This window comes from Esox lucius, chromosome 25 (genome assembly GCF_011004845.1).
Source record: "Esox lucius isolate fEsoLuc1 chromosome 25, fEsoLuc1.pri, whole genome shotgun sequence".
NCBI classification, from domain to species: Eukaryota; Metazoa; Chordata; class Actinopteri; order Esociformes; family Esocidae; genus Esox; species Esox lucius.
In genome coordinates, this window is record NC_047593.1 from 5,856,150 (window position 1) to 5,999,799 (window position 143,650).

Consider the following 143,650-nt stretch of genomic DNA (forward strand, 5'->3'; position numbering starts at 1 on the left):
ACTTAGGCCATCATATAATTCATGGTAAGTAATCATGGCTAGCTAAACCTAAACTCGCTGAAACAGCCAAATGCAGGAAATCAACTGAGCAGTGCCAAGATATTCAGTGAGAAAGAATCTATCTCAATTGTGTTCTTTCTAAGCTCGCAAATAACACCGATTGGAAAGATGTCAAACCATGGATCTTCAAAATCGTTGCCTAACTGCGTATAGTGAGAGGAGCACTCCCTGTCCCCTGTTTTAAGTTATGGTAATAGCTTAATGCCCTCCTCCTTGCGCCAGCCAGCGACGCTTTGACATTCTCTGGAACAAATCGTTTTCATTTAAGTGACGCGCCTCTAGCTGATGTCATGGTAATGATTACATGGCCCCAAAATGTTTAGTCTCTAGGAGACGTTTTCAAGTAAAACCTCTTGAAATATATTAAAACATCTGATCGCACCACGCTTTGCGTCACAAAGACCACTTCATTCCCTACACAGTGCACTACGTTTGACCAGGCCCTAGTAGAAGTTAATCCACTACATAAGGAAGCTGGGTGCAATTTGGGACTGAGCCGCAGAGTTCAGAGCGCTGCTACGATAACTGCAGTGCGCGCTAACCTCTCCGTTCCCCGGCGAAATACCACAGGGCCAAGAAGCCTAATGGATTTCCGTAATGTCAGCACTTAACTGAGATTATTGCACGGAGCCTGTAAAACTTTAATGAAGCCACAGGTGTTATTGCAAAAAAATCCACAGGAAATATCAAATAAACTCTTTACTGAATATCAGATCGTTTAAGAATCGGATGTAATAGGCTATAAACATCCTACAAAGTCGTTTAAACAAGAGCGTTTGACGTCAAATAATGACGCGTTGGCTAATCCTTCTAAGACAAAAAAAAATTGAGACTAAATATATCTTCCCAGGATCAAAGGCACACTGACTAAGATTTGTTGCAAATAGGAACCCAACCAAATTATTTACTTTTTAGCAGAGCAATATGCATTATGTAGAGGATATTGTATCTTTTGTGACACAATTAAAGAATCCACTTTTGTGCAGAAGTAAAAAAAACTGCATTACCACAATTGTGCTCAAACGTTTGCATAACTTTTGAAAATTGGTAATATAAGTACCATTTGTAGAGAAAACATGAGTGAGCAGGCAAAACATGTCTTTATTTCTTATGGGATTCACATTCAACTGTAGGTCATAACAGAATGGCACAAACATAAAACAAAACATGGCAACAAAGAAAAGAATTGACCCCTGTTCAAAAGTCTGCATACCCTTAGTTCTTAATACTGTGTATTGCCCCTTTAGCATCAATGACAGTGTGCAGTCTTTTGCAGTTGACTTTCAGGCCCTGAATTCTTGCAGGTGGTATAGCTGCCTATTTGTCTTGGCAAAATGCCTCCAGGTCATGCATGAACCATATTGCATGAACCACACGTTTGAGATTTCCCCAGAGTGACTCGATAACATTAAGGTCAGGAGACTGTGATGGCCACTCCAGAACCTTCACCTATTTCTGCTGTAACCACTGAAGGGTCAACTTGTCTTTGTGCTTAGGGTCAATGTCATGCTGGAAAGTCCAAGAGCGTCCCATGCGCAGCTTTGGTGCAAAAGAAAGCAAATTGTCTGCCAGTATTTTCTGATAACATGCTGCATTCATCTTGCTGTACATTTTCACAAGATTCCCCGTGCCTTTAGAGCTCAGACAACCCCCAAAACATCAGTGAACCACCACCATGCTTCACACTGGGGATGGAATTCTGTTCACTATAGGCCTTGGTTGACATAGCTTTTCCAGAGCAGCCTGTATTTCTCCTGAAGTTACCTATGGGTTTTTCTTTGTTTCCCGAACAATTCTTCTGGCAGTTTTGGCTGAAATCTTTCTTGGTCTACCTGACCTTGGCTTGGTATCAAGAGATCCCCACATTTTCCACTTCTTAATAAGGGATTGAACAGTACTGACTGGCATTGGCAAGTCTTTGGATATCTTTTTATATCCTTTGCCATCTTTATAATGTTCCATTACCGTTTTATGCAAGTCTTTTGACAGTTATTTTCTGCTCACCATGGCTTAGTATCCAGCCCGCTCAGTGCATCCACATGAGAACTAACAAACACATTGACTATTTATACAAAAAACCTTTAATTTCAGTTTTAACCTGTGTGTGTCTGTAACAAGGCCAAACATTCAAGGATATGTAAACTTTTGATCAGGGCCATTTGGGTGATTTCAGTTATCATTATGATTTACACTCACCTAATGGATTATTAGGAACACCATACTAATACTGTGTTTGACCCCCTTTCGCCTTCAGAACTGCCTTAATTCTACGTGGCATTGATTCAACAAGGTGCTGAAAGCATTCTTTAGAAATGTTGGGCCATATTGATAGGATAGCATCTTGCAGTTGATGGATATTTGTGGGATGCACATCCAGGGCACGAAGCTCCCTTTCCCCCACATCCCAAAGATGCTCTATTGGGTTGAGATCTGGTGATTGTGGGGGCCATTTCAGTACAGTGAACTAATTTTCATGTTCAAGAAACCAATTTGAAATGATTCGAGCTTTGTGACATGGTGCATTATCCTGCTGGAAGTAGCCATCAGAGGATGGGTACATGGTGGTCATAAAGGGATGGACATGGTCAGAAACAATGCTCAGGTAGGCCGTGGCATTTAAACGATGCCCAATTGGCACTAAGGGGCCAAAGTGTGCCAACATCCCCCACACCATTACATCACCACCACCAGTCTGCACAGTGGTAACAAGGCATGATGGATCCATGTTCTCATTCTGTTTACGCCAAATTCTGACTCTACCATCTGAATGTCTCAACAGAAATCGAGACTCATCAAACCAGGCAACATTCTTCCAGTCTTCAACTGTCCAATTTTGGTGAGCTCGTGCAAATTGTAGCCTCATTTTCCTATTTGTAGTGGAGATGAGTGGTACCCGGTGGGGTCTTCTGCTGTTGTAGCCCATCCGCCTCAAGGTTGTGCGTGTTGTGGCTTCACAAATGCTTTGCTGCATACCTCGGTTTTAACGAGTGGTTATTTCATTCAAAGATGCTCTTCTATCAGCTTGAATCAGTCGGCCCATTCTCCTCTGACCTCTAGCATCAACAAGGCATTTTCGCCCACAGGACTGCTGCATACTGGATGTTTTTCCCTTTTCACACCATTCTTTATAAACCCTAGAAATGGTTGTGCATGAAAATCCCAGTAACTGAGCAGATTGTGAAATACTCAGACCGGCCCGTCTGGCACCAACAACCATGCCACGCTCAAAATTGCTTAAATCACCTTTCTTTCCCATTCTGACATTCAGTTTGGAGTTCAGGAGATTGTCTTGACCAGGAACACACCCCTAAATGCATTGAAGCAACTGCCATGTGATTGGTTGATTAGATAATTGCATTAATGAGAAATTGAACAGGTGTTCCTAAGAATCCTTTAAGTGAGTGTATAAAGGAGCCAAATGGCTTCATATGATCACCATCCTTAAATAAAATACATTTTATTTTGCATGATCAGTCATATTTTCAAAATCAATGCTAAAATGTCACAATTTCTGCCAGGGCTAGGCAAACTCATGAGCACAACCGTATTTCACTGAACTGAAAACAATTAATGCACACACCTTCTTTAATTACTGAGGATGTTTGTGGCACATGGACTAATGTCTCACTTCGAATTCATATCTTTATCCAAGTTGCTGGATGTTGGCAGGATGTGGAAAACACTGTTGTATACATTGCCCCTGAGCATGCCAGACATATTCAATACAGGCCATGGAAGAACTGGGGACAATTTTCATCTGCTGTCAATTTTGTCTGAATCTTTGCAATGTAAGGCCAGATAGCCATGGGAAGCAGGGAAGCTGGCGATGCTGCTGTTGCCCGGTACAGTTGAATCCTTGAAGAGGACACTTCTCCAGCATGCAGGTGGCCATCAAAATGGAGCATTTTCCCCACTTTAGGAGGTCACTACGCAGGACGGCAGTCAGGTCAAGCCCCTGGTGAGAAAGGCAAGCATTGAGCCAGATCAGCTTTTTTTGTGTGTTTCTGATAGTTTATCCATAAATTCTTAATTGTGCAATCCCACAGTGGTGTGAGCTTTCTCGGATGATCATGCTGAGGCTGGTCTCAGGTAATCATGCTGGTGAATAAGCGGGAAGTGGAGGTCTCGGGCTGGTGTGATTACAAACAGCTTGCAGTTGGGAAACTAGTTGGATGTACCGCAAACTTCTCTGAAATGATGTCGGAGGCAGCTTATGATGGTCAAATTTACATTAAATCCTCTGGCAATGGCTCTGGGGTACATTCCTGCTGCAGAGTATACATAGAGTTAGAGTACTTTTACTGCCCCTAGCGCTAGGTGCACCTGTGTAATGATCATGCTGTTTAATCAGCCATTTGATATGCCACATATGTCAGGTTGATTGACTTGGCAAATGGGAAACAATTCCTTTTCCAAGAACATACCCTATAGTGTGACTGTTGTGGCAAAATTAGATGGGCAGCCAAATGGGAGCCACAAGCAGACACTTGTAGCAGCATAACTTACAATTAATGTCTGTTTAATCAATTATTGAACTGCATTTTATGATGCCCTTTATACAACAGCAAATGTCAGAAAGTGCTTCTACCGATACCCAGCTTAAAACCCCCAAAGACCAAGCAAAAAGATATTGAAGCTTAGTGGATTACTGTCATTATGCAGTTGCTTGAAAATTATATGATTAAAATATGTTATAGTACACGTTCCCCAGCATTTCAGAAAACAGTCATGGAATTTAACTTTAGACAATCATCAAGTTTATAAGTCAACATTGGGGCTAATTTAAATTGGCAGCAATGCAGGATTTTGAGTTGTTTTTTTTCCCCTCACTTTTGTGAAATATCATCCCTCAAGGAGCTATTGGTTATGACACCATGCATCTGGGATTAGTAATGACTTCACAGGTACCCAAACAAATATAGAAAGAAATGAATTTTTACAGTAGTATATTTTTTTTATGGATGTAATTGTGAATCAGAATGCATGTAAAAAAAAAAGTTATTTTACCTCTCAGACTCTTTCAGAATATTTTGACAGTGTCAAGAATGACTCAACTATGTCACGTTCAGGTAAAGAAAAAAAGAGACGATTATCATACTAATGCAGAAATGAATTTCCTAAAGTGCCCCACTGTTCCGTATATCATTTTCTAAGCTTGCTAGATTTCTGGATAGGTGTATTTTACTAAAGACAAATATGACCTGATCATTAAAAACCCTAGCTAGCTCCAGTATATACATTATCATACAGGGTATAAGACTAAAATAGTTTGAAAAAATTGGCTCTACTGACAATAATACACAAATAACATTTTTGAGGGGTGAAAGTCCTGCTGGATCGTAAATGTTTAGTTGGTACTACTCAGGGAAGGGCTGTTTTTTTATTACAATATACTGTTTTCTAATGGATGTTAATCGTGTATTTTATAATGTTTTTGACCGTAGTGACAACAAAACACTCATTGAAATTGTGAAAGCTTTTCTGGTTCATAAATTACACAGAATGAAATGACAGATTCAGGTGTCCAGAAAAGCAATAGTGACCGCTATGGACGTCTGGTGTCTGGTCTTAGCAGGATAGTTGAGGCAAAACTACTTAGCATGCTGAAAGGCCTTAAAGAAACTTTAGTCTAGGTTGAACATTGCACTCTTTAGGGTTTCTGAAAAGGTCAACTGCCACTGAACCAAGATGAAAGCACAGCTGTGGTAACCGGAAGTTCCTCATGGGATACAGTACAGTTACAGTACAGTTCCCATAAAATAATATAACTGTAATAAAGGCAATGTTTTATATCAGGATCAATTCCACTTCCATTTGGAACAGTCAAGTTCCAATTCCATTTCCACTGTTTCCTCATTGAACAGGCTTGATGATAATCAAAAATTACAGGTACTTCGAATTGACTAGAACTGAAATGAAACCAATCCTCATTTTAGTAGCCTTCTTTAAACACAGGCCCAGATGAAAAGTAGAGCACTATAGGTTGAGAGAGTGCCATTTTAGATGCAAACATATAGATTAATATCCAGTAAAACACATTCAAATTAAAATCCCTAGATACAGCAGATTTTTGGCGAGGCAGTACCACACAAAAAGCTGGGGTGTCACAACCAGAGCAGGAGAAATCCTATCCCACATTACATTTCTGACAAGAAAGTCCCCCCACATTAAAACGTGAAATACGCCCCTCAGGCAATAGATGAGAGAACATCTCTGTCTAAACCTGGATGTGCACTGAGGCTTCTGAAGAGAACCGAAAAAATTGATTGGAAGTGCTAACACCGGAGAAAACCTCTGCCGGAAACACGACTCGCTATAAATACAAGATGCTCGCCTCGGCTGCCAAGTTCGCTTTTCCTTTTTTTACCCCTGTTCTTCTATCTCTCTCTATCGTTGGGACGCAGATGGTTACATATACCATCATTCAAACGCTGGCCGATCGAGAGCGCAAAGGGAAAAGAGGGAGAGAGAGTGAGAGGGCGGAAGTGTGGTGTTTCTTTTGAAGGAGCAGCGCTCATCTTTCTCTCCAGAGTGTGGGAGGGATGAGTTAGGGAAGCCCGGGAAACTGGGCCCCTCTCAGTCGTTCTCTGTGGCAGGTTTCCCTTGTGTTCTTAAAATACACCCCTCCGCTCGCCCACCTCTGTCCCCCCCCGGCCGCCTCATCCTTCGGGCGTTTTCTCTCCCGCGGTGGGATTAGAGCCTGCCTCTGGTCCTCTGACCGTGACGGCGGAAGGGCGGCCAAGCTGCTTCGCGGTTCACCAAACCTACCGGGACGCCCACACGTGCATTCACCCGGCCCTGGCCTCTTCTCGCCACACGACACCTGCTTGAGTAGCACTCCGTCAGGTGGATTCATTGGCCTGGCGCCAGCTGCCTACTTGTTTAGAAGGCTCAGAAGTTAAATCGGCGTAATGGAACACAGGGTGAAATTACACACAACACCTTTCGCGGGCGACAGCAAGGGTCAGGGCATTATTTAGCACGGTTGGAAGTTACATATGGTGAAATTAGTATGCTGTTGTGTGTCAGAGGACCTCAAACAGTGAAAATCAGGAGGTACGACAGGGTTATGATTGTGCAGTAAAAAAAAAAGAAAAAGAAAACTGTATGATTTTCTCTGCAGTCTTTATATAGATGACCTCCTTCGACTAACCTTGGTAAGACACAATAAGAAACATGTACTGAATGTTGTTCGACACAGCTGGACTCTTTCTTGATAAGTCAAGGACGCGCGACAGGTGACAGCTGGACCTTGCAATAAAGGTAACTTGATGACACAAACTTTCTTTTGTTAATCACCTTCTTGATGCACAAACACAAGACCGGGAGAAAGCGATAGAGAAAAAAAACATTCAATAATGCGAAGCCTCGCTCGGCTAACAAAAGTAACTATGGAAACAGGCTCTCGGCATGGCACTTGCTTTCCACAGCCTCTCTCCAGAAATAAAACTGTTGGGCTAGGAGCGGAGCTCAGGTAAAGACAAAAGATCCTGGATGAGAACTATTTATAGAGTCCGGTGCCTTACATAACCAGGCCAGAGTGCTGGTGTTGTTGAAAGGCTGGGTGGCGCTGCTGCTTGTTGGGAGCTTCTGGGTGGGAGAATGCACTGCAGGCTGAGGGAGGGGGCCGAGGACCAGAGGTGCCGGGGGGGAGAGGAGAACCAGGCTTCAAGTTGAGAGGGTGGAGGGAGGGATGCCGGGAGGGAACGTGAGAGTGAGGTGGCCTACCCAGGGGGTCTATATATGTTGAAAGATGAAGTGTGGAGTTTCTTTTATTGTTGTTGCGGGTGGCGATTACGATGATAACTACCGGTGGTTCGGGGGGGAGGGGGGGTCCATGCCGAGATGGGCTGTTTTATATTGCCTGCCGAATGGATGGACACATAACGCTCTCCTCTTGCGTCTGTCGATATTCTGTGCCCCCTTGGGAGAGGCGGTGATGTCAGCCGCGATGTGCCACCAGCGGGTCCACTCGCCGCTCCGCGTCAATGCTTGCATCACCGGGGCAGCGCGCTAACGAGCGCCGGGTAGCTGGGAGGCAAAAAAAACTTTGACGAGCACACAGGGGCCAGCTTAGCCACGGGGCGTGATGTGGAAACCACACACAAACAAAACTCAAACGTCACAGCATGAGCTCAGACAAGGCCAGAGGCAGCCATCGCTCACCTAATTGTTAGCAGGGGAGTTGGGACATTCCCCCACAGCATCGCACATAATCATATCAGGAAAGCCGCTATATCCGTGAAAGTATACTCCATTGACTTTTATGTACGTACCTGGTAAAAACATGATCTAGCCATCCACACAGTTAGTAAATTGCCCAGGGATACTATTAGTTTCCACAGTCACCATGACGATGGTTAATTGATCCATTAGCGTGATTTCATACGTCCCTAATGTACTGCACTTCTCCATTGTAATCGTGAAGTAATAAGACCTCCATTCAAAAAGAGATTTGCATGAATTCCAGGAAAGTTTGATTCATTGGAAATATTTGATACGCACAGCCCTATTTTTGGGGTGCATTCATAAAAACAACTTCAGAACACACACTGTGGGTATAAACAGGCAAAAGGGGAGGGAAAACTAATTATTGACCATATCTTGCACCCTAAATACGCCTTAATAAAGAAGCAGTTCAGCATCCAAAGAATAAGACATGGCAACATATTATATCCAATTGGATTTGTAGTATATAATATGAATTGCTATTTTTGTCAGGAAGTAACATTCTGACACAAAATGCATGATGTAAGTATATTCACCAACCAATCACTATCCCTCCAATTTTACTTGCATACAGGCACTAGACAGGGTTGTGCGCTTTTGCCAGCGATTTTCATTCCATCCATTAATCCTCTCACTCAAGCCATGAGGTCATGTAGAAATAATACATGATTATCACACTAAAGAGACTAAGATATTACATTCCCCTCTATGCAACTGAACCCCTAGTATTGAAGTCATACTTCACTTGGTCAATTTGTTTGGTGAGCTCTCTGGATGTGGGATCAGTTGGAACCAGAGTGAACATATGCCCATACAAACGCAAAAAACGTATCGCCTACATCATTTATCTGGCTTAGAACAGAGCTTACAACCCAGTAATTGGTGCTGTGCTCATGTCCCCTATTATCCTGGAGAAATCACATATACAACACTTCATAATCACAATACATTTTTGAATAGGGATCTGTTAAGAACTTCCCAGTCATTTTGAATTTAGACCAATGTCATTCCTGCTCCCGTTAGCATGAAGCCCCTCCTTCACCCATCCAACCTTGATAGTACCTTTGAGCAATAGTGGAATATGAGAACATTTCTACATAGGAGAAATATATCTTGACATTGGTTGAGGAAAAACCTCGCTTTCAGATGCTTAGAGATTTCACACGATTCACTGTCCGGCTGTTGAAAACACATGGCCTTCCAAATGTTCCCCACCTCAAGCAAAGATATAACGGTCTCTCAGCCCACCCTCAACAATTCCATCAAGGCAAATTGAAAAAGTGCAGAGGGATCACAACTCCACCGCTTTGCTGTTTTCAAAACTGCACTGGTACTTGTCTGTAATTGTTGGAATTTCCGCAGATACAGTTTTCATAGCCTGGCAGATATGTATATCCAAAGCATTGCAAATGCCAGTCTGTACTGTTCAATCACTTATTAAGAAGTGGACAATTCAGGGATCTCTTGATACCAAGCCAAGGCCAGGTAGATCATGAAAGATTTCAGCCAAAACTGCCTGAAAAATTGTTCAGGATACAAAGAAAAACCCACAGGTAACCTCAGGAGAAATACAGGCTGCTCTGGAAAAAGACGGTGTGGTTGTTTCAAGGAGCACAATACAACGATACTTGAACAAAATGAGCTGCATGGTCGAGTTGCCTGAAAGAAGCCTTTACTGCGCCAATGCCACAAAAAGCCTGGTTACAATATGCCCAACAACACCTTGACACGCCTCACTGCTTCTGGCACACTGTAATTTGGAGTGACGAGACCAAAATAGAGCTTTATGGTCACAACCATAAGCGCTGTGTTTGGAGAGGGGTCAACAAGGCCTATTGTGAACAGAATGACATCCCCACTGTGAAGCATGGTGGTGGCTCACTTATGTTTTGTGGGTGTGTGAGCTTTAAAGGCACAGGGAATCTTGTGAAAATGTGCAGCAAGATGAATGCAGCATGTTATCAGAAAATACTGGCAGACAATTTGCATTCATCTGCACAAATTCTGCACATGGGATGCTCTTGGACTTTCCAGCATGACAATGAACCTAAGCACAAGGCCAAGTTGACCGTCCAGTGGTTACAGCAGAAAAAGGTGAAGGTTATGGAGTGGCCATCACAGTCTCCTGACCTTAATATCATCGAGCCACTCTTGGGAGATCTCAAACTTGCGATTCATGCAAGACAACCAAAGACTTTGCATGACCTGGAGGCATTTTACCCAGATGAATGGGCAGCAATACCACCTGCAAGAATATGGGGCCTCATAGACAACTATTACAAAAGATTGCATGCAGTCATTGATGCAAAATGGGGCAATACAAAGTATTAAGAACTAAGAGTATGCAGAATTTTTAACAGGGGTCAGTGAATATTTTTCTTTGTAGCCATGCTTTGTTTTATGATTGTGCCATTCTGTTATGACCTACAGTTGAATGTGAATCCCATAAGAAATAAAAGACATGTATGTACATATATTACCAATTCTCCAAGGGTATGCAAACTTTTGAGCACTACTGTATCTACGGGGACCACTATTGGTTAGCAACTGATGAGAACATGAGCACCACTTTCAAACTAAAAAGTTCCTGACTGCTTCAAGAACCTTACAATTTGCTTATCTTTTCCTTTGCTTCTCTAACCTTAATTTAAACCGATTAATAACCCTTATAATCCCCTTTTTCTGTTATTTTCTGGCTATACAAATTCAATTTCTATGCATATAATCCCATCCGATATCCAGAAAGAACAACAGTTCCCATCCTTTTCGCTGCAGGACAAACAAATCAAAGCTTAAGGACCACTATTGGCAGTCACACAATTCTATTCCAAAATATATTTCACTTCTAAATATAACAGACCATTTTCAAATGAAAAGAAACAGATAAAGGCCCATTATTAGAAACAAAACACATTGTGAAAATGAATATACAAATGATCATGTTAAATGTGGTGCCATATATCTAATCCTTAAAAGCCGGCCGTCCTGGGTGGCAGGAGATACGGGTTAGAAACACACTTGGCTATTAATCAGCTCCCTCTAGCATAACTGTCAAGTCATTACATTCCAGAGCTGTGCGGAAAGGTTATTTACTTCGATGGCCAGCACTAACATTACTATACTGACGCACCCCAGATGTCATTTCCCTTGAAAAGGCAACCTCTTAATTATCAGGAATTTAAAGTTCAGACATAGGGTGTAGGCTTATGTTACAACACCAGTATATCATTTAGAATGCCGGACCAACACATTGCCTTATAATGGACGTGTTTGAAAGGAAGCAACAGTGTTCTGATCCTGTATGTTGCTTGTGACATGAGCTGGCCTTGTTTCCTTATAAAAGGGTATTGACCTGTCCAAAATTCTCCAGAGGTAGCTCATACACTGCTTGTAGATCCGTGCAGAGACAAAACACAGGAATAGGCCTAGACCATGTACCTGACTCATCCGTTTATTATGCAGCCGCGTTAGACAGCTCTGATTCTGTTTGGCTATTATCCCATTTCATAGCGAAAAAAGGGTCTCTCGGAGCAGGGTCAACGGATGGCTCTGTGAATGCCTTAGTCACAACAGCGAGCCGCTCTTTTCAAAAGGAATAAATGATTTTTTTCCTCAGCAGTCACATTGAGAAGTGGAAATGTAGAATGTGTGTGTGTGTGAGAGTGTGTGTGTATAAGTGTTCTACTGTATATGCCACTTACTAAAGACCCATGGCCCCCAATGACTCGCTCTGTATTGCTAGGTCAAGGGGTGAACTTGCAAGCCTCGCTGTGCTTATCCTTCTGCATTACTGACCATATCACTTCTGGTACCATTGCAGAATACCTTTTCTCAAATTCACAGATTTTCTGGTAAATGTATCATCAATGAAACTGGTGAATTTATGGTAGATCATGACAATTATTCAACCATATTTTACAACAAGTCTTTCAAAAATTCTTGAGTAGTGTGTGAAAAGCGTGAGCGCCCTTAAAATCAAGCAGAGGTTTCAGCAACCATATTCTGCAACAGGGCTAACGTACTCTCACGCCGATTAACAATAAGTCTCACTATGATAGATCAATGTGTCAGAACTACTAAGAGAACTGAAATATTTTATTAGTGATGTTGGTTTTCAGATCCATACCGAAATGGCAAGGCTAGGTTGTCCACCTTCTGCCCTCAATCTCTTACTGCACTTGGGAGGCAGACTAGCTCCAGCGCCACTTCCTTACGCAGACCTATTTATAGTGCTGCGAAGCCGACTTCGCCAAGATCAACCAAATGCACTATCTATTCAAACAGTGTTATTACACGAAAGCCAGAGGGAGGCTTCTCCAGTCGCGAGGTCGCGTGCAAGCTGCCGAACGACCTGGGCGCATTCGGCGGCCCGGTGGCCCGCGTCGGGTTTCGCTCCACGGTGTTAAAAAAGACGAGGTGAATGCACACGCGGTCCTCGCGTCGTAGTTCGTCTTTCTCGGCTGAGCAAGTCGGCGAGTGAAAAGAAGATGACACCGGCGATGCACTCAAATCCCAGCCTCTCCATCTTATCCAATTTAGCGATGGGCCCCTTTACAATGACACCTTGCCATGGTAACCGGGCGCCACAGAAACAATGACCCTTGGCGGAATGACGTCAGTGGCTGTCCTTCATGTGTGGCGGCCTAACAAAGCACCAGGAGACGACAAAAAGTGCCTCTGTCTCAGTCAGTCTTCCCTTGGCACCTTGCATCATCCCTCATCTACTTCTCAAAACCCATTGGAACAGAAGGTCAAGTAGGAGGGACCGGGGACCTTCTCGTCCAATGCGGTTAAGGAAGTGGCTAGGAGATAGGAAGCAAGGAATCAAAGCTGACTCAGACACTGTGATGATCTGGAGAGTCACTCCTACCCAAAACGCACACCAGCAGCTGTGGCTTAATTTAGTCCTGCGACAAAAAACACAAAACATTTTGAATTAGCTACCATAACTAAAGGATAGATTGATGATTCCTTGAGAGTAACAACACAAACAACCTCGTAGACATAGATCACATTTTATACAAGCAACACTGACATCCTTCCTGCAGACACTGAAAAGAAAATCAGCAGAGATAGTGTTTATTACCCTAACTGAAGATGTGACGGATGTGAACAATGTCTTCTTTCAATCGGCGGAAATGCTAAACATCTTTTATTAACCTAAACAAGAATGTGGGCAGTGTAACATTTGGGCAAAGAAAATGCATGTATGCCTCAGTGTATAGGTTCAGACAAGATTGTCTGATGGGACTTCAAATTAAAAGCAACCAGAAACCAAAAGAACCTTGAGTTACCAAGAATCGAATATTTAAGACAGATATATAGACATTCTTAAAAAGATTATCCTATTTAGTTCAACAGATAACAGTTGAGACTGATCAAAAGTGTGTGATTGTCGGACTGAAAGGTTCATAAACCCTTCGGTTGGTATTATGGATATGATACTGCCTGGATGATGAGACTAACACGAAAACCATTATCTTTAGGTCATTTAGTTATTGAAGGGCATCAGCCAACAAAACAAATTGCTGTCAGTCAAGCAGAACAGTAAATGGGTTATTCCAGAAATACATTTTCTGGGGTCTCAGTAACAGACATTGGTAGGTGCCAGCATGTGCCTATACACTTGTACATACACTCTCCGAGTTGCCAACTGCCTTTTTGGGTGGTGGCGCTTTTTGGGGCTGTATTGAACACAGCCTGAGCAAGTTGGTAAGCCCTGTAGAGATCACACACAGACGGTTGTGTCTATATCCTGGTCTGTGCTGAAGGAACACGGGCGCACCTAGTCTCCAAACGTGCTTCACTTGAGAGACCAGATCACAGAAGGTTGGACCTTACAAACAGATTCGACAGCATTTACATCAATCATCAACCGCTATTATCAGCTGATAGGCATGCCCTCTTTTCCTGATGTCAATAAAGTGAGGCACTAGCTTGCTTAGGCCAATGGATGGATGTTTCTTTTTCAACTACTGAGGCATTTAAGTGTGAATTGCCCTATGAATAATGAAAGCACCTGTCTTCTGGAAGGTATGCACGGCCCTGTGTATCTCAGAGACACTTTCTTATTTGGGAAAGTCATATGAAGAAAATCTGAATTTCCACACTCAACCAGAATGCCAGCTAAGAACAATGAGGGAGGGAGTAAAAATGGCACATTTGAAGAGGACATCTTACAAAAAGCGAGATCACGTGTTTCTGTCAGTATTGCTCGGCCATTATCAGAACGGTTAGCGCCGACCAGCCGGTGAACGGGTGGCTCCCCTGTCCCCTTCCCGTGCTGTCGTTGTACTGTTCCCAGATGTAACCCGTCTCCGCGTACTGTCTGTACACATTGTTCATGATGTTAGTCCTGAGTTCCTGATAGAGGGCGGCCGCCTTCTCCCGGTATGGCCCCTCCGTGTTGCCGTAGTGGTGCAGGGCCCTGACAGCGAGGTAGTTGATGTTGATCCAAATGGGGCCTCGCCAGTAGGGGGCGTCGTGCTCCGTGTTGCGCTTCATGTAGAGCGGGTCGGCCTTGGAGAGCGAACGCAGGCCGTAGGGCGTCCAGAGCTTGTCCTCGTCCCTCATGTCCCGCAGGATGTGCTCCAGTTTGGGCGAGTCGGCCGTCAGGACGTGCAGCAGGAACGGGAACAGGCTGACGTAGCCCAGGGCTTTGACGAACTGCGGCTTGGGGGCCCGGCGGACCGAGCGCACCAGGCGCGCCACCGGGAACTGGTGCCTCGGCTGCCCGGGGGGCACGTACACCTTCTCCTGCTGCAGGGACACCGCCTGGGTGTGGTTGCCGTAGTCGCTGAACGCGCGGAGCTGCTCCGACCAGTGGAGGTCTTCTAGTAGAGCGTTGTCACTGAGCGTCTCGTGGGTGCGCTCGTACTCCCAGTGGGGCTCTCCGAGCAGACGGGCCACCCGGGCCATGACGCCCGACGCCATGGCCATCCAGCAGTGCAGGTCGACGTGGCGTTCTTCCGCGGACGGGTGCGAGGCCCGCGGGTAGTCGTCCAAGCCGGAGGTCAGAGTCTTCGGGTTGAGGAAGAGGTTGGTGTCCTTGTCGCGGCCCCGCCAGCGGTAGGAATTGGGCAGCGGGCCCGTCTGGGTGGTGTTGTACCACTCAAACCACGTCTGGAGCCTGGGGTAGAGCCTCCGGAGGAACGGCAGGGTCGGCCGAGACGACTCGCCGTCCGGGCTGGCCGAGAGCTGCTCTGCCAGCGTCTGCAGGGCCAGGAAGAGGGTGGGCGGGTTGGCGTTCTCGTTACGCTGGACCACAAACTCGCCGGGGACCTTGCTACGTGCCTCATCCCCGAGGATCTGCTCCCGGGGGATCCAGCCCTCCACGTTGATCAGGTCCAGCCAGTGAGCCATTACCTCCCGCGTCACCTGGGGGTCCCACTTGCTTAGCAGCAACTGGTGGAAGCCTTCGTCCCACAGGAACCCGCGGGGGAAGAAGGAGCGGGAGGGCACGGCCGTGTACAGGGCGCCCTCGGGATAGAGCAGGGGGTACTCGTTGTAAGCCGACTGGACCACAGACTGCCCGTAGAAGTAGCCCATTCCGCCTAGCGTGTTGCTCAACGCCGCCTTGCTGAACTTCACCTGGGCCGGGCCCAAGCCTTTAGCCTGGAGGCCAAACGTCCTCTCGAACTTAGTGTCGAACGCCGCCTTCCGCCTCTCCAGCTCCTCCGTCATGGCCGCGGCCGAAAGCTGGTTAGGGCGGTTGCGGAAGCTTCCGGACTCGAACAGGACCTCGATCTGGAAGGGCGTCTGGACAGTCACTTGGTGCAGGACGAAGTCGCTCTCCTTTCTGAGGTCGGCTGGTTTCTGCTGGTGCGGAGGCTTATAGGTGTCCACCGCAATATACTGCCTCTTCTCGCCAGTGGGGGGACTGTAGACGAACCGGCGCTTCAAGCTGTTCCTCACAATGTCCGTCAGCATCTCCAAGCCTGGCGACACAGTCTGGAGGTAATTGTAGCTGAGGAGAGGAGAAAGGGAGAGCGAGGTAAAACACCCTTAAAGCGCGGTAAAAGTCATGCTTTTGTCTTGCCAACGTTTGCTTTTTGAATCGACACAAGGTTCCGATGACCTAGAGCTTCAAAGGCACCGCAGGGGTTTGTACTCTGAGAGAGTATAATGAACTTTGACCTAGATGTCAGATTTTATAACACTTAAATGCAATGTCTGGGACCAAGCATATTCTATATTCACTGTTGTGTTAAGTTGCATTACAAAGTCAAGGGCTTTTGGCTTTTTTCTTGATTTGAACACACTTCTGATGTGGTAACTTTTCAATCAATCATTCTCTTTTCTGGCCTCAGTAATGGTGCTGGAAACCTCAATCATTAAACCTTGGTTTTCTATCCATTGTAAATGGCCTTGCTCTCACCACGGTAAAATACAAAATATTTTTCTGTCTCTCAAAAGGTATAGCTGAACATTCACATCAGTGCAAACAGCATTTTGGCTGGCCAGAAGACACACGTCTCCAGGCGTTGCTGAAGCATGTGTAACTTGTTTATTACCTAGAAGGCTTTGTTTCATATCACATAAAAATGTATCACACCTTTCTCTGGACAGGCATCCTGCCTTCATTGATAGACTGATAATGCAATTAGATTAATGATTTTGTTCTGATGTTATGCTTGTTTTCGGTGTTAATAAGAATAAAAACTAAAAACTATTGTAGCACATTTGTCCAATGTTTGAAAGGATTGCTCCAGGTTGGCGATTTTAGAATGAACTTTAATATGTGCTTTATCAGATTAAATTATTGATTCCTATTAGTTTTCACATAGAAAATGCTACTGATAGCAGGTCCTACCTGGCATACTTGGCACTGGAGGACTCCCCGGCAACTGGTTTGAGGAAAGTGATCTTGAAGTTCCCTAGCTCTTCAGAGAACCCAGTGATGGAACCCAGACGGTTTCTCTCTTCCACGTGGGCCTCCAGGGAACCCTGGATGTCAGCAGCAGCGTAGAACATCAGGGAAATGACTGGTGCATGTGGAGCAGAACTCTGATGGGGAGGAAAAAAATTTGTCATGTTTACTATGGAGATGAACTCAATATAATAAATGAAGTCACAAATAAGTTTAAAAATAAAACATGGAGAATTCTAATATCTCTATGTACCACTAGACAATGTAAAAGTTTAAAGTTTTACTGTGCTACCAGCTTAAATGACCAGAAGACATCTGCAAATTATGTTTTAAATTAATCAGGGCTCAACAATAACGATAGCCTGATGGTCCCGGGCCAGTAAAAAGTCAGATGGTCTTTGGCCAGTAAAAAGTCGGGACTAATAAAACTAGCAAGTCACTGTGCGGACTAAGAAAAGAATACTAGCATTATAAACTCGAGTTTATAACATCCTCCAGCAGTTTAGTAATCTGACACACGCACAAATAACTTCCTTCAAGCCCCTTTCGCGCAGTGTTGGTCAGTCAAGAGTTGAGCAGTGATGTGACGCGTGGATGTGTGGTATTGTTTTTCAATAAAACATTTAAAAACTTGCCCAAGTCACTCAAATGTCAGTGAAGGATAACTACGAGCTCAAACAAAAAAGTATTTACCCGTTTCGACTTTGATGGAACTCAGATGCACTGTGTCGTCTGTCGTATGTTCCCGACTAGAGTGGACAAATGTGGGACTTTCGCAAACAGTCCCTGACCAGCCATGGTAATAGCAAACATCTGCATGACAGCCAAATATTTTTCTCTGAAATTGTTCCGGGGTGCCTGAGATGTTCCACATTCCAACTACTAGTTTGCATTGACTTCTCTCCTCATACTGGTGTAGGAGACGAGGGGTCTCCTCAGTTGTAGTTTTAAAACTGGCAGTAATATCCACCCACCCTTAACAACACTGGACAGGCTAATACCATTCCTGTCTCATTTATTAAGGGAAGGGGAAGTGGACCAACTAGGCCTAGACAATTTTCAGCATTCAATGGAAGATGTATGATCTGAAAATCTTACCAAAGTGGGTTTAGAGTTATGAGTGTGCACAACAGTTGGGCTGCACAACGTGGAATTTCTTTTTTAGTGTGATTATTTGAGCAACATAAAACTATTGGAATCAAAGAAACACGATGACTGCAAAGCAGCATTGTTGTTCTTCGAAACAATCGCCTGAAGCTAAGAGCGAGATAAAGGAACCACAACGCTGAAGTGACAGACAGCAAGGGTCAGTGTGTGAAAAAAAAAAGAAGAAACCAGCAGTGAACGATAACACTGACATCTCGAGAGGCTGAGAAGCGTTTATAACACAGCGCGTTCTTACGATACGGACACCGGACGTTTCCCGGGAATTCGACTAGCTGAGCCGACCTGGTAGGGGCGCCACACTCACATGCTGCTTGGCTGTGATCCTCCAGGTCCAGTCCCCTCCATGCTCGCCGCCCGGCCGCTTGACGAACTCCGTGGTGAGGGTGAAGTCGTTGTCGCGGATCTCCTGCACCCCGAAGCTCAGGCCGTCGTGCATCAGCCAGCCGTAGCCCTGCAGCCGGTCGCCCTGCTCGCAAGTGTGCCTCAGGTTCACGTCCACCTCGGAGAACTGGCGCATCCACATCATCCCTGGGTTTGGAGAGAAACGGAAATGGTTTTAGTTCATGGGAATGTGAAGGTATTCAATCTGTCCGGCACCATGTACCACCACCGCAGGGGGTCCAAAGCGGAAGATCATGAAAATCTAAAGTGTTTTCCTTTTCCCCCCTCCGTTCTGGTTCATTGGTAAGTAGCTAACGGTTTTCTAGTACTGTGTGACACAAAGCTATGACATTTTTGCCAACTGCCACTCCAATGAATAGCAACCGAAAGTACTTAAGAATGAACCAAGAACAACCACCTTTTACCTGTGACAACAGATCTTGGGCTCCTGGTTTTCATCCCAAAGTAGACCTGGGGTCGGTAGGAGCCCCAAAACCTCTCAGGGGACACTTTGGCGCTTGTGCTGTTGGCATCAAGGACGCGAGGTGACTGGTGCAAAGTCACAACTCGTTTGGCAAGCAAGGACCTCATGTAAAGGGCGTAGAAAAACCAGATAAGACTGAAGATGCAGAGGCCGATGGAAATGTTGATGAAGATTTTGCCTATGTCGAGTTTCTTTTTCTTTTCTTTGCGGAACAGGGCAGCAGGCTTCTCGTCTTTCCTCGTGGGAGGTGGGTCAGCCTCCCCGGTCACCACCCTCTTCCTCTGCCTGCCCATCCTTCCAACAGAGGAAGAGGATAATAATGGTAGTTAATTGCAACATTCTCCTCCATTACTGGCATACCATAAAACATGCCTACAATATAGCACCTTAGTCTGAAAGTGTCTATGAAATTACTGTGACAAAGGCATTACTGTAGGGGCCCATCAACCTTTGCTATCCGAGCCTTCAGCTAAGCCTGGCTGCAAGAGGGAAACACCTGCCACCGCCAGGAACCGAAGAAACAACATTGTTGCGTTTACTGTGGCTGTGTAAAAGCTAACAAACTAGCTAGCTAACTAGGTAGAGTAAGGAGTCTACGTAACGTTATCGTCTATGAACATGTTTCCGGCAAAGCCATTTGAATATCCTATGGTCTTGTTTACCAACTACACAGCTAGAATGTTTTTCCCATTTTGATGTTTCATTTTTTTGAGATGACATGGATTTAAGACTGTCGGCTAGAAGATAGCTGGTACATGCTAGGTAGCTAACCTGCTAATGAATGGTTAGCAAACCGGTGGCTGTCACGAACAAGCTAAAATGCCTTTTAAATTATAAACCGCATCATAACTCAGAGGTGATTCTTTAATTAAATAATTAATGCGAAATGAACAACAAAACGGGAAACCTCACCTTTCAGGTGTTCTGAATCTCAGCTGCAGCACATAATTCGCGCTACTTCCGGGTGACTTGTGAAGCACTGACGTGTATCAGTTAGACAGCCTACGCCAACAGCTCCAGAGTGGTCAGGCCACATGCCAGAAAATTCAACGGATGTACATCATTTAGAAAGTAGACAAGTGGCAATAACGTAAAATGAATGACTGATGCAGTTGTTTAGGACTGCCATCTAAATGTGTGCATAGGGAGATTTCAGCAGATGCGTCAGCATTCAATAAACAAATCATAGGAAAAAAATATTACACTGAAGAGCAGTATGGAATTTTATTGACATGATCTGCATGAGTCAGGCAGTTGGAAACGGTTTGCTGATCAAAAAATAATGTCAGAAAGATACCAATCATCAACATCAATACAAAAATGGCTCTTTGGGGCTTAAATGTAGAAAAGAAAATGTTTCAATTGTATAGGTATATATAGAATATATTTTGTAAGAGCTGAAAACAAATGTAATTTAACTGTATAGGACTGAGATAACACCTACCAAGTATCTGTTATTTGGACTGACAATTGGCATGTTGTTACACCAAAACTCAACGAAGTCGAAAATATTTCACCAGTGTCCATTATTCTTCCATGGATCAGGACCTTTTTCTCAGATTCCATGCTGCAGGGAAGAACACCTTGTTTGCTTTTACATTACAGCCTTGCATTCTAGTCCATAAAAATATATATATATATTCACTTGAAAAGGACAAATTAACAGAAGAATCGAATGAGCAAAATATTTTGAAATATTAATGTTGAAGAAAATGTTTTCCCCATCACTGATGAAAAGCTGATGTACACTGCCCTAAGTCAAAAGCCCCTCACACCTTCATAATGGTTCAAGCCATTGCCAAACCATTAGGATATAGTTAAAACAGGTGACACACTCAAAACCTCACCAATTAAGTAGCCTTTTTTTTTTATCACTGAAAATATGTACATTTTCCCCATCCTGAACCATCACATTATGATTTGGAGCCGTTTTTACATATTGGTCAACAGAGACATGAAACATCCATTGCATTCTCATACGAGCACTGCTACATCAGCGATAAGACTTCAGTTTCTCTCACACACTCCTGGGACCAGACCAGAGTTCAAATGAATTCTCTTTCAAATATTTTGAGCGTTTGATGTAGCCTGCCTGGAGCGCCTGAAAGGCCGGGAGACATTTGATGGGTTCCGCAGAGCCAGGCAAGCTCAATCAAGCATGGCTTTAGTTATCGGACTGAAAACCCTATAACCATCAACCCAGGGCTGCCTTGGATACAGGCACCAATGGTTCAACTGGATGAGGTGTAATGGTGGGAGTTTGTGAATAAGAATGTCACCATACGATTACATCAACACACTGAAGGGTTTTCTGTGCCTGTCAAGAGTCCAGTTTCTATCACTGTCAACAGACCAGCAAGAGAGAGGCTTTAGAGATCCTGAGTGTTTGTACTAAAAAGGGACATACCTTCCACTAAGATGAGGAAGTTCCCGATGTGGACTTTTCCTGACAAACCTTTTTGTGACTGGCTGCTGCTGTGCTTATTACATTGATCAAACTCGCCTAAAATCTAAATGTACTGATGTGGAGTGGACTGAGAAATAATCCAAAAGACAGGGCAAAATGAAACAAAACACAAATAATTCCAGAAGAACCATAAAAATGTTGTCTTCGAATTACATCAAAAGCTTTGGCCAAAACAAGAAATGCAGAGGTCACTGTCATTCCAAACAGCAATTCAGGTCATAATGAGCACTTACTTCATTACAGTACACGGCTGCCAAGTTTTTTTATTTTTTATGAGTGCTTTAGAATTTCTTTTTTTTCCTTTTTTTTTTAATGGATTTATTCCATGAGTATTAGACTGTACATGCAAAGCGAATAGAAAATGACAAGAAAGACTGTCACTGGTGTAGCAAAGGAACATTAAACCAAATCACCCGGTGCCCAGCACTAGACAACACGTAATCCCCTTTCCACTTCCGGTTGATCCTTAACCCCGTGATGCCATCTTAAGTGCCCCCCCCTCCTTTACCTCCTTTCTTCTGGGCCTCGACTCACAGAATCTATTCAGACTAACAGAACAGACTGAAGTGTGACCACCAAACACCTTTCCTACAAAAATGACCAGAAAGAAGAAAAAAAAAATCGGCCGGTCTCCTTGCTCGTCCTCCACCTGATCTCAACGTCCAAGGTGTGCATAGTTGTGTGCGTGTGTGTGTGTGTGTGGGCGGTTTTGATGACAGAGGTCTGGAGGTGGAGCAGGGGAGTCCAACCGCCAGCCTGTCCAGCCTCAAGCCAGCAGATCAGGGGTCGGGGCGGACGAGGAGAACGTATAGCACCTCCTCCTCCACACTAGTTCTTGATCAGACCACCATCTCCCTCGCTCACAAAGCGCTTACGTCCCCTGGTGGACAGACAGAACAGGTAGTCAGCTTATACAATTGGGAACATCCTCTTACCCAAAATTTTTTTAGTTAATTCAATAACTTAGAACCTGTTCAGTGCTCAACTGAGAGACAGACCTGGAGGGGCAGGTGTCCCTTAGCAGTTTGGTGATGACTGACTCTTGGTAGCAGAGATCCACAAAGGACTCCATGATGGTGTGGGCATGGGGCACGTCCAGGTATATTTCCGGCAGCTCGTCGTACACTCGCTGGAACCCCTGGAGCACAAGTTAACGGTTACGGTAAAGATGATTTGCAAACAAGCATACTTCTATAAAATAATCTCAAATCGTAAAACATCAGGAGAAGGTTAAACAAATCATGATGTCACTTCAGAGGTCAAGAGAAATTCCTGCAACAGTTTGAGATGCCTTGACAGGGTAGAGTTAAATTGCTCTGTGGTACCATCTGTGCCTCTTTTTTTAATCTAATGTCTGACGCTGGTAATCATCTACGTTTATTATGGCAGTGCTGTAAAATTTGAGATGTATTTTATTTCAGTATCTTTTTATCATCAAGAGATTCTGGTGTGTAATGCGCACGTACCCTGTTCATCTGGTCCACTGTGATGAGGCCAGTCTTCCAGAAGGACTTGAGGAGCTGACACATCATCTTAATGGCTGTGTCCCCATTGGACTCCAGCACCATGACAACGGCCTAGTGACCAGGCAGGAGAAAAGGAGAGGGAAGGAGTTGCGTTGGACTTCAAACATGCAAACGTATGTGGTCAGGAGATAAGGATCTATGGATTTCTTTTGGACAGAGGTGTAATTCCCTTATATTACCACATGGGGGCAGTATTTCTATAAATCTCAACAGAGAAGGGCTCTAATCTTATTTTAGCCACAATGTCAAAATTGGTTATATGTTGAGCATTCTGAAAAAAGCCAATATTAGAATACTGATTAACATTATGGTATGGGTCTGGAATAAGATTAGCAGTATGATTCGAATTGAGAAATGGCAGATAGTGTCCTTAAATCAAGGATTGGTTTGCAGGGAAAGAAATGGTGGGACTTCTTAGCAGGAAGGGGATTTCAGATGGATCATTATGGGATCAGACTAGCTCTTACAACAGACAGCTAAATACATAAAAATTGGGATACATTTCTGATACAATGCCCTTCTAAAATGACCCAATGCCCTTCCGGTAGAGAGGTTTACCTCATAGACAAGCTCGTGGTGGAAATGAGGCACTTCAAGGTCCCGCAGGCAACGCTCCGCCTCTTTAACCTCACCCGACACCAGGTACTCCTTCAGCAGCAAGTTCATCTAAAACATCAATAAAACGTTCAAAAGGCACCAATCAAATCGCTCTCTTCCCAATCATTTACCGCCCCTGGATAAAATCCTCCCGTATGTGACGACCAAGATTCAATCCCACTAAGCGAAATATTAGGTTCCTTCGATTAAATGTTCATATTCCCCAATAAGGCTCTCAGCAGTGACTAAGGACCTACTTCTCCACAATAACCTTTAACCTTCCAGTGCAGCTGAAGTCATGAGTGTACCTCTAACGACGAGAAAAGTCAGCCAATTGCAGTGTTTAACAACCAGAGTGTCGGTGTAGCCCTTAAACTTCGCATCCTAGTCCATTTGTGAACCATGTACTCGTTTGCTTAATGCCTAGCTTGGGCTGGTCTTCCTTTTCCTGTGGAAAACTATTCAAGTCGGTTTCTTTGTTTGAATATTCCAGAAGATAAGCCCCTCCCTCCACTGGAGACAGGCACTGAGCAGGCTACCAGTTTCGGTGTTCATTCTTTCCTTCGGTAAACCCCGAAGTCAGTTAGTTTGCAGGGAAATACGGAGACAGTTTTGGCGGTGGCCATCGTTGACGGTTGAATGGGTGCGCCGTCTCAAGCGGACAAGTACGTGTACCCAATCTTGACCTCATTCCAACCACGCCTGGCAATCGGTGCCAATCAAACTCAGTCTGTAAATAGGTACCTCATCTGCCAATCTATTGCAATCCCAGGCTATGGCCGACAACGTTCCCCTGGTCAGAATAAGGCCATAATACAAGGGCCGACCCGGGGGAGATGGCCGCATCCCCAATTAGGAGAAGTTCCACATACCTTCTCATATGGCGCGCACTCCATTTAGAGTGCACTTCCCATGAGCCCTGGTCAAAAGGTAGTACACTATAAAAGGGAACTGGAGGGCGTTTGGGACGCATCACATGCCCCGGAGGCCTTCCCATTAGTCTCGCGGTTTCTCGCCGCCACACGTCCGAAAATAGAACCCCAGCAAACTGTCACTGACACTGACTGGCTACATCATTGCTACTATTGTCGTGCGGTTTCGGTATTATTCATATTAACCCTGGCTTTACAAGCGGCCCTCGCCAGCCTATTCGCTTACACAGATGAAGCACGCAAACATTAGGAATCTCTCCGTGCTGGGACAAAATGGTACTACCATTGAAAGGGATATTTTCCCTAAAACCTACTGTCATTTTCTATGTTTCTGCCCCGTCCTCAACAGGGAAACCACCCACACCTAAACAAAGCAACAACATGGCAGTGGTATTCCTAATAAACACATGATCAGAATCAAAGATTGTTGTCAAAACACACCCTGTAACAGATATTTCCAGTTTTCGCTAAATAACTACCAAAGAAAAGAAGATGAAGAGGACAGAAGGAAAATGCGTACCTATAATGACATCCCCCACTCCTTATTTGATTAGCTTGCTACCTGTTACGGTAACTGTACCGCCTACTGAACTTAGTTCAGCCCGGAGTACCCCTAAAACACCTCAGGAATCTTAAAGTACAGCCTGGGGTCCTGGTCCTAACTACTTTGGAAACAAGGCCCATACTTTCTTTTGAAAAAAAAAAAAAAGAGCACGCTATACACAGAACGCTCGTGTACCACTTGAAAATGACACAAGGCAGTCCTGTTCTGGCAGGCGGTGTTGGTGTCCACTGTAGCCCAGGGAAAACCCCACATGATCAGGGCCTGGGGACCCACAAGGACAGGAAGGATATGGGCCTCTGGACAGCAGAGACAGACGCGTCGGTGTACAGATTACTGACAATAAGGCAGCATTTGCACAGGAATCTTTCCTCACCGACTAGCCTTCTGACCAAAAACGTCTGTTGCGATCGGTCCCAAGTCCAATTATCAGGGGGAAAGGTCAGAATTGGGATTCCAAACGTTTGTAAAGCCATGCTCATTTACAAGCAGGCACGCAGACACATACACACACAAAGAATGGTGCAAGATGATCCGTTAACCTGACCTCATGACATGAAAACCAAAACAGGCACGCGTGTGTGTGTAACTGTGCCTCTGCAATCATCCCGGCATGCACGAGCCCCGACGTGTGTATTTGAACTCTAGTTTTTGGCTTTTCCATCTGAGCCGAGCTCTCCGTGGGGGAGCGTTGTGCTGACACAGGCCTGGCAGGGCTCGCCGTGGCCTTTTCCCCCAGCATGTACATCGAACTCCCTCCCTTCTTGTTGCGTTTCGATTACATAACAGACCAGCGCAGATCCAGAACACCAGACACTGTTCCCTGTATCACAAATGGCTGCCTACTCCTTACAAGGTGTGCTACATTTGAGTAGAGCCCATAGCGATCCATTCTGAACACAAAATGTGATGGTTCAGGTCAGATGTGTTTAGTCCGATAGTGAGAACGTACAGGCGACCCATTTTAGACGCTGCAGAGAACAACAACAAATCGTCGACTGGTTTTACACGTTTCTGCCACTTGCAAGGCAGTGATTAAGATTGCCGAGATGCAATTTGATTCTGCCTGGGTGTGTTCTAGCACCACCAACAAGGCTTCACAATTCATGAATACATCCAGAACAAGGAGGGAGGGTTGGTTGCGTAACTGGAAAGAAATTAATACAGGCATCTCACTGATTTTAACTTAGGCATCCACCCTGACTGGCAGTGCACCAGGTCCCCTCCTTATTGGCTCTTACCTCTTTGACGAGGTGTTTGACAGGTCTCAGGCCCCCGCCCACACCCCACACGTTGTCCAGACGCACCATCTCCCGCTTCATGGAGAGGAGCACCGCCGCACGGTCCAACGCAGCCCTGAGGGGAGAGGAATAACCACAGCGGTCAAGGGAACCGACCATAACCACAACTGCAGAGAAAAGACAATGACAACAGACAAACATGGCAAGCAACCGCGAGAAATGAAACACGGGAATTCAAAATGAGGTCAGACTTGCCGAAATGGTTTTGCTTGTAATATATTTCATGTATTGAAAAAGGGAAAATCCACCATATAAAAAGAGTTTGGTGTTTTTTTTTTACAGTCTCCCAGTTACAAGTGATTAGCGTAGTTCCAAATATGATTATGCACATCAGCAGTTTTTTTTATTTATTATTTTGCATCAGAGAACTTCAGACAATGATGTAATTGATGCTGTCGGATGCAAAAATGGAGTGATGTAATCTAACAAATGTTTGTGGTTCACTGATTGCTCATAGAGCTGTTGGACTTTGCAAAAACAAAGGCCAGGCGGGAGTCCTCTTACCACCCAGGAAGCTCAGCGTTTCAAAATAGGGCACATCTAGTTCTACAAATTACTGAGAGCGTGCTAGCTAGCCTTTTTGAGATTGCAAAACAATCGCTGACCTGATAATTCCTCATTAAGAGCTGGACACCCTTAATTAATTCTGGATATTGTGGGTGCCTTACAGCCAGGAAATGTAGATTACACGTTTCAGCCAGTGAAATGTAGTTACCCTCATAGTAGTGTTGTGGGAGGATATTCACAATTTCTATGCCACATATGGTAAGACCATATTAACAGACATGAAATGTACCTTTAAGAGCAGCATTTTAGAGAAACTGTGGCCCACAATAATTTGAAATGTATTATCCATTAGGTGGTTTTATGTTTTAATTATAAAATCTGCGTGTCTGGTAATACAAAGTGGACTTTCACCGTAGCAGAATAAATAAACCGGGTCATTTACATTTAAGTTCTCTTTCTCAGGTGTGGGTATTACTTGTTTAACAACGGAAAATCAGACATTCCAAACATTAGGGTGAAACGACCCTGTTATCAGAACCAGGGGGACCATGCCGTTGCTTAGAGAAAGACTAGAAGCTTCCATGCTGGACCCTTACCGGGCAGTTGAAAACTGCCTCAGGCTGCTTTGATGTTAAGAGGGCCGTTTCCACAGTTTCAGTTTTTGGCAACAGATCTAGGATTTGTTGAACTTTAAAACCGGTATGTCCTACATCAACTTTCAGGGGCAACTGCCTTTCCATATGCCAAAGCCCAAGTCCTCAACCTCCTGATTGGGGCTCACCTGGCGTAGTCGCAGTCAACTTTGCCTTTGTAGCGGTCCAGGAATGACATGGGTAAAGCATGATCCGCTATGGCCCGGGCAATGAACTGTCCCAGCATCTGTTGAGTTGGACAAAGCTCTAAATCAGTTAAAACAGTCCAACCTATTAGGTTAAATATAGTAAATAATCCCTGTCTTGTTACGCACTTTATGTCACAAGAACAGGTCACACAAGGTACTGACCATACGACTGAACGACACTACCCACCGCACAATGGAACAACAGAAATATATTTAATTTAGTTATTGCCCTGTTTTCATCCCCAATTTGGTGTTACGATACTTATTCGTAGGAACTCCCAGTGGCCTCGGCACATTCAATGTGGAGGTGTGTCTTATGAAGAACATCTAATGCCATATCGGTCATTACCCCTCTGCTCGCTTAACCAGAAATTCAGAATCCTTCCCTCAATTGAGCTCCCCAGGCGACAAAGCCGCCACATGATGAGGCCAGGCAACCACAAGCGATAATTAACCTCATTGTTTTATTCTCCTCCACCATCTCATCTCATCCCCACTACCTGTGGTGCCTCTGGTGTGTCCAGAATGAGGTCCGGCAGCTCTTTGAGAATCTTGTCAAAGGCGCGGGCCATGTCAGACTCGGAGAGCTCCTTGCCCACCAGGTCGCTGAGTAGCCTGGAGGTGAGCTCCCGATGGCTGGCCTTGCCCTCCAGAGACAAGGAGACGGCCAAGCTGGAGAACTCGTACTTGTGATGGCCCAGGTTCAGATCTTTCAGCAGCATCTGACGGGAAGGGTCAAAATGTGGTCAGGGTCCACCAGAGGGGCCACGCACGCACGCAGCAAAGGCTTTGTCAGCAAACATAAATAACAATTCAACTGCCAGGATTTTGCTTGGTTGAGAAAAAACCTAAGCAAAGTAGATTCGCTGCCACCAAAACGCAATCACATAACCTATTTTTCATACATTCACCTCTTCTCTGGAGAACCACATGCAAATCGCTTACCTGGACTTCTTTTGTGTCCCCGTGCTCAAAGTATTCCTGTACGATTGGGTTGACAGTCTTCTCCAGTTCCTTCTCATCCAGCTCCGGAACAACTGTGGCGTACACAGTGTCACCCTTTAAAAAAAAATTTAAAAAAATAAATACTTAGCTTTTTATGGGCAAGAACATTTTGTGTAACTTCAAACCGGTTATATCAGCACACATTTAACAAGGTATTCTTCAAAGTAAAGAATAACATAAAAAAAAATATATGTTTTCAATTTCTAATGAACTGATTGAATAGGTGTTCCCCACTTTCTGACAATATTTGGTACAGGCGTATTTTTTTTTAAATGTTTTTTTAAATCAACCAGGACATTTGGTGAACAGTAATTTTCAACCCTACCCACATATTCTGTTGGATTAAGGTCTGGCATTGACTGGGCCACTCCAGGACATTGGCCTTTGTTTTAAAGCCACTACAGCTTTGGCAGACCGCTTGGGGTCATTGTCCTGTTGGAAGCTGAATCTTCTCCCAAGCCCTAGGGGTTTTGACCATGTTCTCAATCTCCTTCCACTTCTTTCTCACCTGGTTTTTGAGGACGGCCTATTTTAAAGAGATTCACAGTGGCATATTCTCTCCTTTTTTTAATAATGGAATTCACTCTGCTTCAGAGAAATTCAATGCCCGGTAAACGTTCTTCTATCTTACCCTTGATTAGTGCTTTTCAAAAACATTATTCAAGATTGGCTCCTGTGTTCATGATGTAGTTTTTCTTAGTTTTTACTATCCAACTGTAGGACCTCCCACAGACCACCCACAGTCAGGTTTACCATGTGAAACTTAATTCCCCAAAGATGGACTCCAACTAATTATGACTTCTAAAGACGGTTAATCAGTAACAAAAAGTTACATACTTAAACACTGTGTGGAATCTATGAAAGAATTTCCATGTTTAGAATGCATTATTCTATACAGGACTATGGTGCACATGTTAAGGAATATTACAGGGGTAAAAGACAGTAAATGGCTCTGAAAAGCCAGGATAGGGTCCACATAACCGCACGATGGCGGTACCGTGGCAGTGCTGATATAGGCTTCTAAGCTATAAATATAAACAGACCACTTGCTCCACTGAAGGATTGATATTTATTGAAACAATAACAAGCCTTATGATTGACTCCGGCTTATCTTGGAGAAAGTCAGCTTGCTCCTCAGTAAACAGGACATCAGGAAACTCGAGCGGAGAATAAGATCTCTATTGTCTTGACCAACTACTACTAAAAACCAGGTTCTCTTAATGGACAAAACACCATTAGAGGCGCGAGGGAGGAGTTTGTCCTTTACCCAACTCTCTGACTCACTTTCCTGTTTTCCCTTACCAGTACTTGAACTTTAGGAATGACCAAAACTGTTCTGGTATTGTTGGACTAATAACTTGTTATTCCACAACAGTTAGACTCCAGGAAGACCAAGTGTCACTATTGTGTCAACTAACAGAGGTACATGCCAGTGCCCAAACCCATAAGCTTATCAGCTTGAGCAGTTAAAATTTCACAGATTAAGTTGTTTTTGATGAGTGGTTACTTTAGAAAAGTGAGTGGGGATGGAAGCTTACTTTCAGTCTTACAAACAAGACCTATCAGACCCTTATAATTTGCCTTTACTTCACTAACAACCTAGCTACAAGTGATCCTAGAAACACCACTACTGGGAGATGTTAGTGAGTGACTATTAGTTCCTCAGTATCACTATTCACTAGCTACCTGCTGCTGGTGTTGTAGCCAATAAATCACGAGTCTGAAATCAAGTTCCAAGTCCCTAGTGGTTGAGTCGTAATCCTTCGTACCCGAATCACATGTTCAAGAGTTGCACCAAAAATTGCGGCCCAACCATTTTGGTGCGCAGAATCATCAGTCCGGCACAGTTCTAGGGCAAACTAGAAAGAATAATACAGCCACCATTTGCTTTTGTAGTTATGAGAAAGAAACTTTTTGACAAAGATTAAGATGCCAGAGTCCATGCCCAATGTAAGTCAGGTCACGAGTCTCTAACGAACCCTGGAGTAGGTAGTGAAACAGTACCGGCTGGCCTGCATTCACCCTTCCAAAGCAGCGTCTGCAACAGCAGCACTCAAGGCCAAACTAGAATACGGCTCGCACTATCAGTTTATTTCCAGGTTTTTATCTCTTGCGAAATAACCTTGATTAGAGCCCTTTTCCCACTGCAGGGTTCGGTTAGTGACCTCACACAGGAAGGCAAACATAAACGGCCTTCAGCATCCACTTCAAGCTAAAACTGGGGACTCTGTTTGAAAACATTAAGTGCGACGGGAGCAAAAACCAGGTAGAAATGTACACATCTTCAGAGGCTAAATGTTCACAATTTTATTACCAATGCAGAAGGTAAGACAGGAACGTATTGGCTTGGCCAAGTAGGTATAACTTCTTAGCAAAAGGTTCTGGGAGGAGATCCTCAATTGAAAGTGATAACTAAATCTGTTCTTCCAATAATTCCTCAAAAATGGTTAAAAGAACAAAGTGGGCAGGTTTCTAAAATACTTATTTAAGGAACCATTTTAAGTTATTTGAAACACCCTTAAACATTTTTCCATAAGAAACTTGAAGCCCCCCCACCCCCAAGTTCCAATAAAGATCCCCAAAAGAATATAGCAGGAACCTTTTCTTTCAGAGTATACAACAGTGTATTTGTAAGGTAATTCATCCAAAATGTCATACAAAAGTAACATTGTTACCTATTCCAACCTTTAAAAAGCCATGGTATGATTCATAATGCAAGTCATAGTCTTGTTTCTGCATCATCTTAACACTTGAGGGACAACTGAGTCAACAGTGCTGCTGAGCCATCTTGATAAAGCACTAATTCGGGACAGAACATGGCAGTTACTGCTTCATTAAACAGTTATTGTTAGAAAACTGGGTCCATGTTAGCATCCCTTTTCTAATAGGCTGTGGTGGGCGCTGGCTAGGCAGGATGTGATCGACAGATGTTTCTTTACATAATCAAACATTCAAAATACTGCTACATTTGGAGCCATGCCTCACAGTATTTTGATTAGTTAACATCTAAAGCCAACTTCAAATGGATTCTGTGCTTGGCTTATGTGAACTGCGCGGAACGGACTGGAGACGAGATTATGCTACTTAGAACTGCGGTAATGGATGGGGCCAACAAGGTTGTGTTTACGTCCAATACGAAACACACGAGACTCCTGAGGACTCCCAGTTGGGAACATTTGTCTATATGGGACAATACCTGTTCGCCTGGGAGTATGTGTCCACTGCATCTACCACCAGTGTCCGTCTGGCCCTCCCATCGGCGGTAGCATGGCTATAAAAGGTCTGTAATCCAACGTGAGGCCACGGCTTTGTGATGACTGGCCACTTCTGAACAAAGCTAGTCCAAAAGCAGAGCTCAGAGCAAAACCACCAGAGAAAGAAACTGATCCCATAGCCACATCGTCAGACGCAGGGAGCTGACAACATATTGTTTTTTTTGTATCGGTGGCGGCAGTTGGAGAGGTGTAGAGGTCATGGGTGTATGCAGAGGCGCTACTTTGTTGACATGGGGTAACAGAAAGCTCATGTACACACACACACACACCTCCTACCTGTTCAATGGCGTCGTAGTTGGGGTCCTTGACGTCTAGCTCCTCGACTTCGTAGACCATCCCTGCCGCTCCCCACACGCCTTTACCTCCCGCACCGCCTGACGAGAGAGCATTAGACGCACGCTGAGTATACATTCGTTGTGTGAACCCAGTGACATGCCCTCAGCCTCACGCACTGCATTGGGTGCGGTTCCCCACAATTATGTTCCCGTACAAAAACGGTTAAGGCCACAGACAAACAGGGTAAAACTCTTGTGTCCATCTGAACTGTAGCTCAAAATATTAGCACAGGCAAAAAGAAACAAAAATCTGCAGTGATTAGCGCCCTTTGCTTGGGCAGGCCCCTATATCGTGATTAACCGTGAAACGTCGGCACGTACCTTTCTTGGGCAGGCCCCGGCCCTTGCCCGCCCTAGACTTGCGGTCGTTGGGAACGGGCACCTTGCCCTTTGGGCTGTGCGGATCTCCGCCCGCCAGCTCACCGGACAGCGACTCCGACAGCGACTCGCTGCGGGATGAAGACTTGCGCAGCCGCCGCTTGGCTTTGGCCTTGAGCCGTGCCTCGTGGAGGGCCTTCTCCTGTGGCGTCCAGTTGCCATTCACCTCGGCCTCGAGCGCTGCCTCGTCCTCGTCCAGCTCTGCGTTGTTGTCGAAGGAGAACACCCCTATGAACGGATACGGGACAGTTTGAAGCTTCAGTATAAATCAAATATAAACTTCAGGTAAATACAAAAACCAGCAGGCTGGCATCCTGTTGGGTTAAGAAGTAGACTGAGCGGTCTTGTTCAGTGCTATTAGTACAACAACAGACACAGTATGTAAAACTTGACCGTTCATGAGATTATGATCGCTAAAGGATTACAGAGCAAAAAAGAAAGACAGAAGAGAGGGAGCGACAGTAAATCGAGGAAAATATCCAAAACCTCAGCTTGTGGAATGTTCAAGGAGGAGCGTATTCTGGTACAGAACTGCTGTTAATCTCTGGAGAATGAAGACTAGCGTCAACAACTTTGAACTATCCTGCCCACACAGGCGAGTAGGAACGGACTCCGGTGATACCAACATTGGCTTTCAGCTTGTAGTTAATCTTAAGGCAGCTGGTAGCTTGTAATAACTTACGCATCTTATTGCTTCAACCTACAGAGCGTTCCCCATCAGACATGTATCTAGATGGGTGCTCTGTGCTGCAGCTTAAAACAGAATTATGAAATGTTTACAGCAATGGCCCTTCAGAGGTTTATAGCTTTATGATACGAACCAGCTGCTAGGGACCATTAAGCCAGGATCATAAATGTTTTAAAGGTAAATACGTCGTGATGCACACTAAGTCCATACCTTCCACTGTCAACAGGGTCGAGACTCCACCCTCTTTTTATGACAAAGGCTTATTTTATCAGGTCCACCCAATAATGGGGTAAGCAGAGATAACAGTGCGGAACGCTGGTCCGTTAAGCAACCCTATCAATCTTATCTGCTTTTGAACGGTTTGCATTTTAATGATACAGAACAACCCATGTTTTTCATCAACCGAAAGAGGAGCTAGTTTGAAGAGCTAAGATAAACATGTCAGCTTGTACACTAGAGCACGCTGGGTCCGCATGGGACACTCCCAGCTGTTAGCTGTGTTAGCGGTTAGTCCACATGAACACAATGTGCAAAACTAAGTCTAAATGTCTAACCTAACATCCCAACAGTGCCAAATCCCACAAATGCACATTTCATAATGGTTTTATACTAGCTTTTATCCTTCAATCAAAAAGGGATAAGCAGTAAGAAAAATAAAAAAATAAACCAAGGACCTCAGGACTCAAGACCCAGTCAAGGGTCCTGTATTTTCAGACCCTAACCCTAAAAAGGGTCAGTAGGTTTGTGTTTACTATCTCTATATATCTCTATCTATATCTCTATCTATATATATATATATATATATATATATATTAAAACATTAATTGTGAAACCCCTCCCTAATTTAAACTACAATTCCCAGTTACTCTTGGATTTTTATGAAATGACAACTCAAAAGGGGTAAATGCCAACATTCTCTATACTCCTTTGTAAAAAATGGAAGATGCATTGGGATCAGACATAAAAAGGTGTCAAGTCCACAGCTGATGCCACTGCTTGACAGCACGTCCTTCCACTAGGACTACCCCAAGCCCACCTCCCAAACCTATTCTCTGGTCACTGTACGCATGTTAGACATGGCTCAGACGTGATCGCATTAAGGCTGTGTGACAGGACACAACAACAGCTGAGCCGGAGCCCGGGATCCTGACGCGAGCCAGCACATGGGGAGGACGAGCTCAGGTCAGCGTTTTCGCCTCCACTTCGGCGTCGAGGCTACCTCTCAGCATGAGCTTGACTACATATGGCAGTGTCGGACCCCGCGCCAGTCACATGACCTCCCACCCCCACCACCACCACCCCCACCACGCATTGCCTCAGGAGAAGCAGGAATTTGACAGGGTGTAATGAATACCCCGGGAGCCCGCCTGCGGAGTTGGGCCAGGAAGACGACAGGCCCCGGCGAGAGTTACGGCCTGACGGATTACAGGGAGGAAGAATGGCGGAGACCTAGCGCCAGTCAAACTACTTTTACAGGCCGCGAGGGCCCCGCATCTCAGTCCAAAACGCCACCACTTCTGACTGCTGCCCTGTAGTGTTCCATAACAAAGCCCGATACAGAGAGGTCACATTTAGGGCGGAGTCTGGGGCCCGGCATTCCTGGAAGGCTGGACAATCCCTGTGCTTCCGGGCCCTGAGAGGGATGTCCATCAGTCCAGAGTGAGATGTCAGTAAGGCGTACACCGATCAGGGGAAGAGGGTTCCTAGATGGTGTGAAAAGGCCAGGGGTCCGTGAGGTTGTAGTGGCACGGAGGTGGCCAACACACACAGCAACTGTAAAATCAGAATTGGTCTATATTGGTCGCAGAGAGAGAGAGCTTGTCACGCTCTTATTCTAACCACAAGTGTTGGCAAGCCTACCATTGGTCATGAATACGCGCTGGCTCTGCGAAGCTGTAAACAACTGACCGAGTCGCTCCTCCACCCCTCTTCACAGAGGCCTCGTGCCCTGCCAGAGCAGTAAATTAGGGCCTGACTGGCGTCAACCGGCCAAAAAACCAACATGGCCTGCTGGAAAGCGGGGGAGCAGAGAAGGAGAAACGGGGAGGACTCCTGCCAGGGTGAGGCTAAGTCAAGCAATGCAAAAGCAGAAAAAAAAAAACACACCTAACAAGCAACAGCAACTTTACAGGGACAATTCCCTGTGTTGCACAGTACAGGCCACACGCCTCACAACTCAGTGCTGCGGTCTTTAGAGGGCCGGAGTACATCACAGTTACATATAGTAATACCATTGTTAACAGATTAGTTTAATACTTAAGTTGACTTATTAAGACGCATAACGAACTTCACTATCGCAGCTTGTGCCAGCACAAGATCATGTATACTAATGCCATAATCGGTGTAACAGATATTAATGCGCACATGCACATTCTCTAGGGAACTGAAAGTGCGTTTCTCTTAGTTCTTTTGTCGCCTCCTCCAGTTGTTAGGTCCCAAGTGGGTGTGTTTAGCTCAGTCTGGTGACGACTGAAGCAATCACAGAACCCTTCTGCTCTCAGAATTTAATCCAGCCTGTGCCACGAGCACTCAGGCAAATAGACTAATCCAAGTCTGAAACACCATTTACCTCAAAAACACTCATCTTAATATTATTACAGTAGCCTTAGGAAATTAACTGCACCCCATTACCACCGCCCCAAAACAACATCCACTGGACAGTCAACATATCCTCCTAAAAGCTTTATGCTTAATCCAGGTCATTGAGGGACGTCGTCAAAAACGACACCTGGTATTCCTTTGTTAGCAGCCTGCGAGCCTAGCGGTCATTATTATTCAGTTGGAAAGCTAATCAGCCTACAGGTTTGAGTGTGTGTGGATAGGCCTGGCTCTGACCTGGACACTCAGAGCCTGTTGCCCATTTGTAAGTGGGTGAAGAAACGCTTTCAGAGAGCTGGGAGGATTGAGAGATTGTTGTGTCTGGTGATATGGAAAACAGAAAAGGAAACCAAAAAAGGGAACACAGTTCTGAAAAGTTACCCAAAAAAATTAAATCCACATTTTCAAAGAACCTGGAGGAAAAGAAAACCGCATCTAAAAGGAATAAGTAGAAAAAGTAGCAATCATCCAACCTAGAGCTCTACAAAAGCCTTTTGGGAACACAAAACCTGTGCAAGGGTACATTTGCAGAACTGTGCACCCTGGTTTCCATATCCCCAATCTCTCCAGCCTGTTTGGCTATATGAGTGACCTACCTGCTGAACGGTCACAGTCACCTCACACCATGTCAAATTCTGTCAACCCTCCCAGCTTCCTGAAAGTGTTTCTCCACCCACTTACAACTTGGCAACAGGTTCTCAGATTGTCCAGGTCAGAGCCAGGCCTAACCACACACAAAGATTCTGGATGAAAAGAAATCAATAGTATCTAAAAGGAATAAGCAGGAAAAGCAGCAAACATCCAACGTAGCATTCTACAAAAGCCTTTTGGGGAAGCTATCAGAGCTTCACAAACACAAAGCCAGTGCAAAGGAGCCTTAACATGATCAAATGTACTCGCAAGCGGCTGTCAGACAGGGCTGTTATCCACGTGGAGAAAAGCTTTTGAAACCTAGTACAATAGGAAGGTGCCATCAAGCACAGCAGTAATCTACAAGCCAAATGCTCTGTAGCAAAACTCAATGATACGGTGTGCCCTGCTGAACACAGCGCCAGCTCTCTAGTGGTTGACTAGGGTGTGGTTAAAGTCACGCAGAGGACAGGGCATGTTGGTCGGTGGTTGTGTCCTGGGAAGATTCAACTGTCAGTATGGAACTGACACAGATGATAGTCCAGATAGGCGATACAACTGGCGAGCTGACTGGGGGTAATACGCTTAACAGTGAGGACACCATTTCCAATTACGGCAATTATTCAATTAGGCTTTTTGAAAAGTGACGTTTTGCGCTCCTTTAACTGATATCAGTGTTTTAATTAAATAGGTGTTTGCAACCCCCCCCCCCAAACAGGCAAAATCCCCAAACGTTCCCTATCCCCAGTGTTATGCCCTATAAAGGGATTAGGATTGCATTTGGGATGAATCTCATATCAGTTTCCAGCTATGTTTGTTTAAGTTCCTCCTTTGAACTTAAAATGGCTACGGTTTGAGAGGTAGACAAACCACAGCGTACATTGTGTGTAGTCAGTAGGCCGTGTGCAAATCCAGCTTGACATTTTAGTGCAGTAGACGCTCTATTGTTCTCCACTCTATGGACATCATTAACATCAGGAGGGAGGCAGGGTGTAAAGGTACACGTGTTCTTACCAAACAGTTCACAACAGGGACTTTGGTTCAATCCACGTGTGAATGGCCAGTAGTGGGGATCTGAGAAACCTTGAGGTAAATACATTGAATTGGATCAATTGCGGTGAACCAAATCACAAGAATCAATATAATTTATAAATGACAAACTATTAGGAGTGGAGTTGTGACAAGGCTTTAATTGACATTTGGTCAGCATGTTATTGGAATTTGTTAAAACAGGCAACTCACAAATGAAGACAAATGGTTGGTGACCTTAATAAATGGGTGGAAAAATAAAAACCAAAATATACCATAACACACTGTGATACAAGTGGTTTGGCAGCCAATGAAAAACCCAGGAACCACAGTTGAGTTACAGAACTTTCCTACATCTTGGAGTTACAGAGTTCCCAGTTGTACAGTCTGATGCCACCACCATGTTGAAGCTTATTTTGGAAGAGTTTACTAACAACAACTAACATTATGAACTCCAGCAACTATCAGGTTATTTAAGCCATAAACCTGATTGCCTCTGCCAAGAGCCTGAAACTTGGCCACAAGTGCATGGTCCAGCAAGACTAAGACAACAAACACATACCAGAATGAACATTTTTAAACACCCATCTCAGTCTGCAGACATAAAAGACACACTGGAAACCTGTGGTTTGAATCGAAGTGGGCTACCGTTCTATCAAAACCCTTTCAGACCCCTGCTGCAACAAACCTGACTTAGCTTTCCACCCAGCTAATTATTCAAATCAGGCGTGCTAGATCTGGGTTTGAGGAAACAGGGACAGGGTTGGGTGGCCCTGGTGAATATGAATCAGAAAACAAACATCAACTAACATACTTATAATTCAAATGCAATTTGTTCCAGTTGCAGCTAGGTTCATTCTAAGGCTGTGCAAGATTCATCGTCTGTGCTATGGACAATGCAGCGTTTCAGGGGTTAAATCCTCTCACTGACAGTTGTGCAGAGCTCAATAGACCCACATAGGCATGTATGTTTGCAGTCTGACCCCCCTCCTCTGACCCACACACAAAGGCGTCTTTGACAGAGAGTGTAACCACCGCCACAGTAGTCTAGCTGTGTAATCAAGCACGGCAGGCCTTCTTCGACTAGACTAGGGCCAACAGAGTTTATAAGAGAATGCAGCCAGTCCATCGGTGTACAAATGTATGGACCGCTATATCAAACAGTGACTCAGGCTAGTAAAGTACAAAGCACATACTAATATTGTGTTTGGGGGGGTGTATTTTAAGTAGTAAATTCTTATTTTTCAACATGTTATAAAAACTCAAAAATTTAATTTATAAGTTATATAAAAATAAAGGGCACCCATTTTACTCATGTAACGTGAAAGTGCATTAAACGCAAGCATTACATCAGGCATTTCGATCGGTCCATATGGAAAGGTGCCACTAATCTAACATGATTTCGGAAGTAGCTACAGTACAAGGTGGTATATGTGGTATGACTACCAATCCAGAATTATCTGCTCTTTCAGTGCTGGATGTGGAAGATTGAATGTATTATGTTCAAGTCCATATACACATTAAACAGAACAGCTTTGGCAAGTGGAAGACATAATGCGACCATTTTGCATAGCAAGGGACATTCATATCAACGCAATAAGTGTGATTACAGCAGATTTAAGCACCCGTCTCATTTCCCATGGCTAAATAAAATATTTGCAATATCGTATAGACATTTTACTCAAACACTGTACATAACCATAAATCAGCTGTATTTGTTTCAGTATTTGTTCATGAATCCTATAGTCAATGTAGCGATTACTGTTACCGTCGGATTGCACGTCTGTTAAGGGGGCGTGGCGTTGTTTGACAACAACATTCAGTTCCTTGTCTGTCCGCATTCTAATACAACAAAGGGTCAGGTAAGATTTCATACAATTTCTGACATTATAATTAAAAACACATACAGCCCAGCTTGGCCAACAATTTACCTACTGATGCACCGACGTTTATGGCAGTTCCAGGCTAGAGGTGAAGAAAATGTTATTCAAAGTGGCATTTAAAAAAAATCCCTTTTATGTCGCTAATTGTGTAGTCCAATTTCCACAATGTATACAATGTGTCTTGACTGAATTCCCAACAATCACAGAAACATCCGTATGTTGAATAGCGGAAGGCTAAAAACGTATGGCAATGCCAGCAAGTAAGCTGATAAAAAGCGGAAGGGAATGCGACGTTAAAACCCTGAAAGGGTTAACTGCTAGAACGTCTTGTTAACCAGAGCAAGAGATAGTGTATCCTCTAACAATATATAACGATGGATGTCAGACAGTTATACCTACATAACTCTGCAATTCGTAATAAGTGAGTTGGCCGTCGAGTTAACTTGCTAGCTGGCTTCGATGTTAACAGCCTTGCGCTAGTACACAAGTGCTCGAGCACGAGAGCACATGGTGGAGAGTGGCTGAAACTGCAGCACAAGCCTTTCAGAGACAATGGCCACTAGCATGTTTTCTTGATTCAATCTGTCCATTTATTGCTTCAAAACAAGCGTGCATGACTGCACATGCTACTCAGTGTAGATACTCACCGTCGTGCTTTTGAACAGTGGTCCATGTCTCTACTTCGGTCGCCATGGCGCTCTTAAAATATTTTTTTGCCGTTTGATAGCAATCCCAAACGTCTGGTCTGTTACGAAAACAAATCGGAGAAATGTGCAAAACAGTGTGAACAAACGATCAAACAACACGTGCATCTAAAGTAAACATCGACGTTATTCACTTCGGGCTAAAAATAATGCGAGTACTGTAATCCTCACCCCCAGATAACGTGCTTGCTCGCGCTAGATAACGTCAGCTATACAAAATATATATTATGAAATACAGCAGTGTAAACAAATGTGAAAAATTCGACAGATTAATATTACTACAAATGTATAACTACTACTCCTTTCAGACAAAATCTGAAAAGAGCATGCAAAAACGATAAGCAGAACAAAAACTAGTCCGTGCACATTTCAGCTGCAACCTGGAAAATAAACAGTCTGTTTTTAACTTTGAAACGTCTGGAGGCGTGTTCAGCATGACGCAACGTTTTGTAACGTTCAGATAGAAAAGGGTATATAGAACAAACTCTTTTCTGACATGGATTTATAGTAAGGCGTCATATAACTCTATTCATGGCAATTTCTATCTGCGACGTTTTGGAGACTGCGATATCACGTGGATAATGCTCGAACAGGAGTGGTTATATACTTCTTATAGGAGGTTAATACAAGGCCAGGTCCTTAAATGTTCTGACCAATCAGCATAGACAAAAAAAAATAGCGTTTTGTTTTGGTTTGTGTTTATACTGTGTGACGACCAGACGGGTTGTCAAATGATTTTGTTTGATGTTTATGCATACATGTGTAGATCTATAGATGTGAATGTTATTTAAGAGCAAGTTGGGTATCTATGTATTCTTTTATTAATTCAACCAATTTAACAAATCCATCTCAAAATCTGAGCACACTTTCTGCCCTTAACCACACTGCCACAACTGATCATTTTAGATCCTTATCACTAATAAAAATGCAATTTTAGATGCTTTTAATCAACGTTTTATTACAGCAGTCTGTCTTTTTGAGAAAACTGCTACGGATAACCCAAATGACAGAAGTATAAATGATAATGGAATACATGACAATCGAGTAATCATGCAATTTTAAGCTTTTACCTGGCCCCAGCTCTAATACAGAGACTACATTGTTGGTGAATTATATTTTCTAGCCTTCTCTAAAATCAGAATGTAAACTTTTGGATGACACCATAATTACTACCCTAAAAGGTTTTGTTATAAACTGATTCCTTCCTGTGAATAACTTGGTATTTGGTTAGATTAAAATAGTTTAAAACATACATTACTGAGTTTGTGAAGAAGCTAAATTGGTATATTAGTATATTTAATAGAAACAAATCATGTTTGTCATGCATCATCATACAAATTAATATTTGCAAGCTAAATGTATGTCCCTGCTAGATTATGGTGATGTGCTATAAATCCATGCCTCAGCTTCTGTGGATCCTGTGGATGCAGTCTATCATTCAGCTTTGCCTTTTATCACTAGTGTGATTTTTTTGCAAACATTGTCTATTATATCCTACAGTAGGCTGAGACATTGGTTGTTGTTTTTATTTAAGGCTGTCTTGCAGAAATGTCCTGACTATCTAACCTAGAAAATGTGATTGAAAAGAGCAAAACACGCTCCCAAGACTGACTAGGACTGGATAAACACAGTAACACTGCTTTTGGATATTATTCCCCACATTATAGAATGCCATTTTGAATTACAAAAAGCGGAAAATTCATTTAGTGCTTAAATGCAATTTAAATGTCTGTCAAACTAACTTCATTGTTAATTGTGATTGTTTTTCTTAATGTGTGGTATTTTATTTCTCTTTTTTGCATCAAACATTGGAATACAGGACTCAGATGTGAAAGAGACCTTGGTCTCAGCTTTGGGCCTACTGGAGCTAGAGTCCAATATGAAGGCATTTATCACAAACCAGCCTCAGAAGCAGATGGAGGGCCTCTGTGATTGAAGGGGGTAGCTGTTACTGCCACCGGATCAGCGCACTGTCCAAGGCTCAGACGTCTCTGGAGAGTGTACTGTCTCAGCCCACAGGGGGGAAAGGCCAGTGGGGGTAGTAAAGGAACACCCCCCAGTTGATTCAGTGAGGCTGGGCTTCATAATATGGGAGGTAAACAGACCAACTATGTGTTTACATGCTATGATTCTTTCGGGCTACATCAAGCATTGACATTTCCTCCTTATGCATGTAGAAGGGGGAGGAAATATGAAAGGCCTTTTTACCTAAAGAGTGTTCATCATATTTATTTATGATTACAAGTATGTATCCAATCATAAGTTTGTATTCAAGAACAAGTGTGTATTCAAGAACAAGTCGCGTGCCAACGTATTCATTCATTTGCATACCCTCACAGCCCAAGTTCAGTTATTCATCCAGTTTACAGAGCAGGAGGAGGAACTGCCCTTCCTTCAGGCAATGCTCAAACCACATCCAAGCTCTTTGTTCTGCCACATCTGGTCTCTTGGCTGTTCCACTCCTATGGTAGGGCATCTTCCACTCAACCAGTTTACAGGCAGTTTTCTCTCCTGGCACACCAATGGTGGAACCTGCTTCCTCTTGAAGCTAGTTTCAGGAAAGTTCATTTGCAAATTCACTTGGGCATCCATTGGCCCTTTACAGCGAGTGTGCAATGAGTGTGGACCATGAATTGCATAATTTAAGTTAGTAGTGTGTCCCGAATTTGAGGCAATTATTAAACCTCAAGCCACTCACTGAAAGTCCCACTGAGTTCCAGAGGGCTCTGTAAACGATATAATATACTGTATATACTGTATAATATGATGCAAAAAATGCATTAGCTCCAAGTGTAGCTGAGCTAGGTACTTAAAACTTTAAAACCAAAAACTGCACTGGCAGTGAGGAATGGCCTTCATGGAAATGGATCAGTTAGTTTATGCAACATGAACCTGTTGGTGCGGTTAGATGGCTAACCACACTGTAGAGGAAAAACACAGAGACATGGCATGAAACACTTGAACACATGCACAAACACACATGGCAACAGACATGATGGAATCCAAGGCAAGCATGATAATTAAAGATCAAAATATTCACTGTATCACATTCTTCAATGTCAGCAGTTTTCACCCTAAAAAGCCAGTATGTGTTTTTCTCTCTGATAGCTCCCTGACATTTATGTCTGTGTGTGTTTGTTTCTTTGTTTGTTTGTGTGTGTCTGAAACAGGATTATGCTTTGAAAAGTTTAAATCTCTGACACTTGCACCTTTGGCCTTAGCAAAGACATGGCCGGTACACAAACGTTTCCAGAGATTTTTTTTTGTCCCCTCCCAAACTTGTTTTCATTCACTGAACAAATAGTAGGTCTGATAGGACCTACTCTCGAGTACATTTGCACCAGTGGGATTGGCTTAGACCAATGGACTGCAACAGGCCACTTCTTCTAATCTTTTTCAATCTATTTTACAGAGAGTTACTTTGTACCCTCCCAATCATTCAGACTTATGAATAGTTGGTGCGATGAGCCATTGTGCTCCTTCATTGAAAGCTGCAACTCACTGGGAAAAAAATTCCAACTTGTCCTTTTGCTCAGAAGGGACAGTTACAAAATCCCAATTGAATGCCAAGCAGATCCTATTTCCATCACACACAATGATCTTCCCTGAGAATCTTTCCTAAACTTTTCTTAAACTTTCCAAAACCTTTTCACTGTGTTTCAGTCACTCAGTGATGCAAGCAAATCATTTTACATGTTTATTTGCAATGATTTCTAGCTTTTTTCTGTTTCTAGTGATAGAATGGCCTTAATGTAACAAACAACAAGGTTATCAGTTCCGGCATTGCACCCCGGCTTTGCAGTTAAAAGCTTTCTGTAAAACATCACATTTGTTTCCAAACACTGACATGATCACCATCTGCCCTCCATTGTACATAATAAATACCAACAAATGCAAACATTAAGGATATCAGTGGGAATAAAGATAAGAGTGCAAGCGTTGCACTATGGGAGTATAGAAAATAATGTCAGTGAACCAATTGGAGCTAAAAGGCCTCCATGTCAGCTTTGTAGAATGATGGGACTATCAGTTTACAAGTGCACTGTGTAATCAAAATACATGTTTACGCAATGTGTTTTTAACTAAATTGCAAGCATTACGAGACAATCACTCGATTGACCAAAAGATGCGACTCCGGTGGGACTCGAACCCACAACCTTTGAATCACTCCTCAAGTGTTTGACTAGAAGTCCAATGCGCTATCCATTGCGCCACGGAGCCACCTGTTGATGCATTTCGTACAAGCCAATATAATCCCCAAGAAACGGTTTTACATTTATGTGAAAGCTCGTCACTTACTAGTGACGTAATATTGGTTACGATTAGTGAATGTTTAGACGCAGATGACGAGAGCGTACCGTGAAGTAACAAACCTGCCAGATAACCGCTATTATTGATGTACTGAGTAGTATATTGAGACACATGCTGGCAGCTGGTCGGGATTTGAACGACTTTGTTAATTTCCCCGTTACTGTAGACGTTGCATGCCACGAGTAAGGGTCTTACGCAAGAATCAAGATAATTAGTTAAAAAGTCGCGTTTATGTATACATGGTGTCTGATTTATATTGAAATACATTTCCTAAGAATTGCTAAGCAGAGCCCGGATAGCTCAGTCGGTAGAGCATCAGACTTTTAATCTGAGGGTCCAGGGTTCAAGTCCCTGTTCGGGCGATACTATTATTTTTCAATAATAATATTCTCGCTGAACGAGAACATTGCAAGTTGCAACTAAAATTGATATTGTGGTACCGATCAATCCAGGAATCCAGGATAACATAAAATACGTGTACGTACTTTGAGGTTATTTGTCAAATGCATCGAACAACACAGCGTCATCCTGCACAAAGACATTCTTGTGACATGGCACCCGACAACTACGTAGTGAGAATTAGAAAGAAAATATATGAGCAAAAATATAGCCAAACGAAAAACTAAAGCAAGGATATACATAACACGTAGCAGCAGGAAAAAAAAAGAGTACACTAACTAGCTGCAATCGGGTTGTCGCATTGAACATTATAGATAATAATGTAAACTAGCAGCAATTTGGGCGAATATTATAGATACATGCGCATTATAGACACATAAACTTAGATAAATATATTTGCGTTTTAGATCAGATTTGCCAGATCGTTTATCATATTACCCAATCACAGTCTAAAAACTCGCCCAAATTCAATGTTTGCTACTACCACATCTTTTCAACAACCAGCCTGAGACAAGGTTTTTGCGCAAAATCAGTCAAAAGTTTTGGAAATTTGATTGGCATAAATGCAGTATAAAAGTTAGCCAAAAAGTGTCATCATAAACTGCGGTCCCGTCTTCATCTCCTGAGAAGATCCATGTGAATTTTTACCGCTGCGCAATCGAGAGCATTCTGACTAACAGCGCCACCGTGTGGTTTGGTTGTTGCTCCGTGGCCGACCAGAATGCCCAGCAACGGGAGGTGAAAACCGCCCAGCACATTACTGGTGCCCAGCTCCCAGCAATTGAAGACCTCCAGCGCAAGCGGTGTTGCATAAGGCGCGCTGCATCATCAGAGACCTTTCACATCCATGCCACAAACTGTTTGCCCTCCTACCATTAGGCAGGCGGTACAGGTCTCTTCGTTGCAGCACCAACAGGCTCAGGAACAGTTTCTTTCCATCTACTGTAACCCTAACCAACACTAACCATACCCACTCGCCCCTCCTTGTTGCACTACTCCCTTTGTTCTACTGGACTCGTAGACTGATTTGTAAAGTAATAGTTTTCAGTTGTTACATGTACGTGTCGACCTTGGGAACCTCATTGCAGCCATCCCTGCATTTCATTTGCACATGTTACACCTTAAATTTACCTCAATTGCACATTTAGAATTGCCATTTGTAATTTAATTTGCCTCATCGCACAACTATCCATCCCACTTGTAATATAGTTGATTAATTTCAGTAATTCCATTCTAAAAGTGAAACTTGTATATTATATTAATTCATTACACACAGACTGATATATTAAATTTTTTATTTTAATTGTGATGATTATAACTAACAACTAATGAAAATCCCAAATTCAGTGTCTCTGAAAATTAGAATATTACTTAATACAAAATAAATATTTTTAGAAATGTTGACCAACTGAAAAGTATGAACATGAAAAGTATGAGCATGTACAGCACTCAATACTTCGTTGGGGCTCCTTTTGCCTGAATTACTGCAGCAATGCGGTGTGGCATGGAGTCAATCAGTCTGTGGCACTGCTCAGGTGTTATGAGAGCCCAGGTTGCTCTGATAGTGGCCTTCAGCTCTTCTCCATTGTTGCGTCTGGCATATCGCATCTTCCTCTTCACAATACCCCATACATTTTCTATAGGGTTAAGGTCAGGTGAGTTTGCTGGCCAATTAAGAACAGGGATACCATGGTCCTTAAACCAGGTACTGGTAGCTTTGGCACTGTGTGCAAATCTGCATCTCCATAAAGTTGGTCAGCAGCAGGAAGTGCTCTAAAACTTCCTGGTAGACGGCTGCGTTGACCTTGGACCTCAGAAAACACAGTGATGACAACACAACACCAGCAGATGACATGGCACCCCAAACCATCACTGACTGTGGACATTTTACACTGGACTTCAAGCAATGTGGATTCTGTGCCAAATCAGCAGCAGTCCAGTCCTTTTTGTCTTTAGCCCAGGCGAGACGCTTCTGGGCTTGTTCAAGAGTGGCTTGACACAAGGAATGCGACAGCTGAAACCCATGTCTTGCATATGTCTGCGTGGTGGTTCTTGAAGCACTGACTCCAGCTGCAGTCCACTCTTAGTGAATCTCCCCCACATTTTTGAATGGGTTTTGTTTCACAATCCTCTCCAGGGTGCGGTTATCCCTATTGCTTGTACACTTTATTTTTTCTACCACTTCTTTTCCTTCCCTTCACCTCTCTATTAATGTGCTTGGACACATCTCTGTGAACAGACAGCCTCTTTAGCTATGACCTTTTGTGTCTTGCCCTCCTTGTGCATGGTGTCAATGGTGGTCTTTTGGACAGCTGTCAAGTCAGCAGTCTTCCCCATGATTGTGCTGCCTACAGAACTAGACGGAGAGACCATTTAAAGGCCTTTGCAGGTGTTTTGGGTTAATTAGCTGATTAGAGTGTGGCACCAGGTGTCTTCAATATTGAACCTTTTCACAACATCCAAATTTTCTGAAATACTGAATTTGGGGTTTTCATCAGTTGTCAGTTATAATCATCAAAATTAAAAGAAATAAACACTTGAAATATATCAGTCTGTGTGGAATGAATGTATACATTATAGAAGTTTCACTTTTTGAATGGAATTACTGAAATAAATCAACTTTTTGATGATATTCAAATTTTATGACCAGCACCTGTACATTTTCTGCCCTCCTCTACTTGCCTTCATTGCACATTTAGAATTGCCATTTGTACTGCATCTGCCTTGATTGCATTTATACATAGCACATCTGTATCATACATTATGCTTAGTACTTGTAAATGTCTGCCCTCTTCTGTTTGCACTTCTGGTTATATTCTAACTACATTTTTTTATGCTGTACTTGTTCAATGACAATAACATTGAATCTAATCTTAACACCTAAATTTGACATTGCTGTTTAATGCTTAATAGTCGTTGAAGAAATTCACCCACCACACTCCCGGGGTAAACTGCAACTCATTGTATGGTCCACAGAAAGGTTTCATCCTACCCAACCCCAGGGCATGGAAGCAAGATCATTGCTGACTAACCCCTCCACGGTCACCCACTGTTCCAAAATAATGTAATCAAATTAAAATCCTACTTCCTGAACCGTTTTTTGTCCTTGTGCTGTGGCCTTTAGGAAACATCTTTCCCACAGAGATTTAACCAGAACAATCAGGTCTCATAGTCAATATGTTGGACTGCAGAGAAATGAGCAGGAGTAAAGAACTTAGCGACTTAGACCAGGGCCAAATTATGACCAGACAACTGGGTCAGAGCATCTCCGAAACTACAATGGCTTGCGGTGAGCTCATGTTTAGCCAAGGTGAGTAGCCTACCTACCGACAGTGGTCCGAGGAGGAAAAACCACAAACCAGCAACAGGATGTTGGGTTCATCGATGGTCAAGGCCATCCCGACAAAGTCTATTGTGATACAAGTCTCCAGAAACATTATCAATGATTATGGGAGGAATGTGTCAGCAGTTTTTCCACACCCTGCTGTGTATGTGGGCTGGGTCGCCCCAGACTGGTCAAAATGCCCACGATGACCCCTATAACCACTGTTGAAAGCGCTCACAATGGGCACGTGAGCGTTGGAACTGGACCTTGGAGCAGTGAAAGGTTGCCTGGTCCAAGGAGTCAATGTTCTCTTTTACATCAAGTGGACGGCCGTGTAACGTGCGCGTCGTTTACATGGGGAAGCGATGGTAACTGGATGCACTCTGGGAAGACGATAAGCTGGTGGAGGGAGTGTGATGCTCGGGTAAATGTTCTGTGGTGAAACCCTGGGTCCGGGCATTCATGTGAACATCAATTTGACACGTGCCACCTACCTAAACATCATCGCAGACCAGATGCACCCCTTCATGGTAATGATATTCCCTGATGGCAATAGAGCAAATATATTTTTCTGTCCTTGGAAGTAATAAAACCCTGGGTTTGCTAGTGCTGCATTGTTGATAAATCTTACTAAATTGAATGAGATGAAAAGTGAAACAAACCCAAACACCATGTTTTACAATAGAAATATTTTTAATCTGACGGTTTATCACAGGCATCCACGTTAACAAGATAATTAAAAATGCAGATTGTTTTCTCTCAGTTCATATCTCTCACTCAAATATACATGAACACACACATATCCCCATACGCAGACAACTAACACAAACACAAAAGAAACAACAAGAGATTCTGCTGGATTAAAATCATCATCAACCCTAGTAGACCTCTCTCCAGCACACGCATACACCCACCCACAAGCACGCACGCATGCACGCACGCACACACGCCTCAACTGGGGGTTTCTTGATGTCTGGAGACACTTCTACCGGGACAATGCAGAGATCCTGTAAGAGGAGGACAGGATATAGCGGTGAGATAGCTGTGGACAGATACGGATTGAAGTGTACTGAATGAAAACATAAAAGCAACAGGGTCAAATTTTGGTCCCACATTCCATGAGCTGAAATAATACGTCTAAAAGTTTTCATATGTGCAAAAAGCTTATTTCTCCCAGGTTTCATGCACAAATATATGTTTCTATCCATATTAGGGAGCAATTCTCTGGTTTGCCAAGATTATCCACTCACATGATAGGTGCTGCTTATCAAGAAGCTGATTAAACAGCATTATTACGGATGCACACTGTGCTTTGAATAATAAAGGCCATGCCAATCTAAAATGAGCAGTTAGGTCAGACAATAAAATGCCTTGGCAGAGCTTCAAGAGATGCTAACTAGACTGGCTAAATCTCTTGATTATTTTGTCACGCATTAACATCCCGCCAAGTTTGAATATTTAGCCAGACACCATTAAGTATTGTGTTAAACTGCTGATTAATGTTCCTTATGAAGTTTACTTCCATCACAAATATAATCTATGAACTGTATGGCTTTTGACACTGGCTGTTTTAAAATTTTATAAGCCAGTAATACTAGTACCTTACTACTTGGAATAGTCTTCGGAATAGAAAAATAGCTAGCGAGACTGAAAATGAACTTTACACTGACCAACATTTAATTTCATGACACAAAGTAAATTTTTCTTGCATATGTAAATTACATTGATTCAATAACTATCAATAAAGGTGACAATATCTTTTTCGTCATGTGAAAAGACGAGAGAATCGTGTAAACCCCCTCTTTTACCGCACAAGAGGTTGTGGTCAATATTACCACAAAAAGCATGCACGTATGCATACTCTAAAAATCCACCAGAAATGGTAGACCATTCTGGAACTGTTGGCATACTATTTTCAGCATACTATGGTTTGAGACATCCAATTTTTTTTGCATACTAATGCAGCATAGTATGCAATTTGAGATTCAGCCATTGCCTTAATAGCGACATTACCCGAGGAAGGGCAGAATAAAACTAACATGTTGATGTATGGCATATTAGTGGAAAAACATACTTTTCACACTTCATAAGGCACATGGGGCGGGGGGCTCTCCCAAGATACATTCCCTGGTTTTCGAATCCACCACCTACTGCTTTTTTACACCCATCTGCGACAAACACATGCCTATCTGCATACTGGCCGGAGAGCACCTGAGACCTCACTCACTGTAACGAGACCTCACTCACTGTAACGAGACCTCACTCACTGTAACGAGACCTCACTCACTGTAACGAGACCTCACTCACTGTAACGAGACCTCACTCACTGTAACTTCTCCTGCAGCTGCTCCAGCCTCTGTCTGTCGACGTATCGCGAGAAGAGAGACAGCAGGTTGGGAGGGGTGAAGAGGGGAGGGGCCAGGGACGACGGGGCGACGTTCAGCAGCTCCCTGGTCACAGAGAACACCAGCTCTGTCCTGGGAGACACAAAGCACATAATAAAATGTACCTTTACACCTGGGGGATGTGCAGTCGCTGGGGCTTCCAAACATGCCACTAGGTGGGGGTGCTGGCCATGAGTCTGCTTCTCTGGTGGAACATTCCTCATCCAATATTGACAAAAGCGGTTCTGAGTCTGGACTAAGGGTCAATGTCCCTTCACGCAATCACACATCGTTCAAAGCAAAGACATGGTCCAGTCTTTCTATGACAATATAAAATGCACCTAAACACTGGCACCTACATCTATTGCAGACACCCCGCATATAAACCCCCCCCAATGGCACGAAGGATGTCTGTGCTCACCACCGATTGTCGTCCATCAGTTGACAGTTGGGGTCTGAGCTCTGCATTCGCTCCCCCTCACTCAGGATCAGGTACAGCAGCGTCACACCAAACTGGGTGAGAGGAAAGGAAACGTGAACAGCTTGATTTCACCACGTTAAAGGGGACCGCCTGGTATTCCCAGATTTATTCTTCCAATTTTGTTAACATTTAAGTATGCTTAAGCAGTATTTTTGTTTGTGCTCATTCCCCTCTAGACTGCTCGTGTTATTCTCCTGACAATCTACCAAACATTCAGTTTCAGGCAGAAGTTAAGTGTTTTCTCTCCGGTTCAAGTGTCGGCTACAAATACAAGTACAGGAAAAAACATTGGGTTAGATGTTGACAGAAACGGCGCGCTATTTTGCGTGGCTCTAAAAGCAGGCCAGTCGTAAGCAGTGTCAGTGCGGGCACCTTATTTTGCAGCACTCTAGACAATTGACCGTCGCTGCCCTGCAGCTCCTGCAACAAGTCTGTGAGGGCGGAGCTTGACAGGGACGAGACCACTGCGGCGACGGGTTCCACCAACCAGCACAGCACCTGGTGGGGGTGGGGGGGCTGTTATTGACCAATCGTACGTTGGGGAGTCGAGAAGAATGCGTGTGTCCTTTCTCTACCTGGTCTTGTCGGTCTTTCTTGGCCAGGGTGGGCAGGTTCCGGGCGATCCCCATGACGACGGCGGCGGCATGCGGCTGGGGCAGGAATGGGAGGAGCCGAGAGATGAGGCGCTTCCCCTTCCGCACCGACATGATCATCAGGCACTGCTCGTCGCTCACTCTGCAGGGGCCCAGGGGCGGAGAGGGGTCGGGTTAGTGGGGACTCTCCAAAGCACTGAGGGTTTTCGGTGATTAAAAAGGAGCATGAAGACGGTGGCCCTTGAGAATTTACCGGAGACGACCCCCTTTACGCATTATACACTCTTCTTAGTTACTAGCTTGTACAGACAATCCCAATCCTAGCCCTAAAAATTATTGTGCCAACTCCCTCCCTGCCCCCCACCCCTCATCCCACTCCCTCCCCGCCCCTCATCCCACACCCTCTCCGCCCCTCGTCCCACACCCTTTCCGCCCCTCGTCCCACACCCTTTCCGCCCCTCGTCCCACACCCTTTCCGCCCCTCGTCCCACACCCTTTCCGCCCCTCATCCCACACCCTTTCCGCCCCTCATCCCACTCCCTCGTCCCACACCCTCTCCGCCCCTCATCCCACTCCCTCTCCGCCCCTCATCCCACTCCCTCGTCCCACACCCTCTCCGCCCCTCGTCCCACACCCGCTCCGCCCCTCATCCCACTCCCTCTACGCCCCTCATCCCACACCCTCTCCTCCCCTCACCGGTCGTCCCACTCCTTCTCCTTGAGGGAGCCGTAGAGCTGCAGGGTTTGGGTCTTGTGTTGCTCCAGCAAGGCCTCTCGCTGCTCCTCCGGCGTCAGCAGGAAGCGCTTCTCAAAGTCCTGCACCTCCAGCAACAGGCTGTACATCTGAGGGGGAGGCAGATTGAGACAGGAAAAAATAAAAAATAATCACAGGAAAGTAAGAAATAAGACAAAACAGAGAGGGAAATAATAATACCCTGTATATATTTGTTATTCAGCAATACATTTGACAATGATCTCAAGAGATTCATAGATAGAGGCGCTACAACCCTGAAAGTCAAGCCGGGACAACCTCCCCCAAAATCCATTATATTAATTAGCAATGAAAAACAGAAAATAACGAAGAAAACAAACGGAACTCAAGATTCTTGAGACCTGAATTCTTCTGCGCAACAACTTAGCTGCTGAAATGAGGTGAGCTTTGGGAAACTTCCAAGCGTGACAACAGCTATCATTCTTACTTTCTCAACGGTGTACAGGATCTGCCGTCGCTTATTCCACACCTGCTTCTCCCTCTTCTCCTAAGGGACCAGCAAAGGGAGAGGTTAGAGCCATGCTACTGAGGCCTGTGAAAGACATACCCAACAACATTTTGGAAAGGAAAACGAGAGGCACACAAGCAGAAATTAGTAGATTGAAGATATTTGTTTGCGCGCGTACGCATGTATGTGTTTCTGCAAAATGTGACAGTCCCCAAATAAAAACAAGAAAGGGAACCGGGCAAGCCTAGTTCTGCTGGCACTGCTGGATTTATTTGTCAGATACACCAAACAACACAACTTCACCCTACAAAATGAACAGGGTTTAACATTAACGATGGCCCACTGGTCAGTAAGACCTAACGTCGGGCCAGTAAGACCTAACGTCGGGCCAGTAAGACCTAACGTCGGGCCAGTAAGACCTAACGTCGGGCCAGTAAGACCTAACGTCGGGCCAGTAAGACCTAACGTCGGGCCAGTAAATACACAGTATCCGGTTAAAACATTTGCTTGACATCTTTGTCGCTCTTCCTGCTTCGATTTTTGCCTTTTTCCACATTAGAACGTTTGTGGTGCTTCTTCTCCCCCTCGGTGTGGTACAGTAACAATGTATTGTTGTCTGTTTTGAACAATCATATTTCATATTTCTAGAGCAGGTCCCGAACATGGCGTTGTACGAGGCAAAGCAAACATCTTCAATCATTTTTGTGTAAAGAACAGGTTCCGTGGGTGGAAAAAATTATGGCAAGGTACACATTGCCGATAAGGCAAGGTTGTTCATCAAGGGAATGAACAACTACTGAAAACCTGCACTCAAAGGGATAGTTTGTCCAAACTTATTTGCAGATTTTTTGTTTCCGAATTCACATTTTTGCACACAACCCATTATTCAGCTCAGTCCCATTCTGTAATTACTGTTATTAGCATTGTCCAAAGTCATGAATGGAAACGGTTAGTACCTGTATCACAAAGCTGCATTGCAAGCAGAAAACTACTCCAAAACACTTCGAACTACATTCAGTAATGTCACAGTAGCACTGACTATTTAAAACTGTACATTGACCAAACAGCAGGCGGAATTGGCTGAAATCAAACTGGCACCAGGGAACTATTTCCTATAGCCACCATACACCGCTTCTGGTCTTTGGCATTGATTTCATCGAGGTGAGCTGTGCCTGAAGGACCTACTCGTGGTAAGGGGACTGTCATCGAAATAAGACTTTTGGACAAAATATCTCTTTACTTCCATGCAGCAAGTCATGTGTATTGTGACCAAACGGGCTGTTGACAACCCTGCGGCTGCACCAATGTCTGCCCGGTCTGAATGAATGATGTGCCATGTAGCCAAACTGATAAACTCATTACGATCGCCTATCATGTTGGGAAGAGAGAGACAACATTGACAGCCCAGATTAGCTATACAGTACCTATAATGAAAAAAATGACTCCAATCACTCCATGGCTGGTTCGTGTCTTTAGAAAATGACAGCTGAATAGCCAACCAATGCGCTGTGAACAACGCTATGTAAAGTGAAATGGAGAGCAATATGTTCCTTGTTGGTGCAGTTTGCCCATCGCCATACAACCATAAACAGTTTTATTTTAGGCTCACTGTAACGTAGCTACTGAAACTTGCAGCCAGCAACGTTTTAGTCCATCCTGACCAAATCCTAATGCTTAATTTGTATTGTCCGTGGCAAGGATCGAACACTGGTCACCTACATGGCAGTCAGCGTCTCTAACCACTACGCTATGTAACAATGAGTAGTCAGTCAGTAAGAGAACGTGCCAGAAACCTGAAGAGGTTTCAAAAGTCTGCATTAGGAAAACACAGACCATCCAACAGTTCTTTAGAATGCAGAAAAACCACCCAAGTCAGAACGTAAAGAAAGTTAATTTGAGCTGTTCCTATTTAAATCACGCTGCTGCGCTCAGTACACCGATTTGACTTTGGTTCCGCATTAACAAGCAAACAATTAAAGCCTTCACAACGCTCAGTCATGGGCATATTTTTCATCTCTAAGTGGGAAAAAAACGGATTCTACGCTCAGTCATGGGCATATTTTTCATCTCTAAGTGGGAAAAAAACGGATTCTACGCTCAGTCATGGGCATATTTTTCATCTCTAAGTGGGTAAAAAAACTGAGTCAATTTGTGAAACCTTGTAAGCTTGTTTGACAAAACTGCACTAGACACCCCCTTCTGGCACTGACACAAACAGGCAGGAAAGACAGCGTGTGGTTTGGTGGTTGGATGAGATGTTTCGTTCTTCTAGCAGCAGGATATAATGCGAGCAGGGCTAACTCAGATTTTGTGTTCCCGAATAAAAGCCATCATTGAAATATATAAGGTAATATAGTTAATCTAGTCCGTACATTTTATGTTTAATGTCTGTTACAATGTTATGCTTGTCTGTTCTTTCTCACAGACTAGATTGTAAACTATATTGCCTTATACATTTCAATGATGGCTTTTATTGTGATAAAGAAAATCTGAGAGCTGCCAGCATAATATCCTGCTGCTAAAATCACGCTAATGAAGCCTCAAATGGCCATCACTACTCTTACACCTGTTGAATCAGGTGAGCTAGTTCAGGGCAAAAACTAAAACGGTGAGATGGCTGGGGGGGCCAGGAGAGGGTTGGGCAACAACGGCCTAACAAAACATCCATGCTTTTCAGAAACAGATTTGTTTCAACAAGTTGCCAACCAGTCTAATAAATGGGGTTAGCGGTGGGTGGTCAGTACCTCGTCGTCTGTGCGACTGGTCACGACTGCATCGATCATCTTCCTGGGGTTGTTGACACTGGACACAGTCAGCTTACCCAGCGAGCCCGCAAACTGCACTGCAGGGGAAGAAATGCACCAAAAACACCCTTAGAAACACTGGCCATTATTTTCTCCATGTCCTTTAAGTGCTAAAATAGCATTTCCATGCATTTTCCTTCCACCATATATACACATACACATACATATATATATTTATTTTTTTACATGGTTTTCTGTATTTTTTAAAGGGAATGTCAATGCTGCCTTATTTACCTATACAAATTCGTTAACATGATATTAACATAGAGGTACAATCAAAATTCTGAATTTCCCAACATGATGCAAATATGAGTGTTTCTGCATTTCACCGGCCACAGTACAGATATGACTGAAACACCAGGGCTACGGTACAGATATGACTGAAACACCAGGGCTACGGTACAGATATGACTGAAACACGAGGGCCACGGTACAGATATGACTGAAACACCAGGGCCACGGTACAGATATGACTGAAACACCAGGGCCACGGTACAGATATGACTGAAACACCAGGGCTACGGTACAGATATGACTGAAACACGAGGGCCACGGTACAGATATGACTGAAACACCAGGGCCACGGTACAGATATGACTGAAACACCAGGGCCACGGTACAGATATGACTGAAACACCAGGGCCACGGTACAGTTATGACTGAAACACCAGGGCCACGGTACAGATATGACTGAAACACAAGGGCCACGGTACAGATATGACTGAAACACAAGGGCCACAGTATAGATTTGATCATACAGTGGGTCTCACCTGGTCTGTAAGTGTGTTCCAGCTTGGCCACCTGAGGCGTGATCAGTTTGGTGGTGTGCTCCTTCCTGATGCTGTCCCTGTCCCTCTCCTGCTTCTTCTCCATCTTCTCAAAGTAATTCTGTCCAAATATATTATTAACAAGCAACATTAAACATAGGCACAATTAACATAAAAAAAGAAAAAAAGGATACAAGGAATGGAAGATAAAAAGTAATTCTGCCTGGCAACACAATACTGACATCACAGCATTCGGACTGAATAAAACATCTACATTCATCCCATGAGGTTTAAAACTCACACGACAGCGGATTAGACTTATGTTGAACCAATAAAGGATTCAAAAGAAAAGAAGGCAACAATCGGCTCAAATTCACGTCCTGGTCTCTAATCCTTCATCTAATTCCGGATTGGTTCGCAGATCTTCCATGGTCGCAAATCCCTAGTGGCTATTGCCCCCTCCCCCCAATTCTGTAGTCCGAATATCAAACGTCAACGAGCGTGACAAGACGCCCGAGTTCACACGGTCTGCCCAAACCCAACCTTCTGGTGACGGGGAAAAAGACACGGGTCAAAAGCCTAACAACGGGGACAAGGTTCAGATGGGGCTGCGTGCGTGTTATACGGATCGACCCGCTGACCTGGTAGTAGTAGTCGTCCAGGTAGGGGTCGGTGCTCTGCAGCTGCATCATCTGGATCTTGGCCACCCAGTCCTTCTCCCGCTGGGTCATCAGGTTGCTGTAGGGGTCACGGCTCCGTCGGTCGCCCACTCGCCCGCCACGGTCCCTGGGGAGGAGGGTCAGAGTAAGTCGGGACTGAACACCCCAAGTCGTGCTGGATAAGGGCATCTGCTACACTACTGATAGATATTGGAATACATATTAAGTAATGAGCAATTAAGGCACGGTATGGCCAGTAAATAGATAACCAGATAATGTGGATACTTAACAGCTGCTTCACATGCAAGTTGATCTGGATATAATCTACCCCATTTTTCTTTCTTAAGGTGGGCACCGATTCTTTCAAGTGCCCACCTCTAGAAAGTGGGTTTTGCAAGGCTTATTGAAAGTCAAAATAAGAGGAGACAGGAGGTGAATAAGTGCACAAAGCCGGGAGTGTTACCACCGGCCCACAGCGCGGCACATCCACTCAAAGCTCCGGGTTCACCTGGGTTCTGGGGGAGACCTACGGAGGCCGGGGTACGTACCCTCCTCGGCTCTGCATTCTCTGGGTGAGTATGCGGCGGTGCTGGGGGTGAAGGTGCGTGGTGTTGTGCCGGATGACGGGGCAGGCCACGTGGTTGTGGTTGGGAGGGGGCCCGCCGGGGTGGGGGCCCATGCGGTGGGGCGGGGGCTGGCCGAAGAAGGGCCGGAAACCTCCGCCGCCGGGGAGCATCGGTGGACCCTGGCAGCCCCTGGGGAAACCAGCAACCTGGAAGAGGGGGAGAGAAGTTTCTTGGAGGAGCGCTTCCAGGCTCCGCGGTCGACATACTGGGATATTGTTCTCAATCAGGTCGCTGGCAGGCTGACCCTGGACGCGACCTGAATTCTAAACAGTTATCACGCTGACTAGTGGTTTGATTGGGCGATAACCATCATTCAGGAATCCATTACTGGCACAGAACTACAGAACTCTCCATGTTAGTACCCAATGAGAGTATATAGGGGGTTCCGTTTGGTACGGACAGGTAACGGGCATGTTCGGCGTTCAACGGAAGCTTCCGCCAGCTGTATGCATGGTTTTTCTTACTGCTTAGACAACGTCTGGCCCTGGGGATTTGGATTTGAGCAGGGGGTTCAGATGCGGACCATGCGCTGAGGCTCACCTGAGAGTTGAGCATCTGGGCGCGTTGGAGCTGGGACAGAACGGGGCCCACTCCAGCAGAGAATGGGGGACGGCACAGAGGGGAGTTCTGAGAGACAGAGAGAGAGAAAGAACCCAATAGGACCACAACGGACCAGGAACTAAGGCGAGTTAAAACACGGTCCCAGTGCTAATCAAGCGACTCAGAGTTAACGTGTGGATGTAGGATCCCAATCGACCCAATAACTCACATGCATGTCATTAAATGCAGGCTTAGACCATCAATGAGCGCTGGTCGGCGCCAACCCTCCGGTCTGTGTGAGCAGGGCCAGCGCCACAGAGGCCAGCTCAATTTCCAAGTAGTTACATTTTCCTGTTAATTTCCTTATCAGCCAATTCAATTATAGTAAACTGCTTTAAAATAGAGGAAGCCCTCAAGTGCAAGCTGCATACAAACTGTTTTAACCCAAATATCTCTTTCGAATCGCCATGGCTGGCACTAAATAAATGTTTTAGGAGCGCTGAAGGGTCCGTACATAACAGGAAAAGTAAAACATACATTAGGGTCAACTGTATCTCCTTTTCAGAGTGCCATGGGTGACTTGACTTGCAAATAAACCGCTGAGGTGAGTGATGGCTACAATTATCGGTACAAAAGAACTTTTGAGCTGACCTTCAAACCATGGCGACCCAACCAATAAATCCAGAAAAGAGCAGGAACAGGGTTAGGGTCAAAAAAAGAGGGAACTGTGGGTAGCGAGAGGGAAGGAGAAGAGGACTCACAGCAATGTTCAGAAGGGTGTTGGGGGACAGGCGCTCGGGGAAGGGAGGGGGGTAGCGGTGGTGGACCGGGGCTCGAATGTGAACGGCGGTTGGATGGTGGACCTGAAACACACATACAGGAGAAAGCAGGAGAGGGTTGATATACAACTAGTTAGCATATATCTGCAGAGAGAGAGGACGCTTTGCCACCGAGGAAGTGAGCAGAGGCCTCAACTGGAGGATAACAACCAGCACTCACCAAGAGCAGTGGTCTCAAACTCCAGGCCTGCAAGCATTTGCAGTCTACGTAACATTGACCCTTCGCTAATCGTAGTGCTGCAATGGACATCAATGATTTACTCACCCAAAACCTCAGACAAGCTTCGTTTTGTAAGGTATAAAAACCAGTTAAACAATCAGTTAAGCAGTAGCAAAAAACTGTTTAAGTTGTTGAATAATTTAAGTGCACCAGTGGCCCTTGCTTTATTGCTAGCTCACCCAGTAATCTACATCTTAGCTATTGTCCACTAACTGTGGCCTTAAAAACAACCCATTCAACCCAAATGTTACCTAGCCAGTAAACAACAATGTATTAAACTACCACCTGCCAACGACCACAGCATACAGTTTGAGAGCACTAGTTCTTCGAAAGAGGATGAACCTTTGACGGCATACTGAAAATAACCTCAACAGGTTCCCCTGAAGCAAGTGCAATAAGTCAGCCAAAACATGCATACAACATAGGATTATTCCCGGTTAGCGAAGGGTAGTCTGCGTATGCTTTCGTTTGCATTTTAAATAACAGTTTGAGATCATTGTTTGGGGACTTGCCAGTCCAAAATATTGTCAGGGCTCTGCCAAGTCAATTCCAAGTGGAACAAAACAGCCACCTAACCAAACTACAAGGAAAAACTATCCAAAAAAAGAATAGCTGAATGACCAAAATGAGAAGATGTTGGGAAGAATTCTCTCACTGACCTGCTGCTGATGATGATGATTCATAGCGTGACTCATTGGCTGCTTGGGGGGAGTCCCGATAGGCACCGCCCTTACCGGAGGGCTACCAATAACTGGAGAGGACGAGCGTGGTGGGGGGACCCGTTCAGACAAGTCCCGCCCATCCTCACTCATCATTGGTGGGGGCCGTGAAGGAAGGCCCACCTCTTTGATGATGGACAGTAGTGGATTGTCCTAGTGAGAGTTGGAAGAAAGGGAGAGTTAAGATTATGGATCAAGGCCTACAACCAATAATACACAAAACTGCTTCACACAAGATCAGACAAGTCATTCCGAGAGCAAAGAAACTACAAGCCTGTAATTAAACATTTTGTAACTTCTTGAATATAAAAAAATAAGTAAGTTATGAAAAACCAAACAATAATTAGGCTCTAGCATTTGAGTCCTTCAGAGAAGAATGCAGCCAAATTTTTCATGTATTGAGCTGGGAACGATATATTGCGATCGAACACCACTTCTATTTCGACAAATTGTCCCAGTAACAGGCCGTTTCAAAACAGACATGTCTTACCTCCATGTGAGTGACTAGTCCAGGGGTGACGCTCACTGGGCCAAACCCCATGTTGCTCTCCCAGATGTTGTGCGAGTTTACCTGAGAGAAGACAAGTGTGATTTATCCACTCGAATCGTTTTGAGGAATCCATGCATTTGTGAAATGAATCCAGTCATGGTACCAATGAGGATTTCTCAGGCATCATGATAGAATCATTAAGTGCAGAGATACGATTTGGACCTGATGCAAAACAAATGCTGAAAGAGGCCTCTGTAACAGGATGGGATTTGCGGTGCCAATGCTAACAGGGAAGCATTTAGAAACAGGGCCAGGGAAACAAAACTAAAGATTTCTCTCAAACCTCATCCATAAAGTGCCTACAGGGTAATGACACCAATGTCCAACTATGTGATTTGGGTGAACAATACCTTTAACTTGCCAATGCGGAACACCGGATAGATCTACAACATACCAGATCTGCAACATATCTACCGTAAGGTCTACCTGTTGCATCGGAGGTCCGCCTCGGCGCAGGAGATGCTGGTGCTGCTGGTAGCTGAGCAGGGAGGGGTGGGGCGGGCCAGGGGGCAGACCCGCCAGGGGGAGCTGGTGGGGGTGCGCCTGCGGATGGTGCTGCTGGGGCACGGAGGGTGGCGCCGGGAGTCCCCTCGACCGGTCCCCCGGCCCAGCTGGACCGCATGCCCGGGCGATGGCCGGGTCCGCCCCGAGAATCAGCCGGGCCAGGGCATCGGCCAGGTCCCCTCCGCCCTGCTCCCCCAGGCCCGGAGGGGGCTGCGAGGAGTGCTGGGGCAGAGGGAGGGAGGACGTGGAGGGGAGGTGGCCGGCGTCCCCCGAAGCTCCTCCTACTGTCCCTGCACCACCGCGTGCGCTGTTCTTTTGTTCCTCGAGCCCGGAGAGGCGCTTGTGCTCCTCCTGCCAGTCATCATCTGCTGGCGGGAAGCAGGAAGTTGATTGTAACTGTCCTCCGCCAGGTAATTCAGATCACAGACTGAAAATCTGGACATTTCAATGAGAGAGGGGGTTCACGCACTAGAAGCTAGCTAAAGAAACAGACCTCCGGGTCCTGACATTCTTTTTATATTTGTCAATTTGACAATTAGGAAGGCCCATTTCGGGCCCTTTTTAGAGCCATACGTGCCTCCTGTAAAGACACTGATGTGTCAACCATAAAAGCCTCTTACAGCCCTCCTGGCATGGAATCATTCATATGCATTTTCCTACATTTCAGGAAACGCTTATGAATTACCGGTGTAACAGGCACCTAACACACTGTCCTAACACATTACTCAACGGTGTAATTTACTAGAGAACAAATGTGTACTTGCACGTGTCTTCATCGAACACAGGTTAAACAAACAGCATAGGCTGGAAAAAAAATCTGAATCTCCAAGACGACTTCTTCCAAAGTGGGTAATCCATGTCAGGCGTTATAACAAATGATGATGGAAATTGCATTTGGTGATAGTATGAAATGAAGTATGGAAAGCGGACTGATGTAACATTTTGCACAGCAATCTCCTGAAGTGAAATGTTTCTTAGATATTTACACTGTTTTGTTCAAACACATGAGGTATTTTAACGTTAGTTTGAGTTCAAAGTGCAAATGTCCTCGAAGACAACTGGTTTGACCAAGCAAGTGGCACAGAGATTCTCCCACACACAGAACAGCATGGTATTTTACAGTTTCAGCTTTAGGGTCGCTCAAATGTTGAGAGTTTGCCTAACTACTGGCAACAGCAAAAATGGCATTGCGTTAAATTAGTATATAGAACTACAATGTTTTGAACATAGGCTGTACATTGAAGTGTTACCATACATATACAGCCCTACAGTAGTTCAAGGTGCCCTATCATAAAAAAAAAACTCACAAAGTTCGGTTACCAACAAACACGGCCCTCTAAAAGAGATTTATTGATGTGGAATATGGCCCGGTCAAAAGACATTTCTCATCTCAGGAGAAGAGTTGTTAAGGCTCTTAAGGTTACAAAAGCATTTCTAAAGACTTGGGCCTTCAGTCTACTATCAGACAAATTAGGTACAAATGAAGATGCCAGCGCCACGGCTACTCTCCCCGGGAGTGGGCGTCCAGCAAAATCCCGGCAAGGACACATCATATAATGGTCAGGGAGGTAACGGCTGAGGACATGCAGACAGTGCTGTCTATCGTCTGTGTCCGCGAGTCCACAGACACTAAACCAGAGGGAGACTCACGGGAGGATAACACGACTCTCTTAGAAACTTCTGAGAACAGCGAAAACATTTGCTTGAGGTTTCGGCTGCGGGAGGAAGATCAACCAGTTAATAAAAAAATCATAATTCACACAACCGCACAGGCCAGAAAAAGCGTTTGATTGGTGTGTTCAATGAAGACACGAAATGTACATCTTGTCTTAAAACACACCATGTATATATTCTGCTGTATATACGCGGCGATAATTAAGATGCAAAAGCAGACTATTTTAGGAGCCACTTATGTAGGCGATTCAAATTCTTGGAACGGTGTGCAAAAAAGACGTGCATATTGTAGACAGTGTACACTGCAGAGTTGCAGAAACTAATAAAATGCACTTTTCTTATGTCACCGGCTATCATTCAGAACAAGAGGTTGTTTTTTGTTTAGTCATTAAACATCACAGTATCCTATCAAAAGACACGCAGTAGGCTAAACCGAGCTAACCAAGTCTTGCCCACTGACAAGCGCCGGAAAAACGAAAAGAAGACTTGCGCGATAACGTCCTATTCTGTGTGGCGGTTTTGCAAACCTTGCTTTGGCTTATAGGCAGTTTCCCCCGGCACGGCTGGTTTGATGAAGATTCACCATTGAGCATGCTTTGAGGGCTGGAGCAAGCTTCAGCACCGGGGCAAGCTAATGGACGCAGGAAGTCACGGTTGATGGGTTGCAACTCACCGATGGCCCCGGCCCCGAAGGTGTCGTCGTTGAACTGGTCAATCTCATCCTCCTCTTCTACCAGACCCTCCTCTTCCTCCTCCTCCAGGGTACAATCTTCATCAAGGGACTGGAGGGAGAACGGGCAGATGTGAGAGAACATCGAGGGATGGGAGGGAGCGTGAAAGAACAGAGGGGTCACACGAAACGGACGGATGAGAACACAGGGAGATGGAGGGACGTGACATGAGGCGGGAAAAGAAAGGATGACGAAGGATAGATCACAGATGCCGGGTGGAAAAGGCATGCAATTAAGGAGGGATGAGGAAAGGAGGGGTGAAAGAGAAAAAACAATAAGTATATACATTAGAAGATATATTGGTTATTGTTAAAGAGGGGATGAGATGAGGCCTTAGAGGTATTGGGGGAAATGTATACTCCCTCTCAATGTAACGTAGAATGTCTGTGACCTTAGAATGTGTTTTTTCCTGATAAATTAGTTTTTTCAACAAAATGTCAGGAAATATTCTTTCCTTAGATCTCTTTAAGTAAAGATGCACTTTCTTAGAAGTAATTAACTCTTCAAGGAACGACGTGACTATATCCGCAGATAATAGACCGATTTATTAATTGGAGAGGGGATGATTCTAGAACCCAGCACAAATTCTGTTGTGACTATTTCGAGAACCCACGTGGATGGGGGAGGTCAACTAACAGTATTTGAACCGCGCGTATACCAGACCTCAGTGAATTGGTGCCACTACAAGATGTAGAGAAGGATGTCCACCAAAATTTTACACGCAGAGTGCGCTAAGTCACCTTTATCAATTCACTCACTAGTCAATAATTATGTTAAACAAATATGTCTAGCATTACATCATCAACTTAGTTAACTACCTATCTATTGTATCAAAACCAGGCTGCCCACAGACAAGACACCAAAAGTTAGCAAAGTGATTATAAGAACAATTCTGTACAAACTAGCTAGCTAGCTAAGTGAGCCAGGTTACATCACAAGAGACCCACGTTTTTAGTTACGAACTTGGTATATTTACTTGTAAAAATTAAACCCTTCTTTAATATGCAGTTGACGGTGAAAAGAGCCACTGATTGTTGAACCTGACAGACACTGGCCCACTCAGTTCACTGAACACCCAGGCCCATTGCTCGGATGGGGGGACAATGTGCCAGGGAAAGCCTGGCGCTTGGTAGGCCGCACGGAGGAATTTAGTCAAAGGAGTCGATAAACAAACGACAAAATTCTCCAGAAAAGGGCCCTATTGAGGCCCACTTGATCTAACCATGGGGTACCAATTTCTATAACTCCTCAATAAATTCCAAGACGTGATAAAGACATTACATACCTGATAACGGAACATGTATCTTTAGTCCGGGAAAGGTAAAATTGTCCCGAGTATCTGGAGAAAGGTGGCGCGCAAATTACGCAGCATCGGGGTTCGCGTGAGCGCGCCCTGAACAATGTGCATGAGCACGTACACAGGGAGGGGCTCGCAGCCAGAGACCGTGCACCCGATGTCCGGCTCGGATAGAACTGGGTTCTGGTTTTGTTATTGCTGCCTTCCCCCGGCAGGCGGAGCCCCAGAGCAAAACAAAAGTGATAGTCTAGACGGGATGCACCCAAAAAGTGAAAGTGAGGATACACTTTATGGGTACATTTATGGGTAAGTCGGGAACCGGCTTACCTTACATAGTTCAAGGGTTTTTGACCTTCTTACTTTGCATAAAAACATGAAATCTCAGACAACTTGCAATGGATTTTTTTCTTTGTTATCATGTAATATGGTGTAGATCATATGTCATATCAACCGGGGAAATTTCAGAGTTACATTTATTGACCATTTTGATATGCAAATTAGTAGGTAAAAAACTCTAAATTTCGCTTGGGTAAATTTTTTTTGGGACTCAGCACCCTTGAAATATGTAAGGTATAGACCGGTTCCGGACTTGTAGCCACAAATGCTCCTCACTTCTTATAGGCCTTTTTTCTGAAATCCGTCTAGACTATGATGTAAATGACTGCTCCCAGTAATTTATAGCATTCGATTTTCAAAGTGGGATTAGCTAAACACCAGGGTGTCTGTGTTAATAATGGAGAAGAAAAATAAATTCAACACTCTTATTTTTTTTAAATATTGTTAAGGCCTTACATACAGAACAGAAGTTGATTAATACGTTTAAGTTCACCAGTGTGTTTCTGAGATATTATAAAAAGGTTGTTGCCTAAAAATTCCAGGTCCTTCCATCCAGGCTTTCCCTCTCTCCTCACATCTCTTCCACGGTGGTCAAGGGAGCTCTTGCTTCCATTACTTGTAGGGGGCTCAGGACGCCAGTTTACCTGGACGATTGGCCGGTAGTGGAAGAGTTAGCACATACCTGCTGGAAGTAAGAATGCTGGGGTACTGCCCTTAGAATGGAGGCTTCTCTCCTCAGATCTTAGAAAGGTTAGGCCGGCTGACATAGATCTATACTAATCATGAGAAGACAAGCTGTGGCTGCTATTCTTCTGAACGGGGACTGGTGTACCCCAACGGGCGTGGACGCTCTTATGCACCAGTTCCCATAAACACTCCTATATGCATTTTCCTCAGTGGATCTGATCTAGCCGACAATAGATAGAGCTGGAGGTTCGGTCATTGGTGAGTGTTGGTTCCTGGAGGTCATCCCTCTGTTGAGCAGACTTCAACTGCCGTCACGCAAGGACCTACTGTACCGGGAACATGGATATGTTAGACATCCCAAACAACTCCTAGAGTGGAATCTGTGGGTCTGGCCCCAAAGACATCTAATCTCAGAGGCCCACCTTTAAATGTAATTACGACAATTCACTTGATAAAAGCTCCCTCAATACAGGGGAACTGTTTGTATACAACTGTGGATATTTGAATCATTCTGCAAAGACGAAGGGTTCTCCCTCTCAGTTTAAAACATCCCATTGTTCCTTCAGGAGCTCTTAGGGGAAAGGCCGGTCATTGTCTACTTTGAAGGTTTAGTTTGCTGCTATTTACCATGTTGGAATTTATGGAGCGCCCCCAGGAATGCACAGCTGAATTATTTCTTATTTTGGCAGCTCCCTTAAGAACCTTTGGAGTTGGTGGCTTTTGGGATCCTCCCTGTTAAAACTGGTTGGCTCCTGGCCATAGCTTAGCCAAACATGTTGATTCACTGCTCTACAATCACAGCTGGAGTTGTCCATGTGCCCTGATTCAGCATTTACTCTGTTAGTTAATTCCAGGTCCTACACAATTCTAGCATTTGAAAAAAGCAGCTTCACCTTTTGCTTCTGAGGACCAATGAAGGCTTACGGCAAGCCTTCTGCCTTGTGCATACTTTGCATTATGTAGTTTATTTTAGGTTATGTAGAGAGGACCTGATGGTTCCGGTTGTGCAAACAGCTCTTTGTCTTACTTGACAAAACCAGCTTGGTGACTGTCCCACTGGGTTATCAAGGTTATTTTCTTGACAACTATTGCATGGAGCAAAGGACAAGAGTTTCTACAGTTATTCTACAGTTACACTTTATTTTGAGTCCCAATTTTCATCTGTAGATGTTCTACAAATAGTAATACTATCAACAAAATGTCAACAAACTACCTGTTGATAAGCAACTGCTTGCTATGGTCAGGGTTAAGATTAGATTTACCTGAAGGTTAAGGTGAAGGTTAAGGTTAGGTTTAGGTTTATAATTAAGGTTATGGTTATGGTTGGTAGGTAGTTAGTTAAAGAGTTACTTCTATTCAGTAGATAATCTGTGGAGCATCTACAGACACACTTCTGGGACTCTCAAAACAAAGTGTTACCCATTATTCTGTTGATAAAATGCTGACCCCAAGTGTGTTTAAAAAAATAAAACTAACAAAAAATTTAGTTTAGTCCAGTGTGAGCATTTTAGAAATATCATTCAACAAGGTCCTGGTTAAGAAAACAAACAAAATCCTTGTTACATGTTAAGTTTCATTTTTGTTTCATTGCAAGCCCTTTCATAGTAGTCCCTCCCTCTCAACTGTTGCCCAAGCAACAATCTTTGAATTGCACAAGCTTGTTAATAATCTAGTTTCAGAAGGACTATTCCATTACGATCTTTTCAAAAGTAGTGAAGACGAAAGGCACGTATCGTGAATAAGGTACATATTTCAATTTTCAATGTGTGTGTTCATGTGTTCTTAGGAGCCAGAGGTTTGTGTGTGTATTTGTGTGTGTGTGTGTGTTTGAGGGTGTATTTGTGTGACTGTGTGTAACGCTGCACGTCTTAGACAACATGTTTATCTATTCCCTCAACATTTTTATCAATTCCCTCAACATTTGTATCCATTCCCTCAACTTCTTTTTATCCATTCCTGATTCCTGAGTAAATCTGAGCACAGTGTCAATTAGCTCCAGCTGCGAGGAAATTGACACTGGACAATCCCATTATCCTTCAAACTAACCACTACCTTCACTCACCTGGCCAGGCAAACACAACTGTCTCTTTTAACAACAAACAGCAGTCTTATTGTACCCCCTTGCAATCAGTGGATGATCTAGGAAGGGATTAGTTTTGCGCTGTTCTGTGAAGGGATTAGTTTACAACGTTGTACGAGATTTACAGTTTCTTGTCAGTTTCTTGCATGGAATAGCCTTCATTTCAAAGAACAACAATATACTGATGAGTTCTTTGTTTTTGATATTTTTGAGCCTGTAATCAAACACACAATTGCTGACGCTTCAGATACTCAACTAGTTTAAAGAAGGACAGTTTTATTGCTTCTTTAATCAGTACAGAAGTTTTCAGCTGTGCTAACATAAAATAAAAAAAGGTTTTCTAATGATCAGTTAGCCTTTTAAAATTATAAACTTGGATTTGCATACACAACGTGCCATTGAAACACAGGTGTAATGCTTGCTAATAATGGGCCTCTGTACACCTATGTAGATATTCCATAAAAAACTTGTGGTTTCCAGCTACAATAGTCAATTTCAACATAAAAAATGTCTGCACTGATCAATTTGATGTTATATTAATAGACAGAAAATGAGCCTTTCTATCGGAAATAAGGACAATTCTAAGTGACCCCAAACCTTTGAATGGTGGTGTAGGTGAGGGCAATAATAGAAAGTGTCTACATGCCAGGCCGTGACACCGTGCTTAAGTGTGTCTAGTTACGCAGCTGTGAGATAAAATGCATTATAATCTGGTGCAGGGTGTAAATAGCAATTATTTTATAATTATTATTTCTGTCTCTCTCTCTCTCCCTCTCGATCTAGGTTCACTAATAATTTCACTATCCATAGAGCTGAAGATGGTGAGGCCTGTGGTAATAAATGGTGGTCAACTCAGGACATTGGACGACCTGTACCGCTCTGGCTTTGGTCGCCCTCTACCCCGGCACGGTCTCATGCTCCTCTTCTGGTTCGCGAACGAGTGCGTGAATTTTGACGATCACAACAACACGTGGGTGCGGTGCCAACCAGAGAAAGGAGACTTTGGGTTCCACCACTTTGGCAACTTTGAAGAGATTCTCCCGGTTTTGGTGCGAGATGGCAGGGAAAAGTACTTTGAGGTGGGCAACCTGAACACAGAGAACTATCCTGAAGCCAATGACCTACAACCTTATGTGAGACGATACTATGAGCTGGCCCCGGGCAACTACCGTCAAAGCAACAAGGACCGCATCATTATCAAGCTAAACCAGAGGAAGGTGAAAGCCACCTATGTCACTGAGCATAAAGATGGCAATCGAGGGGACTTTGACCCTGAACACACCCACTTGGTGAGTCCAGATTTGATCCGGGACATCCAGGAGTTGGAGCTGAAGGAATTCCTTGAACTCACAGGCTACATGGGACCAACGCTGAGAAATCGCCTCCTTAGAGCATTAAAGGTCATTTTGTTTCTTTTCTCTCTGGTGTTCGCTTCTATCATTTTGAACATTTTATGGATTATATTAATCATTGTGATTTCATAAGATAAGACATATGTCACTTGATTTGGAATGTAGAGTAAGCACATCCAATAGAATAAGCTAAATACAAAGATATGTTATTTCATAAATAATGAAATAGTAAAGTTACAAACAGTATAGTTCTGTACATTTGTAAACGCATATTTTACAACACTTTCTCTTTGATTGTTTCAGAAAATGAGAAATGTTGTTTGATGATAGCCAAAATGACAAATCTCTTGTTTCATTTCAGGCAATTTCTGACATCCCCTCCCAACCTTCTGGACACTCTGGTTCAGAAAGGGACACTTGGGATCTGGAGCTGGGCCAGTCAGGCTCCCAGATGGAGGAATTGCAGAGAAACAAATGCACAAGATCCTGCAAAATCTGTGGATTCTTGGTAGCTTTGTTAGTGGTTCTCCTAGTCATCATCTTCACTGTTTTGTCTTACTTAGGTAAGTTGTAGAGATCAGGGTCAGTGTAGATGTTCTTTTGCAGATCCTTTGGGTTGGGGTCACATCACTCAATTCAGGCAATACAGGGATTAAGCTGCAATTGATTTTCTTTCTTTATAGAAAAGGTATGGGACTTTGCTAAAATAAAATGTAATTGACCCCAACCCTGAATAGAGCTGATCATGTTGACTCAATAGCATATGTTACCAAACTGCGCGTGCTGTGTTGTTCTGATTGTACTGTGACTGTATAAATGTATGTTTTTGTTACAAATTATTAGTGTATCTAGATATTAAGGGGCAAGAGGCCATCTGTGTTTAGTAACTCACCTAGGGAGTGACGCTCTGCCAACCCCAGGAATGTGCAATGTTTACATTGACCATATGGCTTGGGGGTAAAACATGGGAGAGTGGCCTCTGGGCCAGAAAAATTAAATGCTTTGTTCTAGGCAGACACACCTATGTTATGTATATGCAAGAACAACCATCTTATTATGAGATTGATGTATGTAGCTTTCAAGAAGAAAACTATGCTAAAAAAAAATCCAATAAAGAACTGAACGTATCTCTCCCTTGACTCAACCAGGTACTCGGGTTAGTGTTGAGAAGATCGCTCTGTGGGAGACATTAGGAGACATGTTCTGTTGTCTTTTTCACATTGCTTCATTTGAGTTACTTACCTGTGTTTTGGCTCTCTCTAGCGGTGATTTGGGGTATATAGACTATATAGAATACCAATATTATATGAATGCTAAATTATCTAAATGTTTTTAAATAAGTTTGATGCCATCATTTACCCAATTATAATATGTATGGGTGCACAGCTAGCTACCATTATTGTTTTTTTTTTTTAAATACAATTTGTCATCCCACATCCTAAGTACAGTGGGGAGAACAAGTATTTGATACACTGGAGATTTTGCAGGTTTTCCCACTTACAAAGCATGTAGAAGTCTGTCATTTTTATCATAGGTACTCTTGTGGACCATGGACCATGTCTCTCTCTCTCTCCCTCTCGATCTAGGTTCACTAATAATTTCACTATCCATAGAGCTGAAGATGGTGAGGACCATGTCCATGTCCATTGTCCATTCCTTTGTCCATTCCTTTATGACCACCATGTACCCATCTTCTGATGGCTACTTCCAGCAGGATAATGCACCATGTCACAAAGCTCGAATCATTTCAAATTGGTTTCTTGAACATGACACTGAGTTCACTGTACTGAAATGGCCCCCACAGTCACCAGATCTCAACCCAATAGAGCATCTTTGGGATGTGGTGGAACGGGAGCTTCATGACCTGGATGTGCTTCCCACAAATCTCCATCAACTGCAAGATGCTATCCTATCAATATGGGCCAACATTTCTTAAGAATGCTTTCAGCACCTTGTTGAATCAATGCCACGTAGAATTAAGGCAGTTTCTGAAGGCGAAAGGGGGTCAAACACAGTATTAGTATGGTGTTCCTAATAATCCTTTAGGTGAGTATATATATATATAGCCAGAATCATAGGCCTGGTGTCAAAGGCCTGTTGTTCCATAAAGACCAAGAGATGCTCATCCATGCTTTTATCTCTAGTAGGGTTGACTACTGTAATGGCCTCTTAACTGGACTCCCCAAAAACTGTAAAAACAACTGCAACTCATTCATAATGCTGCTGCTAGAATGTTAACCAGGACCAAGAGAACAGAGCACATCACTCCGGTTCTTACATTTTTGCGTTGGCTTCCAGTCAGTTACAGAATAGATTTTAAAGTGGTGCTTTTAGTTTATAAATCTCTGAATGGTTTAGTACCAATATTTGTTTTAGGTCTGTGATGGCTTGGATGCCCTGCCACATGCATTGGGGATCAGAGTTGTTGTGCTCCTCAATCAGCAGTTTGTGGTCGTGGGCCATAGCCATCTTGATGCCCCTTTTCAGGTTGGCCCTGGAAGAGCTGTAGGCCTCCACATCGCTGTGTCGGAACCCAGCGCTGCATGCCTTTAGCAGTAGTTGGAACTCTCTGTTCATCCAGGGCTTCTGGTTAGGGAAGGTCTTATTTACTTTATGGGTGGTGATGTCGATGGTGCAGGTGTTGATGTAATCCAGAACGGAGGAAGCATGTTTCAATGACCGTCTGTGAGTCAAGGGTGGCTTGAGTGGCAAACAAACTCCAGTCTGTGTGTTGAAACTGGTGTTGAAGTAGTGAGTCTGTCCCCTCTGGCCATACTTTGACCTCACTGATGGTTTCACGTGTTAAATGAAGGGAAATACTTGGGAAGTAGGAACAACGAGAGGTGTTCAGTCTGACCCTAGGTGGGTGAGGGGAATGCCTTTCAGGCCTTTGGAATGTTCGTGTACATGTGGTCAAATATTGTGTCTCCTCTGGTGGGGCAGAAGACATTTGGATGGAATTTGGGAAAAACGTTTTTCAGATTTGAGTGATAGAAATTGCCTTCGAAAATAAAGGCACCATACAGTTGGGCAGTGTGCTGCTTGCTAATAGCAGCATGCAGCTCTTCCATTGCTAGGTTAGCATTAGCATCTGGTGGTGTGTAGGTTGCAGTAACAACAATAGATGTAAAATTCCGAGGCAAGTAAAACGGCATACACTCATCAAGTACTCCTGACTGGTTGAGCAGTGACTCCCGGTTTTGTTAGTGTCTGTACACCATGCTTTGTTTCATAAATGCACAGGCCATTGTTGGGTAAATTTGTAATGTAGTATGCATTTATCAATATTAACTAGAGAATTGTGCTTACATTAATAATCTTTGATTAAACTTTGTGAGGAGCTTAATGACACTCATAGATAAAGGCTTGTGCAAGAATTGACATTTACTAAGTGTTGATGTTGTTTCTTATTATTTGCTTGTTTTAAGCAAAAACATTACTAAGAGTAAAAATGACCAGATGAACTGTCTGATGAACTGTCTGATGAACTGTCTAGAATAATAGAGCTGTGGTTAAGGGTGATAAAAATTGCATATACTGGTTCATTTTTTCATTCACATGTGTTTCAGAGCTCTCCGAATAAACGCTTAAGACCAGTTTACTGTTTCCAGTGGGTTCTTTTGATTTACAACTAATATGTCAGAGCCTTACAACCTCTGACTAGTGATTCTGAACCTGACATCATTTGGTCCTTCGAGCCAGATTCCGACATCTCTGTTTCTCTCGTGCCGGGTCAGCGGATTAAACCGTGCACAGGGGATACATGATATCCTGAAAGAAAGTCCTGCACGGCGCCAGGAGCAAGTCTTACCGGTGTTTAAAAAAGGCCAAACTGCTTCTGAAAGAGAGAATGGGGTGACGGGATCCATTCTGCAAACTGAGGTCTGTAGCCTTTATTCGTTTTTAGGTGGTCCGAAATTGACCATTAGACAAAAACTAGATGGTTGTCCGAAAATGACCATTAGACAAAAACTAGATGGTGGTCTGAAATTGACCATTGGACAAAAACTTAATGGTGGTCCAAAATTGACCATTAGTCAAATACTAGATGGTGGTCCGAAATTGACCATTTGACAAATACTAGATGGTGGTCCGAAATTGACCATTAGACAAAAACTAGATGGTGGTCCGAAATTTACCATTATACAAAAACTTGATGGTGGTCGGAAATTGACCAAGCAGGCATCTATAGAAAAACGAGTCCATCCTAGAAGAGGTGGACATTGGTGGTCCGAAACTGACTAATATAGTTAACAGTTGAATAATTAACTAGACTAACCAAGGGTGTTAGTTGTGGCATGGTCCGATATTGACCAAGCAGACATCTAACCCTTACAGGGGCCTAGTCAGTGTGACTCCGGAACAGCAAGCCCTATATCGAGGAATTACTGCCCCTCACGTCTCCGTTAGTAAGCCCAAGACAGCAAAGTGGCAGGATGTGGGTTATTTGGGTTCTGGAGCGGCTAGGCAGCATGACTGGCAAGACCTAGGCGGAAACCAATTTTATTGCAAAGAGAAGGGTATCTTCCCAATCCAATTGAACTGGAGAACTATAGTGACACCAAACACACATCTTGCAGGAAACTCTGAATCACAGTGATACCGAATTTTGGAAGAGGAAGATTCTTTAAAAGCTATACCACAGACTTTGTGGTCAAACGGTCTAGCAGATGTGGGATTGATTAAAGGAGTACTACCAGTTTCAGTAACCCCTAAATCGTCATATAGACCCTACCAGAGACAATATTTACATTACCATTGAACAGGAGTTAACTTAAGAACAATTAAAAGAAATGCAAACAAATGTTCCTAGTGTAGAACAAAATAAATGGACAACCAGGGGAACCACTAAAACTGAGATGACCTGAAGGAAAATACCAATATCTAGCATATTTACACATGGACCAAGCCATGTGTCAACAGGGGGGATGTATGATATGGTGAACAAGGTGTTCCCCGCATATGGGCTGATAACTTACCTAAAATCATGCGATGTCTGCACGAAACATAACCCCCAGGGGCGAATTAAACAAGAATTGGGATAATGTTCAACCTTAGAAGACCCTTTTCAGAATTTTATAGAGTTATCCTTATGTGAGGGAAAGAAATTGTGATTAACAGTAATTGACACTTTCACCAAATGGGTTGAAGTATTCCCAACGAGAAACACAGATGCAATTTGTGTTGCTAAAGCCTATTCCCAGATACGGAATCCCAGAAAGAATTTATTCGGATAATGGGGCACATTTTGTAAATAAGGTCACAACAAAATTAGCAGAGCATTTCAAAATAGCACTCAAAACTCATTGTTCCTACCACCCTCAATCAGCGGGATTCATTGAAAGAACGAATGGAACAATAAAGAGTAGATTAAGAAAAGCATGCGCAGAAACGGGAAGGAATTGGGTACAATGTCTTCCGTTGGTAATCCTATCCTTACACGTTACTCCAAGCTTGAGAGGAGTATCACCACTTGAAATGACTTATGGAAGACCTTATATAACACCTTTTAGTGATGATACGAATGAAGTGGAGGGGACACTAGCAGAATATATGAGAAATGTACTAACTAAAAAAGATTGTCTCCAAAGTTGACCAGACGATTCAATACCACAGAGTACAGCCGGGTGATTGGGTCCTCATCAAGGGGATTAAGAAAAAGACCTGGAAGACACCAACGTGGGAGGGACCATATCAGGTGTTAACAACTCCTATCGCAGTAAGAATCCAAGTGAGAGCTACGTGGGTACACATAACCTACTGCAAATAGACAGAACTAAGAGAGGGAGAATAGACAGACTATTGAAGGAGACATATTGTAAAAAGGAGGAAGACCGGGCTACAAAGGGAGTGGTTCTTATAGTGAACAATTGTCTCAAACCTGGTGAAGAAAAAAACAGATTCCTGAGTACATAGTTGTCTCTGACAATGTTTGTCTACATTCTTTACATAACTTTCTTACTATGGCAACTTGGACAACCTGAGAAGGGAGTCACTCTATATGTACAAGAAGGAACAAATTAAGACCTATCCTGCCAGGAAATTGGACAGGCACATGTGCTCTAGTACAATTGGTTATGCCATTCACATTGGTGAAACATCGAGCTTCGGACTCATCCGAGGAACAACGTGTGATGTTTGGATCTATGTGTTTTCACCTGGTACTTTTACCTGGTTGGATGGATTCTCTGTTTGGGAGATGGAAACCCATCATCCTAGCAGTTATGACTACTGTTTTAATATCAATAGCCATATTAGTATTGTGTGGATGTTGAATTATACCATGTGTCAGAGGTTTGGCCATGAGAGCAATCGAGGAGTCTGTTTCTAATCAAATGTTTCAGTTTTAGGGCCCTATGACGACCACGACCTATATCCTGATCCCAGAGACTACTACCCACCTGATCTTACTAATGAACCTGATGAAGTAGTTTTGGCAGAGATGTTCGCTATCCATGAGGATTCTTAAGAATGATGATCAATGCATTGAAAATCCTAACCAGAAGTGATGTAATTGATGTTGAATAATGATAAATAATATACAGGGTGGAATGTTGGGTACATTTTAAATATTGTATGCATTTATCAATATTAACTAGAGAATTGTGATTACATGAGTAATCTTTGATTAACCTTTGTGAGGAGCTTAATGTCACCCATAGATAAAGGCTTGTGCAAGAATTGACATTTACTAAGTGTTGATGTTGTTTCCTATTATTTGCTGGCTTTAAGCCAAAACGTTACTAAGAGTAGAAATGACCAGATGAACTGTCTGATGAACTGTCCAATGGACTGTCTAGAGTAACAAAGCTGTGGTTAAGAGGCCACCTCTCTTCTATCGACTTTATTTATGATCTTGATGCCGCCTACATGCACTTCCTGTCGGCGATATAACTGGCATCTCCCAGGGCATCTTTGTGATCTCCGGTAGGAGTTGGAAGTTGTCAAAAACTCTATCAGTGCATTGTGCTCTAATATCCATGAGTTCTTGTCGGCTGTATATAGTGTATGCTAGGCTGTACCGAGCGAATTAACTAGAAACTAAATAAATTACTGCTAATTTGCTAAAAATGGGCAGACGCTGGTCCTGGCAAACAACTCATGCCATCATACATAAACTCTCAGTGGAAGTATTGTCCATGTTAGCTAATTCTATTAAAATTCTATAGATGGTTTCTTAATGAGTGGCTAAATATTTCCAGTTGACTTGCTGTTGAAAGTCTATTCATAGTTTATAATAAGGCCTACATGTTAAGTTTCACTTTTGTTTCTTCAGCCTTGTGCTCTTTCATGGTGATCCCTCCCTTTCAACAGTTGTTTATCAAACAATGACTGCCTTTTTTCATTACTGGTTGGTAGAAACCTGGTCCAAACAAGACTGTTCTACTCTCATCTTTTGCGTATTGTAGAAAAGACCAATTACTGCAAATAAGGTACGTACTTCCACAAGAATGTCAATTGTTGTACGGTATTTATTGTTCATTGGGTTTTTAGGCAGCACTGTTTTGAATGTCATTATCTAGTGATGGTTGTTATATACTAGCTACTTGTCTAACACTCTTTTCCTTTTCTCTATTTCCTATTTAGACTTGCGTTTCTCCCTTTGTATAAGTCAAGATGCCTGTCGTACAAAATATAAACTCTTTAGAAGACCTGAGAGTCTCTGGCTTTGGTCGCCCTCGACCCAGGCACGGTCTACAGCTTCTCTTTTGGTTTGCCAAAAACTGTGTGCATTTTGACAATCACAACAACATGAGGGTACGTTGTGATCCAAGGAGATGCGAATTTGGTTTTCACTACTTCAGCAACTTTGAAGATATTCTCCCGGCTTTGGTGTACGGTGGCAGGCAAAAGTACTTTGAGGTGGGCAACCTGAACACAGAGATGTATCCTGGAGCCGATGACCTTCCACTCTTTGTGACGGAAAGATACAACCTACACAACCCACAAAGCAACAAGGACCGTGTCATTATTTGCCTGGACCAGAGTTATGTAACAGCCACCTATGTATCTGTGCACACTGAGGGTGATATTCGGGGGAGCTTTGACTGTGTTCATACCTACCGGGTGAGTCCAGGTCTAATTAAGATCATCCAGAGCTCTGATCTGGATCTGCAAATGTTTCTGGACCGTATGGGACGACAAAGAGAACATCCTTCATATGTTTTGCAGTTACAATCAAAAAGCCACACAGATTTCAATTTCTGTACTTTTTGGGAAGTTCCGATCATTGTCTTGTTTCTATGTATTCTATGTATTCTGGTGGCAGTGAAGTTGCAGAAATAGGAATCAGTTGTTGCTCATTGTTCTTTAATAGAGTAAGTCCATAGGTTATTTGCCTCTGACATATTTCATGGTTGGGTAGGTATGATTATTGCAAGCAGGACAGCATATTTGCTTAATTAGTTCATATGCAAAAGCTGAATACCAAAGATGTGTTATGTCGTTATTAGTAAAATAGTCATGTTAGAAATATCACCAGTTTTTGTCAATTTTTCTTTATATTAAGCTTTTCATTCTGTGTTTATTTTCAATAAAAAATGAAGATAAAAAAGGAGAAATGTGTATGTTGTTGTCTCATTAAAGCAATGTAGAATTGGGTGGAAAACACCACACAGAACTTTTCTGAGGGTGGTCGGTTGAGGGTAATATAGGAGAATGTGGGAGGAAACACACTGGACACTATACAATAACAGATTGGAACACTCCCGTTCAAAAGTTTGGGGTCACTTCGAAATTCCCTCATTTTCAGACTTACATGAAATAAGATTGAATAGGAAATATAGTGAAATTAATAGGAAATATCTCTGAAATTGAGATTCAATAACACTTTTCAAACATAAAACTTTTTCGCGATATCTTTATTGTGACACATACCGGTCAGTACTTTTTGACGGTCCTGTTCATTTAGCGTTTTCTCGCTATTGAAATAATTGGATAGTTTGCTAAACAGTCCTCCACAGCTCATGAAGAAGAGTGGCTCCAATCCGGCCTGGTGTCCTGGGAGTCTTGGACAGAGATATGCAAAGTCCCCAAACCAACTGTATTCTTCATTTGTCAATGATATCTTCGCCCTCCCATAGGACGATGCAGTTTTGTGTTCTTTGACCTTGAACAAAACAAATTGTTATAATGTACACACTGAGTCATTTCTAGAAGGCACTTGTAAGCACAACCGGGCTTACATACAAGATTTTGAGATTTCTGAAAATGCTGTTGATTGATACTTACATGTATGACTAATTTGTTGTCATGTCTTTCTGCTAAGCTGACTTCCTGGATTTTTTAATTGACAAGTACGCCGGTCCGGTGCCCGGACTTCACAAATGCATACCCTGACAGGAAACCGACAAGCTTCTGTAATGTTGGCCAACAGCTTGGGGTTTCCGCCAGTTGCCCGGCAGAAACAGAATGAACTACATAAAAAACCAGGACATGAAAACTCGACTTAAAAAAACATTGAAAAATATTGGACACTTACGAAGAAGCTCAGGGATTTTCTCCTTAGCAATTGTTGCAAACTGGCTGAGGTCCTTGCTGGACAGAGTGTGTCCTGAAACGACAATTAAACATATATTAATTTGTTCAGACCTCTCTGGGAGCCATCACTTTATCGTGGTGGAGAGGTTTGTGTGTTCTTATGAACCTGAGGGCTGTGTTGTCCGGGCTTTAGTGCTCCTGGTTGGGTTTCCCATGGCAAAGTGGTCTCAGGGGAGGAGCCAGACTAAGAATGGTTAAAAAATACTCCATGTATAAACTAGGAAGAGGAGGAGTTACCCTGCCCGGAGGAAGCACGGGGCCCCCGTCTGGAGCCTGGCCCAGAGGGAGGGTTCGCCGGCGAGCACCTGGTGGCCGGGTTTGCCACGGAGCCTGGTCGGGCATAGCCCGAAAAAGCAACGTGGCACCCCCCTCTCCATCCTATGGGCCCACCACTCATGGGAGGAACCGCTGGGGTCGGGTGCGCTGCCATATGGGTGGCAGTGAAGGCCAGGGGCCTCAACGGACAAGACCCAGGGCGGCAGGGGCTGGCTCTGGGGACGTGGAACGTCACCTCTCTGTGGGGGAAGGAGCCGGAACTTGTGAGGGAGGTGGAGTGCTATCAGTTAGATCTGGTGGGGCTTACATCCACTCACAGTCTCGGTTCTGGAACCGTACTCCTGGATAGGGGATGGACTTTATTCTTCTCTGGAGTTGCCCAGGGTGTGAGGCGCCGGGCGGGGGTTGGGATACTCACAAGCCCCCGGCTGAGTGCCGCTATGTTGGAGTTTATCCCAGTGGATGAGAGGGTCGCCTCCCTATGCCTACGGGTTGTGGGGGGGGAATCTCTGACTGTTGTTTGTGCATATGCCCCAAATTGCAGTCCGGAGTATTTGGCCTTCTTGGAGACCCTGAATGGAGTCCTGTATGGGACTCAACGCACACGTGGGCAATGATGGAGACACCTGGAGAGGCGTGATAGGGAGGAATGGCCTCCCTGATCTGAACTCAAGTGGTTGTTTGTTGTTAGAGTTCTGTGCTAGTCATGGATTATCTATAACAATCACAATGTTCGAACATAAGGATGCTCATAAGTGTACGTGATACCAGAGCACCCTAGGCCGAAGGTCAATGATTGATTTTATGATTGTGTCATCGGATCTGAGACCGCATGTTTTGGACACTCGGGTAAAGAGAGGGGCGGAGCTGTCAACCGATCACCATCTGGTGGTAAGTTAGGTCAGGTGGTGGGGAAAGACTGTGGACAGACCGGGAAAACCCAAACGGGTAGTGCGGGTGAACTGGGAATGGTCGATGTTCAAAACCTCCATTGCTGAAGCTGCGGCGGGGAGCTGTGGTCTAAAGGTCTTAGGTGCATCAAGGGGCGGTAACCCTTGAACACCCTGGTGGACACCGGTAGTCAAGGAAGCCGTCCAACTGAAGAAGGAGGCCTTCCGGGATATGTTATCTCCGGAAGACTCCGGAGATGGTTGCAGTGTACCGACAGACCCGAAGGGCTGCAACCTCTGCTGTGAAAGAGTCAAAACAGTGGGTGTGGGAGGAGTTTGGGTAAGCCACGGAGAAGGACTTTCGGTCGGCATTAAGGTGTTTCTGGAAAACCATCCGCCACCTCAGGAGGGGAAAACGGGGAACTATCCAAGCTGTGTACAGTAAGGATGGGACACTGTTGACCTCAACTGAGGAGGTAATTGGGCGATGGAAGGAACACTTTGAGGAACTCCTAAATTCCACTAACACGCCCTCTATAGTGGAGGCAGAGCTGGAGGCTGATCGGGAAGCATCGTCAATCTCCATGGCAGAAGTCACTGAGGTAGTCAAACAACTCCACAGTGGCAAAACTGCAGGGATTGACGAGATCCGTCCCGAAATGTTGAAAGCTTTGGGTGTGGAGGGGATGTATTGGATGACACACCTCTTCAACATTGCATGGAAGTCGGGGAAAGTGCCTAAGGAATGACGGACCGGGGTGGGGGTTCCCCTGTTCAAAAAGGGGGACCAGAGGGTGTGTGCCAATTACACGGGTATCACACTTCTCAGCCTCCCTGGGAAAGTCTACTCAAAGGTACTGGAAAAGAGGGTTCGGCAGATAGTCGAACCTCAGATTGAAGAGGAACAATGCGGATTCCATCCTGGTCAGAATCCGACCAGCTCTTTACTCTTGCAAGGATCCTGGAGGGGGCCTGGGAATATGCCCATCCTGTCTACATGTGTTTTGTGGATCTGGAGAAGGCGTATGACCGGGTCTCCCGGGAGATACTGTGGGAGGTGCTGCGGGAGTATGGGGTGAGGGGGTCCCTTTTGAAGGCTATCCAATCCCTGTACGTCCAAAGTGAGAGCTGTGTTCGGGTTCTCGGTAGTAAGTCGGACCCCGCTGCTTTTTGCTGATGGCATCAACGGTCTGTGACCTTCAGCACTCACTGGACCGGTTCGCAGCCGAGTGCGAAGCGGTTGGGATGAGGATTAGCACCTCTAAATCTGAGGCCATGGTTCTCAGCAGGAAACCGATGGAGTGCCTTCTCCGGGTAGGGAATGAGGTGTTACCCCAAGTAAAGGAGTTCAAGTATTTCAGGGTCTTGTTCGCGAGTGAGGGGACAATGGAGCAGGAGATTGGCCGGAGAATCGGAGCAGCAGGGGCGGTATTGCATTCGCTTTACCGCACCGCTGTGACGAAAAGATAGCTGAGCCGGAAGGCAAAGCTCTCGATATATTTTCCTTCCTACCCTCACCTATGGTCATGACCTCACCTATGGTCATGACCGAAAGAACAAGGTCGCAAGTACAAGAGGCTGAAATGGGTTTTCTCAGAAGGGTGGCTGGCTTCTCCCTTAGGGATAGGGTGAGAAGCTTAGCCATCCGTGAGGAACTCGGATGGCTAAGCTTTGCGTTGAAAGGAGCCAGTTGAGGTGGTTCGGGTATCTGGTAAGGATGCCCCCAGGACGTCTCCCTAGGGAGGTGTTCCAGGCACGTCTAGCTGGGAGGAGACCTCAGGGTAAGCCCAGGACCAGGTGGAGATATTATATTTCGACACTGGCCTGGGAACGCCTCGTTCCCGTTCCAGGCAAATGTGGCTCGGGAACGGGAAGTTTGGGATCAATTTTGAACAGTACCCAGAATAACAGGTTAGTTCATACATATGAACCATAACCCTATTCTATATAAAACAGGATCAATACAGTCCTTTTACCAGACCTCCTTTTGAGGTCTGCATGACTACAATCTTTTAAGAGTCCCAAAAGTTACAGTGTTGTTCATACATATTATGTATATGCATTTTCTTACTAAATATTTTTCTCATACATTTCACGAAATATGGTGTTTCTTTTTGTACTTTCTTGTAACTTGACATCCGTTTTCTTGGATCTGTATGTGGGAACATGTAGTATCACAATTTCTGGATTTCTTTTAACAAAAATGTATGTGAATACATTTATCGGATGGAAATACCAATGTTAAGAGCCTACTAAGTTACAAAGTCCTTTAACCAAAACTCTTGGGGAACCACATGACTGAACATTTTGAAGAGTACCAAGATTTACCGATCCGTTCATATGTATTATGTAAAACGTATATTTTAAATCCAAATCACATCATCTATACAAAGAAAAGATCAAACACATTAATGACAAAGAGATTGCTTTTAAAAATATAACTGTTTATTAAACTTTATCAAATGTAAATTGGCCCAAGAATGAACACATTTTAAAATTATTCCCAATGAAATGTTTCCCCCCAGATCACTTAAAACAATGACAACTGTTAAAAGGTATGATACATTTATATTATCAAAAATGAAACAAAATGTCAAAGAGATATCCAGTGACTAAAACATTTCTTCAGTGATTTTTACATATGTCTAACAGCAACAAAAACATAAAAAAAGATTCATTTTCTGAAATAGGACAAAATGTCAAAGACATAACAACTGAAAACTTTTTTTGGAAGTGACTTTTACAAATGACTTACAGAAACTATACTATGGAACTATAAAAAAGATAAAGTCTCAACTAAAGTAACAAAGGCCTAGAATTTGACCTATAAAACTTTATTTTCCTTTTGAAACCTGCACAGATATTTAAAAAACAGCACCATTTTTGACAGGGAAGTTTTTTTAAACACAAGAATAACAATTTAAATAATTCAAGACATTACTTTTACAGCACTCTTTTGCAGAGACTTGAGTAGAGATGACAGATTGTAGATGGTCAGGACCTGGTTGATCTGTAGGGTTGAAACAGGACTAAATATTACCTATTTTTATTTGCTTGGTGGAGCAAACCCAAAGGTTTTTTTAAGTACATAAAACACATTATGCACTGACTTTGAAGCACATTAAGATATACTTTAAAACTTGAAATTCTATCTTTAATTTCACTTACCTTCCTTCTGGGGGCTGAAGGGTCAATGGGCACCGTCCTGGGCAGTGGGGATGGAAGCTGAAAAAGAACAAAAGCAGAAATTAGCAGCATTATAGATCAACTTACCATGTGACTGTTACAAACATGTTATTGACAGTGATTAGAGCCTACTACTGCATCTCTGTCCTCTTCCAAGTCGCTACCATCTTCTTCCTCACTACTCTGGGTCACTGCCATGGAGTTATCACTGTCCTGTTCTTGGCTACTGCGTTGGTCGCTGTCATATTCATCCTTAATCACCACCTTCTCAATGCTGTCGTCTGCATCTTCTTCCCTCTCTACACCTGGTCCAGCCTCTTCAATCTCTTCATTCACACAACCCTTGCTTGTTTCCACATTTCCACTCTCCTCTGCTCTTGGTAACACTTGCAAATCTATTGCCTTCTCGATCATTGATCTGTGCAGGTGACACTGTGACAATTCACCTCCGAAACAAAACTTATCGGCTGTATCGCAACTGTGGCACATACTGGTCATTACATGCCTCCGCTCTTCTTCAGTTTAGGTTTTTTGGTTTTTGTTGAAACAAGTGAATGAGACATTGACTAGAATGGGTGTTCAACAAGTCCATCAAAACATTTTAATCTGGAACACAGTTCTTTCTGAAACGACAATTCAACATTTAGTAAAATGAAGCTTAAAAATAATGGTGAAGAAGTAAATAACTTACCCGATTTTTGTGCCCGGACCTCCTGTTGACGACTTTGAAGCGCCTTTCCCATGGATTTAATCTCTTTTTGGAGCAGGTGGACGACGTGGAGACACCTCGATTTGCACGCCGGATGACTTTGAGCTGTACAGCTCATTCAAATACCTCAAAAACCTGCAAACATCCATAATGTAGTGCTTTTGGGTGACCACGTAAAGTCCTCTGTCAACAAGTGACCAAGTGACCATCAAAAAGATAATTGAATCAGTAAAAAGATAATTGAATCAGTAAAAATGTGCATGGATACGTATTTTCCAAAGGTTTAAGAGACACACAAAAATAAAACATACTTGTGTATCCTCTGGAAATTTGTGACATATTCCAGGTCTGAACCGGCTCCAGACTTCTCGTTCCACATAAACTTAATGAAGATTACGACTCGTATTTTGGATGGGGCCATGTTGTCCCTCTGTTTGTATGAGGGATTGCTCCCAATACAATACTCTCCCCATTCTGTGAGGACTTCTTCTGGAAAACAAAGATTTTTCCACTTAGTACCAATTTCCAAAAGCCCAGTTTACATCAAGAGCTGTCACATAGTGCTATGCACATATGCATATCTGTGGTGTGAGACTTACCCAGTTGCCTGCATAGATTCCCAGAGGCTTTCTTCCCGTTTTTATGGGTGACCTCCAATGCCGGGGACTCAGTGTTCGTTCCTTAATCCGGACCTTTCGCACCATTGGCCTGGATACTTCTGAGTAGGAACAACTTTCCTCAGCCAAATGTTTTTTCTTTGATGCTCTCATTCTCCTTAGTTCTGTTTTCAGGTGATCCACTTTGTCTTCTAGCTCTTCAACACGCAGTTCCAAGGAAGATCTCCTTTTCAAGGATTTACGCCTCTTCATTGCTTGCTTTGAAGACTGAGCGTGAGCAGTTCGCTCTGCAGTTGGGCAAGCTTGTAATTTCTGGAAATAAAAAGGGAAGGATGGCCCGTAAATTTGTAAAGACATGAAAATTACAAAATGGATTCTCCAAACGGGAGAAAACTGACTCACGATGTTTCCAACTGATGTGAAAAAGTTACAAAAAAAAGATTATTGGCCACAGTAATTTTTTTATGTTGGTTAGCACATTACTTTTGACAAATTAGCACTAATAAATCATGCTTACAATTAAGATAACTACTTACAAATCTTGTATTGGGAATTGCACAAAACGGATGAGAAGATCTGTAAATACATAATACTTATGTCATTATGGACATCATTACAAGTTTCCTTTTGTGTAATCAAATGCTAACGTTATGCTGACCTTTTTTCAAGGTCGTTTGGTCCAGCCAGATGTTGTGAATGCATCAAAAAAACGAGTATTTATTTTAGGGCTGTCAATTGATAAAAAAAATGTACTAATTAATTGCACAATTTGCTGTGATTAATCGCGATTAGTCGCTTTTTTTTATTTAAGACTGAAGCTTGTAATAATGAATATTTAAAGAAAGACACTCACTACCTTCCTGTCCATATGCTACACACACACACACACACACACACACACACACACACACACACACACAGTTGGAGAGACAGGACACAGCAAACACACACAAGACACAGAGAGATAGAGACAGCACACAGAGGGAGGAAGAGAAAAACTGCAACCATGGTACGAGCACTGTCAGTGCCAAGTGTGGTTGACCTTTCTTGATTTTCCATAATTTTACGACATCCAGAAAATGATCAGCACATGCATCAGCAAAGTGTCGCTCTTCTGTTTTACTTACAGTTAGTGCGAACGATTGCAGATTCCATTCATTATCAATGAAGTGCGCTGTGACGCCTAAGTAGTTGTCATTGTTCAATGGTCCAATGGTCACCTGTAAGAGCGAAGTTCTTTGCTTGCTCAAGCATCATCCGTGTCCTCTTGCTTTCATACAAAGTGTGTATTCTTGACACGATGGTTCCTCTCGAGGATAGATTATAAGAGGTGTCTCCCGATGCAATTTGAATGACTTCTCTCTGTCCATCGTCTTCTACTATGCTAATTGGGCGGCAGTTTTTAGCTATCCAGTTAGCCGAAGGATTAGTTAGCTTCTCACTTACAGGCTTCGTTATTCGGCCATGAGTACCACACTCCTGTAATGTAGATTGGCGAAGCCCTGTAGAAATAGTTAGGGTAGGGTGTTTTGCTTTGAGGTGAATTTCAAAGACGAATTACTTCTCAATCAATCAATAAAATTTTATTTGTAAAGCGCCTTACAACAGCCAAAAGGTGCACAAGGCGCTTTCCATTAAAAGCTTCAGTAGACAACAGAAAATAAATAATATTAAAACATAAAAATATAAGATAAATAAAGAAAATGTATATACACACATACACCCGCATACACATATACACACACATACACACACATACACATAAATATATAAAATGAGCAGTCGAGTCAGAGATTACGTGTTAAGCCTGTCTGAACAGATGTGTTTTCAACTGCGATTTAAAAACACTGAACATGGTAATGTTACGCAGGGATGGTGGTAAAGCGTGCCACAGAGTTGGGCCCTGATCTGCAAATGATCGGCCTCCAAACTTTTTGTATTTGAATTTGGGAACGACCAGAGAGGTGTGTTCAGAGGAGCGGAGAGCTCTAGCAGGTTGGTAGACCGTTACTAATTCGGCGAGGTAGGCCGGGGCCAGACCATTGATGGCCTTGAATGCAAACAGCAGGACCTTGTACTCCACCCTAAACCGCACCGGAAGCCAATGGAGCGAGCAGAGGACTGGGGTGATGTGTGAGCGTTTGGAGGTGTTTGAGAGGAGACGTGCTGCTGCATTTTGTACCAGGTGAAGCCGATTGAGGAGTGATTTATTAAATCCAGTGTAGAGGGCATTACAGTAGTCAATCCTCGAGCTGATGAAGGCATGAATGGCTTTTTCAAGGTCAGCTTGGGACAAGAATGTTTTGACCTTACTAAGAAGCCTTAGCTGGTAAAAGCTCGCCTTAACAACCGCACTAATCTGTTTATCAAATTGCATACTTTTGTCAAAAATAACACCCAGGTTACGCACAGTGGGTGCAAACTGGGGTGTGAGAGGGCCAAAACTTGGAGAACTGCAGGGTGAATCCGGGCTAAACAGAATGTATTCAGTCTTACCTTCATTCAAGTGAAGGAAATTCTGAGAAAGCCACAGTTTAATGTCCTGAATGGAGTTATGGAGAGGGTCCAGCGCAGAACGATTGTTCAGAACCACAGGAAGGTAGATCTGAAGGTCGTCTGCATAGAAATGGAATTGAACGTTATGATTGGAGATGAGTTGACCAAGAGGCAGCATATAGAGTGAGAACAGAATAGGACCGAGAATGGAACCCTGAGGCACACCGGATGACAAAGGGGCAGCTGAGGAGGAAAAATAATTTAGCATAACTGAAATAGTTCTGTCAATAAGATATGAAGAGAACCAATTGAACACTGTGCCCTGCAGACCGACAATCAAATGCAGCGGTAAGGTCCAGTAACACCAAAACCACCGAGCTTTTACTGTCCAGGGCTCCGAGAATGTCATTATGGACCCTCAGTAACGCTGATTCGGTGCTATGTCTAGACTTCTGTGGTAATTAAATTCGGCCTTGCAAACTGCGCAGATTATTTTGTTTTCTCCAAAGATCCGTCGTGTAACTTTTTAAAGTGAAATTCTCCACCCAAAACTCCATCGCTATCCATCTTGATCCAGGATGGCTAACGGTTTAGCGCCACACATCGTATACATTGGTTTGGTGGGTGGCACCATAGACTGTAAAAAAAAGATGGACGATGCCCCTTCGCTCTTTTCCATTGGTGAAAACTGAAGCCGCCAGTGTCCCGATATGGCGCTGACATCTTGGACTTGCGTCTGCGCAGATAGCGATCTTGGAACCAGTTCTGCTCAGTAGTTATGCGCAGTAGCGAGCAGGAAGTAAAGCCGTAAAGCCGCGAAATCAACGGCCCCGCTCCTGTGCCTCGCCCTCACTCTCCCACGCAGAATGCGCATACCGTAATCAATCGCAAGCACACGCTGCACTGTTTTGGAAGTGGAGTCCTGCTCCTGTGAACTCTGTCTGCTCCGTTCCACTCCAACCTCATTAAAATAAGGTAAATACAAGTAGCCTACTAACCACACATTTAAATAGGTCATATTTAAAAAAGTAAAACATGAATATACTGTAAAATACGAGTACTCGTATTACTACAATTAAACTACTATAAACAATTAATCTCAATTTAGCGGACAGCTAAATCAACTTCATATTTAGCTCATGAAGTCTGTTTTAGCTAGATTAGCATCCTATAATTTATTGTTAACTTGCATTCAATATGTTAGCAACTAGTTTATTAATGCAACTCACTTCTGCTTTTTCATACAGAAGCAATATTCTATTGGATTGTTAGTCATTGTCTTATTAAATTTTTTTGGTATCCACATTTTAGACAAAAATGGCATTATGAAGAGACACAACATCCTCCAAACCTAGGCGATATGTTATAGCCTAACTTACATCATGTTTAACCTTAATTTAGAATAGGCCTAATACAAAAATAATTGGTAACTTCTAGCTAACGATCACCTGCTAGCTATTAACATGGCTATTAACGAGGCTTGTTGTCTTTTGCAAACGTTAGCTAGCCCATTACATTTATTTACATTTAAATAGCTTATAAATTTAACTTACCGAAAAAAATTCAAAGATCGATTAGAAATGCCAGATCGGTTAACACAATCTACTGCAGAACAACCCATTATGCCCGTGTAAAATTATATCAATTATAGAAATTTAGAGATTAAATTTAAAGCTCCAATCTCCTTAGTCCTCCGAAGAAAAAAGCCTGTTGGCGCTTCAGTGGCTCCTCGGCTCAGATAGCTGTCAATCACAACGTCACACCACCGTTGTTAGAGCATTAAATAACTAACTAAAAACCAACTTATTTTTAAAAAAAACTCTTGAATTTACATTTGCGTGATACAAACTACAGTAAATGACAGAAACCAGCTTCGGAAAAAATATATTTGAAGGGTAATTTAATTGTTTAGTTGGTCTCGAGTCCCATTGAATAACATGGGGAGGCGGGGTTTATGACCTATACTAGGACCACTCACCAGGGGGCGATCGAGACGTTTTGGCTTCACTTTTCAGGGCTTGTGCGGCATGCTTGGGTGGCACTATGTAGGTCATAGGTCAGGTCATAGGTCAGCGGCCACATGAAGTAAAGAAACACAGCTGCGTTAATTTCGTTATGTTTTGGATGGGCAAGGTTTGACCTCAAAGGTAGGCCACAAAAGTGAAGACTGGCCTAGAGTTTTAACCCTTTTTGGGTGACCTCGGGAAAACCACGTATGCTAGAAACACAGTTCAAAGGTTAGGAGGCTCTGGAGGTCATTCCGATGAATACGGTCCAAGCCCTAAAGGTGGGAATTTAACCATTCACCTTAAAAATTCACCTCTCCCCATAGGAATACTGTACATTGCCTAGGGTGGCAATTTCATCTCTATTAAAAAAGGGTTTCTGGGAGTCATAGCGAGCTGCAGTTCAGAACCCACAATCATCAGAGTGTAAGGGTGACTTGTGTTAATTTGTAGCTTCCTGTGGAAACAGGAAGTTGACACACTCACCCTTAATGTTATCTCAACTCATTGTTATGCCACTCACTTGTAATGCAATGGCCCTTAAAAAACGACATACATCGACATTCAGATTACGTATTTCGTATGCTACAATATGTAATTTTAGGGGTTTCATTTTTTATGGCATATGTTTTATGTTATCAAAATAAATTTTCTGTCATGTACACAAAATGTATCTTGATTGCACCAAACGTGTGTAAATGAAACACCTAAACAGATTTACTTATTGCAACATACGAATTACGTAATCTGACATTACGTAATGTCTTTCCAGGCACCAAATGCAACTTTCGTATTTTGAACACATGCAAATTATGTAATCTATACATTGTAGGACATCAAGACTTATAAAAAATTGGATGGGCAAGGTTTGACCTCAAAGGTAGGCCACAAAAGTTAAGCCTGGCCTAGAGTTTTAACCCATTTGGGTGACCTCGGGAGAACCACGTATGCTAGAAACACAGTTCAAAGGTTAGGAGGCTCTGGAGGTCATACGGTCCAAGCCCAAAAGGTGGGGAATTTAACCATTCCCCTTAAAAATTGGCACATTACCAAGGTCATGACCTCTCCCCATAGGAATACATTGCCTACACCCTCACATAATTCATGTGAGCAGAAGGATTCATCCATGTCCGAGTAAGATGAGATTCGGAAAATATCTTCTTTGGAGGCAGAGCTCTAACTGGGATGATTTGTAGCTTCCTGTGGAAACAGGAAGTGGTTCATATCCCCCCTATATGGGATCTTTTTACTAACCATTGGAATACATTGCCTAGGATGGCAAATTAATCACCATTAATGAAGGGTTTCTAGTGTCATTGTGAGTTGCAAATCGGAACCAACAATTGTGAGAGGGTAACGGTGACCTGTGTTGATTTATAGCTTCCTGTGGAAACAGCAGGTTGACCCGCCCACCCTTAATGTTATCTCAACTCATTGTTATGCCAGACACACTTGGTAAGGGAAACATTCACATTCGGTATTCCGAATGCATACATTTTATAACCTACATATAGATTACACATTCCACATACGTAATTATAATTACAACTTTTTGATGTCAAATCTATGCAGAAATTGAATCCATGATTTCAGGCTCTGATCACAAAAACTCAGGATACAATGTTAGTCTTCTTCCTTCTATGAGGCTCTTACATTTCAGACAAGGTAGAGCTTTTATTCCTTGTCTTTGGCCTCAATTACTGCCGGCCTCTTGGCCTCTCCTTAGAATATTTTCATGCTCCAATGAGGAAGATTTGGATGACATTGGGCTTTGTAAGTTTTCTTCAAGGTCATCAATGAAGCTGTGACATTTCAGAAATGGTAGAGCTTCTTTTTCTTGTCTTTTGCTTCAATTGCTGCCGGCCTAATGGGCTCACTTTACATTTTCAGCCTCTAATGCGGAAGAGACTTCGGCCTCTATTACTGCCGGACTGATGGCTTCACATTAATGTTTACAGCTTCTAATTTGGATTACTGCTGGCCTCATGCCTCTCTTTACAATTTTTTCAGCCTCTAATGCGGAAGTGTCTTTGGCTTCAATTACTGCCAGCCTCATGGACTCACTATACATTTTCAGCTTCTAATGCGGAAAAGCCTTCGGACTCGATTACTGACGGGCTCATGGCCTCACTTTACATTTTCACCCTCTAATGCGGAAGAGCCTTCGGACTTGATAACTGCCAGTCTCATGGCCTCACTTTACATTTTCTGCCTCTAATACAGAAGAGCCTTTGGCTTCGATTACTACCAGCCTCATGGCCTCATTTTACATACCTTTTACATCATAAGTATGTGTTGTCTGTATAATTTTAAATGTTGATTGAATGCATAATGCGTAAACATACAACATACTTTGTATGTGTTTTTTTTGTGAAATATCAGGCGGAGTGGAAGGACGCAGCCGTGCCACCCGTGCTCACGTGTGGGGTAGTCCAGGTGCCCCAGCCCTGCCCGGTGCCAGCTCCTAGGCGTCGGGCAACAACGCCGGTGGGGCCTATGAGGGCTTTCCCTGATGTAGGGAGATGTGAGGACTGGTGGGGCTATCGGGACCCGCCGTACCGGTTCTCGCAGCCAGCGCCCCCCGCTGCCCAGGAGCCGCAGCCAGCGCCGCCAGCGCCCCACGCTGCCCGGGAGCCGCAGCCAGCGCCCCCCGCTGCCCGGGAGCCGCAGCCAGCGCCCCCCGCTGACCCGGAAGCCGCAGCCTGCGCCCCCCGCTGCCCGGAAACCGCAGCCTGCGCCCCCCGCTGCCCGGAAGCCCCCTGCTGCTTGGGAGCCGCAGCCAGCGCCCCCCGCTGCCTGGGAGCCGCAGCCAGTGCCGCCAGCGCCCCCCGCTGCCTGGGAGCCGCAGCCAGCGCCCCCCGCTGCCTGGGAGCCGCAGCCAGCGCCGCCAGCGCCCCCTGCTGCCCGGGAGCCGCAGCCAGCGCCCCCCGCTGCCCAGTGGCCTCAGCCGCCTGCTCCTCCCGCTGCCCAGTGGCCTCAGCCACCAGCTACTCCCGCTGCCCAGTGGCCTCAGCCGCCAGCTCCTCCCGCTGCCCAGTGGCCTCAGCCGCCAGCTCCTCCCGCTGCCCAGTGGCCTCAGCCGCCAGCTCCTCCCGCTGCCCAGTGGCCTCAGCCGCCAGCTCCTCCCGCTCCGCCGGCTCCCCCGGCTCCCCCGGCTCCTGCTCCTCCACCGGCTCCTATTCCCCCGCCGGCTCCCCCGTCTCCTGCTCCTCCGCCGGCTCTTCCGCTGGCTCCTGACCCTCCGCCGATTTCCCCGTCTCTTACTCCTCCGCCGGCTCATCCGCCGGCTCCTGACCCTCCGCCGGTTTCCCCGTCTCCTATTCCTCCGCCGGCTTCCCCGTCTCCTACTCCTCCGCCGGCTCTTCCGCCGGCTCCGGACCCTCCGCCGGCTCCCCTGGCTCCTGCTCCTCCGCCGGCTGTCGACCCGCCGCCGGCTCTCCTGCCGGCTCCTGTCCCTCCTGTGCCGGCGGCTCCAGGCGCTGAGCCTCCGCCGGTCCTGGTGTGGTCGTCCCGGTCTTGCGGTCGGGAGCCCGCGCCTTTGGGGGGGGGTACTGTCGGCGGAGGAGCAGGAGCCGGGGGAGCCGGCGGAGGGTCGACAGCCGGCGGAGGAGCAGGAGCCGGGGGAGCCGGCGGAGGGTCGACAGCCGGCGGAGGAGCAGGAGCCGGGGGAGCCGGCGGAGGGCCGACAGCCGGCGGAGGGTCGACAGCCGGCGGAGGGTCGACAGCCGGCGGAGGAGCAGGAGCCGGGGGAGCCGGCGGAGGGTCAAAAGCCAGCGGAGGAGCAGGAGACGGGGAGACCGGCGGAGGGTCAGGAGCCGGCGGAGGAGCAGGAGACGGGGGAGCCGGCGGAGGAACCAGGGAGAGCCGGCGGAGGGCCAGGGAGAGCCGGCAGAGGGCCAGGGAGAGCCGGCATAGCAGCCGGGACCGGCGAGGGCGCCGCTGAGGCCGGGACAGGCGAGGGCGCCGCTGAGGCCGGGACAGGAGAGGGCGCCGTGGGACGAGGCGGCGGCTGACGGACAGGAGAGGGCGCCTTGGGACGATGCAGTGACTCCTGGGCAGGTGAAGGCGCCGCGAGATGAGGCGGCGCCACCTGGGCAGAAGAAGGCGCCGCGGGACAAGGCGGCCAGTCATCCAGGTCTCTCTGTTCTCGCACAAGCAGGCTCAGGAACTGCCACTGCACTTGCATTTTCAATTGTTACACACACGTCTACCTCAGGAAGCTCATTGCTGCTATCCCTGCATTTCAGTTGCACATGCTACCTTACTCCTTCAGTTTGCCTTGATTGCAAAATCAGAATGCCATTGAGAATTACCACAACTATGTATCTTGTAGATACATTGTAGATACATTATACTTAATACCTGTACATTTTCGGTACATTTTTGTATTTTCCAGAACACATTTAGAATTGCCATCTGTAATGCATTTGCATTAATTGCACACATATTAATTCCACTTGCATATACTTGCACTTGTAAATTCTTCTGCACTCTATTTGCCCTTCTGGTTAGACGCAACCTGCATTTTGTTGTTCTGTTCTTGTACTGTTCAATGACAGTAAAGTTGAATCTAATCTAATCATGAGAGAGCCGAAAGATTCAGGACCTGATCATATCTTTTTCAGAATAAGGTCATTTGAAAATTGGACTGAGGTAGGATTTTACTGAGGTGTGGAATAAGGGTAATTTCAGGGCACCTTTTTAAAAACTATTTTTTTTACAAGTGACAGATAGGAGTATTTTTTGGGCATATTTTCCTCTACATTCAGCTGGCACCTACATTCTGTTCATCCCGATTAGACGAGACAAACATAATTGCACACACTGGATATGAACCTGGGTCTCCCATGTGAGAGGCTGTGAATTTAAAGTGGGTGTCAAACTTGACCCTGACTGTTACAGGCTCAATCTCATTTTCTTATGTTGGACCGAAGAAGTCAATTTGAAATAAATCAGTATAGAAGTAAAATCAGTCATGAATTCAATACATTCTTTTATTTAGCTCTTTTCACTCATTTATCATTTCATAATGGCCTTTTGTCAAAGGATTGCGGTCCACGTGACATACAAAATAACTTTGGAGACACTTTGTCAGGGCTGAAGAGGACACTTCAAAATCTATTTCTTCTAAGGCTCAAAGGATTTGGTATATTGCCCAGATCCTCAGACAGTTTTACAGCTGCATAAGAGTTAGTCCGTGGTGAAGGGATCATGTTACTTCAGAGACACTTTTACTTCAGGGGGCATAAAAGATTTGGCATGGTCGCCATCCAGGGGCAAAATTCCCAGGGGGATAAGGAAGGAAATGTTAAAGGAAGGATAATTTGTCACCCCCCAATATGATTGGCATCTTCATGTTGGTAGGTTTACAATTTTATTTCAAATAGGGCTGATGTGACTGTTCATGTCAATCCTCCTCAGTTTTTTGTCCCCTTCCAAATATTTGTTTAGTATTTTGTCCCCTTCCGAAATCCATTCCACTTCAGTCACAAAATCCGTCATCTCATAGAATCCATGTCTTACTTTACTCAGTTTTGACATTTTTCGTGGCACAAATATCTTGCTGTTAGGAGTATGAGGTAAATATTGGCTGATTAGCTTTCTAACTCTCTACAAGGAGTGGTGGCTCTAGCCTTTTGGCCCTTTAGGCCCTAAGCTAAATTTCATTTGGGGACCCCCCTCCCCTATCAGTCGGGGCCTCCCTAGCAGTCAGAGGCCCCCTAGCGGTCAGGAGCCCTAAGTGACCATTTATGTTGCTAATGTCTGGAGCCGGCCTGTCAACAAGTATGTCATTTTAGGTTCAACTCAGTGTTATGCAATATTAGATGGATTGTAGTCATATACATGGGAGCCATGTTATGCTGTAGTTTTGTTACAGCATGTGATTCTTTAATATCTAAGATAGACTGTATCAGGATTTGAGCTGTGATAATGTGGATGCAAATAAACCTCACAATGTAGCAACCACCTTCATTTGTGTTTGTTAGCTATAGTAGCCTAGTTCATTTGTTGTTGACAACTATAGGAGATCACCCTGACATTAATTAACACTACTTGACTGACTGTCATATTTGACTAATATTTGAATGCAGAGTGAGACAGAACCAGAGGGCTGTAATTAGAAGGACATTAGGTTGGTTGCTGAGGTGTGTAAGAACAAACAAAACTCCAATATATCCCCCTGGATCTGTAATGGTATAATGCTTACAGAAGCTTACCTGTTGTATAGATAATTGGTCTACAGTTAGTTATTGTCAAGTCATTTAAATACAATACATTGTTTTTATTGTGTACCAAAAGACTGACGTGCTCTTTGTATGTTCAGGAAGCAACCAAGGCATTAAAAGTCTGAACTACTGTTGTGAGGAAAGGTTTGTTGTTTATTAGACTGTTAATTTTTATGGTTTAGCAGAACGAGTCAGACCAGGAGGCAGGGAGATGAAAGGGACAGTGGGGTGGATGCTGAGATGAGGGATAAATTATAACTACAAAAAGCCAGAGTCATAAACATGCAGAGACCACCAAAGGAAATAAAATCTTTGCTTGTTGTAGAATATTCCTTGATAATCGATGGAACACAAGACATTGCTGGGATTGAGGAAGAGTCCATATGGACCAGGCATGTAGATTAAGACCTAGCCCCTAGAAAAGAGTTTGTGGATTACATGAAACTCATTCAACAACTGGAGAGAGCCTTGCTAAATTGCAACAGATGTATTGCTCCGACTGAACCTGCCTGTCTCGCAGTTGAGAGGACAAACATATAGTGGTACAGCCAACATGTCTGGTAGCATACAGAGACTGCAGGCGGTCTTAATTAAACAGGGACCAACCTCTGGCTCTGTATGTCCACTGTGGCCCCAACTGCATAAACCTTGTGTCCCAGACGACTACATCAGCCTCATCTGTTGTCAATAACTCACTGGAATTGATCAATGAATAAGGAAGGATAACAAAACATTCTGGTGAGTTTAAGTCCATTTTCACTCATGTTTCAAACTCTAATGCTGTACACGCTACATTATGGTGTTATGGTGGCACAATTCAGTAGAAAAAGCATAACATTATATAAAAACCTTATTCCTGAGATTCATGCCACTTCTTCCTTTTTTATAGGTGTGGTTGGCGATGCTCAAGACACCAGAATAGCGACTGTGTGGATGTGGTGGACCTACTGAAGACAAAGGTGGCTGAGGTCAGGAGTCTGATCAAGCAAGTGTAGATCCTGCTGAGACCTTTGCTAGTGGCTGCTGCTTCTTCAGCACAGAAAGAATTTCAGTGCTTCGAAAAGGCTAAAATCCTGGCTGACATCAACCCAGAACAGGTTGAACCAGGTGAATGTGAGCCATGTACACATAGAAAGGTTGGACAAAATTGACGAAGTCTATTAGTGACATCCGTGAGAATGTCTTTGGTTCATTCTCATAAAACAATATAAAAGTTCCGATTTCAAATAGCAAATTATTTGTGTAGCCTAGTCAAAAGATTCGTTTTTTCTTTGCCCCTCACTGTTTTGCCCTAGTCCCCACCTCTGGAGTTCTAAATCTGCTTCAAATATAACTTTGCCAGGCTGCTTGGTATGTCCACTGCACAATCAGAAGGCTCTTCATTGGGTTTTTAAACGATAATCAGGGACAATATCAATTTGATTAAATCTAATTAAACACGGTGGGTGATTGTATGTACCAGTGGGTGGGTGGATAGGTAGAACGAAGGTTAGTTTGAGGAGAGGAGGGGAGGTAAGTAAATGTTACTCTACGGGTGAGTATTAGTTTGTAGGTACGTTGATATTAGGGAAACAGTCTAGAGGAGTCAGTCAGGCTAAGATTGGTAGGGAGGTTGTCTGAATGTTAAACTTGCGTCTCAGTTTACGCTGCAGCCACTGAAGAAACCTGTAGTGAGAATAAAAAAGACTGACATGAATCACTGCAAGGGTGTCATATAATCTTAGATTGTGAACAACAATACGTATGTCACTAGATATTTCCCTCCTTCATCATTCATTTCTCACCTCTTCCTCAGACTCTTTTTGCCTTTCTTCTGAGAAACCAGAACCTCACTATCTTTATTCTCCTGCTGGCAGGAAATGCCTTTTTTCACTGCCTCATTGCCTTTCTCTTCCTGAATTAAGTCACAAATTGTAAAATGCAACATTTATAAGACTACCCCTCTCTAAAACAGGTCACCTGGTCATATAGAGCCCAAGTGGTGGCTACTTTTCTTGCACTATTAGTTGACCACTTTCTCTTTAACAGTATTTCTGGACTACTTTTCTTTGCATCAACATTGGTCGACTACTTTTCCTTTCAACACTATTGGCCAACTTGTTCTAATGCTATTGGTTCATTACTTTTTGTTCTCATTCTCTATTGGTCAACTTATTTCCACATCCTCTAATTTTACTTACCTGTGTGGTTGCCATGTTCTCCACAGAGTTGGCAGAGGCCAGAGATTGGTTATCCTCTCCGGAAAAAGGTACCACCAGATCACTGATGTCTTCCAAAGACATCAGTGATCTGCCAGCCAATGGAGAACGGGGATCCCAGGTCATGAACAGTGGCCAGTCGGGGCTCGGAGGGGCCAAAGACCTTGTGTCATCTGTGATTTGATGACCATTAGGGATGGGAGTCAGGTGGGGAGCTCCAGGCCTGGGAGAGGCAGTGGATTCCTCATCATTAGACCAGGTCCGAACAGAAGTGGTTTCAGCCAGAGAATCAGAATGCTGCCATTCATCGTCACTGTCAGACAAGGGGCTGTCCTCATGCCAGCATGTAGTGCTCTGAAGGAAGGAGAACACAAACAAATTAGACCCATGAACTATACAGAACTGTCTAATTGGTTGATTTATAGATTGGCCTGACTTCTTTTGTCACTCAGTGTAATTAAATTACTTCATCAAACACCATGTTTATTTGTAGAAACATACATAAAAGCTTTGTATCAATGAACACCACTGACCACAAGAATGACTAACTTACATAGAACTGGACACTGCCCAACCTATGGAATTTGTCCTCAGCCAGTTTATCCAAAGCAGGCAATTTCTGGCTCCGCTTGACCCGACAGAACATATCCCTGTGAAACTGGTGGGCCTCCAGGCTTCTCACATTACCAATCGTTGTCTGAGGCCTCTCCTCCTTCTGCAGACAACTGCCCTCGTTGCTGAAGTCTTGGAGGCTCTGCTCACCCTGGTCCAGGTAGCTTCTGTCCCACTTAGTGGGAGGTGTGGTGATGTCAGGGTACACCGTGGACCTCTGCCTCTGTGTGGACGAAACATTGAGGACATTGAGATGTGAGGACATGTAAAGGTTTATAAAGCCTGTTTGAGCAATTAGTGTAGCACATCCTATGATATTTTGAAGGAGAAATGTTACTGTTATCTCTGGCAAATATTTCTCAGGCAAACCTTTCTAAAATGGATTGATTTGGGCATTTTACACCATAGTGAGGAAGAAATGTTGGTGCCTGTGTGGTTGTCAACCCCCATACATCTTCATCTTGAAGGCACATATATAAATCACAGCTGAAAATAACTTGATTAACCATACTGTTGCCCTGTAACCACAAATAAATAATGACTGACTTGACAAATATACATTTTGTTGAATTAGACTTGTGCCTGTTGACATGATGGCATCCGTCTTCTAAACCCCATTGTCTGCATTTCATTCACCTTGTAACATGTTGAATTTTTTTTTTTAATCAACCAGGTGGCCTATAAACAATCTAGTGAGATTGTACCAGTTCCCAGCATCCATCCGAATGGGAATTAATGTGCAACATAAGAGAGATACAGAGAGATACAATTTTGGACACTAACAAAATAAATCCCTATCAGAGGCATATTATCTTGTAAGTCAAATGGTGTGTTCTGTCTTATCACTTGTCCTTGTGGGAAACACTCTTTATCACAATGCAAACAGACACAGCAAACCTTAAGGCCAAAAGACATACCACTGGTTCATCAGGAAGTATGATTACATCTTCAGCAGAGAGGTTATCATAAAGGTCCCCGCCAAAAGAACCATCATCACCAAGAGACTGTTAACAAGAGAGAGACATTTGTTCAGCAATCCATTCAGATTGAATGTTCTTGGAGGTCTACACAAAGATAGAGGACGGGAAATCTACTCACCAGAAGGTTACAGGAGTTTGATTGACCAACTTCTGCTTCTGTCAGGGAGAGGCTGTAGAGGGAGCTGCCTTCTTCTGGACACTCTTCTACCTGATCAGATGGAATCTGAATGGGGGCAACCAGCACTATGCGATGGGTATTGTTCTTCATTACACGCACTTATAGTTTAAATCAATCAGTACAAATCAATTTAAATTGAACAATTAAAAGTTATAAACAGTTAAAAACATCTATCTCAATCCAATATAAAACTACTTCTGTCACCTTGGACTTGGAATGGTCATTTCTAGAACTTCATTATGACATCAGCCTACTGACCTGTGGCACCTCATTGGCTGCTGGTTGGTAATATTTATCCTGGGTAACCATAGAAACAGAACTTCATTGTGACCCTTCTAGTCAGTTTCAGTTCCAAAACATCCACAGATACATGTATCTGCATTAAGTGAATCAAATATTTTAACATTTAATAAAAAATAGAGTATCCTGATGAGTTTTCATCTTTACTCCAGACTTGCAATTATGACCAAAATGGGCCAGAGCATGCAGTTGAATAACTCCAGGAATAACATTTTGTCTCACAATACAGACTAAGCATGTCCTATTAATCTTTCCAGTTGCTCAGTTTCTCTAAATAACCAATGCTGTCCAGACACAGTGCAGCACATCTATAGTATATTTAAAGATGTGTGAAAACATCTGTTAACAGACTTACCTGTTCCAGTCTGTGGACTGTGGTATAGTCTTATAAACTGTAGTCAGATCATCACTTGACTCCCATTCCCCTGAGGACACATGCACACACTCACACACACCTGACTCCCATTCCCCTGAGGACACATGCACACACTCACACACACCTGACTCCCATTCCCCTGAGGACACATGCACACACACACACACACCTGACTCCCATTCCCCTGAGGACACATGCACACACTCACACACACCTGACACCCATTCCCCTGAGGACACATGCACACACTCACACACACCTGACTCCCACTCCCCTGAGGACACATTCACACACTCACACACACCTGACTCCCATTCCCCTGAGGACACATGCACACACTCACACACACCTGACTCCCATTCCCCTGAGGACACATGTACACACTCACACACACCTGACTCCCATTCCCCTGAGGACACATGCACACACTCACACACACCTGACTCCCATTCCCCTGAGGACACATGCACACACTCACACACACCTGACTCCCACTCCCCTGAGGACACATGCACACACTCACACACACCTGACTCCCATTCCCCTGAGGACACATGTACACACTCACACACACCTGACTCCCATTCCCCTGAGGACACATGCACACACTCACACACACCTGACTCCCATTCCCCTGAGGACACATGCACACACTCAGAGGTGTTTCTGGGCAATCTGGCGCCCTAGGCGAGATCTCTAAATGTTGTCCACACAAAAAAGTAAGCCAGCTTTGCACTTCTTAATTTAACTTTTTTAAACACAAAAAATGTACAAAAAAATTTAACAATAAAGGAGAACCAACATAGTGTTCTGTTAAAAAAGGGCAGTTTCTGTCTTAAAACTGGACACGCCTCGATTTCCTTGCTGCAAAACTATCAATGATATCGTCATAGGATCTCTTGAGAGCATCTGTTGTATTTGATTGCAAAATAATAAATTCTAAAGTCTAAATGTTCAGAACAACAAACATACTGTTCAGATCAATTATTTGCAAGGAGATTAGAAACAACTTGCGAAAGAATCTCTGACGTTCTAGTGCACTTGACTTGGTGATTAGGTAGGTCCCCAGGAGCTTCAAACGCTCTGCGACTAACCAGTTCACTGCAGCAAATTTCTTTGCCAAATTCTAAAACCAACCTGAATTATGATCTGAACTGGTCTTCAGAGAAACAAACTTTATAAGTAAATGATATATAGGGTGAGTTGCAGCACCATAAAATCACTTTTAAACAGGGTTAACCTAAATCATGACGTGCTATACGATTAGCCTGGCAAACAAATAGCCTAGCTCACATTATTTTGTGAAGGAGTAATGCGGTCTACATTAGAATTAACAGATTTAAATAAAATAAAAATACCCACTTTTGGGGTGCTGTATTTTACAGTTCGGCAATAGTCACAGATAAATGGTCAAGTTTAAGCTATAGTCGATACCCTAGCTGTCTCATCATATATAGATGGGCTTTGATTCACCAGCTGTGGTTTACCCTCTAAATATATAGGTTAGTTTGGCACACTGGGTCGCGTCTTGCTCCAATCCCTTTCTTTTTTTAACCTAGCTATTCCGATCCTCCTTTTCTCTTTTTACACAACACATTATATTAGCCACTCGACAATCTCGTCTCTGGTGTAAAACTTTACTTCAGCCGACAGATGCAAACTTGACCAATTAGGGATTTTGAGGGCCGAGTGCGCGCCAGCCCAGTTAGTAGCGCATGTGTGTAAGAAAGAGAAGAGGTATGACAGGAGCACTAACGATTATCGGCAGGTCAGCGGCCCACTCCACGCAGAAGCAAGTAAACCAATGCAAACATTTATTTTCCCCACCCAACAACCAGCGGCCCACCGTGAAAACTCCAGATTCTGCCGATTAGCAGTGCAAGAATTTGGGAATCTTTGAGTTTTTCATTCAGAAAAATCCCTGTAGATATCTAGAATGCCACCTGCCCAAGTATTTAATAAGAGTGACTCCGTTACACATCACAGCCGAATTTAGACATCCCAACTTTCCCAGAAGTTCTGGGAGTCTCCCACATTTTAGTACATACTTTTTAGTGTATTAGTGTCTAGTAAAACACTAAGTAATACATTAGTGTGTAGTAGATCGATTGGGACATACTATTACCTCGTCATACAACTCCACCTTGCGGGGGTGGGGGGAATTAGGAGGCCACCTTGAACTTGTCGTTGTGTTCCCCAAACCATTCCTGAACAATTTTTGCTTTGTGGCAGGGCGCATTATCTTGCAGAAAGAGGCCAATGCCACCTGGGAATACCGTTGCCATGAAAGGCTGCACATGGTCTGTAACAGTGCTTAGGTAGGTGGTACGTGTCAAAGTAACATCCACATGAATGGCAGGACCCAAGGTTTCCCAGCAGATCATTGCCCAAAGCATCACACTGCCTCCGCCGGCTTGCCTTTTTCCCATAGTGCATCTTGGTGTCATGTGTTCTCCAGGTAAGCAATACACACGCACCCGTCTATCAAAGTGATGTAAAAGAATCAGACCAGGCCACCTTCTTCCATTGATCTGTGGTCCAGTTGTAATGGTCACGTGCCCAATGTAGGCACTTTGGGGACCCTGACTGGTCTGTGGCTACGCAGCCCCAAACTGCTTGTAGCTTGTCAGTTTGAACTGCTGTAGCTTGTCAGTTGGATCGGAACACGTGGGCCAGCCTTCAATCCCCACGTGCATCAAGAGCCTTGGCCGCCCATGACCTTGTTGCCAGTTCACCGCTTTTCCTTCCTTGGACCACTTTTGATGGGTACTGACCACTGCAGACTGGGAACACCCCACAGGGCCTGCATTTTTGGAGATGCTCTGACCCAGTCATCTAGCCATCACAATTTGGTCCTTTTCAAAGTTGCTAATATCCATACACTTGCCAATTTGTCCTGCTTCTAACACATCAACTTTGAGGAGAGAATGTTCACTTGCAGCCTAATGTATCCCACCCACTGACAGGTGCCATGATAACGAAATTATGAGTGTTATTCACTTCACCAGTCAGTGGTCATAGGGTTATGCTTGATCGGTTTATACAAGTATCAGCACACATGTTGCAATCTGTGGGTGTAATCTGTTGACCTCTTACATTCTACCCCAGTTGCACAAAGTTTATTTTGAGTACTCTATTCGTAACTTTTTTGCACCGTCAGGCTTTTTGCCAGACAGTCAGTACAAATGAGAAGTGGTTCTCAATTGACTAATAATTAAGGTAAAATATATAAAAATGAAATAAAAAGTGATGAAAGAGTACAGATACTGAATGTCTACAAATGGTATGTTTAAATTAAACATCATTAGTTGAAGAAAGTTATCATTATGTAATCAATACATAAAGCAGTGCAGAGTACAGAGTACTCCTTCTTGGAGTCTCTAGGAGGGGTGCTGGAAAGTGCTCCGATTGGGGACTCCATCGTTCTACTGGGGGACTTCAATGCCCACGTGGGCAACGACAGTGACACCTGGAGGGGCGTGATTGGGAGGAACGGCCCCCCTGATCTGAACCCGAGCAGTGTTCTGTTATTGGACTTCTGTGCTAGTCACAGTTTGTCCATAACGAACACCATGTTCAAGCATAAGGGTGTCCATCAGTGCACGTGGCACCAGGACACCCTAGGCCGTAGGTCGATGATCGACTTTGTTGTCGTTTCATCTGACCTGCGGCCATATGTCTTGGACACTCGGGTGAAGAGAGGGGCGGAGCTGTCAACTGATCACCACCTGGTGGTGAGTTGGATCCGATGGCGGGGGAGGAAGCTGGACAAACTCTGACGATTCTGGAAAACCGTCCGGCGCCTCAGGAGAGGGAAACAGTGCCCTACCAACGCTGTTTACAGTGGAGGTGGGCAGCTGTTGACCTCAACTGAGGATGTCGTCGGGCGGTGGAAGGAGTACTTCGAGGAACTCCTCAATCCCGCCGTCACGTCTTCCATTGAGGAAGCAGATGGACTCGTCCATCACCCGGGCTGAAGTCACAGAGGTGGTTAAGAAACTCCTCGGTGGCAAGGCACCGGGGGTGGATGAGATCTGCCCTGAGTACCTCAAGTCTCTGGATGTTGTGGGGCTGTCTTGGTTGACACGCCTCTGCAGCATTGCGTGGTGGTCGGGGACAGTGCCTCTGGGATGGCAGACCGGGGTGGTGGTCCCTGTTTTTAAGAAGGGGGACCGGAGGGTGTGTTCCAACTACAGGGGGATCACACTTCTCAGCCTCCCCGGGAAAGTCTATGCCAGCGTACTGGAGAGGAGAATACGGCCAATAGTAGAACCTCAGATTCAGGAGGAACAGTGTGGTTTTCGTCCGGGCCGTGGAACACTGGACCAGCTCTATACCCTCTACAGGGTGCTGGAGGGTTTATGGGAGTTTGCCCAACCAATCCACAAGGCATTTGACTGTGTCCCTCGTGGCATCCTATGGAACACCTCGGTGTCCCCCCGGAAGAGCTGGAGGAAGTGTCTGTGAAGAGGGAAGTCTGGGCATCCCTGCTTAGACTGCTGCCCCCGCGACCCGGCTCCGGATAAGCGGAAGAAGATGGATGGATGGTTGGTAGAAACCTGGTCCAGTCCAGACTGTTCTACACTCGTCTTTTCTGTATTGTAGAGGAAGACTACTTACTGCAAAAAAGGTACACTCATCAATATGTGTGTGTTTGTGTGTGCACAGAGAATATTTATTTCTGTGTGTATTTTACGCAGCATTATGTTTTGAATGTTATATTCTGGTGGTGAGTGTTATTTTACGCAGCATTATGTTTTGAATGTTATATTCTGGTGGTGAGTGTTATTTTACGCAGCATTATGTTTTGAATGTTATATTCTGGTGGTGAGTGTTATTTTACGCAGCATTATGTTTTGAATGTTATATTCTGGTGGTGAGTGTTATTTTACGCAGCATTATGTTTTGAATGTTATATTCTGGTGGTGAGTGTTATTTTACGCAGCATTATGTTTTGAATGTTATTTTCTGGTGGTGAGTGTTATTTTACGCAGCATTATGTTTTGAATGTTATATTCTGGTGGTGAGTGTTATTTTACGCAGCATTATGTTTTGAATGTTATTTTCTGGTGGTGAGTGTTATTTTACGCAGCATTATGTTTTGAATGTTATATTCTGGTGGTGAGTGTTATTTTACGCAGCATTATGTTTTGAATGTTATATTCTGGTGGTGAGTGTTATTTTACGCAGCATTATGTTTTGAATGTTATTTTCTGGTGGTGAGTGTTATTTTACGCAGCATTATGTTTTGAATGTTATATTCTGGTGGTGAGTGTTATTTTACGCAGCATTATGTTTTGAATGTTATATTCTGGTGGTGAGTGTTATTTTACGCAGCATTATGTTTTGAATGTTATATTCTGGTGGTGAGTGTTATTTTACGCAGCATTATGTTTTGAATGTTATATTCTGGTGGTGAGTGTTATTTGCTTGCTACTTGTTTAACTCTTTCTCTCTTCCCTTCTCTCACTATCCTATCTACACTTATATTTCTCCCTCCATAGAAGTCAACATGGTGGTGTCTGTCATACAGAAGACCTGAGAGTCTCTGGATACGGTCGTCCTCGACCCAGGCACGGTCTCCAGCTCCTCTTTTGGTTTGCCAAAAACTGTGTGCATTTTGACATGAGGGTACAGTGTGACCCGAGAGGAGGTGACTTTGGGTTCCACTACTTCAGCAACTTTGAAGAAATTCTCCCGGTTTTGAGGCAAGGTGGCAGGCAAAAGTACTTTGAGGTGGGCAACCTGAACACAGAGATGTATCCCAATGCCGACAACCTTCCACTCTTTGTGAAAGAGAGATACAACATATACAACCCACAAAGCAACAGGGACCGTGTCATTATTTGCCTGGACCAGAGTTATGTAACAGCCACCTATATGTATCTGTGCACACTGAGGGTGATATTCGGGGGACGTTTGACTGTGTTCATACCTACCAGGTGAGTCCAAGTCTAATGAAGATCATCCAGAGCTCTGATCTGGATCTGCAAACGTTTCTGGACCACATGGGACAACAAAGAGAACATCCTTCACCTGTGATGCAGTTACAAACAGGACCCCACACAGATTTCAATTTCTCTACCTTAGCGGCAGTTCTGATGATCGCCTTGTTGCTATATATATTCTAGTGGCAGTGATCTTGCAGAAATAGGAATCAGTTGTTGCTCATTATTCTTTAATAAAATAAGTCCATAGGTTATTTGCCATTGAGATCTTGTATGGTCAGGTACGTATGATTATTATTATGCAGGACTACATGTTTGTTTCATTACTTCATATGCAAAAGCTGAATACCAAAGATGTGTTATTTCATTATTAGTAAAACAATAATGTTAGAAATATCACCTGTTTCTGTCTATTTTTCTTTATATTAAGCTTTTCTTTCTGTGTTTATTTTCAATAAAAAATGAAGGCAAAAAAGGAGAAATGTGTATGTTGTTGTCTCATTAAAGCAATGTAGAATTGGGTGGAAAACACCACACAGAACTTTTCTGAGGTCGGTTGAGAGTAATATAGGAGAATGTGGGAGAAAAGTTTTCAATAAGAATGAACAAGTAAACTACTGATTCTTGTAATGTTTATATTGATTTGAGCGAAATATTGAGGACAGGGAGATGCAGCCTGCATAGGACAACTGTGTGAGAGGATATATAGGCATAGACAATAAGTATACCTTATATTTGTTTTGTTTTCTATGTAGGTGGAATGTGTTTCCTATATATTAGAAAGTAATTGACTAGTTCAAATTAAGTTAACATACTAACAATCATTAATGTTAATATTAACATCAGCATTCCATGTTTAATTACTACAACAGAGTGATTTTACTACATATACATTATGTGTACCAGGAGACTCATTCAAAATAACCAACAGAAAAATACTTTATACTTTCTATTCATCTGGCCCATGATACATTTTCAGAAAAGAAACCGTGTATTTTCGTTCTATACTTTTATTAAAGAACACAATACAGAAGAATGGTGCTTTGCCATGTGTGCCATTTTCCTTCTGTCCTTAAGTGAAAGTGCAGAAAGGACAGTGATAGGACATGTGATGCTAATTACTCCTCCCATTAATCCTGTCCATACAGCCTGTGTGTAGAGACAAGAACAATGGACACTATACAATAACAGATTATAGTTGGAACACTCCCGTTCACAAGTTTGGAGTCACTTAGAAATTCCCTTATTTTCCATGAAGACTTACATGAAATACGTTTGAATAGGAAATATAGTGAAATGAATAGGAAATACAGTAACTGAAATAATAATTTTTAATTAAAATAATAGTGTCCTTCAAACTTTGCTTTCGTCAAAGAATCCTCCATTTGCAGAAATATCAGCCTTGCAGACCTTTGGCATTCTAGTTGTCATTTTGTTGAGGTAACCAATTGGCTTAATGGGCACTTCTTACGTACTATAATATGTACAGTATCTCACAAAAGTGAGTACACCCCTCAACATTTAGCTAATATTTAAATATATCTTACCCCTTATTACAGGATTAATGCCTTGTTCCATGTATCTTTCTTTAGGCCGGTGGTGGCTGGTCCCCTCCAGCTAGGTCCCTCCGCCCCCTCTGGACATTGAAGGGGGCCCGGCGTACTCGGTCCGTTCCATCCTCCCGGGGGGGGGGGGGGGGCTACAGTACCTGGTGGAGTGGGAGGGGTACGGCCCGGAGGAGCGTTGCTGGGTGCCGGCGGTGGATGTTCTTGATCCGGAGCTCCTCGCCGATCATCCTGCGCGGCGTCCTCCGGGTCGGCCTCGGGGCCGCGCGTCGAGGGGGGGGGGGTACAGTAACGACGTGGTGTTCGGCACGCGTCATCGCCGGCCTTCTAGCCACGCCGCTCCTCCTCCCACGGCACTGTCATGTCTTGTTATTGCACACACCTGGTGTCCATTCCCTCATGATGTTGCCTATATAAGTTCCTGTGTGTCTTTGTGTGGTATTGTTTTAAGTCTTACATTACTGGAGATGGGCACGTTTGTTTTAGTGCTTGTGCGCAGTTTTATAGCACGCCTTTGATTTTGTATATTGAAAATACAAGTTACGTTTATCGCCTCCCTGCGTTTGACTCGAGTTTCCCTTCTACACACTCCACTACACCTGCATCGTGACAACATATCCTACATTTCTTATACAAGAGCCCGTATGTAGCAAAAATATATATACATTTACGAACAAAACAGAACATTTATGTAATTTACAAAATATTTTATTTATCATCAACCTCACACTCCCAAGTTGGTCAACAGCACAGAAATTAAAATCAGAACTGTGTGGGACTTCTTAACCATCAGGAAGGATAAAGTTGCAAATCTCATCTAGTTAACCCCAATGAAGTTGTAGTTCTTCAATGGCAATATGACAAACAGTTATTTTTTCACAAGTAGAGTTCTATCCTTCTACAATCATTGACATTTTTGTTCCAGCTATCAACTGATCAAATTTTGAAATATTACCATACTGATCATTTTACAAATAATTAAAACATAAGAACACAAGCCAATATGAATGCTTTACTTTTCATTGGGTTATTTTATTCTCAAATAGTGAAGATTTGTAAAATTATGAAGATAAGAAAACAAACTTTGAATTGAAATAAACAATTAACATTATCCAACTGACAAAATACAATCACACAAGCAAAGATGGACACTTTACTCTTCCTTGTTGACAGAAATGAGTCTGAGTGGTCTTCAATTCTATCTTCACCTTCCTCTGCCGTTTGACCCGTTGCTGCACCTGGACATGGACAATTAAAACAGTTTAAAAACAGTATAAAACAGGTATATTAGAGTACTATAATGTAAGCTACACGACTAAATTAGAAAATAACAAAATTGGAAAATTACTAGATTAGAAAAGGAAAGTATGATTAACATCAATGATTATAACATTTCTAAATAGCAATAACTACTAATGTAGGCTAACCAGCAGAAGAGTACTGGTGAAAACTCATCGACATGACAAAATCAGAACATAAATCAGAATTATCTTAAACTGGAGTATAATAAACGTGCTATAGCCACACAGTTTACAATGTGTACACATTCCGTCTGTGTTGTGGGAGATTATATAGAACTATTTGAGTTGGTCTGAATTGCGGTGATTGGGGAATTATCATGACTCTAAAGTTTTTCAGGTGAACTTTTAAATATTTGGAATACGTGGTTTCTGATGTGGTGGCAGTAATGACATTGTAAGCAAAGTACGTTGTAGGGGCGGAAATAGGAGTTCATATTTATGGGCGTAAGATCATTGACGTGCTGTACTCTGCCTGCTGTTACCTACCTGACTACCTGCCAAACGTTTTCGAATTAGCTCTATATAAACAAATTGGTCAAAATTCTATTTTAAGAGTTTTACCAACACAATATTTTTTATCTGTTGACCTCTTACCCAACTTTACTACACCGGGACTCTTTTTGGACATAATTAACAGAATTACTCACCCCTGAACACCCAAGGCTAAGTATCATTAAAATGCCTTATCACTGTAATAGCAATCTCTGTTGGAGCAACAACACGGAGGAGAACTATCGTATTCAGTTAAAGATAGCAGAGTTAGAGGCTTGGCTTCTGACGCAAATGTCGGGCAAGGATTATGCTTGTGTAGAAATAGAAAAAACTGCGTCAGTGCCACCAGGAAGAAACGATAGTTTTGTTAGCCCCCCGGCACAGCTCCTGCAGCCGGGCAAGAACTTTCTCTTGGTCACTGGGAAGAAATGCCGTCGACCAGTTAAACCTGAATCGTTGCTAAATCCAACTGAGACTTTCAACAGGTTTTCCCCACTGGAGTCGGAGTCAAGGCCCGAGCCGTCTTCGGAGGGGAATGATCGGCAGGCATGTTCTACCGGTGGACTTGAAAAACTGAAAACTTTAGTCATTGGCGATTCCATCACACGCAGTATTAGACTAAAGAATCAGCCGGCGATCGTACATTGTTTACCGGGGGGCAGAGCCACCGACGTAGCCACAAATCTGGGGTTGGTGCTAGCGAAGTCTAAAACTGGCAAGTATAGAGAGTACAAAGATATTGTTATTCAAGTTGGCACCAACGACTAACAGTCAGAGGTTAGCTAAGCAGAACATAGCATCAGCGTGTAAACTAGCTAGAAAGATGTGTCGGCATCGAGTAATTGTCTCTGGCCCTCTCCCAGCTAGGGGTAGTGACGAGTTCTACAGCAGACTTGCGCAACTCAATCGCTGGCTGAAAACGGAGTAGCTGGAGTGGTGCTCTTCTTTTATTAAGGAACATTGACAGGAGTCTCACTCCTATAGCCTTAACATGAGATAGGGTGCAGGTCAGGCTGCAGGCTGTTAGCCAGCCTGCTAGCATAGTGGAGTCTGTCATTAGCATAGCCAGAGTAGTGTGGACACATTGAGTGTACAAGCAGTCAAACTATTGTGAGCATTGAAGCAAATGTTGAATGTCTGTAGCATAAGCGGAAACTGAAAGTTGCAAGTAGAAAACAGGAAATGTTATTTAAGCTATTTCTAGGGAACAAGAGCAGAATGAGCTTGTGTGTCAGATTAAGAATAGACAAGACAGAAACCACAAAGTCCAAAGATGACGCTTGTACTGCATTTACACATATAAGGTATAGAACATAATCTGGACCAATGGCACACATGCTTGGCATATTCAACCCCCACTTTTAGGCGTGTTTGAAGTATAAATAATGCTGATGTGACTGATTGATCTTTAGACATTGTGCGGTGACACTCTGTCTCCAAAAGCTTTTGTAATAAACGGAATAAACGGTACGGTAATTGACCTGACTCCTGGTGTGTTATTCTCCTTTCCAACAAATCAACTTGGGGAAGTGTTAGACTTCAACAATTTTGGGGGCTTCGTCCGGGATTGGGTAAAGGAGAAGGAATTCGATCCGGTCCAGCTAACCTACACAGGATTCACAGGTTCCAGCGCCGGCACATCAAAAAGGTAAGCAGAGCCTGTTATATCTAAATCTGCGTATTGGCTGTGAACCAAATTGTGAACCTGTGAAGAACTAGTGGGACTGGTTTGAATTCAGGAGGGCGAGGCAATTGGTGATTGCTCCGGGGTTGACTACCCCCCCCCCCCACTACGGTAATTGTGTTTTTCTCCTTTTCAAGAAACCAACTCGGGGAAGTGTTAGACTTCAACAGTAGTTAGTACAGCTTTACCGGTAACACTTTACAATAAGGATACAGTAATAATGATTATTAAATGCATTAATTGACATGGTTTCATTACTTATTAATGCATCTATAAAGCCTTGATTATGTGTGCATGTGTTAATAGACATATTAACTAAGTATTACTTAACTGTTGGTACACATATCAACAAACATTAACTAATACATGAAAACATAGTGTAAACTAATAGTTAATTAATGCATCTACAAATAATGAACTGTGTGTGGCTGTGTCAATAAACATGTTACCAAATGAATAGGTAACTAATAAAAGACATGTTAAAAAACATCTATCAATAAATCAATATATTGCAATCTAAATCTTAATTGATGCAATTTATCATTGGTGTGCATGTGTTAATAAACATGAATATATCTAGCTAACTGTTGAATGGCCCAATAGCAAACATGAATTCATACATGAATTTAAATGATTTCATGATGACATAATGCAACTACTGATTTGGTGTCTTTCATCATAGGGAAAACAATTAAATGTTTATTATTGAACATAATCAGTTCAAATGAATTCATTTCTTAGAAGGCAACATATAGAATAACCCTAATTCCTTTAACAAACAACACCTTTCCCCCAACTACTGTCATTTGTTGCTGAATACTGTCCAGTCACAGAAGCCAGGCTTTAGTCCTTCGTGAACATTACCTTACTTGTTACTCAGTGACCTGTTGCTTACTTACTTGCTTTTTCTTGTGTCCATCATGAACAATAATAGCTGTTGTCAATCCTGTGTATTATTTCTTCTTGATATGTCATGAAGTTCAAGAACTCATGTGTTACACTCCTAATGTATTGCTTAATTATCACATGTATAATTCTGCTGTTTCAAGAATCTATGATATATATATACTTTAAACATGCTTGAATGTTCTCACAAAAAAATTTCATTAACTCCAAAGTAATATTACCCAAATGTCTGATGCTTTTTATAGTATTTTGTGCAAAAATGCAGCTCTCATTTATTCATGCTAATGACTGTAAAGTAGAAATGTATTGTATTCAAAATGTGTCTGTAATGCTTAACTCATCTATTTCTTAGTTATCTTCTAGTTTATTAATGCTTTTAGATGATTATGAACTGTTACATACTGATAATTAATAATTAGTTAAGGTAATGTGTTATCCTTATTGTAAATTCATGACTATTCATTAGTTTATTAATTGCTGAATAAAGCTTGCAAATGGGTATAAACTATTAAGTACTGATAATTAAGTATTAGTTAAGTACATTTGTAATCCTTATTGTAAAGTCACAACTATTTATTTGTTTATTAATTGCTTAATACAACTTGCAAATGGTTATAAACTATTAATTACTGATAATTATGTATTAGTTAAGTACATTTGTAATCCTTATTGTAAAGTCACAACTATTTATTTGTTTATTAATTGCTTAATAGAACTTGCAAATGGTTATGAATCGATAATTAAGTATTAGTGCAGTACTTATCAGACAGACAGATTTCAGATTTGTTTTTTATTACAACAGAACATCAACAAACAAGAAAATAGGGCATGAGCATTGAATCTGAAATAAATAATGGTCCTGGTAAAAATAATAGATGAAAACAAATAATTGTGCCCTATATTTATCAACTGCTTAAACTAAAATTTCAAATGAACTCAGCTTCTAAAGCTATTTGTTTTTTTTGTTAGGTAACAGCTTCCTTTCTGTCTTCATGTTCTTGACAGCAGCCGAAATTTCTGCATCCTCATCTACAGCTTTCTTGCACCAATTCGCAAACACTGCAAGTTTGTCTTTGCCATGAGCTTCCAGGAGGGCGCTGGACTTGTTAGGTGCCGCAATGCCCAACTCTGCAATTGGTGCAGTAAGAACAATGGTGTTTCGGTCCACGCCATACTTTTTAAATGCACCTGACATGCTTTTACCCTTACAAAAAATTTTCAGAACATTTTTGTATCTTGCCACAACCTCTGCAGGGCTGCCAACTGAAACAAGAGAGAGAGTTGTTAAAAAAGTGAACATTTTAAAATGTGTATGGCTTGCATATAACTTTTTTTTAACTTGAGATATACCCCTTTGTCGGCTTGACCCAGCATCTTTTCCCTTCCTAGATTTCTTCTTTCTCTTCTTTTCTTTCCTCCCCTTCTTGGAATACTTCTTTTTTTTCTTTCTGTCTTCAGAAGAAGAATCAGAATTGGAGGATTCGGAGGAATCTGACTAGTCTGAGTCAGATGATGACTCTGACTCCTTGACGGTCAGTGAAAAACGAATGGAGGAGCATTCATGTTCCATGTTCTTTGCTAAAAGAGACACCAAACTCACTTACACATTTTGAACGCTGCATCAAAATTTTGACAACTGGTTTCATTCATTATGAAATTGGTTATTAATTTTGTTCATCATAACAAAACATCTCTCTCATTTGTAAGGTCTTGCACTTTCTCCTGCAGGTTGTGTGCCTTCAGCTTCCACAATTCCACTTCAGCTTTTGATTTAGCCAATACTGCATGGAAGGTGGGTGCTGCTGCAGCCTGTGTACCTGCATATATATTTTATATAGTCAAATGTTGTGACCTCAACCAGGCTGTTTTTTAAACCATTGATGTTCCACTGAGAGGGTAATCGTCATGACATTGCCACAATCCAAAGTAAGAAGCTTATACACATATACAGTATCTCACAAAAGTGAGTACACCCCTCACATTTTTGTAAATATTTGAGTATATCTTTTCATGTGACAAAACTAAAGAAATGACACTTTGCTACCATGTAAAGTAGTGAGTGTACAGCTTGTATAACAGTGTAAATGTGTTGTCCCCTCAAAATAACTCAACATAAAGCCATTAATGTCTAAACTGCTGGCAACAAAAGTGAGTACACCCCTAAGTGAAAATGTCCAAATTGGGCCCAATGAGCCATTTTCCCTCCCTGTGGTCATGTGACTCATTAGTGTTACAAGGTCTCAGGTGTGAATGAGGAGCAGGTGTGTTCAATTTGGTGTTATTGCCCTCACACTCCCGGGTCACTGGAAGTTCCACATGGCACCTCAATGCAAAAACCTAATTGTTGCTCTACATAAAGATGGTCTAGGCTATAAAAAGATTGCCAAGACCCTGAAACTGAGCTGCAGCACGGTGGCCAATACCATACAGCAGTTTAACAGGACAGGTTCCACTCAGAACAGGCCTCGCCATGGTCGACCAAAAAAGTTCAGCGTCATATCCAGAGGTTGTCTTTGTGAAATAAACGTATAAGTGCTGCCAGCATTGCTGCAGAGGCCATCTTGTCACTTCCGGCATCACCGGTGGCCATCTTGTCACAGGCAGGCTTCCTGGTGGGCTCTGTGGTACCTAATATAAGGTGAGTGATCAGCACTAACACAAATACTCTTATCTCGCTGAAACCTTGACAGATTTACAAACGGTTTGGTTTCTTACAAACGTTATTAACGTGGCTAAAATTCTGAATGCTTGAAAATGTTGAAATTGCAGCTTTTCTTTTCTAGAAACGTCTAAATCGTGCAGCATAGTTGGATCACGGCTACTTGCGCAAGTTATCAAGAAAGATATCACAAACGAGCTGTTCGATTATAGAGGTTTTACTGACACCAATAACGGTTTTATGACAACTAATCTTTTGTCTAAATTACAATATTTGTGGATGTGGTTGTAGTTCTTTGCTGGCTAATAACAATAAGCTTTGAGTGAGACCTATGGCAGCTAACGTTACAGTTTAGCTGCTAACCAGCAAAGTTGCACATGCTTTTCAATCCGGTTGGTTCCTGTGTTGCTTGAAGGACAGCAATATGTCCTGACCTACAGGTTCAGCCAGGACCACTTGGAGCTTCTCTTCAACTCCATCAGAGTATCTGGTAGGGTTCATAATTTATATTTACCAGCCGCAACACTAAGTGACTTGTATTGTTTTCAGTTTGTCGGTCCATATGTTTTTTTACTTTTGGTAACATGTGTTTTCTGCAGACATACACCCTTACCCTAAGACATACACAATACCTGGAAGTGTCACAAACCATTTTGAGTATTTAGAGAAATGCCTGTGTTTGACTATTTGTTTGCAGAACTTATCATCACTGATACAGTCTGAATTGTATGATAATGTCATTCAACCTATTTTATGTGGAAAGATCATTCAGGGGTGGCTAGTTCTAATTATTCTTTTTTTGTAAAAAAAATTTAAGCATAAAACATTTTAAAGCATGTATTGAATATCTGTGTACTATTCTTTTTCCTTAAATGAATAACAACCCTAATGCCAGCCAGTTCAAGTACATATTTAGGATGTAAAGCTGATGGCCCAGTGTGGGGTTGTTAAACCATGCAGAGGCAATGTGACGGCACAGGATGACACAGAGTCACTACCAGCTGTCATTGACACCTCTACAAGCCTGTCAGCTGTAGATGTGTCCTCTGCAGCAGGAGGAGAAGATCTTCCATCCCCGTTTGCTGACATTCCTGCCCTTGTACATGATCACAGCTACCTTCCCGTCCACTTCGATGGTCTTGTGGACAACGTTCTCATGTACATTTCAGGTGAAGGCTAACTGAAAGTCACAATCTGGGGAAAAAACATCTCACGATTGTCCAAAAAGGGAAGTGTTCCCTTAATTTCCCCATGCTTATTAATGATTATTGTTATTAGTTATGATATTACTAACTCAAATTTCAGGATTTGTTGTGCGACAGGCTCTGAAGAAGCTGTCGTGTGATGTCTGCCATGCCAGCCTGGTGACATGCTGCATCTGCCATCAAGGACCTGCTGAATTAAAAAAACAATGGAGGTGATTCCATCAGAGGGAACCGTGAGTGTCGTCAGGGCAGCAGAGTGGGTCGTTCGGCAGTCATCAGGCAGTACCAGACGATCACAGCCTATCAAACTGCTTGAGGATGTTTACATTGTCTGAAAAAGGATCGGTTCAGAGGATGTGTTTGTGTTGGGATAGACAGTATGGGATAGACATCCACCACCATAGGCTGTTAAAAATAATTCTGTCCCTGTTTTTTAAGTTAAGGCTGCACCACATCGCCAGAATTACAATCCTCAGCTTACAGAGCAACAACATGCAACAGAAACTTAATTAAACTGTCCTTTTCAAAGGGCATTAGCCCAAGGTATGTGTTTTCAAGGTACAGGTACCTCCAAATCCGAGGCCATGGTCCTCAGTCGGAAAAGGGTGGCTTGCCCGCTTCAGGTTGGTGGAGAGTGCCTGCCTCAAGTGGAGGAGTTTAAGTATCTAGGGGTCTTGTTCACGAGTGAGGGAAGGATGGAACGGGAGATTGACAGACGGATCGGTGCAGCTTCTGCAGTAATGCGGTCGATGTATCGGTCTGTCGTGGTGAAGAAAGAGCTGAGCCGCAAGGCGAAGCTCTCGATTTACCGGTCAATCTACGTTCCTACTCTCACCTATGGTCATGAGCTTTGGGTCATGACCGAAAGGACAAGATCCCGGATACAGGCGGCCGAAATGAGCTTTCTCCGCAGGGTGGCCGGGCGATCCCTTAGAGATAGGGTGAGAAGCTCGGTCACCCGGGAGGAGCTCAGAGTAGAGCCGCTGCTCCTCCACATCGAGAGGGGTCAGCTGAGGTGGCTTGGGCATCTTTTTCGGATGCCTCCGGAACGCCTTCCTGGGAAGGTGTTCCGGTCCCGTCCCACCGGGAGGAGACCCCGGGGAAGACCTAGGACACGCTGGAGGGACTATGTCTCCTGGCTGGCCTGGGAACGCCTCGGTGTCCCCCCGGAAGAGCTAGAGGAAGTGTCTGGGGAGAGGGAAGTCTGGGCATCCCTGCTTAGACTGCTGCCCCCGCGACCCGGCCCCGGATAAGCGGAAGAAGATGGTATGGTAGGTACTGTCCTCTTTTACTTCAACAGTAGTGTAGTTCTCTCTACAGCATTTCTTTTTTGGATATTTGTAAAGGGGAATCATATACCTATTTTTTTTTTGTGTGCAAATAAATGTCACTTTTATAATAGTTTAAAAATAGAGACCATATTTTTTGTAGTCATTCTATATCAGTTCCCCTGGCATACAATCCAAATGGTCTACAAGTAACATCAGTGTTACCTTTAATTTGATTTCATTTCATTATGCTTCTACACAAAGAGGTTGCCACACAGTAAGCATTTTTTGTCAGCATTTTGTCTGACAAAGTCCTATGGGGAGTTTCCATAGGGCATTTTACAATACGCATGACCATACCTTGGCAAATAATGGTCTAAAGTACTCAATTTAATTCTATATTGATCTGCTTTTGCACACAGCTTCACAAGACCTGGTGCTAGGGCTCGGTTGTTTCTAAAGTCATATCAAGTGACCTAGAGGGCTGAAATGTGGTCAGTTCAGAGATGCTTGTTATCAGGCATAAAGAAAAAACATGTTGTAATTAAATTATTTCATAATAGTAATTTTATTATAATAGTACAAAAGTGTATATGTCTTGTTGCCATTCTGTAGCCTATTTATTGATTTAACATACATACCTTGTTTGTATATTCATTACACCTATCTGGTTCTGTTCAAGGATATTTTCATATGGAAGTCCATGGTTTTAATAGTTCATATGTATGCAGTGTCTTTATCTCTGACGTTTATAACAAACCAAACCGTTTGAAAATCGGTAGAAAAATTGCAAGTTATGGTTATTTAAAAAGTACATGCACCATAAAACACAATGTTATGAGTGAGCGAGCAGCCTGTGGCAAGATGGCCGCCATGTGAGGACGTCGACCTCCATTAGCCAACAGCGCTGACAAGGTATCTAGCCTTTATATATGATGTCTATGGGCACAAGGACAAAACGAGAGCGTTCGCGTAGTAGACCGCACTTTTTTGGAACATAGACGACACTTGTATGAGCGGGAGTTTGTCGGGAAGTGATGTAATTAATTTAAACGGTATAGTGCCGAGAAAGATCAGCTAGGTAAGAGATCGAAAAGTTTTTAATAAAAAAATTATATAACTAGTTATATTAATAATAAATAGTGAACAGTGGAGATGCTATTAGAGAAAAAAATACTTTCTCTCGTTGGTGGAAAACCCAACAAAAAAAGGACCCTGAAGTTAATCAAGTGGCTGCAAAAAAAACATCTGCTCCAGGCCAAAATGAGGTGCAGAAGATGCCACCATAGAATGAAGCTAATACCAAATGCAAACAAAGTAGACTACTGTGAATAGTAAGTAATATGTACTATGTGTTATGTTATAATGGTATGTAGTGTGTGTCAGTATAATTACAAATCTGGAGGTTAATGAACTAAATGTAAACAATTCTATTACCACATGGGCAATCTATGAAATTATTTATTGTAAGTGAAAATAACTGGGTAATGTATTTGTTAATAAACATAATAACCATTGATAACTATTATATTTTATAATAACATTTTTTTTTAATTGTTTTAATAATTAAAACACTGGTTACTCACCAATTAAAATTGATGCATTTGTTGGTGGACCAGTGTCATAATAAACTGTCCGCTTTACAAAGAAATTAATTAAAATAAAGATTGAGAAGTAGCAGAAAGCTATAATTATATAATTAGTAGAAATTAACATGATTGTTTTATACCTCAATTAATTGTTTGTAGAAATGTTGTCCCAGTAATTGTTGTTTATATTCCAGTAATCTGTTGATTTCCTTCAGGGTCTGCAGAAGGCAAACACACAGAGGAAGATCAACAACCAAGTTGCCAAGGTCTGGATCTTTGTTTGAGAGATCAAAATGTACCCTATTCAATTGGATGAAATTCATCTACAGGTAAATTGAAAACATGATTACTGACAGTGTCCATTAAAGATGTAGCACATTTAAACATCATGCAAAAATGTGTGGTGGATTTTTGCACTCAGTTTAGGAGTTATGATGTGATGTAAAGTTATATTCACTATGCAGCAACTGCACTTTTTTCTGAGGAAATGCACATGCGTGATAAAGCTTTTTCCTGAAAAATTGTCAAAACCTTTTCCTGCACTACCTGCTAGGATTTTGCAGCAGTGGGCTCTTGCAGAAGTCTACTAGTAGCAAACTTTGTTATTGGAAGCAATTACCTCACAGTTCCTACATCTCTCTCAATCATACACCATCTCAGTAAGGTCAAGTGTAATGTCTTCAACCACAATAATTAAACATTGTTTTTCTTTCAACAGATTTGCACAAGGGCTTAGCTTGAGGCAAATTGATATGCTCAGGGAAGGGATTACTGGAACTTCTCAAACACTCTCCAAGATGGCAAAAACACTGAGGAGAGTCTATCGCCACTCAATGAAGGCATATGTCAGAAGAAAGGGCCAAGTCGTTGGACGACACAGGGAATTTGTCATGATTGATGAAAGCAACTTCCGTCATAAACGAAAGGTAGGTAACTTTCTACTGTATAGTATGATACCAAAATTATGTGATTATGATAACAACAAACTCTGCTTTCTTCAAAGAATACTCCATTTGCATCAATTACAACCTTGCAGAAATTTGGGATGCTAGTTGTCAATATGTATTCTTTAGAGATTTCACCCCATGCTTCCTGAAGCACCTCCCACAGGTTGGATTAGCTTGATGGACACTTATAACGTATCTTACGGTCAAGCAGCTCCTACAGCAGCTCAATAGGGTTGAGATCCATTGACTGTGCAGGCCACTCCATTATAGACAGAATACCAGCTGAGTGCTTCCCTAAATAATTTGTGCATAGTTTAGAACTGTGCTTTGGGTCATTGTTCTGTTGCAGGAGGAAATTGTGTCGAATCAAGCATCGACCAAAGGCTATGGCATGTCATTGCAAAATAATGATGGACTTCTTTCAAGATCCCTTCCACGCTGTGCAAATCTCCCACTTTACCACCACCAAAGCACCACCAGACCATTACATTGCTTCCACCGTACTTTACAGATGGCGTCAAGCACATTCTTAGTGATTTGAACACCTCAGACTTAGATTTGTCTTTCCATAACACTTTATTTCCAATATTCCTCTGTCCAGTGTTTTTGCTCTTTTGCCCACCTTAATCTTTTCTTTTTATTTATTGTTTTTATCAATCGGAGATATGGATTTTTCTTTCCAACTCTGCCTACAAGGCCAGCATCCAAAGACGCATCATCACTGTTGACATTGAGGCTGGGGTTTTGCAGGTACAATTTAATGAAGCTGCCAGTTAATGGAAAAATGTGATTTTTAAACAAAAACAAGGTAATCTGTCAATGTACCCCAAACTTTTGAACAGTAGTGTATAAATATGTATAGTTGACTTTCACTTAAAAACGTTTTTAGATGTTTGTTAAACCCATGACATACAAATTTAGAATATTTGTTCATGCCTGTTTTTTTCCCCAGTATGGACGAGGAAGGGTTGCACAGACATGGGCTCGAAGAAAGTGGGTGTTCGGGATTCTTGGCGTTTCACAAAGAAGAAGGAGGCCCATTCTGAGACTGGTTAAGCGTAGGTCTAGACGTCACCTGGTACCCTTAATTGAGCGGCATGTGTATCCTGGAAGCCAAATCATCAGTGACGAATGGCGGGCTTACAGAGGCATACTCACCTTTGTGAACCACAGTCGATGGTTTGTGGACGCAAGAACAGGAGGCCATACACAAAATCTAGAGAGAGCATGGTCTACTTTCAAAGGGTATGTATGGCGGATGAGAGGGAACAGAACTGAGTCCATGCTAAAGGAGCACCTCTTCCTAATTGAGTGGACTTATTGGCTTGGCAACTGCCACAGATACGGTCCACTTGGGAGATTGTTGAAGGACATTCGGCACATGTTCCACTTATAAGGTGTTTCATTTGTAGATCATGCATGTAATCCTAGGGAAATTCTTTAGCTTTGTTAGGTTCTGTTTATGCTCGGTTTAGATTTTGCTTTTGTTTTTTACCGTGATCTGTTTGGTTTTGGTCCTTTGATTTTGAATGCAGCTTGTCCTTTTGTATTATTAAGTCTGTTTTCTTAAAATACCTGTTTGTTTAAGCGACCTTTGTGTGTGCCTGTGTCCTGCTACCCCTGTTGCATTATGACAACCTTACTATAAAGATCTTACATTTTATTAATCTTTAATTATAATCAAACAAATTATTATTGTCTGCAAGTGCATTTAAGCTATGAAAACATAGTTATGTCTTTACAGTTTACAAGGATCACAAAGCTACTTAACTAATAATTAATTATCAGTACTTAATAGTTTATAACCATTTGCAAGCTCTATTCAACAATTACTAAACGAATGAATAGTCATGACTTTACAACAAGGATAACACATTACCTTAACTAATTATTAATTATCAGTATGTTACAGTTCATAATCATCTAAAAGCATTAATAAACTAAAGATAACTAAGAAATAGATGAGTTAAGCATTACAGACACATTTTTAATACAATACATTTCTACTTAACAGTCATTAGGATGAATAAATGAGATCTGCATTTTTGCACAAATTACATTTGGGTAATATTACTTTGGAGTTAATGTAATGCATTTCTTTGTGAGAACATTCAAGCATGTTTAAAGTATATATATATATCATAGATTCTTGAAACAGCAGAATTATACATGTGATAATTAAGCAATACATTAGGAGTGTAACACATGAGTTCTTGAACTTCATGACATATCAAGAAGAAATAATACACAGGATTGACAACAGCTATTATTGTTCATGATGGACACAAGAAAAAGCAAGTAAGTAAGCAACAGGTCACTGAGTAACAAGTAAGGTAATGTTCACGAAGGACTAAAGCCTGGCTTCTGTGACTGGACAGTATTCAGCAACAAATGACAGTAGTTGGGGGAAAGGTGTTGTTTGTTAAAGGAATTAGGGTTATTCTATATGTTGCCTTCTAAGAAATGACTTCATTTGAACTGATTATGTTCAATAATAAACATTTAATTGTTTTCCATATGATGAAAGACACCAAATCAGTAGTTGCATTATGTCATCATGAAATCATTTAAATTCATGTATGAGTTCATGTTTGCTATTGGGCCATTCAACAGTTAGCTAGATATATTAATGTTTATTAACACATGCACACCAATGATAAATTGCATCAATTAAGATTTGGATTGCAATATATTGATGTATTGATTGATGTTTTTAACATGCCTTTAATTAGTTACGTATTAATTTAGTAACATGTTTATTGACACAGCCACACACAGTTCATTATTTGTAGATGCATTATTTAACTATTAGTTTACACTATGTTTCCATGTATTAGTTAATGTTTGTAATATGTGTTCCATCAGTTAACTAATACTTAGTTAATATGTTTATTAACACATGCACACATCAAGGCTTTATAGATGCATTAATAAGTCAGGATTCCATGTCAATTAATACATTTACTAATCATTATTACTGTATCCTTATTGTAAACTGTTACCGCTTTACCTATTGCCACTGTGACTCGTTCCAGGCTGAGAAAAGTTAAACAAGGTAGTGCTAACAAAAATAACCTTATTAAGATAGAGCCTTCCTCCACCTCGGTCACAAATAAAAATACAAATTATTCTTTCACTTTGCATCTCACAATGGGACTCCTAAATATTAGATCTCTTGCTCCAAAGGCAGTTGTAGTAAATGAATTAATCTCTGATCATAAACTAGATGTTATTGGTTTATGTGAAACATGGCTAAAGCCTGATGAATTATTTGCCTTAAATGAGGCCTCTCCTCCTGGTTATACTAGTGATCATATCCATCGTGCATCCCGAAAAGGAGGGGGTGTTGCTAAGTAGGCTTGATACTGTCCACCCTTGCTATCTTGCCAGGTGGGCTCTTGTCCCCACTGGGATGCACTAAGGAGCCTAAAGTGTGCCAAGAAAACATCCCCCACACCATTACACCACCACCACCAGCCTGCACAGTGGTAACAAGGCATGATGGATCCATGTTCTCATTCTGTTTACGCAAAATTCTGACTCTACCATCTGAATGTCTCAACAGAAATCGAGACTCATCAGACCAGGCAACATTCTTCCAGTCTTCAACTGTCCAATTTTGGTGAGTTTGTGCAAATTGTAGCCTCTTTTTCCTATTTGTAGTGGAGATGAGTGGTACCCGGTGGGGTCTTCTGCTGTTGTAGCCCATCCGCCTCAAGGTTGTGTGTGTTGTGGCTTCACAAATGCTTTGCTGCATACCTCGGTTGTAACAAGTGGTTATTTCAGTCAAAGTTGCTCTTCTATCAGCTTGAATCAGTCGGCCCATTCTCCTCTGACCTCTAGCATCAACAAGACATTTTCGCCTACTGGATGTTTTTCCCTTTTCACACCATTCTTTGTAAACCCTAGAAATGGTTGTGCGTGAAAATCCCAGTAACTGAGCAGATTGTGAAATCGTCCCGTCTGGCACCAACAACCATGCCATGCTCAAAATTGCTTAAATCACCTTTCTTTCCCATTCTGACATTCAGTTTGGAGTTCAGGAGATTGTCTTGACCAGGACCACACCCCTAAATGCATTGAAGCAACTGCCATGTGATTGGTTTATTAGATAATTGCATTAATGAGAAATTGAACAGGTGTTCCTAATAATTCTTTAGGTGAGTGTATATATTGCAGCATACATGCACACAGTACTAAAGCCCCAACTCCCGGGAAAAGAAGCCCTAACCTCACTCGATGTCCCTCCTAACTCGTCTGACACCAGAATTTAATCTGATACACAAAAGCAGTCCTATTACTCCCCTTGACCCTCCCGGCTCTGTGCTTTATAGTCCCAGAGTCCTGTCAGAGCTCCCCCCTAATATGTCACAGGTGCCTTCATTTAATGTCATAAGGCTACCACAGTCGTAAAGATGAGTATAGTACTCCATCCTGCAGGAAGTGCAGCATTTGCACTACAATGCATAGAATGGTTTGTATGTAATCAACAAAGTTGGGACACATGTAAAAATGGTTAGCATCAAGTTTCAATGCTTAATTCAGCTGTTAACCACTTATTTGTTGCCGTATAACTGTGACATTTATTTTTCATAATTTTTCCGTTTTTAGTAACCTAAACCTTTTTACCATTTCTCCAGTATTTTTTTAGCACTTACCTTTGTACCATTTCAGGTTATTCACTGGACGTGAACTGCTTTAATTTCAATAAAAACTGGATAAATTGGTGAGTTCCAAAACCTTTGAACGGTAATATAGGTATGAAATTAAAGTGCTCCTTTCTCCTTACGTCTGTGGCTGGACCATTCCTTCAATTTTACAGTTTCTTTTCATGAATTTTGAGGAACAGAAATCAATCTTCCTCTCTCTCTCTCCAGAGTGCATGCACACCCTTTTCACTTGATTTCTATTTTGATTGAAGTAATAATCAGAGCATCTAATAGAAGGGAGACAGAAAGGGATACATATTTGCGTTTAACACCATACATTATATACCTTTTATCAAGATTGCGATTATGGACATTGCAGAGGACATCTATACCAACATAGAGGAAGTCAGTTTTAAAGGCTGGGATGATCTGACTGCAGGTTACGCAACTTTACACATGGGTCCCCAGGATGGAACTAGTAAGTATGTTCACAGATACTTAATAAGACATATCATCACTAAATACAACCATGTGGGGATGAAAGCCACAGATCCCGTCATCTCAGAATATTCCCTGCAAGGGCCAGCAATCAGTTTAAATCAGTATGATAATCCCCATTGTCTAAGACAGTGTTTCCCAATCCTGGTCCTCGGGACCCAAAGGGGTGCACGTTTTTGTTTTTGCCCTAGCACTCACACACCTGGTTCAAATGGTGCCCTACCACTTACACACTTAATTGATGTTATCAACCTATCATCAAGTCTTTAATTTGAATCAGTGTTTTAGTGCTTGGGCAAAAACAAAAATGTGCACCCCTTTGGGTCCCGAGGACCAGGATTGGGAAACACAGATCTAAGAATCCCACGCAGGTCTTAGTGGGAAAATAACTTTTAAAGATCTATAAGTGTTAGTAGGTACAACATCAATATAGATGAGTTTATTAGCATCATGATTCATGAATGAGAAAAGTTGTGTGAGGAAATTGGGGAAAGACTATATTGAGGAAAGTTTAGTCATTTTATCAAGAGGGTCTCAATCTTTGAAGGGAATTGAGATCTCTTTGTTTGTTTACATTTACAGTACTGCTTTTAGCCAAGTTTATGTCCTTGTGTGATTACGACACCAAAGATTCAATTACTATGTTTGATTTTTTTTATTGCTGTCAAAAAACCTTTGTATGTCAGGATTATGTAACGATTTGTTTGTTCATACCTGAAGGACTGAAGAGTGGGAATGAAAACTCTCAGCCTTCCAGACTGGCTACTCTTTCTCTGGGACTGCTGTGTGTTCTCCTACTGGCCACAGTCATAAGCCTGTCTGTACATTGTGAGTATTCAACTCGCAAATAGGTGAGTTGAGTGTCAAGACAGAGAAACATTGTTAATATGTACTCTCTTCTTTCTATCACAGACCATAAAAAACACAATCAACTGTCCAGACTCCAGATCTCATACAACAACCTGACTGAGCAGGAACAAAAGTACCAGAACACCGTTTCAGAACAAGAGAACAAAATATCAGAAATGCAGATCTTGTTCAACAACCTGACTGATGAAAATCATAAGTTACAGAACAAAATATCAAAAAAGGGTAAGTTTGATGTTTAAATCCAAATCTTGTAATAAAAATGTTTTATATGCAGTGGCCCTCATTAATGAAACGTGCGTTCTATCAAAGATGGGCAAAGATGCATCAACATTTATTTTAAAATAAGCTACCAAATACCTTAATTTAAGGATATCAAAATAAACTACTGTATTTTTGTATTTTAAAAACACAAAAAATACTTTTACAAGGGAGGATTAAATCATTTCGCAAACCTTCCATCTATTGGTCTATTTGATCTATCCCTTCATCAGAACACTGACTCAGTTGATTAAGTAGACAATGTTTGATGGCAACAGCTTTTCTCTTTTTAACAAGGACATGTTGGATGGCAAAAATAGTGCAAGTAGTACCTCATTTGAATAAAAAAATTACTATTCACCGGAAAAGGGTGGCTTGCTCACTTCAGGTTGGTGGAGAGCGCCTGCCTCAAGTGGAGGAGTTTAAGTATCTAGGGGTCTTGTTCACGAGTGAGGGAAGGATGGAACGGGAGATTGACAGACGGATCGGTGCAGCTTCTGCAGTAATGCGGTCGATGTATCGGTCTGTCGTGGTGAAGAAAGAGCTGAGCCGCAAGGCGAAGCTCTCGATTTACCGGTCAATCTACGTTCCTACTCTCACCTATGGTCATGAGCTTTGGGTCATGACCGAAAGGACAAGATCCCGGATACAGGCGGCCGAAATGAGCTTTCTCCACAGGGTGGCCGGGCGATCCCTTAGAGATAGGGTGAGAAGCTCGGTCACCCGGGAGGAGCTCAGAGTAGAGCCGCTGCTCCTCCACATCGAGAGGGGTCAGCTGAGGTGGCTTGGGCATCTGTTTTGGATGCCTCCAGAACGCCTTCCTGGGAGGGTGTTCCGGTCCCGTCCCACCGGGAGGAGACCCCGGGGAAGACCTAGGACACGCTGGAGGGACTATGTCTCCCGGCTGGCCTGGGAACGCCTCTGTGTCCCCCGGAAGAGCTGGAGGAAGTGTCTGGGGAGAGGGAAGTCTGGGCATCTCTGCTTAGACTGCTGCCCCCGCGACCCGGCCCCGGATGAAGCGGAAGAAGATGTATGTATGTATGTATGTATGTACTATTCAGCATGACAAAAGAGTTGAAAAGAAAAGCTTTGAGTGAAGAAAAGAAGGGTTAAATTCTGGCTTTACTGGTAGGGGGATACAGTGAGCGTCAGGCGGTTTCCATCCTGGAAAGGTCAAAGACAGCAGTTCATAAGAACAAGGTCAAGCAACAGACATTGGGGACAACAAAGCTACAGACTGGCAGAGGTTTAAAACTGACCAAGATGTCAATCAACTCATTCGAATGTCACTCAACAACTGTAGGATGACATCAAGTGACCTACAAAAAGAATGGCAAACGCAGCGAGGTGCACAGCGAGGACGGTTCGAAACAAGCTCCTAGGAGCAGGGCTGAAGTCATACAAAGCTAGAAAAAAGCCCTTCTTCAATGAGAAGCAAAGAAAAGCCAGGCTGAAGTTTGCAAAAGACCATAAGGATTGGACCGTAGAGGAATAGAGTAAGGTCATCTTCTCTGACAAGTCACATTTTCAGCTTTGCCCAACACCTGGTCATCTAATGGTTAGACGGAGACCTGGAGAGGCCTACAAGCCATAGTATCTCGCACACACTGAGAATTTGAGTGGAGGATCAGTGATGATCTGGGTATGTTTCAGCAAGGCTGGAATCTGGCAGATTTGTCTTTGTGAAAGATGCACAAAACACGCCAAGTGCAAGGTTATCCTGGAAGAACACCTGCTTCCTTCTGCTCTGACAATGTTCCCAAACTCTGAGAATTGGTGTTTCCAGCAGGACAATGCTCCATGCCACAGAGCCAGGTCAATCAAGATGTGGATGGAGGACCACCAGATCAAGACCTTGTCCTGGCCAGCCCAATCTACACACCAAAACCCCATTGAAAACCTCTGGAATTTGATCAAGAGGAAGATGGATTGTCACATGCCATCAAACAAAGTCAAGCTATTTTAATGTTTGCGCCAGGAGTGGCAATAAGTCACCCAACAGCAATGTGACAGATAAGGTTGGGTTGGTTACTTTTTAAATGTAGTCAGTTACAGTTACAAATTACAGTTATATGTCCACATTTATATTCAGTGATGTAACTTGTGGATTACTCAAACTCAGTAACTTGATTACTTTTAGATTACTTTCATTTTTAGAGGCATTAGGAAAATAATAGGAATAACCTATAACCAATTGAACACCTTTTGCGGGATCAATCAATATTAGAGTTTACATAGCTGGCCTAAAACTGAATTAGCATTTTACCAATTGTGAACACCCGCATAGAAATGAGATTTACCTGCGCGAACGTAACCTGTGATTATTAGGGCCACCAGTGATGGATTTTCAAAACACAAAAAAGTAAATAAACTGTGATTATAAACCTGCACTTAAAGTAAATGACGTCAGAAGCCAATGATAACCAATGAACATAATTTTCAGAGATGCAAAGCAAGTAGAATCACATGGCCTACCTGTATAGACGGAGTTGATGTGGCTGGGTCAAATACAAATAATCATCCTTTGGCAGAGTGCTTCCCAATACAAAGGTTTTCTCCTCAAATGTCGTGGTAAATTCCATATAATGTTTTATCTTGAAGGCAGTGCCATGTTACAGGTATCTATACACCAGGTAGGCCTATCATTGTTCTGAGAAAGATGCATCAAGTAGATAACTAAATAACAGTTTATGTCTTGGCTAATATTATTAATATTATCTATTTTTACCAGCCATCCAACCAACCAAAACCGGAAAAAAAATTAAACTAGCACCTAATCCGTCATTAATCTGGTTATGAGAGCGAACCACCTTCGCTGAGGGGCGAAATTCTTATTTTGGTTCAAATGGCGATGTTTTTAAAACATGAAATAATAAACACAAACATGCAACATGTCATAATTATTTCGCACACTTATTTGTTTTCAATTGAAGTAATACAAAGGTAATCATACATTTTATCAAAATATATGTAATCCGATTACAATATTTTATTTGGTAATGTAATGGATTACAGTTACAGTTTATTTGTAATCCATGTTACTTACTCCCCAACTCTGTTGACAGACGGGTGGAGAGCATGCCAAGACGCATGAAAGCTGTGATTAAAGATCAGGGTTATTCCACCAAATATACATTTCTGGACTCTTCCTAATTTGAAACATTAGTATTCTGTTGTTGAAAAATGAATATGCAATTGTTTTCTTTGCATTATTTGAGGTCTGAAAACAATGAATATTTATTTTGGTTATATTGACCAGTTATTATTTTCTACTAACAAATCCCCTAAATGACAATATTTTTATTCGGAATTTAGGAATAATGTTGTCAGTAGTTTATAGAATGAAACAAACATGTAAAAAGAAATGTACTCAAACACACACCTATGAATAGTAAAACCAGAGAAACGGATGATTTTGCACTGGCCTCTTAATTTTTTCCCGAGCTGTAGTTACTTGGTGTTTGGTAATGAAGGGCCTACTTTGCATCAGCATCACTGACTTAATGACAAACAAGTAATTCATAAGAAAACTGATGGCACCTTTATTCATAGCAACTTGTTTCTAAGTAATTAATAATTCAGAGTGTCTATTTGGACTCGGGTGAGAATAGCCACACAGCAGCCAATTGGCTATTTACACCCCCCAAAATAAATTATGCAATACGTGACAGACAGCTACATGCATCAATGGCAGCAGACGCCTAAGGATACTGGTCACTCGGCACTGGCAGCGCACTCCTTAGTGCAGTAGGTGGGGCGACAGTCTCATAATCTCTAGGGTCCAGTTGTTCAGAAGTAATCTGAGCGGATTTCAGCTATCGGATTGGATCAAATCTTGTAAATGGGTTATTCAAATGAAAATAAAGATTGGTATACCTTTTAGTAGGATTGGGATACCTTTGATCCAAAAAAACAGGATTATCCTGATCCCAGTAGAGGGGTGGATTTCAGGAACAGAATGTAATAAAACTTTAAAATTTGACAAATCCTACAAAATCTGTATAATGTAGTATATTTCCATTAATCAATATTTTGCACTTGATTTGTTGAACCGTTACAGGTGGGTAAAGTAGATATTAAGCTACCTAGTAAGCCGTGCAGTAGAGTAAAGAAAGAAAAAAAATTAAGTTAAAAAATAATAAAGTAATCCCACAAACAGCTGTCAATTTCAAACAAAATAATATATTTAATTTTAACTATAATTTACAGTGAGTGATTCCCTGCTGATTTTGTACGTTTGCCCACTGACAAAGAAATTATCAGTCATCATCATTATCTTCCGCTTATCCGGGGCCGGGTCGCAGGGGCAGCAGTCTAAGCAGAGAGGCCCAGACTTCCCTCTCCCCAGACACTCCCTCCAGCTCTTCTGGGGGGACACTGAGCCGTTCCCAGGCCAGCCGGGAGACATAGTCCCTTCAGCGTGTCCTAGGTCTTCCCCGGGGTCTCCTCCCAGTGGGACAGGCCCGGAACACCCTCCCAGGAAGGCGTTCCGGAGGCATCCGAAACAGATGCCCAAGCCACCTCAACTGACCCCTCTCGATGTGGAGGAGCAGTGGCTCTACTCTGAGCTCCTCCCGGGTGACCGAGCTTCTCACCCTAAGGGATCGCCCAGCCATCCTGCAGAGAAAGCTCATTTCGGCCGCCTGTATCCAGGATTTTGTCCTTCGGTCATGACCCAAAGCTCATGACCATAGGTGAGAGTAGGAACGTAGATTGACCGGTCTTCACCACGACAGACAGATACATCGACCGCATTACTGCAGAAGCTGCACCGATCTGTCTGGCAATCTCCCGTTCCATCCTTCCCTCACTCATGAACAAGACCCCTAGATACTTAAACTCCTCCACTTGAGGCAGGCACTCTCCAGCAACCTGAAGTGGGCAAGCCACCCTTTTTCCGACTGAGGACCATGGCCTCGGATTTGGAGGTACTGATTCTCATCCCCACTGTTTCACACTCGGCTGCAAACCGTCCCAGTGCATGCTGAAGGTCCTGGTTTGAAGGGGCCAACATGACAACATCATCCGCAAAGAGCAGATACGAAATCGTGTGGTCCTCAAACCTGACACCCTCCGGCCCCTGGCTGCGCCTAGAAATTCTGTCCATAAAAATTACGAACAGAACCGGCAACAAAGGGCAGCCCTGCCGGAGTCCAACAAGCACTAGGAACAAGTCTGACTTACTGCCGGCAATGCGGACCAAGCTCCTGCTTCGGTCGTACAGGGACCCGACAGCCCTTAGCAAAGGACCCAGGACCCCATATTCCTGAAGCACTCTCCACAGGATGCCGCAAGGGACACAGTCGAATGCCTTCTCCAAATCAACAAAACACATGTGGATTGGTTGGGCAAACTCCCATGAACCCTCCAACATCCCGTTGAGGGTATAGAGCTTGTCCAGTGTTCCACGGCCCGGACGAAAACCACACCTCCTGAATCTGAGGTTCTACTATCGGCCATATTCTCCTCTCCAGAACTCTGGCATAGACTTTCCCGGGGAGGCTGAGAAGTGTGATCCCCCTATATTTGGAACTCACCCTCCAGCCCACCTTCAGATCAGGGGGGCCGTTCCTCCCAATCACGGCCCTCCAGGTGTCACTGTCGTTGCTCACGTGGGCGTTGAAGTCCCCCAGTAGAACGATAGAGTCCCCAGTCGGAGCACTTTCCAGCACCCCTCCCAGAGACTCCAAGAAGGGCGGGTACTCTGCACTGCCATTCGGCCCATAGGCACAAACAACAGTGAGAGACCTATCCCCGACCCGTAGGCACAGGGAAACGACCCTCTCGTGTAAACTCCGGCAGAGCTGGGGAGCTATAAGCAAACCCACACCATTCCGCCGCCTCTCACCATGGGCAACTCCAGAGTGGTGAAGAGTCCATCCTCTCTCAAGGTGTGTGGTTCCAGAGCCCAAGCCGTGCGTAGAGGTGATCCCGACTACCTCTAGTCGGAACCTCTCAACCTCACGCACGATCTCAGGCTCCTTCCCCGCCAGCGAGGTGATGTTCCACGTCCCTAGAGCTAGTTTCCGTGTCCAGGGATTGGGTTGTCTAGGGCCCCGCCTTCGACTGCCGCCCAATCCTCTCTGCACCGACCCCTTATGGTCCTTCCTGTGGGTGGTGAGCCCATGGGAAGGCGGCCCCACGTTGCTCCTTCGGGCTGAGCCCGGCCGGGCCCCATGGGGAAAGGGCTGGCCATCAGGCGCTCACGTACGAGCCCCAACCCCAGGCCTGGCTCCAGGGTGGGGCCCCGGCTGCGCCATACCGGACGACGTCACGGTCCTCAAAATGTTTATCATCATTAAAGGGTTTTTGAAGCGCTCTTAGTCTGACCCGTCGCCTAGGACCTGTTTGCCTTGGGAGACCCTACCAGGGGCATATAGCCCCAGACAACATAGCTCCTAGGGTCACTCTGGAACTCAAACCCCTCCACCACGTTAAGGTGGCAGTTCATGGAGGGGGAAATTATCCCACTCTATAATTTTAATGGTAGATTTATTTGAACAGTGAGAGACAGAATAACAACAACAAAAATCCAGAAAAACGCATGTCAAGAATTTTAATGAGTGAAATAACTATTTGATCCCATCTCAATCAGAAAGATTTCTATCTCCCAGGTTTTTTTTTTATACAGGTAACAAACTGAGATTAGGAGCACACTCTTAAAGGGAGTGCTCCTAATCTCAGCTTGTTACCTGTACAAAAGACACCTGTCCAAAGAAGCAATCAGTCAATCAGATTCCAAGCTCTCCACCATGGCCAAGACCAAAGAGCTGTCAGGACAAGGATGTCAGGGACAAGATTGTAGACCTACACAAGGCTGGAATGGGCTACAAGACCATCGCCAAGCAGCTTGGTAAGAACGTGACAGCAGTTGCCAACAAGGGTTTTTCCACCATGTACTAAGTCATGTTTTGCAGAGGGGTCAAATACTTATTTCGCTCATTAAAATGCAAATCAATTCATAAAATTTTTGACATGCGTTTTTCTGGATTTTGTTGTTGTTATTCTGTCCCTCACTGTTCATATAAACCTACCATTAAAACTATAGACTGATAATTTCTTTGTCAGTGGGCAAACATACAAAATCAGCAGGGGATCAAAAAAAAAATGTCATCACTGTATCACTGTATATTACTTACTCCTAAATGAGAAACTGAAAGAGTATAAGTACAGATGCATCTACAGATTTGTCTGGCAGAGGAACAAATCATTTTTACCCAAGTACAGCAAATCAAAGCCAGAATTGATATCCTCCTTTTAAAAGCAGGACTTCTAAAAGCTGGTCTCTACACAAATGAAGAACAGTGAATGTTCCTTGTTTTGTTAACCATTGGACATTTAGCTGTTTTATGATTTAAAACATATGTTAAAAATGTCCACAATGTATTTGTGAGTATTTTATATATGTAAAATATATTTGTTTTATTTATTTGCTGTGGGTCAAAACTTTTGTATTGTATTATTGTATTGTTTTCTGTCACTTCATATAAAAACGCTTAAAGTGAACCCACGCTGGCTATTCTATGTGTTGTTTTTTACATAGCTACAGTAGTTGCCTACATTTTGATATGTGGTCACCTTTAGCACTGGTATTTCGGATTTGGTAATCTTAAAAAATGTGTACCTGCATCAGGTTGATCCAATCCAATGTTGCATTGAACAAACAGCACAAACGTAAGATGGATTACCAGATCCTGGATAGCACATCATGGGATTTCGGAATCTGGATCATTCTGATCCAGACTAAACTTTTTAAACAACTGGACCCTGGATATGATCATACGTCTCTCCACACACTTCAATCTGAGATCTTTTCTGAGAAGGATTCATGAATGAGGGCCAGAATGTGTAGTGTATAACTGACAATGATTTATTAATTTGTTATTTTTCTGAAGAATGCTGTTTTCAAGATTGGAGGAGTTTTCTTTCTGGCTGTTATTATCTCTCTCTTGTTGGCAAAACTTGGAGTGAAAGCAGAGAAGACTGCAAAGACAGAGGAGCGGACCTGGTGATCATAAACAGTAGAGAGGAACAGGTGTGTGTGTGTGTGTGTGTGTGAGAGAGTGAGTGAGAGATATGAAGTGTCACCCTGATTACCTTCCTCCCCAATTATTTCAAACACCTGTGTTGCATTGCATTCCACCCCCACCAGGTGTCTCCCATTTCCCCATCACCCATGCCCATTCAACCTGCATTTATTGTCTGTTCTGGTTGTCCGTTCGTCTTGTGGATTCCCTTGTAGTTCTTACCTTGCTGTATTTCCTGTGACCCTATGACCCTGTGACCCTACCCTAAGCCAAGCATGGTGGATCCTGGCTGGTCTATTGATATGAGATTAGGCGCTGCTGGAGGTGGTGTTGGAAGGCCAATAGGGGGCACCCTTTCCTTTAGGCTATGTCAAAACCCAATTCCCCAGGGCATTGAAGGGAATATTGCCCTGTGTGAGGTGCTGTCATTTAGATGTTAAATGGGTGCACTGATTCTCTACGGCTTTTAAAGACCTCATAACCCTTATCGTAAGAGTAGGGGTGTCAACCTTCCCTATCTGGCCCTTGTCTCATCATGAACAGTTATTCCCAGCTCTATCTTCTAAGATGTGTGCATAGTCCAACTTGCAGTATTATGCGAAAGTCTTAACCCACCAAAGAGAATCCTGCTCACGAATTAACCCAAGGTTCCTGCAGTGTGTGTTTCAACTGACCCCTGTTTGGGACAAGAAGGTTGATGATCAAAATATTGTTCCTTGTCGGGCTCTGAACTGAATTGAGTTGAAAAGCGGGAAGGTCCATTCCTTGTGGAACGTAATGACTTCCTGGATGAGTGAGAAATGTGATAGGAACCAACATGCCTTTGGATGTGCATCAAAAGACACTTACTTTGACATCGACTGTCCTGAGTCGATTGGGAGTTGATGGCTAAAGCAGGACCTTAATCGTGAATGGAAGATCACAAACTTAATCTGAAAGTCAAACTTTTAAAAATACTGAAAAGCAGTTGAGAGAATGACGGAGCAAACACATAAACATACAAATATTTTTACAGGTGTTTCTTAACCAACTAGGAAATAATTTGCATTACTGGATTGGCCTGACTGACTCAGAGAAGGAAGGCACATGGAGATGGGTGGATGGAACTACACCACCCACACCACAGTGAGTGAAATACAGAGGAATGCTAGCGTTAGAGATATTTTGGTTTGGAAATAACACTTTCTTGAAACCAGCAGTAATGATAAGATCATCTATTTTTCATTTTTGTGAGTTGATTGAACTTGTTGCTTTTTAGGTTCTGGAGACAAGGAGAGCCAAATAATGCTCACGAGGATGAAAACTGTGTAGTCTTCAACAGCTTTACGAACAGCCTAGGAAATATTTGGTCATGGAACGACCAGCCTTGCTCATTAAAAACCAACTGGGTATGTGAATACACGCTTACATCCTCCTGAAAATGACCCACATTATGATGAAGAATAGCAGCTTAATTTATTTTTAAAAACAGCACATCTATGCATCTCTAACAAGGTTACTGCTTAATATAGCTTTTTGTAATTCATTGGTTTGTAATGGTTTAATGTCTGATAAACAAACTTTATAATGTCAATTGTAATTGCTTTTATGGTATTTCCATTTTTATTGTGACACAATCATTATAACACATGATTCAGCTGTAAAGGATACTTGGGTCACAGTTGATTTCTCTGTATGAATTAAGGAGAAAAAAATGTGAAAACTCATCTAAACCCTGATAAAATGTTGGTTAATGTAACACATAATTTAAACCATCTTCAGTAGCTTCACCTGGACAAGACATCTACTTCAAATGGATAATGTTTTTCACAGATTTAATGATTTTGCAAGGAAACATAACAGTTTGTTATGTTTTAATGTACAGTGTCACGCTCATGGAAAATAAAGGTATTGAAAGTACAAAATATTTGAATGTAGATATTGACTCTAGTGCAATGTTGGTTCAGGCATAATCTAACCTGCTAACAGTGGTTTCAACTGAGAAAAAGACAGGTGCTTTGGAACTGTGGTTCTCAACTGGTGTGCAACAACCATGCTGGTCTTGAATTGGTTGTGTGTGTCTGAGTAATGTCTTTTGAATTTATGCTTTTATTTAGTTCATAAAAAAAGATGAATTAATAAAACTAGCATATTCTGAAATGGAAATTGAGCCAATACTTTTATTCACTTTTACGAATTCACTCAATCAACATTTGGCACATTGTGCACCTTACACATCAAATATCTAGATGCAAATATTAGCCTACAATCTAACATAGCTTGCAATCTGAAAACATTTACTAATTTGAATGGTTTTTATTAAATATTGTATAATAATATTATAATATATTGCAAGTGTAGTCATATTCCTTTTGCAAGTTTACAGTCTCTGTTCCAAATATCGTGTCATCATCATAGACTTATACTAATACTGAAGTCTGAATTAATCAAATACGGTATTCAATTAATAATGGGCATTCATTAAGCTTTGTACTTTCGCTGGGCAATGACCCCCATTAAGTAATCGGCTAACTGTGGCAATGCCTACCTGTGATTGGGAGACACTGTATGTCAAAAACTCTATGGTAAGTGTGGGAACTGCACTTTAAAAAAACATAGAAATTAGTAACGAGGTAACACAGCTCAGTTTTGTTTACTCAACTCTAGTATTTAACATGCTCAGTCAGCCAAAGCTTCCAAACCAATTTAAAGTTTTGTTTGCAAAACTTGTCACGTTTGCTAGATGGAAGCATCTGCATTGGGATGCTTGGGATCTTAGAAAACATGCTGTGGAGTTAGATACTAAAATATTGTGGAGGCCAGAAACACAAATCTCAAAAAGACCTTCAAATTAAAGGAAAAATCGAAATGAATGAGCGGAGGAACATAACGAATGAATTCTGATGAATTTATCTTTCAGATGGGCCTGCAGAAAGACTAGTCAATTCATCAAGACGATACGCATAGACCAAAATGTATATTTTCCTATTGTTTATTCATAACTGATCTGTTAGGGATATAAACTACATGAAAGTTGTAATGTTCTGTTACCATAGTCTACACATTAGCAATTCTAGCACGTGGATGAGGTTAGTACATTGTTGGATTTTTCTTAGTGTTAGGTATTGTGTTCTCAGTTGGTCCAATTGTCGAAGCTGCAAGCTATAACATACATGTAAGCCAATGCAGTGAATTGGATCTGGCCAACTACTTTTTCAGTATATCCTCTCTACATTTCCACAATTTCTAATCAAAAAATGCTAACAAATGCCTGAAAATAAAACTCTCTCTATTTTCAAGATTCCTTTACAATGGTATGGATGTCATCTTCTATGTCCTTATCTAATGTTGCCAGTAAATCTTGAATGTATACTGTTGGATTAAAGTCTCTGTCCCACCATGTGTCTTGACTCACAGATGCTCTGAGACTTCAGTCCAAACATGAATGAAGGAGAGCAAGAGGAGAGTGAGAGGAGAGTGAGAGGAGAGTGAGAGAGGAGTGACAGAGTAGGTTGGTAGGGAGGTTGTCTGGATGTTAGACTTTCGGTGGTCATCAAGCCAAATTGTGTCTCAGTTCATGCTGCAGCCACTGAAGAAACCTGTAGTGAGAATAAAGAAGACTGACATGAATCACTGCAAGGATGTCATAGAGTCTTAGATTGTGAACAACAACATGTAAGTTACTAGATATTTCCCTCATTCATTTCTCACCTCTTCCTCAGACTCTTTTTGCCTTTCCTCTGAGAAACCTGAATCTCAGTTTCCTCATAACCATGATGTGGCAAACAAAAGTGTTAAAGTGGTATTGCAGGACTGCGTATTTGAGATTTTTGTTTACATTTATTTTGTGTATAACGTGCTATCAAAAATGACTAAATTACGTCAACAATAAAAGTAATGTGTCATTGGGTTGAAATTATCATTTGGAACCTTTAATATATGGGTTTATTTCACCGTAATTTAACCAGGTAAGTGGATTGAGAACCAATTATCATTTACAATGACGACCTGGCCAAAGGCATAACAATGACTTTAAATAATGAATGGCTTGACATGGAAGTCCAAAATGAATCAGGTGGAAAGCCATTTACTGTGGCTATAAAATATGATAGTCTTGCATTCTCATCTAGATTTATCTACTATAAAGAGCCAGACACATATAGCCACAATACACTTGTTGGAACTGAACTGGGTCAAGGTCTAATTGTGGGGTCTGGCTTGGTTTTATCATGACAAACTTTTCACCAGGTGAAGCCATACTCATTTATCCGATTGAGGGGCTTCACCTTTCTGTACTGCATTAGTATTTGTCACGCCTGCGTCTCCTCCCATCCAACTCACAGGTCTTCTAGATACCACAGACCCAATGCCCTTTTCCTGCACTCCCCTGGTCATCAATCCAACGCCCCGGTTATCATACACTCCCTCTTCACCATTAAACCAGAAGGGTTTACTACGAAGTGGGTTCGACCTACTCAGAGTTGTCTCATCTTCAACATCACCATCAACTATAGATGGGCTTTGATTCACCAGCTGTGGTTTACCCTCTAAATATATAGGTTAGTTTGGCACACTGGGTCGCGTCTTGCTCCAATGCCTTTCTTTTTTTAACCTAGCTATTCCGATCCTCCTTTTCTCTTTTTACACAACACATTATATTAGCCACTCGACAATCTCGTCTCTGGTGAAAAAGTTTACTTCAGCCGACAGATGCAAACTCAACCAATTATGGATTTTGAGGGCCGAGTGCGCGCCAGCCCAGTTAGTTGCGCATGTGTGTAAGAAACAAGCGTGCCGCACAAGCCCTGAAAAGTGAAGCCAAAACGTCTCGATCGCCCCCTGGTGAGTGGTCCCAGTATAGGTCATAAACCCCGCCCTCCCCATGTTATTCAATGGGACGCGAGACCAACTAAATTAAATAACCCTTCAAATATCTTTTTTCCAAAGCTGGTTTCTGTCATTTACTGTAGTTTGTATCACGCTAATGTAAATTCAAGAGTTTGTTTTTAAAATAAGTTTGTTTTTAGTTAGTTATTTAATGCTCTAAAAACGGTGGTGTGACCGTGATTCACAGCTGTGATTGACAGCTATCTGAGCCGAGGAGCCACTGAAGCGCCATCAGGCTTTTTTCGCGATCTTCGGAGGACTGAGGAGATTGGAGCTTTACATTTAATCTCTAAATTTCTATAATTTATATAATTTCACACGGACATAATGGGTTGTTCTGCAGTACATTGTGCTAACCGATCTGGCATTTCCAATCGATCTTTGAATTTTTTTCGGTAAGTTAAATTTATAAGCTATTTAATTAGTAAATAAATGTAATGGGCTAGCTAACGTTAGCTAAAAGACAACAAGCCTCGTTAATAGCCATGTTAATAGCTAGCAGGTTATCGTTAGCTAGAAGTTACCAATTATTTTTGTATTAGGCCTATTCTAAATTAAGGTTAAACATGATGTAAGTTAGGCTATAACATATCGTCTAGGTTTAACAAGCAAAGGTTTACTTCCTGCTCGCTACTGCGCATAACTACTGCGCAGAACTGGTCCCAAGATCGGTATCTGCACAGACGCAAGTCCAAGATGTCAGCGCCGTATCGGGACACTGGCGGCTTCAGTTTTCACCAATGGAAAAGAGCGAAAGGGTGTCGTCCATATAATATTGTTAGTGACTGAAATATGTTAATTGTATATATTTTTAAGCAGTATACTGCATATACTATAGTTCCTGTTGACAGTACATACCTTAATCTGATGGTCACAAGTCATCTTTGTTTGTCTTGCGTATTCTCTTTAAATATAACTATAATTCTAGGCTACTAGAAGTCACCTGATAAGTAAAAATGTTATGTGGATTGGATGTAGTTTGAGGCTATTAAGTTTTAATTAAATATTTTGACATGCTTTAGGATCCAGTTGTCTTTCCGATGTTACTCATCTCCACAATGCCAGGACCTGTATGCAAGGATGCCAGATTTCATAGACCATAAATTGCTATTCTCCCGAAGACTCCCGAAGAAATTGACCTGCCCAAGCCCATTAAAAATATCCCAATTATTGTAGGAAACACCCCACCTGGCAACAATGTCAATAGGGAAACATTTTCTTCCTACTGTCCCATTAGCTGCAGTGTTTCACTGGTATTTTATATATGAGTGCAAAATCACGTTTTACCATGCCAACACAAAGAGGCAGTGCGAGAATTTGGGAATCTTTGAGTTTTTAATTCAGAAAAATCCCTGTAGATATCTAGAATGCCACCTGCCAGTATCTAGTAAGAGTGACTCCGTTACACATCACAGCCGAATTTAGACATCCCAACTTTCCCAGAAGTTCTAGGAGTCTCCCACATTTTAGTACATACTTTTTAGTGTATTAGTGTCTAGTAATACACTAAGTAATACATTAGTGTGTAGTAGATCGATTGTGACATACTATTACCGTCATACAACTCCACCTTGCGGGGGTGGGGGGAATTTGGAGGCCACCTTGAACTTGTCGTTGTGTTCCCCAAACCATTCCTGAACAATTTTTGCTTTGTGGCAGGGCGCATTATCTTGCAGAAAGAGGCCAATGCCACCTGGGAATACCGTTGCCATGGTCTGTAACAGTGCTTAGGTAGGTGGTACGTGTCAAAGTAACATCCACATGAATGGCAGGACCCAAGGTTTCCCAGCAGATCATTGCCCAAAGCATCACACTGCCTCCGCCGGCTTGCCTTTTTCCCATAGTGCATCTTGGTGTCATCTGTTCTCCAGGTAAGCAACGCACACGCACCCGTCTATCCAAGTGATGTCCGGCGCCTCAGGAGAGGGAAACAGTACCCTACCAACGCTGTTTACAGTGGAGGTGGGCAGCTGTTGACCTCAACTGAGGATGTCGTCGGGCGGTGGAAGGAGTACTTCGAGGAACTCCTCAATCCCGCCGTCACGTCTTCCATTGAGGAAGCAGAGACTGAGGGCTCAGAGGTGGACTCGTCCATCACCCGGGCTGAAGTCACAGAGGTGGTCAAGAAACTCCTCGGTGGCAAGGCACCGGGGGTGGATGAGATCTGCCCTGAGTACTTCAAGTCTCTGGATGTTGTGGGGCTGTCTTGGTTGACACGCCTCTGCAGCATTGCGTGGTGGTCGGGGACAGTGCCTCTGGGATGGCAGACCGGGGTGGTGGTCCCTCTTTTTAAGAAGGGGGACCGGAGGGTGTGTTCCAACTACAGGGGGATCACACTTCTCAGCCTCCCCGGGAAAGTCTATGCCAGCGTACTGGAGAGGAGAATACGGCCAATAGTAGAACCTCAGATTCAGGAGGAACAGTGTGGTTTTCGTCCGGGCCGTGGAACACTGGACCAGCTCTATACCCTCTACAGGGTGATGGAGGGTTCATGGGAGTTTGCCCAACCAATCCACATGTGTTTTGTGGATTTGGAGAAGGCATTCGACTGTGTCCCTTGTGGCATCCTATGGAACGCCTCGGTGTCCCCCCGGAAGAGCTGGAGGAAGTGTCTGGGGAGAGGGAAGTCTGGGCATCCCTGCTTAGACTGCTGCCCCCGCGACCCGGCCCCGGATAAGCGGAAGAAGATGGATGGATGGTTGGTAGAAACCTGGTCCAGTCCAGACTGTTCTACACTCGTCTTTTCTGTATTGTAGAGGAAGACTACTTACTGCAAAAAAGGTACACTCATCAATATGTGTGTGTTTGTGTGTGCACAGAGAATATTTATTTCTGTGTGTATTTTACGCAGCATTATGTTTTGAATGTTATATTCTGGTGGTGAGTGTTATTTGCTTGCTACTTGTTTAACTCTTTCTCTCTTCCCCTTATCTCACTATCCTATCTACACTTATATTTCTCCCTCCATAGAAGTCAACATGGTGGTGTCTGTCATACAGGATATGAACACCCTAGAAGACCTGAGAGTCTCTGGCTTTGGTCGCCCCCGACCCCGGCACGGTCTCCAGCTCCTCTTTTGGTTTGCCAAAAACTGTGTGCATTTTGACAACAACATGAGGGTACGTTGTGACCCGAGAGGAGGCGACTTTGGTTTTCACTACTTCAGCAACTTTGAAGATATTCTCCCGGCTTTGGTGTATGGTGGCAGGCAAAAGTACTTTGAGATGGGCAACCTGAACACAGAGATGTATAAAACTGAGAATTTTATTTGAATTTTATTTGTTTCAATCCATTTTGAGCCTGTAATTGATCACACAATTGCTTATGCTCCATACATTCAGCTAGTCTAAAGAAGGCCAGTTTTATTGATTCTTTATTCATCACAACAGTTTTCAGCTTTGCTAACATAATTGCAAAAGGGTTTTCTAATGATCAATTAACTTGGATTAGCAAACACAATGTGCCATTGGAACAAAGGAGTTGTTGCTGATAATGGGCCTCCATATGCCTATGTAGATATTCCAAGTTAGCCATTTCCAGCGACTATTAACAACATTAACAATGTCTACAAGGTATTTCTGATGAATTTTATGTTACATTAATGAAAAAATAAATAATCCAAACTGTTCAACGGTTGAGTATATTGCTCTTATATGACTGGAAGATGTCCAGACTGTGGAGGGGAATGTAGGATGTGCTTTTTTGTTTAGTATAAATATACTGTTTAAGACAAGACATTTGGGGAAGCTCAAAGAACATATAGGAAAGACATGTACTATATATTTTGAATAAACAACAAAGGAAGCTTCTCCCCCTGACTTTTTTTATTCCACAAATAATCCTGAATCTGACACAACAAATAGATCTCACAGACTCTCATGTGTCAAACTAACAGAACTTTTACCAAACAATAACAACACTAGAAATTAAGTAGAGGCGATGATTTTCAATATTACAGACAGGTCCATTTGACCCCCTAAATAATATTCAATTTGATTGATTTGTACTGTACAGTAATATAAATATATAAGGTGCATAGAACACCATATGAGGTGATGCTTACAAATACAACTGAAAGAAGGTACTGACCATATGAAGTAAGTTGAATACATTTTAGTCATCAGGAGCAGAGAACCTTACCAAGGCCTGAAAGAGAAAAACTATGGCGCAACTTGGAAAACTCGTCATTTTACCTCAAACAGAGGAGGTCCAAACATGACAGTTCAATTCACTGAAGAACAGACATTAAGTAAGATTCCGCAGGTGATCAGATTGTACAGGTGCATTTCATCCAGGAGCAGGTAAGGTCTTCTCATTTGGAGATAAACATCCCTGTATGTTCTGCTCCACTAAGGGGGGAAAAGTTTGAATTGTGTATCGGAGCCCTGATTAAGCCATTTGGACCTACATTTCCGCCAAATGTTTTATTTACATATACTTGTTTGTGGTGTCCCATATGAACATATTTTACATGTATTTATTATTTCCATAATATTTCCGCCAGGTATCTTTCTTGAAAGTCACATTTGAATAAGCATTGCTGCTGAGGAAAATGTGTTACATGTGCCTTTTAATATAATAATATTATTTAAATAGGAGGAAGCAATTATGCAACCGTCACTGAGTAACAGCTTTCACAGATCACTCTTCATTCTTGAAAGTCCTATTTGAATATACGCTGGCACTGGGCAAATATGTTGTATGTGCCCCTTTAATATAACATTTAAATTAGAGGACACTACTTTGCAACCGTCTTTGAATTGTGGCTTTCCACAGATCAGT

General features: G+C 43.1%; 6 protein-coding genes, 3 long non-coding RNA genes and 2 other non-coding genes across 23 annotated transcripts; 5 read left to right on the forward strand and 6 right to left on the reverse strand.

Annotated features, from left to right (window-relative positions):
• Window positions 1–13,288: 13,288 nt before the first annotated feature.
• mogs (mannosyl-oligosaccharide glucosidase) lies at window positions 13,289–20,216 on the reverse strand. Of its 3 annotated transcripts, none has more exons than XM_010902648.4 (5): window positions 20,103–20,216; window positions 19,132–19,484; window positions 18,630–18,853; window positions 17,102–17,295; window positions 13,289–16,255 (listed from the first exon to the last, which is right to left on the reverse strand). In XM_010902648.4, the coding sequence occupies exons 2-5, from the start codon at window positions 19,481–19,483 to the stop codon at window positions 14,494–14,496; spliced, it is 2,532 nt and encodes an 843-aa protein (XP_010900950.2). In that variant the 5' UTR covers window position 19,484; window positions 20,103–20,216; the 3' UTR covers window positions 13,289–14,493. The 3 variants fall into 3 exon arrangements, with proteins under 3 accessions (XP_010900950.2, XP_010900951.2, XP_010900952.2); XM_010902649.3 differs by lacking the exon at window positions 20,103–20,216 and adding an exon at window positions 19,962–20,040; XM_010902650.4 differs by lacking the exon at window positions 20,103–20,216 and adding an exon at window positions 19,639–19,907.
• A 173-nt stretch (window positions 20,217–20,389) lies between these two features.
• On the reverse strand, window positions 20,390–40,847 carry pdcd4a (programmed cell death 4a). Of its 2 annotated transcripts, XM_010902647.4 has the most exons (12): window positions 40,620–40,847; window positions 40,392–40,489; window positions 32,860–33,144; window positions 32,480–32,577; window positions 28,869–28,982; window positions 28,424–28,645; window positions 27,864–27,961; window positions 26,516–26,630; window positions 23,742–23,849; window positions 23,124–23,234; window positions 22,656–22,795; window positions 20,390–22,537 (listed from the first exon to the last, which is right to left on the reverse strand). In XM_010902647.4, exons 2-12 carry the CDS (start codon window positions 40,435–40,437, stop codon window positions 22,486–22,488), a joined length of 1,389 nt encoding a protein of 462 aa, XP_010900949.1. In that variant the 5' UTR covers window positions 40,438–40,489; window positions 40,620–40,847; the 3' UTR covers window positions 20,390–22,485. The 2 variants fall into 2 exon arrangements, with proteins under 2 accessions (XP_010900949.1, XP_019899462.1); XM_020043903.2 differs by lacking the exon at window positions 40,620–40,847 and having other exon boundaries at window positions 40,392–40,613.
• A 3,730-nt stretch (window positions 40,848–44,577) lies between these two features.
• On the reverse strand, window positions 44,578–44,669 carry trnar-ucu. The gene is given in 2 exon segments: window positions 44,578–44,613; window positions 44,633–44,669. It is a non-coding gene; the product is annotated as a tRNA-Arg (tRNA).
• Window positions 44,670–45,048: 379 nt separating this feature from the next.
• trnak-uuu lies at window positions 45,049–45,121 on the forward strand. The gene has a single exon. It is a non-coding gene; the product is annotated as a tRNA-Lys (tRNA).
• A 4,036-nt stretch (window positions 45,122–49,157) lies between these two features.
• patl1 (PAT1 homolog 1, processing body mRNA decay factor) lies at window positions 49,158–65,224 on the reverse strand. Of its 5 annotated transcripts, none has more exons than XM_020043968.2 (18): window positions 65,079–65,223; window positions 63,736–63,844; window positions 61,299–61,753; window positions 60,825–60,905; window positions 60,275–60,487; window positions 59,318–59,419; window positions 58,557–58,643; window positions 57,939–58,162; window positions 57,373–57,517; window positions 56,735–56,852; window positions 55,905–56,002; window positions 53,140–53,199; window positions 52,638–52,783; window positions 51,924–52,083; window positions 51,721–51,846; window positions 51,289–51,380; window positions 50,811–50,960; window positions 49,158–49,490 (listed from the first exon to the last, which is right to left on the reverse strand). In XM_020043968.2, exons 1-18 carry the CDS (start codon window positions 65,091–65,093, stop codon window positions 49,469–49,471), a joined length of 2,403 nt encoding a protein of 800 aa, XP_019899527.1. In that variant the 5' UTR covers window positions 65,094–65,223; the 3' UTR covers window positions 49,158–49,468. The 5 variants fall into 5 exon arrangements, with proteins under 5 accessions (XP_019899527.1, XP_012996153.1, XP_019899526.1 ...); XM_013140699.3 differs by having other exon boundaries at window positions 61,311–61,756; XM_020043967.2 differs by having other exon boundaries at window positions 61,299–61,756.
• Window positions 65,225–67,734: 2,510 nt separating this feature from the next.
• LOC105029331 lies at window positions 67,735–70,956 on the forward strand. The gene is made up of 3 exons (XM_010902643.2): window positions 67,735–67,856; window positions 68,977–69,593; window positions 69,907–70,956. Exons 2-3 carry the CDS (start codon window positions 69,012–69,014, stop codon window positions 70,117–70,119), a joined length of 795 nt encoding a protein of 264 aa, XP_010900945.2. The 5' UTR covers window positions 67,735–67,856; window positions 68,977–69,011; the 3' UTR covers window positions 70,120–70,956.
• Window positions 70,957–77,607: 6,651 nt separating this feature from the next.
• On the reverse strand, window positions 77,608–79,189 carry LOC105029330. The gene is made up of 4 exons (XR_829472.5): window positions 79,027–79,189; window positions 78,777–78,880; window positions 78,423–78,654; window positions 77,608–77,669 (listed from the first exon to the last, which is right to left on the reverse strand). It is a non-coding gene; the product is annotated as an uncharacterized LOC105029330 (long non-coding RNA).
• Window positions 79,190–83,137: 3,948 nt separating this feature from the next.
• Window positions 83,138–84,275, reverse strand: LOC109615169. The gene is made up of 3 exons (XR_002196146.1): window positions 84,129–84,275; window positions 83,420–83,476; window positions 83,138–83,261 (listed from the first exon to the last, which is right to left on the reverse strand). It is a non-coding gene; the product is annotated as an uncharacterized LOC109615169 (long non-coding RNA).
• Window positions 84,276–110,979: 26,704 nt separating this feature from the next.
• On the forward strand, window positions 110,980–114,000 carry LOC117594110. Its single transcript, XR_004575488.1, has 3 exons — window positions 110,980–111,090; window positions 113,491–113,564; window positions 113,761–114,000. It is a non-coding gene; the product is annotated as an uncharacterized LOC117594110 (long non-coding RNA).
• A 3,126-nt stretch (window positions 114,001–117,126) lies between these two features.
• Window positions 117,127–122,380, forward strand: LOC117594109. Of its 3 annotated transcripts, none has more exons than XR_004575486.1 (5): window positions 117,127–117,167; window positions 118,969–119,082; window positions 119,472–119,679; window positions 120,050–120,450; window positions 120,653–122,379. XR_004575486.1 is itself a non-coding variant. In XM_034291065.1 (5 exons), the coding sequence occupies exons 1-5, from the start codon at window positions 117,160–117,162 to the stop codon at window positions 121,094–121,096; spliced, it is 861 nt and encodes a 286-aa protein (XP_034146956.1). In that variant the 5' UTR covers window positions 117,133–117,159; the 3' UTR covers window positions 121,097–122,379. The 3 variants fall into 3 exon arrangements, 1 of the variants encoding a protein (XP_034146956.1); XM_034291065.1 differs by having other exon boundaries at window positions 117,133–117,167; window positions 120,364–120,450; XR_004575487.1 differs by lacking the exon at window positions 117,127–117,167 and adding an exon at window positions 117,988–118,498 and having other exon boundaries at window positions 119,472–120,450; window positions 120,653–122,380.
• Window positions 122,381–124,387: 2,007 nt separating this feature from the next.
• LOC117594111 (C-type lectin domain family 4 member E-like) lies at window positions 124,388–136,061 on the forward strand. Of its 4 annotated transcripts, XM_034291067.1 has the most exons (7): window positions 124,388–124,426; window positions 124,707–124,827; window positions 125,568–125,675; window positions 125,760–125,939; window positions 133,871–134,010; window positions 135,018–135,127; window positions 135,261–136,061. In XM_034291067.1, exons 2-7 carry the CDS (start codon window positions 124,716–124,718, stop codon window positions 135,418–135,420), a joined length of 810 nt encoding a protein of 269 aa, XP_034146958.1. In that variant the 5' UTR covers window positions 124,388–124,426; window positions 124,707–124,715; the 3' UTR covers window positions 135,421–136,061. The 4 variants fall into 4 exon arrangements, 3 of the variants coding, with proteins under 3 accessions (XP_034146958.1, XP_034146960.1, XP_034146959.1); XR_004575489.1 differs by lacking the exon at window positions 133,871–134,010; XM_034291069.1 differs by lacking the exon at window positions 125,568–125,675.
• Window positions 136,062–143,650: the final 7,589 nt, after the last annotated feature.

Bases quoted from the DNA above. Each gene is read 5' to 3' on its own strand.
- LOC117594111 (XM_034291067.1), top strand. From the start codon at position 124,716: ATGGACATTGCAGAGGACATCTATACCAACATAGAGGAAGTCAGTTTT. The intron at 124,828-125,567 runs GTAAGTATGTTC...TCATACCTGAAG, and splicing joins GGGTCCCCAGGATGGAACTA to GACTGAAGAGTGGGAATGAA. The intron at 134,011-135,017 runs GTGTGTGTGTGT...ATATTTTTACAG, and splicing joins TAAACAGTAGAGAGGAACAG to GTGTTTCTTAACCAACTAGG.
- patl1 (XM_020043967.2), bottom strand. The intron at 60,906-61,298 runs GTAGATATGTTG...GTCTTCTCTCAG, and splicing joins TGCAACAGGTAGACCTTACG to GTAAACTCGCACAACATCTG. The intron at 53,200-55,904 runs GTACTGACCACC...CTGGTCCCTTAG, and splicing joins CCAGTCGCACAGACGACGAG to GAGAAGAGGGAGAAGCAGGT.
- pdcd4a (XM_010902647.4), bottom strand. From the start codon at position 40,437: ATGGCGACCGAAGTAGAGACATGGACCACTGTTCAAAAGCACGACG. The intron at 33,145-40,391 runs GTGAGTATCTAC...ATCCGTTCATAG, and splicing joins CACTGTTCAAAAGCACGACG to GGGTGTTCTCCTTCGACAAC. The intron at 23,850-26,515 runs GTAAGAGCCAAT...TTGATGTTTTAG, and splicing joins TCAAACACCTCGTCAAAGAG to ATGAACTTGCTGCTGAAGGA.
- mogs (XM_010902648.4), bottom strand. From the start codon at position 19,483: ATGGGCAGGCAGAGGAAGAGGGTGGTGACCGGGGAGGCTGACCCACCT. The intron at 18,854-19,131 runs GTAAAAGGTGGT...CTCCAAACCCAG, and splicing joins CCCAAGATCTGTTGTCACAG to GGATGATGTGGATGCGCCAG. The intron at 16,256-17,101 runs GTAGGACCTGCT...TCCTCTCCTCAG, and splicing joins TCCAGTGCCAAGTATGCCAG to CTACAATTACCTCCAGACTG.
- LOC117594109 (XM_034291065.1), top strand. The intron at 119,083-119,471 runs GTAAATTGAAAA...TTCTTTCAACAG, and splicing joins TGGATGAAATTCATCTACAG to ATTTGCACAAGGGCTTAGCT. The intron at 120,451-120,652 runs GTACAATTTAAT...TTTTTTCCCCAG, and splicing joins TTGAGGCTGGGGTTTTGCAG to TATGGACGAGGAAGGGTTGC.
- LOC105029331 (XM_010902643.2), top strand. From the start codon at position 69,012: ATGGTGAGGCCTGTGGTAATAAATGGTGGTCAACTCAGGACATTGGAC. The intron at 69,594-69,906 runs GTCATTTTGTTT...GTTTCATTTCAG, and splicing joins GCCTCCTTAGAGCATTAAAG to GCAATTTCTGACATCCCCTC.